Genomic DNA, 144,179 nt, shown 5'->3' with positions numbered 1-144,179 from the left:
TGTCCCTTCTTACTCTTCTTCCTTCTTCCTTCTTTTTTTTCCTTCTTCCTTCTTCCTACTTCCTACTTTTTCCTTTTTCTTCTTCAGTTCTACTTCTTCTTCACTCCGCACCACTCACTTCTCACTCTCCTGTTCTTATTCGGCCTAATGACCCTTCGGCTCAATGGCCTTCGGCCTAATGACCCAGCATCCACACGTACTGTTTGAGAATCACTGACAGATCATTGTCTGAGATTTCTTGTGGCAGATCAAACACTCGAACGTATCGAGCATTCAACCACCATACGTAGAGGTCCTATCTGAATTTCCGTGGTTCCGTATTTTTTCGAGAAAATTCCATCATCGCTACCTCCGAAATAAACTTGATGCAAATGCTTTTGTTTTCAGACAGATATTCTATTTTTTTACAAATTCAGCAATCTCTATCCACGATAGACGGGGCAGGGGCAGCAGGGACTATGTCCCTGTTAAATTCCTATAAAAAGCTGCATGTATCCGTAGGCCCCACCAAAGCGACCGTGTGTAGCTCAAAGCGCAGAAGCTTAAGTCCTGGGGCTTCATTGTGCATCTCCTTTCGATAGCTCTTTCGTATGACAGTTTGCATGGTTTGCTCGTTTGAGTCGAGATGCACAATGCCACCCCTGGTGTCAGGTGGGAAACAAAACAGCCCTCCGACGAGACAAGAAGTTTGCGCAGGCCTAATAAGCCGCCTGGAAAACCAATAATTACGAGCAATATAAGAAATAATATGACTCGATATAATCGGCAAAGACCTAGGCGTCGAATAAAGGATCACGATTGGAAGCTTGGAACATGGAACTGCAAGTCGCCAGATTTCGCAGGTTGCGACAGGATGATGAACTACATCCCCGCAACTTCGACGTCGTGGCACTGCAGGAGATTTGCTGGACAGGACAGAAAGTGTGGAAAAGCGGGCATCGAGTGCGGGTAAGATGCGCCAACGTGTGATTGGGTGGGAGCCAATCAACGCAAGGATGTGCAAGCTGAGGACAAAAAGGCCGTTTCTTCAACTATAGCATCATCAACGTGCACTGCCTACAGGAATGGAGACCCGAAGACGAGAAAGAAGTATTCTACGCACAGCTGGAGCAGACATGGATGCCCACTTCGGGAAGCTAAAATCGTCATCGGCAACATGAACGCACAGGTAGGAAGGAAGTATGGACCGGTCATCGGACCGGGTAGTCTGCACACCGTATCAAATGATAACGGCCAACGATGCATAAACTTCGCAGCCTCCCGCGGAATGGTAGTCAGAAGCACTTTCTTTCCCCGCAAAAATATCCACAAGGCCACATGGAGATCGACCACGTTCTAATCGACGGTAAACTCTTCTCCGACATCACGAACGTCCGCACTCCGCACTTACCGCAGTGCGAATATTGAATCCGACCATTACCTCGTTGCAGTATGCCTGCGCTCAAAACTCTCGATGGTGTACAACACGCGCCGGAGTCAGACGCCGCGGCTGAACATTGTGCGTCTACAAGACTGTAGAGTAGCCCAAGACTACGCGCAACAGCTGGAAATGGCACTTCTAGCGGAAGTGCAGCTAGGTGCAGCGTCTCTTGAAGATGGCTAGAGAAATATTCGATCCGCCATTGAAAGTACCGCACCGCTGCACTTGGCACGGTGCTCCCGGATCAGAGAAACGACTGGTATTACGGCGAATGTGAGCAGTTGGTTGAGGAGAAGAATCCAACATGGGCAAGATTGCCGCAACACCGCACGAGGGTGAACGAGGCACGATACAAACGGGCGCAAAACAGACAAAACTCGATTTTTCGGAGGAAAACGCGCCAGCAGGAAGATCGAGACCGTGAAGAGACGGAGCAACGGTACCACGCTAATAACGCACGAAAGTTCTATGAGAAGTTAAACCGTTTATGGTAGGGCCACGTGCCACTGCGCGATATGTGTAAGGACATAAACGGGAACCTTCTTACAAACGAGCGTGAGGAGATCCAAAGGTGGCGGTAGCACTACGAAGAGCATCTGAATGGCGATGTGGCAGACAACGGTGTTGGTATGGTAATGAACCTATGAGCACGCGCGCAGGACATGCGACTTCCGGCTCTGAATCTCCAGGAAATCCAGGAGGAGATCGGCAGGCTGAAAAACCACAAAGCCTCTGGAGTTGACAAACTACTAGGAGAGCTGTTTAAACACGTCGGTGAGGCACTTGGTAGAGCGCTGCACTGGGTAATTACCATGGTTTGGAAGGATGAGATTCTGCTGCAGGAGTGGATGGAAGATGTCGTGTGTTCCAAATTGTATGCCGCCGACTAACCCCAATTGCAAGAAAGTTCGTGGGCAGTACCAGACGGGATTCAAGGGCTATCGTTCTACCACAGACCAGGTGTTCGCCGTACGTCAGGTATTGCATAAATGCCGCGAATACAACGTGCCCACACATCATCTATTTATCGACCTCAAAGCCGCATATGATACAATCGATTGGGACCAGCTATGGTAGCTAATGCACGAAAACGGATTTCCGGATAAACTGATACGGTTGATCAAGGCGACGATGGAGCCGGCGATGTGCGTAGTTCGAGTTTCAGGGGCATTCTCGAGTCCCTTCGAAACGCACAGAGAGTTACGGCAAAGTGATGGTCTTTCGAGTATGCTATTCAACATCACTCTGGAGGAAGTAATGCGAAGGGCAGGGATTGACACAAGTGGTACGATTTTCACGAAGTCCTCCAGATATTTGGTTTCGCCGACGACATTGATATTATTGCACGAAACATTGAGAGGATGGAGGAAGCCTACATCAGACTGAATAAGCGAAGCTAAACGAGTTAGACTAGTCATCAACACTTCGAAGACGAAGTACATGATAGGAAGAGGTTCAAGAGAAGAGAACGTAATCCACCCACCACGAGTTTGTATTGGCGGTGATGAAATCGAGGTGGTTGAAGAATTCGTGTACTTGGGCTCATTGGTGATCTCCGATAACGATACCAGCAGAGAAATTCGGAGACGCATCATTTTTCCGCAGAGAGCATCGGAGAGACTGATAAATTCTAAGCATCTAGTGAAATTTTGTCGCAAGACTTGGTTATGAGAGTAACAAAAGAAATTTGACCCAAGACGAAATTTCTTCATAGTACGAAACATTATCTCTTGGCGTCCAGGCTTGTCATTGGTCAAGCAATACCGTGGGGCATCGAAATCCTTACACTTAAGCACCTTAGTGTATGAAAAAGTCATTAGAAAATTGGAATCGAATGTAAATAAAACGTTTGTCATTGACACAGGCGCATGATGGCTTCTACTTTTGAAGTGTTTGACATTTACTCATTAAAAACTACGAAAAACATGATAAAATAATGAATTAAATCAACTACTCCTGACTCGAAATCCGTCCACCGTGGACTCCGCGTTTGGTGGGTGGAGATTTGTTTTTGATTTTTGTAGTTTTAATTTCAAAGCCTTTTTTCCAATTCTATGCCCTAAAAGCTTACTGTCTAGTATCTGAACAGGATATGATTAATTATTCCTTCATTAATTACCCTTAACCTCCTTTAGTTTATTATATCTCATAAAGTGGACGGATTTCGGTGCTGTACGGATTTCGGTCCCGCAACGTTTGACTTGTAGTATAGGGCACTGCATGGAAACATCTCTTTCTCTTTCGTTCTTCATAAATTTTGACGTTTACTGGCCTTGTTGTTTTCTAATTTCTTTGCAGCGAGAAAGGGACAAAGCAGTCCGTGCAGTGCTCTATGGTCCAATGCACCGAGTTCATCATTGACTTTTGAGACGGGCGCTGTTTACTAAGAATGAATACTTTTTCATTCATCGAGTTCATGCAAGTGTTCATTTTTAGTAAACAGCGCCCGTCTCAAACGTCATTGTGTTCATTCGGTGCATTGGGCCATAGGGCACTGCATAGAAACCAGAGATGCCAGATTTGAAGACATGTCTTCAATTTGAAGACATTTGAATCTCTGTGAAGACATTTATTTCGTGAAGACATTTTGAAGACTTTTCAAAATATTTGAAGACTTATCTACTTATTTGAAGATACTTGAAGACAATCAATAAGCCAGCGAGAGAAAATATAATTTTATTTCTTAGTTATAAATTCTGCGACTTCTATATATGGTCGGGGTTCAGCCAAATCACACCAAGCGCCAATGAAATATTTCCTATTTTTGTCAAGGTTTTCATGTAATAGATTCACTTGGTCAAAAATCGCATCGGACATCGTTCAACGCCATAGCTGAGGATCCCTTACAACAAATGTACGCATGACTTAACATGAAATACTTTCCGTTTGTCTTTTGCGAACAAAATATCACAAGTTAGTCAGAAAGCCGCTTGGTGCGGTTTGGCTGAATCCCAACCATATGCAAATTATGCCAAAAAAAAAATACAAAAGTCATAATAGTCTTTGCCTGGAGCTTAGAATCTCAAACATAAAAATACATTCACACTAGCTGGCTGATAAATGCAACGCATTTTAGACTTCATACGTACGCACTTATCTTGGAGTTAGGCGCTGATTAAAAAAATCCTGATGGCGTGTATGTAAAAAGGTATTCCGATCATTACATTGGAACGCAATTGAACTCTTCTATGACTTGATTTAATCTATTCAATCGTTGAGCTAGAACCTGATCTTTTTCTAAATTCCTTACGAATTCATTTGATCTTTTCGGTATGTCCATGTAACTTTCGTCTAAATATTCGACGGGAAACTCTTTGAATTTTCTGTGAATTTTTAAAAGAATTTCCGATGAAAATTATGAAATTCAAGAGAATTGAAATTGTAAATTCACTACAAAATTTATATTTCAAAATTTCCGTAAAAAAACACATAAAGAAAATCCCCCAAAATTTAAACGGAAAATTCATCTTGATTTCCACAATTCCCACAATATTAAAAATTCTTACGAATGTCAATAAGAAATTGAAATTATGCTGGTGTTAAATGGGTATTTCTCATAATTTTCAAGGTAAATTTCTACAGGAAAATCTAACTAAAAGAAATTCAGAGGAAACTTACTACACACTTTTGTTAAATTTTTCCTTGAATTCCTTTGATTATTCTTCTAGAAATATTTTTGGACATTATTCTAGTATTTACTCCGCGAATTCCTCTATGAATTTCTTCAAAAAATCGTCCTGGTATTATTTCTGTAATCCCTCCAGGAAATTGTCTGTAAATTTCAGGGATTTTTCCGAAAAATCCTCCAGGACTTCATTTGGAAGAAGTTCCAGAAGTTTCTCCAGAACTCCTTCAGTAGTTCGTTCACGAATTCCTCCAGTAGTTCTTCCAGGATTTTTTCCGATAGTTTTCCCGGGATTGCGGCGGAAGCACCACAAGGGATCCCTCCGGAAGTTCTTCCTCTGGAAGATCTTTTAAGAAAGTTGCGGAATGACTCTCCAGGAATACCTCCGTAAGTATACTATGAAATTTATCTGGTATTTCCTCAAGGATTGCTTTCGGAAATTTCTGCAGCAATACATCTGGAAGCTCCTCCAAGAATTCATCAAGAACTACCTCCAAGAATTTCTAAAGAAGTTTCTTCAGAAATTCCACCGGAAATTGCTTCAGTAATTCCTCAGGAATATCCTTCAAAAATCCATCAGGTATTCCTCCAGAAAAAAAAAAACATCTGGAATTCATCCTGAAGTTTATTCAGGAATTCCTTCTTAAGTTCCTCCAAGAATTCCTCCGGAACTTCCTTCTGAACTTTTTCTGGAAGATTCTTCAGTAAATCCTTTGGATGTTCCAACAGGAATTCCTCGGGAAATTTCTTCAGGAGACTTCCAGAAGTAATTAGAAGCTCCATCCAAAAGAAGTTATAAGAAGCTCCATCAGGAATTTATCCGGAAGTTGATTTAGAAATTTTACCGGAAGTTCCTTCAGAAAATTCTCTGGATGTTTCTTCAAGTATTTCACAGTAAATTTAGAATCCCAACAGGGTATTCTTTAAAAAGAAATTTGAAAGAATTCCACGTGAAAATTCAGTTAAAAATCAGCTTCAGTACAAAATCAAGGGGAAACTCGCCTTAAAAAAATTAAATAATTTTAAAGAATATTCTCTTGAATTCAACAATTTGTATGTTAAAAAATAAATATTATTCCACATCAGTAGAACAAGGAGATTATTGAATTCACAAACTTATTGGATTTTGAAATTTCACGCTAATAATCGTTATTTTAATATTGAAGACATTTGAAGACATTTTTAAACGACTGTGAAGACATATGAAAATATCTTCTGGCATCTCTGACAGAAACATATCTTTCTCCTTCGTTCCTCATAAATTTTGACGTTTACTGGCCTTGTTGTTTTCTAATTTCTTTGCAGCGAGAAAGAGACAAAGCAGTCCGTGCAGTGCCCTATAAATCAATCGCAATAGGCTCATCAAATCGCAAAGCCGCGTTGTCAGGACGAGGACATAATTTGCTTGTCATTTGTTTTAGTTACCTACATCCAAGGCCATGTGGGGTAGGACTCTTCATTGAATGAGTACGTTTCGTTACCATGGATAACGCGAACGATGTTTTCCAGAAAATGATCCTCTCTTGCCCTCTCTAGATAGAGCAAAGAAAGTCGTGAAGCTCGTTGTAGTGTTTAAGTTATGGAACGTACACACGGTCAAGCAGTTTGACCAACATTGACTCCACCTCTCGTTTATTCAAACATCCATCAAGTTTTATCAACAGCGACACGAACAATCAATTTATTCGACCAACAATATCACACACGAACGACCGAAACACCAACTTGAGCACCAACCATCAAAAAATATATGGGGGTTTGTGCAACTTCACTACAAATGTTCAAGCATGTTCGGCGAACCTTGACTCCACCCCCGACAACTCAAACCAAAATCAAACCGTTTTAATTTTTTCCAACCGAGCCGCCAACTGTCAAATGGTTGTTCGAACAACTTCATACACGTTCCAACAAAGCAGCAACCGAAGCGTTTTCTTGGGGCAGAGTCAATGTTCGTCAAACTGCTTGACTGGTGTGTACGTTGCATTACCTGTAATTTATCTGTCATATCATCGTGTGTTAGTGCACAACCGTCACGGACGACAATTGGTGCATAGGTTGGCGTTTACGCCAGCAGATCGTAAGGTTCTGAGGACGATCCTTCAGTATATGTTTGTTTCAGTATACGTTTTAAGTTTTTTTTGTGTTGCAAATACAAATACAAATACATTTCTTATTGAATTTTATCTTTCAAGATATTAATGAGATCTTAGGCAAGTATAAAATGCGTGCTCTAGAATACGTTTTTTATTTGGCCATCTTGAAAAACTGCGTAGCGAAATTGTTTATATTAGTCTTAAATATATTAATAAAAGCTCGAGAACATTTTAGTCGCGACCATCAAATTAACAACGGTCAGAGCCACTGAAGGTCAATGAGTTAAAACACTTGCTATGGTTACCTGTGGCAGTAGCATTCTTCAAGTTCATTGTCTGTTAATACACCTGGTGCAGGCCATTAGGCCGAAGGCCGTTAGGCTGTTAGGCTGAAGGCCATTTGGCCGAAAGTTTTTTTATGTCTTTATATGAGACTTTCAGCCCGAGGCTCTGGCAGAGTCATTAGGCGAATGGTCATTAGGCTGAGATAGCAAAAAGAAGCAAAAGTGAGAAATGAGAAGTTCATTCTTCATCTTCCCTTCTTCTCTTCCTTCTTGCATCTTCCTTCTGGATCTGTCTTTTTTCCATCTTTCCTTTTTTCCCTTTTCGCTTTTCTTTCTTCTTCCTTCTTCTTTGTCTTTATTTCTTCTCCTTCTCCTATTTCCTTCTTCTTTCTGCTTTCTTCTTCCTTCTTTCTTCATCCTCTTCTTCTTTTTTTTTCTTCTTTTCCCATCTTATTATTTCTACTTTTTTATTTTCTTTCTTCTTCTTCTACCTGTTGGGGATTGGGTTCGCGTTGAGCAAATTGTTCCACTTCAAAAGTCCTAGTTGTGTTCACCAATCGGACCTTTCTTTCATGTCCCACCTGAATTCTTTGTTTAAAAATAGGTTTTGATTGATATACACTTTATTCCGTTTATGAACTGATACACATTATTCGTGCCACTGAAGATGCGCGTGGTTTAACTTTATTGGGTGCTTTCTCACCTGCTATCGGTTATTACTGATACTTTTTGTCCAGTGTTTACTGACCGGTATCTTTTCGTGTTTGTTACTGTGTTGAGTGTTACATGGTATCAACAATTTAGTGTAATGGTTGTTGTGTATGGGTGTATAATAGATTGCATGGTTTTACAGAGGAAATTATTTTACTAATTTACTAACTCACTAATTGTACCAACTAACAAATTTCACTATCAAATCTACTAACATCTTTTTCTTTTTACTTTCTTTCTTGTTGTTTCATCCTTTCTGTTGCTTCTTTCTTTCTTCCTTTATCTCTTTCTTCTTAATTCATTTTCCTTTTTCGCTTTTTCTTTCTTCTACCTTCTTCCATATTCCTTCACGAGCAGCACAAGTCAAGCAAAATGGTTACAGCAATTGATTTGACTGAATCTGGTCGCCACGAAATGCAGTAACTTCTATGGAATATGTGTTGCTAGGGTTATTCTTCATTCTTCTTCCTTCCTCTCTTCTTCTTCTTCCTTCTTTCTTTATTCCTTCTCCTTTCCTTTTTCCTTCTTTCTTCTCTCCTTTATTCCTTCTTTTTTCTTCCTTCTTCCTATTCCTTCTTCCTTCATCTTTCTTCTTCTCCCTTTTCTATTTCTTTCTTCTTTCTTCTTTATTCTTTCTTCCTTCCTCTTCCTTTCTTTCTTCCGTATTCTTTCGTTTTTCCTTCTTTCTTCCCTTCTTCTTTCTTCTTCTTTCTTCCTTCCTTCTTACTTATTCTCCTTCTTCCTTCCTCCTTCCTACTTCCTCTTCTCCTTCCCTTTTCCTTTCTCCTTTTCCTTTTCCTTCTTCCTATCTATTTTCTTCTTTCTTTCTTTTTTCTTTCTTCCTTATCACTTCTACCTTTTATCTTCTACTTCATCTTCCTTCTTTCTTCCGTATTGTTCCTTCTTACTCTTCTTCTTCCTTCCTTCTTTTTTCCTTCTTCCTTCGTCCTACTTCCAATTTTTCCTTTTTCTTCTTCCGTTCTACTTCTTCACTTCCATTTCTCACTCCCCGTTCTTATTCGGCCTAATGGCCATTCGGCCTAATGACCGTGCGGCCCATCGACTTCATCTACCTTCGCCAAATGACCCAGCATCACACGTACTGTTTGAGAATCCTGAGATCATTGTTCGAGATTTTTGTCAGATCCAACACTCGAACGTATCGAGATTTAGCCACCATACGTAGAGGTCCATCTGAATTTCCGTGGTTCCGCATTTTTCGAGAAAATTCCATCATCGCTACCTCAAATAAACTTGATGAAATGCTTTTGTTTTCAGACAGATATTCTATTTTTACGAATTCAGAATCTCTATCCACGATGGACAGAGGGGCAGGGACTATGTCCTGTAAATTCCTATAAAAGCTGCATGATCCGTAGGCCCCACCAAAGCGACCGTGAGCAGCCAGCGTAAGTAACCTGGGGCTTCATTGTGCATCTCCTTTCGATAGCTCTTTCGTATGACAGTTTGATGGTTTGCTCGTTTGAGTCGAGATGACAATGCCACCCTGGTGTGTGGTGGGAAACAGCACCTCCGACGAGACAAGAAGTTTGCGTATACCATATAAGCCGCCTGGAAAACCAATAATTACGAGCAGTATAAGAAATAATACGACTCGATATAATCGGCAAAGACCAGGCGTCGAATAAAGGATCGATTGGAAGCTTGGAACATGGAACGTAGTCGTTAGATTTCGCAGGTTGCGACAGGAGATGAACTACATCCCGAACTTCGACGTCGTGGCACTGGAGATGCTGGACAGGACAGAAAGTGTGGAAAAGCGGACATCGAGCGGGTAAGATGCGCTAACGTGATTGGGTGGGAGCCAATCAACGCAAGGATGTGCTGAGTGGACAAAAGGTGTCCTTCAACTATAGGCATCATGACGTGCACTGTACACGAAGGGAGACCGAGACGAGAAAGAAGTCTCGCACAGCTGGAGAGCATGGAGCCCACTTCGGGCTAAAATCACGCAACACTATGAACGCGGTAGGAAGGAGTATGGACCGGTCATCGGACGTAGTTCGCACGTATCAAATGATAACGGCCAACGATGTAAACTTCGCAGCCTCCGCGGAATGGTAGCGAGCACTTTCTTTCCCGCAAAATATCCACAAGGCCACATGGAGATCGACCACGTTCTAAGCGACGGTAAGTTCTTCTCGACATCACGAAGTCCATCCTGCACCCTTACGCAGTGCGGTATTGAATCCGACCACTACCTCGTTGCATGCCTCGCTCAAAACTCTCGAGGTGTACAACAGCGTCGAAGTCGGACGCCGCGGCTAAACATTGGGCGAAGTTGATAGATTGTGCCAAGACTACGTGCAACAGTGGAAATGGCACTTCAGGGAAGTGCAGCTAGGCGCAGAGTCTCTTGACGATGGCTAGAGAAAGATCTGATCCCATTGAAAGTACCGCACCGCTGCATTGCACGGTGCTCCGGATCAGAGCAACGACTGGTATGACGGCGAATGAGAGTTGTTGAGGAGAAGAATCCAGATGGGCAAGATTGCGCAACACCGCAGAGGGCGAACGAGGACGATACAAACGGGCGCAAAACAGACAAAACTCGATTTTTCGGAGGAAAACGCACCAGCAGGAAGATCGAGACCGTGAGAGACGGAGCAAAGGTACCACGCATAACGCACGAAAGTTCTATGAGAAGTTAAACCGTTTACGGTAGGGCCACGTGCCACTGCGCGATATGTGGACATAAACGGAACCTCTTCAAACGAGCGTGGAGATCCAAAGGTGGCGGTAGCACCACGAAGAGCACCTGAATGGCGATGGCAGAAACGGTGGCGGATGATAATGAACCTGAGATGCAGCCATGTGGACTTCCGGCTCGAATCTCCAGGAAACCAGGAGGAGATCGGCAGGTGAAAAACATGAAGCCCTGGAGTTGACAACCACTCACGTGGTGAGGGACTTCAGAGCGCTGACTGGGTAATTACCATGGTTTGGAAGGATGAGGTTCGCGCAGGAGTGGATGGAAGATGTCGTGTTCCAAGCCGCGACTAACCCCAATGCAAAGAAGTTCGTGGGGCAGTACCGACGGGATTCATGGGCGATCGTTCCTGCCACAGACCAGGTGTTCGCTCACGTCAGGTATTGCAGAAATGCGCGAATACAACGTGCCCACATCATCTATTTATCGACCTCAAAGACGCATATGATACAATCGATTGGGACCAGCTATGGTAGCTAGCACGAAAACGGATTTGGATAAATTGATACGGTTGATCAAGGCGACGATGGATCCGGTGATGTGGTAGTTAGAGTTTCAGGGCTTCTCGAGTCCCTTCGAAACGCACAGAGAGTTGGCAAAGTGATGGTCTTTCGAGTCTTATTCAACATCACTCTGGAGGAAGTAATGCGAAGGCAGGGATTGACACAGTGGTACGATTTTCAAGAAGTCCTCCAGATATTTGGTTTCTCCGACGATATTGATATTGGCATGAAACTTTGAGAGGATGAGGAAGCCTACATCAGACTGAAAAGCGAAGCTAAACGGATTGGACTAGTCATCAACACGTCGAAAACAAGTCATGATAGGAAGAGGTTCAAGAGAGGAACGTAATCCACCCACCACGAGTTTGTATTGAGGTGATGAAATGAGATGATTGAAGATGTGCTTTGGCTCATTGGTGACCTCCGATAACGATACCAAGAGAAATTCGAGACATCATTTTTCCGCAGAGAGCATCGAGAGACTGATAAATTCTAAGCATCCATTGAAATTTTGTCGCAAGATTTGGTTATGAGTAATAAAGAAATTTGACCCAAGACGAAATTTTCTTCATAGTTAAAACATTATCTCTTGTCCAGGCTTGGCATTGGTCAAGCAATACCGTGGGCATCGAAACCTTACACTTAAGCACCTTAGTGTATGAAAAGTCATTAAAAATAGGAATCGAATGTTTAAACGTTTGTCATTGACACAGGTGCATGAAGGTTCTTTTGAAATGTTTCACATTTACTCATTAAAACTAAGAAAACATGATAAAATAATAAATTAAATCAACTATCTGACTGAACGTCCACCGTGGACTGCGTTTGGTGGGTGGAGATTTGTTTTGATTTTGTTTTAATTAAAAGCCTTCTTTCGAATTCTATGAAATCTTATCAAGTATCTGAACAGGAAAAGATTAATTATTTTTACATTAATTACCTTTAACCTCCTTTAGTTTATTATATCTCAAAGTGGACGGATTTCGTGCTGTACGGATTTCGGTCCGCAACGTGACTTTGTATAGGCACTGCATGGAAACATCTCTTTCTTTCGTTCTTCCAATTTGACATTGGCCTTGTTGTTTCTAATTTCTTTTGAGCGAGAAAGGACAAAGAGTCTGTGTAGTGTTTATGTCAATGCACGAGTTATTCATTGATTTTGAGACGGCGTGTTACTAAGAATGAATACTTTTCATTCACGAGTTCATGCAAGTGTTCATTTTAGTAAACAGCGCCGTCTCAAACGTCAGTGTTCATCTGGCATTGGGCATAGGCTCTATGAAACCAGAGATGCCAGATTTGAGACATACTTTCATTGAAGACATTTGAACTCTCGAAGACATTTATTTCGTGAGAAATTTTAAGACTTTTCAAAATATTTGAAGACTTATCTACTTATTTGAAGATACTTGAAGACAATCAATAAAGGAGAGAAAATATAATTTTATTTCTAGTTATAAATTCTGACTTCTTATATGGTGTCAGCCAACACACCAAGCGCCAGAAATATTTTCATTTTTTTAGTTTTTCATGTAATAGATTCACTTGGTCAAAAATCGATCGACATCGTTCAACGCCATAGTGAGGATCCTACAACGAATGTACGCATGACTACATGAAATACTTTCCGTTTGTCTTTTGCGAACAAAATATCACAAGTATCAGAAAGCGCTTGGTGGGTTTGGCTAATCCAACATATGCAAATTGTAACAAAAAAAATCAAAAGTTATAATAGTATTTGCTCTGAATCTCAAAACAAAAATACATTCACACTAGTTGGCTGATTGCAACGCATTTTAGACTTCATAGTAAGCACTTATCTTGGAGTTAGGCGCTGATTAAAAAATCCTGATGGCGTGTAGTAAAAGGTATTCCGATCATTACATTGGAACGCAATTGAACTCTTCTATGACTTGATTTAATCTATTCAATCGTTGAGCTAGAACCTGATCTTTTTCTAAATTCCTTAAATCTTATTTGATCTTTCGGTATGTCCATGTAACTTTCGTCTAAATATCTGACGGAAACTCTTTGAATTTTCGAATTTTAAAAGAATTTCCGATTATATGAAATTCAAGAATTGAAATTGTAAATTCACTCACAAATTTAATTTCAAAATTTCCGAAAAAACACATAAAGAAAATCCAAAATTTAAAAGGAAAATTCATCTTGATTTCACAATTCCCACAATAAACCCTTTTAATTTTCATTAAAAATTCTTACGAATGTCAATAAGAAATTGAAATTATGCTGGTGTTAAATGGGTATTTCATAATTTTCAAGGTAAATTTACAGAGGCCTAAATTGCGACGTGCACCTGAAGGAATAAAATAGATCCCATTTTGCGGTCTTTAGCCTCTTACTCAGAAACTCCTATCCCTACCTCCACGTGGTTCCGACCGGGGTGCGAGAAACGCAATATGATTATCAATTCATAAAAAAAATGTATTTTTTGCGAGAGCTTTTCGTTGGCGGTGCGCGTTCAGTAGGTCCTGATGAAGTGAATTGAGCCCGTCGCTGGCTCGCTTCTAGCTTCCGAGCTGTTTTCTTTATTACCACCTAGAAGTTGTTGACTATCTTCGAACAATTTGAAATCCCGAACTCCTTTTAAATATATTCGTCGTCGATCTCCAGTCTCTGCTTGTCTGGCATTCCGTCTTTTTTCAGGTTTTTATACTCTTCACGATAATCGCCAATCATTTCTTCTTCTAATTCCACAATTTCGTCTTTTGTTGAAACTCCTTCTGCAGCACCGTGCAAATACATCTTATCTGTCAGATTACAATAAATGCAAGTTGTATATCCGTGGCGATGGCATGCATTCTTTAAGTTCATTGTCTGGTACCACACACGTCCGGTGTCAGGCCATTAGGCCGTTAGGCCGAAGGCCATTTGGCTGAAGGTTATTAGGCCGAAGGTCATTTTGCCGAAGATCATTAGGCCGAAGGCCATTTGGCCGAAGATCATTATGCCGAATTAGCAAAAAGAAGCAAAAAGTGAAAAATGAGAAGTTCATTCTGCACCTTAAACCTTCTTCCTTTCTCCCTTCTTGCATCTTCCTTCTGCTATCTGTCTTCTTTTTCCTACTTCTCCCTTTTTTTCTTTTTCGCTCTTCCTTCTTTCTTCTCCCTTTTTCCTTCTTCTTCTTGCATTCTTCTTCCTTCATTCTTCCTTCATTCTTCTTCTTTCTTTGTTCTTCCATCCTCCTTCTTTCTTCTTCCTTTTCCTTCTTCTTCTTCCTTCTTTCTTCTTCCTTCTTTCTTCATTCTCTTCCTTCTGTCTTTTTTTCTTCTTTTCCCCACCTTCTTCTTTCTACATCCTTCTTCTTTCTTTTTTTTCTTCATCCTTCTTCTTTTATCCTTCTTTCTTTTTCTTTCTTTCTTCTTGTTTCTTTTTGTTTCTTCCTTTTTCTTCTTCCTTCTCAATTCATTTTCCTTCATCGCTCTTTTCTTTCTCCTACCTTCTTCCTATTCCTATTCCTTATTATTCATTCCTTCTTCCTTCTTTCTCCTTCCTTCTTCCTACTTTTTTCTTCCTTCTTCCTTCATCCTTCTTCCTTTTTTATTCTTCCTTCTTCCTTCTTCTTCCTTCCTTCTTTCTTCCTTCTTCTTCCTTCCTTCTTTCTTCCTCCCTTTTTTCTTCTTCCTTCACCTTCCTTCTTTCTTCCGTATTATTCCTTCTTAATTCTTCTTCCTTTTTCCTTCTTTCTTCCTTCTTCCTTCTTCCTGCTTCCTTCTTCCCACTTCCTCCTTTTTCCTTTTTTCTTCTTCCGTTCTATTTCTTCTTCACTTCGTACTACTCACTTCTCACACCCCCGTTCTCATTCGGCATATTGGCCATTCGGCCAATGACCGTTCGGCCTAATGACCATTCGGCTGGATGGCCTCCGGCCTAATGACCCGGCATTCTCAAACATACTGATTGAGAATCATTTTCTGACCTCTACGTATCTGAATTTCTGTGGTTCCGCATTTTTTTGAAGAAATTCCATCATCGCTACCTCCGAAATAAGTTTGATGCAAATACTTTTGTTTTCAGACAGATATTCTATTTTTTTTACGAATTCAGCAATCTTTATCCACGATGGACGGGGCAAGGGCAGCAGAGACTATGTCCAAGGGCTTGACGATCCCTCCCCAGCCCATCTGTGAGTTGTGGGGCTTGTCTAGGATGTGGTGGGGTTTAACAGTGGGCCCTGTTAAATTCCTATAAAAAGCTGTATGTATCCGCAAGTAGGCCCCACCAAAGCGACCGTGTACCGCTCAAAGCTCACAAGCCCAAGTCCTGGTGTCAGGTGGAAGACAAAACAGACCTGAAACGATGGCCCTCCGACGAGACAGGCCCAATAAGCCGCCTGGAAAACCAATAATTACGAGCAATATAAGAGATAATACGACTCGATATAATCGGCAACGACCTATCAGGTATCAGGTATCAGAACGTCGGCTCAGGAGGCACGTTCCCCTCAATTTGGGAGATTTGTGCCATCGCTTTCACTGGCCTTCTCATCATTTGCCTGACGGAAAGGAAGTGAAAAGGGGAAAGGAAGAGGAAGTGAAGTTGGAAAGGAGAATGGAACAGGTTTCTGGGGAAGGAGGATTAAACCAATAATACATACATACGATGCATTTTGTAAAACGCAATGAAACGCGAAGCATAAAAAATACTGGATAAGTCACACAATGCAGTTGCATATAATATACCATTTATAGGAAAGCCAATTATGTAGACTCACACGCATTAAGCTAGGGACAATGGACGAACGTCAAAGACGAAACACAGAGTACACTGTGGAAAACGCATAATGCGAATCCATATAGGTGACAATTTGTTGAAAAACTAGGTAAAAAAACATATTCATAACCCCACCCTTATTTAACCTCAAGTTGAGATTAGACAAGAGTAGCCGAAGCCGAACGTCAAAGCCGAAACACTGTGAAAAACGCATAATTCGAATCCATATAGGAGACAAACACAAAGTACATTGTAAAAAAACGCATAATGCGAATCCATATAGGTGGCAATTTGTTGAAAACTAAGTAAAACACATATTCATAGCCCCACACTTGAGATAGAAGAGATATTGACGGTGGCAAAGTCCCTCGACCCGAGTAAAGCACCTGGTCCGGACGGGATCCCGAATATGGCATTGAAGGCAGCCATAACGACTAACCTGAACATGTTTAGGTTGGCCATGCAGAAGTGTCTGGACGAGAGGACATTCCCGGATATATGGAAGAGACAGCGTTTGGTCCTGTTACCGAAACCTGGCAAGCCACCAGGAGACCCCTCAGCGTACAGACCAATCTGTCTTATAGACACGGTAGGGAAGCTACTGGAGAAGTTGATCCTGAACAGACTGTCGCCGTACGTCGAGGAGGTAGGAGGATTATCGAGCGAGCAATTCGGCTTTCGGAGAGGAAGGTCCACTCTGGGTGCCATTAAATCGGTGGTTGACACTGCAAAGGTCGCCATCGAATGCAAGCGGCGCGGTATACGTTACTGCGCAGTAATAACACTCGACGTGCGGAATGCATTCAACAGTGCGTGCTGGATGGAGATCGCGAACTCGTTGCTTCGGCTGGGAGTACCGGTAGGGCTGTATAAGATTCTGGGAAGCTACTTTCAGAATCGATTATTGATCTACGAGACAGACGAAGGCTTGGCTACCGCCCCCATCACGGCAGGTGTCCCACAGGGATCAATTTTGGGTCCATTGCTGTGGAACGTGATGTACGATGGCGTGCTGCGGTTGAAGCTCCCGCCAGGAGTCAAGTTAGTGGGATTCGCCGATGACGTAACCATGACCGTGTACGGAGAATCCGTCGAAGAGGTCGAATTGAATGCAGCCTATTCGATCAGCCTAGTGGAGGAATGGTTGCGCAGCAAGAAGCTACAGTTGGCGCATCATAAAACGGAGATGATAGTCGTTAACAATCGGAAATCGGTTCAGGAGGCGACAATTAGAGTCGGCGGCTGTGACATCACCTCCAAGAGATCTCTGAAACAATTGGGGGTGATGCTCGACGATAAGTTGAGCTTTAAAAGTCATGTCGACTACGCCTGCCAGCGCGCGTCGACGGCGATAGCGGCACTATCGAGGATGATGGCGAACAACTCTAGGGTGTGCTCCAGCAAGCGCAAGCTGCTGGCAAGCGTGGCGGTTTCAATACTACGATACGGAGGACCAGCTTGGGTGTCAGCGTTGAGCGTAAACTGCAACGTGCGAAAGCTGGAGAGTACTCATAGGCTAATGTGCCTGAGAGTTATCAGCGCATATCGCACCGTATCTCGCGAAGCGGCATGTGTACTCGCGGGCATGATGCCTATCAAACTGGTGGTAGAGGAAGACGAGGAGTGCTACGCCCTCAGGGGCACCGATAACGCTCGAAGGAATATAAAGGCAGCAACGGTAGCCAAATGGCAGAGAGAGTGGGACAACTCGCCCAAGGGAAGGTGGACCCATCGCTTAGTCCCAAGTGTGTATAACCGTCAGCCTTACTGACCTTCCCGGCTTAAAAGTGAGATGGCTTAAGCGCCACTCCCGAGGGAGACCATCCACCAATATTTGGGTTGCCCGACCGTTGAGACCTTTCAGGGGAAGAAGGCTCAGTTTTTAAATTTGGTCCGGGAAGTAAGATGGCTGACTGAAACTGTCCACAAAAAGAAACGCTACTAATGCGGTTTATGAGTATAATTATCTAAAACAAGATTATAATTATCGGCCAGTGATGAATTATATAAAAGGGGTTTTGTCATCACCGGCAAGTATCCCGAAATTCCCAATCGAACCGACCCGTGTCCGACTAAAAAGTTGCCCGGTTGGTTTCGGAGCCAACCTCCCCAGTAAAACAATTTCTACAACAAAAAACTACAAACGGGACACGTGTGACATGAAAAACACTCAACTCATTTCACTTAATTGGGACCAACATTTATTGCGTAAATCTATCTGTCCGCTTCCTTAACATTCATACGGTACAGCTGAAATGTTTCTACATTACGCGTGGAAAAACGAGCTTTTATCCAGACCAATACAAGCTTTATTCACAACATTTATCTTACACTAGTGTTCATTTCTCTTCGCTCTTCTCACTCAACCTTTCCCATGCTATGGTCCCTGTCTACCTATCGTGTGTGCTTTGGCTAGGTGTGCATTCTAATGACGTGCTATTTCGAATCTCTCGTTCGCCTCGGCGAACGCAACGGGTTTTCGATTCACAGAATTTCGATATTCACGGTCTTACAAAAACGGCCGTGCACGCCACGCAACGGAAACTATGTTGCGGCGTGAATTAAATTGTCGTCATGCGCATGAATATAATAGGTGGTGGGTACTCACAGACCTTTACATGGTGACGATGACGCCGCCGGATGAACGGAAAGGGGGTGGCGGTGAATTCCCTGCGGCTCTCTCGTTCGGCGATGAAGCTCTGTTGCCGCCGGGGGTAGGCGGATTGCCTTTCTGCTGCTGCTTGGCGGTCGGTTTACTCGTTCATCGCTACTTACTCACTCCGATTGCACGCGACACGACCCGTGCGTCAAGGTTCTGCTAGTCGTCACTAGAGGAACGGAAACTACGTTTGCGCTTGATGTCGTCCTGCCTAGAGAGCGAGGAAAACGGATGCGTCCCTCTTCCGGCGTGCCTTGGGAAAACTTATGAGCCTGAGTGTGGGATCAGAAATGGCCGCGGGGAGTTCGGTTGTGGGGCCACGGACGGTTGAACGGCTTGGCAATAAACCTTTAAATAATTCGTTACACGACCAACGTGTTATTTTAGACCGTTCACAAAAGCACAAAATAGCACAAATTACCTTTACTGGACCAGAGCCACACACGATAACACACCGCCTATTAACAATCGCACACACAATTACTGATAGCTACAACTAGGGAAAGGGATTTAAATTTAATTAAGTTCAACTAATTGACTATCTTTCATGTCACCTTATACAAGACACCACGGCGCGAGAACTTTGGGCCACTCCTGCCTCTTCCACGGATCAGTTCGAAGTGAACTTGATCAACTTGGGAATCCTCAGATTAACCGCCAAATTGCAAATTGCATCACCGGACATCACGAAGTTAATTTCGTGATTCCGAAAATTACTCTCGCGCTCTAAATAATCATATTCGCGCATGTTTGCATCTCTTTCCACGAACAGCTTCAATCATCCATCTCGCTGTTCGGCCCCAAAATCTTGGGTGGAAAGAAAACGCCAAAGGTCATTGCAACCTGAAAGGATTCTCAACGGGTCGATGCACGCGGGCGATAGCATGTGCTACAAGCCACCCGGCAGATTTGATCCATTTGGGCAATCAATTCCCACGGCCGCTCACAACGTCAGTAGGAACTCACACAATTAATTTTGTTTTGCGCTTCTTGAGAGTGCCGCTCATGAACAGAATGAACGCTAATGTAGTGAATTTTGAATTTGTGCTCTAGGCTGGTTCAACATATTTGGCAAATTATCAAATTGATTTATTAAATCCTAATCACGAATATTACGAGTAACATATATTGAACAATAAAACATGAAACGACATGCTCGTTACATTATTCCCCACTAAATGTACGAAAATTTGATTGGCATTGGAATGGAGATTACAATTACCAATCAAATTTTCGTAGGCCTAAATCTACCACAGAATATATTTACATATTTACAAAGTGCGAGGTACTATAATGTTGTATTTAAATTCGGGGTCATATAGATTCATCATCAACCGAAGTTGACTCCCTCTCTGTTTACAGCACAAATTCTATTACGGAATATGTCTGCCACTGACCATCAACGACATTATGTCTCCGGTCTCCAGCGAAATTAAACATTAACAAAATAGAAATACTCACAACAATTTAAAAGACGGTAACTTGATTTGGACGGAAAAAGCAAATGGAAATGATTCATAGAATGGATTATTGTTGTTGTTGTTGATGACCTCAAGCACGCAAAATCGGAAAAATAACAAAAAGAAACGAACAACATTTAAAAGGCATCAACTCAAAGTCGTCGACAAACGATGAGTGAGCTCACGCAAAAACTGACACGAAACGATACATTATCTTCTACACCAGGACTCTTTGCCGATTAACGAAGACAATGTACACGAAAATTTCCACCTAAGTGGACGCAGACCGATGAGTTGGAATTGCAATCTGAAGCCCAACACGTGGCGAGCGCGCAAGATTCAATCCTTCTCATCAAAATAACTGTTTCTGTACACAGCTTGCTGCCACGGATAATTATCCGCGATAACGCTAACTGTTGTACTGAAACGAAAATTATCATCTTGAATGAATTTTTAAACACCGGGATTTACCCGACAACAAAATTCTACAAGAGATTTTTAAAACAAACATTTACACAAAATTACCATTCATACACCCCTTGCAATCAAAACCATAAATGAACCGACTGAGCTTTGATTAGTTCATCGCTCAGTTCATTCTGCACTCATACCGGTCTATCAAACATTCCAAGCCATCAACAAAAAAAGGAAACGTCAAAATAAACAGTGAAGTGTGATCGGAAGGCAAAATTGTCGTGAAATATCGTGAAATTTCACCGTTAAAGAAGGTGAATTCGGTGGAATTAGTGAGAATGAATCCTTTTGAGGGGAGTGTTAACGCGGGTGGAAGATGCTTTCAGGAGAGTATGAGATATTCGTTCCAAAACATTGGGTGTAAAGTTTGTGTTTGTTTTTCCTTTTCTTTTTTTTATACAGTTGGGCCGACCTCAGCAGGATACGTGGGATACTGGACGACTAGGACGAAGGAAATAATTGAAGGACGATGGGAAAGAACATGAATGGGACTTTATATGGGTGAATGGACTAGGACTGGATAATATTTGTGAACTGCGAGGACGAAAACGGAACGGAATGCTTACGGGTGGAAATCTACTGCGCTACACAATGGAAACGACTACAAAACAGGTAAGAAAACGTACTAATTTACAAATTAATGAACGTAGGCAATAAACTAATGAATTATTTCACTTTTTAGGGACGATGTGCAACAAACTAAACAACTGAACAAGAAACTCTGTGTATAACAAATGGAATAAATTAACGAAATTATATGTGGAAGATAGGGAAAGGACGAAAACCAAGACTAAATTGACTATATTTACAAAGATGACGTACCCCAAAAAAAGTTCATAAATTCGTGAGTGATTTTCGATATTTACTTCTAACAAATAGGCTAACTACTAATATTATTGCTAAAGATTAGGGTACTAGATCTACTATAAACTAACTAGGTATATACCTATTTACAATCGCGCAGCCACTGTGGGCCGTAAATTCGCTCGAGTTGAATTTGATTATTCGCGTTGTTTTGTAGTCTCTTCCGGTCGGTTAAGGAACAATCTCGGTACCCTCAGTGTTTGGTCCATTCGAAAACTTTCCTCCCACGAGTCCGTCGAAAATTGCCCTAGAAGATGTAATTAACCCCGTAGGTGTTTTTTTCTCATCGTAATCTGTGGTCACTCACTAGGAGGTTCATAGCTTGAAAAGGCTACCACTTATTGGCTTGGACGAGTTTTCATCTTCTTCAACCTATTGGCGAAGTAGACCCCCAATCGTTTCCCGTCCTGATCCTCCAGTTCATAGGTGTTAGTCCCCAAAATTTTTCGCACCACAGCGGGTTCGTATTTTGGAGCTAACTTCCGACAAAATCCCTTCCCTTTATTGGACAATTCAAAGGTTTGTTTTAATAGCATTTCGCCCACCGCGTAGGTGGGGCAGTTAGGATTGGATCTTAGGTTGTACGTTTTGGCATGTTTTGCGTAGGCGGTCGACAAATTCACCTTGATCTGATCGAATAGCTTTTGCCTTTTTTCGGCCGCAGTGTTGTCGGTGATGTTGGTCGATGGTACGTTGTCGCGAATTCGCGAGTATTCAGTTCCGTCGGAGATTTTGTTCCTTCCGAACACTACAAAGTACGGGTTGTGCTTCGTCGAGTCGTGAACAGAGTTTCGGATAGCCTCCGCAATTTCCTGTAAATTATCCGACCAGTGATTGTGCTCTCCTTTGAGCGTGGCTCGTATGGCAGTCGTGATAACCCGGTTGACCCTTTCGGTATTATTAACCTGCGGGTGGTAGGCCGGGGTTAACCAGTGCGAAACCTTATATTTGTTCAACAGTTCTTTGAACTGTTTCGACACGAATTGAGAACCGTTGTCGGTCAATACTGTCTCTGGGACGCCGAACAACCGAAATATCGAGTTCTCCACAAATTCCACCAACGAATGAGCTTTAGCTTCTCTGAATGGCTGCACCAGAATGAACTTGCTAAAGACGTCCGTGGCCACTAAGAGACAAGTGTGCCTACCACGTCCTGACGGCGGTAATGGCCCAACGTAGTCGAGAGTGACAAACTGCCATGGATACTCGACGGGCTTCTGAGAACCCATTGGTGGTGTCACGTTGATGTTTCCGGACTTGCTGACCAGGCACTTCAGGCAACCTCTGCAGAATCTGCGCACCTCTTCATTCATGCGAGGCCAGAAATATCGCTGTTTTACCGTCGCTAGCGTCTTCTCGTACCCCAGATGAGCCTTTTCGTGCTCGTTACGAATTATGTCCTTCCTCTGCGCTGAATTTGGAATAAGTTTCCACTCGAACCGTGGGTCAGTTTGGCGATTTTGCTTACTGACGTACCGATAAACTTGACCATCTACCACACGGAAGTCAGTGTGCTTTCCTGGGTCCGCCTGGATTTTGTCAATCAGGTCTTCATATTCGAAATCAGGTACAGTTGCTATGACCGTGTCTATCTCTATGGAACGGGACAAGCAGTCAGCGGTAATGTTCGCTTTTCCTTTCCGGTATTCCAGATCGAAGTCATAAGACTGTATGCGAAGCGCCCACCGCAGTAACTTGGCATTTCCTGTCTCCGTTCCGACGTTGAAGAGCCACAACAGGCTTCTGGCGTCGGTTATCACGCGGAACTTCGTACCTTCCACGTAATGACGGAAGTGGTGTATTGCAGATAGCACGCCCAGACATTCCTTTTCAACGGCTGAATAACGACGTTGGGTACGATTGAGCTTTTTGCTAAAATAGCTTATCAATAGCTTATCGGAAGCATCAGACTCGATCGTGAAAATTTTCCCGAAGTCTGGGTTACCGAGTACCGGTGCCGATGTGAGGACCGCTTTCAACTCTCGGAAAGCCTCCTCAGCTTCCTTCGTCCATTTCAACGTTTTGTTCTCCTCCGTTAGCAAGTTTGTAATAGGGGGCGTAACCTTCATGCATTTTTTATGAAGCGTTGATAGAACCCTGCAAGGCCCATCAACCTCCGTATGTCCTCCTGTGTTTTTGGCTGCGCATAATCGAGAATCGGCTGGATCCTTGACGTGTCTATGGCCACCCGTTCTCATTGAGGAGGTAGCCTAAATAGACCACTTGTTTTCGGCAGAATCTGGATTTCTCGATTGAAATCGTCAGTCCGGCCTTCCGCAATCTTTCTGCGACGATTCGCATTAGCCGTAGGTGCTCCTCGAAGGTTTGCGACGCGATCACTATGTCGTCAAGGTAGACGAAGACGTACGGTTCTAGGTCAAAACCTATCGCCTTGTCCATGAGTCTCGACATAGTGAACGGTGCATTGGTCAATCCGAAAGGAAGTACCTTGAACCGGTATACGCCTTTTGCCGTTCTGAACGCCGTGTAATTGCGACATTCCTGCTTCAAGGGTATCTGGAAGTAGGCGTCTTTGAGGTCGATGACCGTAAAGAATTTCGCTTTCCCCAATTGCCGGAATATGTCTTGCATATTCCGCATTGGGTACGTATCCTTCACGGTCATTTTATTTATTCTTCGCGAATCCAGACACACCCTCACTTTTCCGTTCTTTTTCATTACGGGAACAAGAGGGTTAGTCCATTCGCTATAACACTCTTCTATAGCATCTAGACTTTTGAAGCTCTCTACTTCCTCGTCTATCGCGTGCTGTATATAAGGCGAACACTTGTACATAGGTGTATTCTGTGGGTTTGCACCCTCCTTCAGTACGATCTCATGCTCGAGTAGGCTTGTCCTTCCCAGCTTACCCACTCCTGTTAACTCGAACTGCCTTACTACGTCCGCTAGTTGTCTCCGTTGTTCCGCTGTGAGGTCGTGTTCGGTTTCAATTTCGTCTAAGTTGGGTGTCGTTTGAGTTGGACCCTCGTAGACAGGAATCTCGAGTGTTTCATCCTCCTCAACTGTTTCCAGCTTCGGTATCTCGCCAGATGGCTCCACCGTAAAACACAATGGTGAGCTGTTCTGGTACTCCACCGTCTCCAGTTCTTCCATTCCTCGTCCCAAGTCGATCATCGGCTTAATGCCGAAGGAGTCCCAAAAATCGGCACCCAGGATCAGCTGCCGAGAAATCTCTGGAACCACTAGCGTGGGAATGACTTTAGTTAATCCTTTGAAGGAGAATGGTACATTGACATACCCTAGACAACCGTAAGTCGATCCGTCCGCCGTTGTAACCCGGATGGCCGCTGGTTGTATTTTTAGTCTGTACCGGTCTACCAAATCTAAGGAATTCAAAATACTGATCCCTGCTCCCGAATCTAGTAAGGCATCCCATTCCGTGTCGAATATTTTCACTCTAATGTGAGGACATTTAGTATTGTGGATCCTAATATGGTAAATCTGTGAAAATGGGTTAAACGTTTCGTTCGGTGTTGCTTTCTTGGGAATCCTGGATGTCGGAGGATGAACGACTTCCCGCCTTCGTTGCATCCCCTTATTCGTTTCTGACGATCACCTCCTGTAGACCTGGAGCAGCGCTCACAGGTTCGGATGGTTCTTCCCAAACTGCCGCAGCCGTAACAGAAAATGACTTTCGGCTTTTGGCACTGCCTCCAACCATGCCCTTGCTCTTGGCAATTCCAGCATGCGAGGAGACTTGAATTGGCCGTCTGCCCAGAAGTTGTGTTCCGCTGACCGCTTGCAGCTGCGTGTACCGTCTCTCTTCCACCGTCTCGGAAGTTTCGGCCACCAATCGCGTTGATTGAAGGTGACTGCTCGCCCTCACTGTCACTGTAGTCTGCTGCTATCTGATTTACTGGTCTACGAAAATGATGATCTCCAGGCTGCTGTTGCAATTGAGGATCAGCCGCGTCAATCCGATGATTTAGCCGGATCAGCTGCTGGAGATCTTCAACCTCCACCAACGAAATTTTCGACCTGTAATGTTGGCGCATGTTGTCCCACACTACCTCAAACTTGCGACGCTTTGAAAGCGGCCGAGACAACAAACGATCCAACTTCTCAATCTCCGAAACGAACGCGATGAATGACTCTCCCCTGAGCTGCTTCCTTTCATGGATCTTAGACCTTATACCCTGGTCCATGTTAGGGTTGCCGAACCTGTAAGTAATCGAGGTTTCAAAGTTATCCCACGTTACTAGCTCATCTACAAAGGTAAAAAACCAATCTGAAGCTGGTCCTTCTAGCAACATGTGGATATCCCTTAATAAGATTTCCCTCGAAATCCCTTCACGCTCTGCCAACTTCTTGGTTTTATACAGAAAATTTTCGACAGACCCGGATCTCTGCTCACCGGAAAATCTTAATTTCCACTTCTCGATGCGGCTCTGCCACAGTTGTCTGTGGTTTGGTCCTACTCCGTATGGTCTGACTGTTCCGCGATAACAGTTGTCATAATCCGAGCTTGAATGATCCTCTGCTTCAACCCTCGGATCCCTACCTCTTCGGTTAATCTGTTGGTTGCTCCCTGTCATCCCATGATACCCTCTGGAGGCCGAGTATGGTTGCCGTGCTGATCTTCCCATGCTGGGTTGAAGGAATACTTCATCGTCGCTACTCGTCTCTTGGTCGTTGGCGCGGTAAATAGGTGTACCACGCTGTGCCCAACGGCTATCCGATTCTGGTGCACCTCTGCGAGTCCCATTCTGCAACATGGACTTAGATGAAGGTCGTGGAAACGTCGATTGCCACTCTCGATTCGCTGGAGGATGTAGCTCACTTTTGGTGGGAAATAATTTCGAATGTTCAGGCTTTCTCTGTCCCAGGTCCCGTGACTGGTTAGTATGGATACCAATGTTCAACGTGTTATCATCTGGCTTTGGCTGAGTTGCTTCGGCCAGCTTTGCTGTTAATTCTGACAACGCTTTTTGCATTTCTTCCCACTCTACCCGACTGACTGTTACCTCGGACGACTTCTGATCACCCAACGGAACTGCCTGTTTTGGGATGGTTCCTGTAGATTTCCCGCCATTTGAATCAGTATTTCTGGAACTGTTACTAGACCGCTTTGGTATTGATCCACTACCTTGACCTCCTACTGCCCCTTCGGTGTTTGTTAGAATGCTATTGATTTGACCAATAACCGGGGTATGAGGTGGCCCAAACTGATAGTGCTTCATCAATGCTTCGATCCTTTGACCCAATGCTCTTCGAATTCCTTTTTCTTCCTCCCCAGAAGCCCTACTCCATTTTACCCGATACCAATAGTGCAAAACCCTGGATTCATATTTTGCTTCAACTTTCCTCTCCAGAGCTTTCTCGAGAGTATCAATTCTGCCCTGAATATGTTCCACTTCTTCCGTTATTGACAAAGGTGATTTGTGACAAATTCCTTCTTTAGCGTCATTCTTGAACAAACTTCTTAAATGCCGTTGTTTCCCTGCCAAATCAAGGTTAAATACGTCCTGTGGTTGATTCCGAACCAGGAATTCGAAATCGATCTCCTCTTGATTGAGATCTTCTGCACGAGGGAATATGCGAAACATGTTGAGCGATAGATCAATTTTTAATGTAACTCGTAATAGTGAGCAATGAAATATTCAACTACAAGCGTGTACCAATGAATTTTACTAGAAATAAGTTAGATTTTACGAAGTACAAAATAAATAATAATAAATTAGAAATGAATAATATAAATGTATAATACAATAGAAATACGATAACAACGAGAAAATAATGTAATGAGCAACAGATTATCAACAAAAATAAATAAATAATTTAACAATGAAAAAACGTGCAATAAATATACAAGACAATACTTTTAAATTTCAACTAAATGTTCCTACTATAGAAAAATATATTTTTAAAGAAAGAAACATGAAAAGCCTTTATTTCGTTGGGCGCCAGTTATAACCGTCAGCCTTACTGACCTTCCCGGCTTAAAAGTGAGATGGCTTAAGCGCCACTCCCGAGGGAGACCATCCACCAATATTTGGGTTGCCCGACCGTTGAGACCTTTCAGGGGAAGAAGGCTCAGTTTTTAAATTTGGTCCGGGAAGTAAGATGGCTGACTGAAACTGTCCACAAAAAAGAAACGCTACTAATGCGGTTTATGAGTATAATTATCTAAAACAAGATTATAATTATCGGCCAGTGATGAATTATATAAAAGGGTTTTTGTCATCACCGGCAAGTATCCCGAAATTCCCAATTGAACCGACCCGTGTCCGACTAAAAAGTTGCCCGGTTGGTTTCGGAGCCAACCTCCCCAGTAAAACAATTTCTACAACAAAAAACTACAAACGGGACACGTGTGACATGAAAAACACTCAACTCATTTCACTTAATTGGGACCAACATTTATTGCGTAAATCTATCTGTCCGCTTCCTTAACATTCATACGGTACAGCTGAAATGTTTCTACATTACGCGTGGAAAAACGAGCTTTTATCCAGACCAATACAAGCTTTATTCATTACAATTATCCTACACTAGTGTTCATTTCTCTTCGCTCTTCTCACTCAACCTTTCCCATGCTATGGTCCCTGTCTACCTATCGTGTGTGCTTTGGCTAGGTGTGCATTCTAATGACGTGCTATTTCGAATCTCTCGTTCGCCTCGGCGAACGCAACGGGTTTTCGATTCACAGAATTTCGATATTCACGGTCTTACAAAAACGGCCGTGCACGCCACGCAACGGAAACTATGTTGCGGCGTGAATTAAATTGTCGTCATGCGCATGAATATAATAGGTGGTGGGTACTCACAGACCTTTACATGGTGACGATGACGCCGCCGGATGAACGGAAAGGGGGTGGCGGTGAATTCCCTGCGGCTCTCTCGTTCGGCGATGAAGCTCTGTTGCCGCCGGGGGTAGGCGGATTGCCTTTCTGCTGCTGCTTGGCGGTCGGTTTACTCGTTCATCGCTACTTACTCACTCCGATTGCGCGCGACGCGACACGTGCGTCGAGGTTCCACTAGTCGTCACTAGGGGAACGGAAATAACGTATGCGCTTGCTGATCGTCCTGCCTAGGGAGCGTGGAAAAACGGAAGCGTCCCTCTTCCGGCGTGCCCCGGGAGAACTTCTGAGCCTGATGGTGGGGTCAGAAATGGCCACTGGGAGTTCGTTTGCGGTGCCACGGACGGATTAACGGCTTGGCAAGAAACCTTTAAATAATTCGTTACACGACCAACGTGTTATTTTAGACCGTTCACAAAAGCACAAAATAGCACAAATTACCTTTACTGGACCAGAGCCACACACGATAACACACCGCCTATTAACAATCGCACACACAATTACTGATAGCTACAACTAGGGAAAGGGATTTAAATTTAATTAAGTTCAACTAATTGACTATCTTTCATGTCACCTTATACAAGACACCACGGCGCGAGAACTTTGGGCCACTCCTGCCTCTTCCACGGATCAGTTCGAAGTGAACTTGATCAACTTGGGAATCCTCAGATTAACCGCCAAATTGCAAATTGCATCACCGGACATCACGAAGTTAATTTCGTGATTCCGAAAATTACTCTCGCGCTCTAAATAATCATATTCGCGCATGTTTGCATCTCTTTCCACGAACAGCTTCAATCATCCATCTCGCTGTTCGGCCCCAAAATCTTGGGTGGAAAGAAAACGCCAAAGGTCATTGCAACCTGAAAAGGATTCTCAACGGGTCGATGCACGCGGGCGATAGCATGTGCTACAAGCCACCCGGCAGATTTGATCCATTTTACGGCCGCTCACAACGTCAGTAGGAACTCACACAATTAATTTTGTTTTGCGCTTCTTGAGAGTGCCGCTCATGAACAGAATGAACGCTAATGTAGTGAATTTTGAATTTGTGCTCTAGGCTGGTTCAACATATTTGGCAAATTATCAAATTGATTTATTAAATCCTAATCACGAATATTACGAGTAACATATATTGAACAATAAAACATGAAACGACATGCTCGTTACATGTGTCGGCATGGATTAGCAGACCTCATGGGGAGCTAAACTTTGGCTTGACCCAGTTCTTAACAGGCCATGGATGCTTCAAGTGGTACCTACACAGGTTTGGTCACGCGGCTTCTCCCACCTGTCCGCAATGCCCAGACGTTACAGAAACGGCTGAACACATCCTGTTCACATGTCCTCGGTTCGAAACGGAGAGGAGTGCGATGTTGGGGGCATGCGGAACAGACACCAACACCGATAACATCGTCATAAAAATGTGCCAGAACCCAGAACAGTGGAGAGCGGTTGCAAGAGCGACGTCCAGGATAGCCGACATCCTGCAACGAAGTTGGCGCATAGAGCAGCAGCAGGCAGCCGTTACGGATAGCGGACCATGAGTCGTGGAAGTCGTGAATATATATGTCGATAATGGATGGGAACGACAGCGTCGCAACTGTATTCAGCTTGCGGCGAGCGCGTAGCCGCAGAACGTGGCGAAACGGCCGGGTTCGGAGGAGCTCCCGCTTTCGGGGAACTTCTCGTCGGAGTAGGTTAGATCCGCCGTCGGGGATTATCCGAGTCGTTCGCGATCGCGACCGAGGCGGGAGCTAAATGGCTCAATGAATAAGGTGAGAGCTGAATGGCTCAAGGCAAATGAAACTCGGTTATCGGAGTAGGCTAGGTCCACCGCCGGGGATCAGCTGAGTAGACCGTGGCGTGCGAATGTACCGGCTTCGGGTCGTCGGGGCACCATTGAACTGGAAGTTATCTCCACCCGGAATCTTTGGATTGACCTCGGCACTCGCCCGGTCACCCGTTGAGACGGGTCGTCGGTTACGGGGAGCTTCCGACGTCGGGGAACTCCCTGTCGGAGTAGGATTGATCCACCGCCGGGGACTATCCGAGTAGTCCGCGACCAAGGTGAGAGCTGAATGGCTCATCGGTTAAGCAAGAAGCTGAAAGGCGCAGTTCATGGGAAATCGGTTAATCGGAGTAGGCTAGGTCCACCGCCGGGGACCAGTTGAGTAGATCGTGCCGCGTGAATGCACCTGCTTCGGGTCGTCGGGGCACCACTGAACCGGAAGCTATCTCCACCCGGAATCTTTGGCCTGACCTCGGCACTCGTCCGGTCACCCGTTGAAGTGAGAATGTGCGTAGGACTTGAGCGGATCTATGAACATGCATACCAGGTGAATGTGTAGTGTTGATAATGTAACAGCCATCCACGAATGCGGGTCGTCGGTATCGGGAGCTTCCGCCGCCGGGGACTCCCCGTCGGAGTAGGGTAGATCCGCCGCCGGGGACTATCTGAGTAGCTTGCGAGCACGTTGAGAGCTAAATGGCTCTAAAAATAAAGAGGAAAGTAGATGCGTTGCTGAATGGCACAAGGAAAAAAAGTAAAGGGCTTAAGGGCCCACGCTTTTGTGTGCTTGCTGGCACCAATAAAGGGAGCCAAAGGGCTCAGACGAATGACAAAACATCAAAGAGAGGCACTGTGAAAGGTGTTGTTTTGGGAGGAGTACTTTTAGTACTGCTTTTCCCCACAGAAGTAATACTGAAAGGTAGTCCTGGGGAATTGTGCATTAGAAGAGAGGGTAACTCAAGTAACCTTCTGTTGCTTGGTGGGTTTAGGTCCGGCGGTCTGGCCTTCTGCCAACTGCGCCAACCCCACTCCCTGAGTGATAATTTCAGGTGTCTGTATGCAGATTTGCCTTCATCCCCTATAAAAAAAAAAAAAAAAAAAAAAACACTTGAGATTGAACAAGAGTAGTCAAAGCCGAGACACAAAGTACACTGTGAAAAACGCATAATGCGAGTCCATATAGGTGACGAACACAAAGTACATTGTGAAAAACGCATAATGCGAACCAATTTAGGTAACAATTTGTTGAAAAACTAAGTAAAACACATGGCACGGCAAATGATGGGTAAAGCGTACCATTGGTACTTCGCGTACCTGAAGGAATTAAATAGACCCTATCTCGTGGTCTTTAGCCTCTTACACAGCAACTCCTATCCCTACCTCCCCGCACCTTAGGGAAGATCGGGTAACCAACCCCGGTGGGAACTATGGTCGTATGCTGACAGAGAAGGGGGGTTTGCTCCTCTCCGGAGGTGCAAATCTTACTGAGCGTCTGTTCTCCATGTCAGGATCGGCTCACAACAGCGTCTGTTCTCCATGTTAGGGGAGGCTGATCATCATCCGACTACCAGCGAGGGACTCTAAGTGAAACTGTGCACCATGGTCCACCGAAAATAAGGAGGAATGGTCCTCCGGAAATTTGGGGGGTTTGGTGTCAGGCCCTGCAAGCCAGCCAAAAAAAAAAACTCACGCAACGAACAATCAACAAGAGAGTACGGACCGGAACCATCGGCGAAGACCACCGCGACGAAAAAGGACTAGCGATTGGAAACTCGGTTCGTGGAACTGCAAATCTCTCAACTTCATCGGGAGCACACGCATACTCGCCGATGTGCTCAAGGACCGTAGATTCGGCATCGTAGCGCTGCAGGAGGTTTGTTGGAAGGGATCAATGGTGCGAACGTTTAGAGGTAATCATACCATCTACCAGAGCTGCGACAACACACATGAGCTGGGAACAGCTATCATAGTGATGGGCGATATGTAAAGGTGCGTGATCGGGTGGTGGCCGATCAACGAGAGAATGTGCAGGTTGAGGATCAAAGGCCGGTTCTTCAACTTCAGCATAATCAACGACCATAGCCCACACTCCGGAAGCACTGATGATGATAAGGATGCATTCTACGCGCAGCTGGAACGTGAGTACGACTGCTGCCCAAGCCACGACGTCAAAATCATCATAGGAGATTTGAACGCTCAGGTTGGCCAAGAGGAGGAGTTTAGACCGACTATTGGGAAGTTCAGCGCACACCGGCTGACGAACGAAAACGGCCTTCGACTAATTGATTTCGCTGCCTCCATTCGCAGCACCTACTTCCAACACAGCCTTCCGTATCGGTACACCTGGAGATCACCACTGCAGTCAGAATCACAAATCGACCACGTTCTGATTGATGGGCGGCATTTCTCCGACATTATACACGCCAGGACATATCGTTGCGCTTACATCGACTCTGACCACTATCTGGTGATGGTTAAACTGCCCCCAAAACTATCCGTCATCAACAATGTTCGGTACCGACGACCGCCGCGGTACGACCTAGAGCGACTGAAGCAACCTGATGTCCTAACCTGCATACGCGCAGCATCTCGAGGCAGCGTTGCCGGAAGAGGGTGAGCTCGATGGGGCCCCTCTTGAGGACTGCTGGAATACAGTTAAAGCAGCCATAAACGACTCAGCGGAGAACTACGTCGGGTATGTGGGACGAAGTCGACGGAACGATTGGTTCGACGAAGAGTGCGACAGATTCTGGAGGAGAAGGACGCAACGCGGGCGGTCGCGCTGCAGCAAGGTACCAGGCAGAACGTGGAACGTTATAGACGGAAGCGGAGACAGCATCCCGCCTTTTTCAGGAGAAGAAACGCCGCCTGGAAGAAGCGGAGTGCGAGGAGATGGAACAGCTGTGCCGTTCTCAAGAAACACGCAAGTTCTACCAGAAGCTCAACGCATCCCGCAAAGGCTTCGTGCCGCGAGCCGAAATAAGCCGGGATAAGGATGGGAGCATCTTGACGGACGAACGTGTGGTGATCGAGAGGTGGAAGCAGCACTACGAGGAACATTTGAATGGCGCTGAGAGTACAGGCAGTGAAAGTCAAGGCAGCGGAGGCGATGACTACGTCAGTTCAGCGGACGATGGAAGCCAACCAGCTCCCACCTTGAGGGAAGTTAAGGATGCCATTCAACAGCTAAAGACCAATAAAGCAGCTGGTTAGAATGGTATCGGAGCTGCGCTCATCAAGATGGCCCCAGAAAAGCTAGCCACTTGCCTGCACAAATTGATAGTCAGAATCTGGGAAACTGAACAGCTACCGGAGGAGTGTAAGAAAGGGATTATATGCCCCATCTACAAGCAAGGCGACAAGCTAGAGTGTGAGAACTTTCGAGCGATCACCATCCTTGATGTCGCCTACAAAGTGATATCCCAGATCATCTTCCGTCATTTGTCACCATTAGTGAATGAGTTCGTGGGAAATTATCAAGCCAGCTTCGTTGACGGCCGCTCGACAACGGACCAGATTTTTACTGTACGGCAAATCCTTCAAAAATGCCGTGAATACCAGGTCCCAACGCATCATCTGTTCGTTGATTTCAAGTCGGCATACGACAGTATAGACGCGTAGAGCTATGGAAAATTATGGACGAGAACAGCTTCCCTGGAAAGCTTACCAGACTGATCAAAGCAACGGTGGATGGTGTGCAAAACTGTGTGAAGATTTCGGGCGAACACTCCAGTTCGTTCGAATCGCGCCGGGGACTAAGACAAGGTGATGGACTTTCGTGCCTGTTGTTCAACATTGCGCTAGAAGGTGTCATGCGGAGAGCCAGGTGTATCAGCTGGGGTACGATTTTCAACAGATCCAGTCAATTTATTTGTTTCGCGTATGACATGGACATTGTCGGCCGAACATTTGCAAAGGTGGCAGAACTGTACACCCGCCTGAAACGTGAAGCAACAAAAGTTGGACTGGTGGTGAATGCGTCAAAGACAAAGTACATGCTTGTGGGCGGTACCGAGCGCGACAGGGCCCGCCTGGGAAGCACTGTTACGATAAACGGGGATACCTTCTAGGTGGTCGAGGAATTCGTCTAACTTGGGTCCTTGCTAACGGCTGATAACAATGTTAGTCGTGAAATACGAAGGCGTGTCATCTGTGGAAGTCGGGCCTACTACGGGCTCCAGAAGAAACTGCGGTCAAAATAGATTCGCCACCGCACCAAATGTGTCATGTACAAGACGCTAATAAGACCGGTTGTCTTCTACGGACTTGAAACATGGACAATGCTCGAGGAGGACTTGCAAGCACTCGGAGTATTCGAGAGACGCGTGCTTAGGACCATCTTTGGCGGTGTGCAAGAAGACGGTGTGTGCCGGCGAAGAATGAACCATGAGCTCGCCCAGCTCTACGGCGAACCCAGTATCCAGAAGGTAGCTAAAGCCGGAAGGGTACGATGGGCAGGGCATGTTGCAAGAATGCCGGGCAGCAACCCTGCAAAGATGGTGTTCGCTTCCGATCCGGCAGGTACGAGACGACGTGGAGCACAGCGAGCGAGATGGGCAGACCAGGTGCAAAACGACTTGGCGAGCGTGGGGCGTATTCGAGGATGGAGAGATGCGGCCTCGAACCGTGTATTGTGGCGTCAAATTGTTGATTCAGTGTTATCTGGTTAGATGTCAACTAAATAAATGAAATGAAGACAAAAAGTTCCTCCAGGAATTCCTCCAAAAGTTCCTTCGGGAATTCCTCCGGAAGTTCCTCCGGGAATTCCTCCGGAAGTTCCTCCTTCAAAAGTTCCTCCTGGAGGAACTTCCGGAGGAATTCCTGGAGGAACTTCTGGAGGAATTCCTGGAGGAACTTCCGGATAAATTCCTGGAGGAATCCCGGAGGAATTCCTGAATTTACGGCACATTCTAAAGCAATTGTAAACTGCATAATTTAAAATAATTTTGGCGACACTGACAGTGTCATTCTGGCGGCCTGAATTGGGCAATTTTCTCTCTCAGAGAGTACTACCACGTGCTTTTTTAACAAAAAACCCAGATTAATCCACCTAGCGGTGATGGCGCCTTTCTCGCGTAAAAAGGTAATAAATGTAGCCTTTACGCTTACACCTCGATGATGTACAAGAAAGGCAAAACAGTTACACCGTCTAATGTTATGATAGAAAATTTACTCTAGTAGACGACAGATGGCGCTGCCAAAAGTTTCTCGAATTTCCTATGTTCGAATTTTGACTTTCGGACAATTTAGTACTATGTACATAGTACTATGAAACTGAACGAAGAGCATACTTACGCCTAAATGCGTACAACACAAGCATCTTTATAGTACGATGAAACTCTTAATGGGAAGCCACGGATAAAATATTCATAGATGCAAGGCATTTTTCATAACTCATTATTGTTCTATGTGACTATGTCTCATCACTATTTTAATATTATCTATTTTCTGCAATTTGCAATTATTATGAAATTCAATAGTGATCAACAGCGTTTTAGTCTCGGTCGGATGCAACTTGTTGCAAGAAAATCGATTAAGAGTTTCTATGTGAAAATTTGGCTAATGTTTTTTATGGCATTTTGTGCACACACACACGCACACACATACACACACACACACGCACACACGGACAGACAGACATTTGTTCAGCTCATCGAGCTGAGTCGAATGGTATATAACACTATGGGTCTCCGGGACTTCTATCAAAAGTTCGATTTTGGAGTGAAATGATAGCCTTTCGGTACAACTTTAGTTGTACGAGAAAGGCAAAACCCTTCCCTTAGACCTTAATGAACACTAAGCTGCGAGGCGGCTCTGTCCCAGTGTGGGGATGTAATGCCAATAAGAAGAAGAATATTGTCTGGAATCTATAAAAGTAGGTATACTAATGACATTCTTTCCTTCAAGATACAATAATGAAACATTTATTCTCTTCTTGTAGAGAGATAATAACAAATAGGGGTAACGGCTCAAACCTTGGCCCATTATGCTACGGTTGAGCACATTTATCGTTATAAATTTTCATATATTGCATTTCCAACCAGAATTATTCCACCAGCCGGCTTGCTTACATTTGGTTTTGACGCCAAATAGCAAAAAACGACGATGAATGTCCGCAATATCTCATTAAAACCAGCGAAAGTCTTGAGAGAAATGGACAAAACGTCGGCATCCTTGTCCCTATCAGGTGGATAATTTTTCAGCCCACTTGGGACGAGTGATTGTTGATTTCGAACATACGAGAGATAAAGATGGGTTGCTGTTTATAGTACCAGTCATTTTGCTTGCGTTGAATAAAGGCAGCATGCAAACAAACAGAGAAAATCAAATCATCTTATTGAGCGTGAATTCTAATTGGTTGCATGTAAAATACTACCACACTGATTGTGAGAGTGCGTTTCAGATTCCCCCAATAGCACGCTTACCAAGGACATGCTAACGAAAGTACTATTATATGAATCATTTATTTCCCAAATATTTACCATATTTGCAAGTGAAGAAGTTCAGAAAAATGAAAACTGTATTAAAAACTGCAATTGCAAAAAGGCTACATGTTCTAGCCCTCATGTTGTGCCTTCAAACAAATTGCATACGTTAATTATTGGCTTCCGCATAATATTGAGATTTACTGCTAGTTGAAACCATGGCAGTTGTGTTGCCTTCGCTCTCGCGATACTCTCAAAGAAACTTTTTTCCAAAACGTAAACAATGCTTTAGATGGGGATGATGCATAACGCACTACTGAAGAAAGCAAATTGTAAAACTTATTCTAGGCAATTCCTTGCTTTGTACTGTGCATAAACAGTTATAACTGTGCCAACTACTTGATATTATTACACAATTATTCATAAATACAATTATTGGATGCTTGTTTTTAACTCTGCTGCATTGAAGTTTCATGATTGGTACGTGCGTTTGATTCCACTCCTCTCTATATCGATCAGCTGTTGTGAATCCTCTCAAAACTCTCACGTGTTTCAACTTCCCGAGTTGAGAGAATACTTTTTCGGTATCATTTTACAGATCAAAATACTTTTTGCAAGCAATAATAAATCTAAATTATGATGAAGGTATTTGCCAAGTAATTTGACTTGAAATTATTCCCATGAAATGACGTTGAAAGTTTATCTAATGAAACATACGATCCATTGTATTTTTCCATTATTAAATGAGAAATGGATTCGTGCGAATAATGCTAAAACTAAATATTCTTGCACTAATTGAATCATTTATTTGCGAAATTATGAAGAAAATGGTGTATCTAACCACGAAAAGTTGATGCTTGAATCGCTTTTGCTTGAATCGTGTTTGAAAGCCGTAAGGTAGGCAATTATTTTGGGTATGTTCTGCGAATGAAAGCGATTATATCGTGATTCCAGAAAAGCATCATGAGGGCCCATTTACAAACTACAAGACGTTTTAGGTTGTGGGAAGGAACTTGTCTGAGCGTTAAGGACTTTATGAATTTCAGAAACCTACCATACATGAAGCATTACTAGAGGCTTGGTGTGGGTTGAGTTTAGCGTTATGTTATTTGCGAATGAAACTTAACCGCTGAGTGGATTAACCTGTTTTCACAAAAAATCTTAGCAAACTAATTGCAACCATCGGATATTCCATCTGCAGCTTTCGGTTATTTTCTCCAGTACGGGTTATTGGTGAGAATGCTTTGATTTTAGAGTTTCACCTATACTAACGTAGTGCTACAAATCGAAAGCGCATGCCACCATTTGGCTACGGGTGCCCCCAGTATTGTCCAAAAATGTTTTGGTTAATTATGTCGTTATACTAATGGAAATTGTGAAATAAAAATGATAGCTGACATAGTGTGGTTGTTATCCATTCATCTGATGTCCGAAAGTAGGTATGTTCATTCAGAAAACTCTTTTATTGGGCAAAAGAAAAACTCTAGCACAGCCAGCCTGCATAAGTCAACGAAACATGGCTGCTAAAAAAACCGAGTCAAAGTGATTTTTCACGCAAGATAATTGCTTTTAATAGTTTAAGAAGTGTATAAATCTAGAGTTATGAGGCAGATATATGTTTGATACACTTTTCTAAAGAAGCAATGGTTAGTATCTCCCTATAAATCGACGTATTATCGCTGAAATATTGATTAATTTGCGTGATGAGCCAATGTTACATCCAGGGCCAACATTACCGCCGGTTACCCTATAATTAAAAACTTTCAGCAAGAAATTACTCTCGAACAACATTCGAAAACTTTAAAGGTGACGAGTGTTTTTCATTCGACTTGAGTCGTTTTTCAGTATGCTATCGAGTTTCCATAATGCCAAAACATCTCGTTATTCTTGTACCTCTTCGAGCAAACTCGAACGATGAGTCGTTTTCGAGATCGAATCGAAAGTCGTAATGCCAAACATATTCGACTCGATTTTCGTTCGAATCGAAATGTGCAATGCAACCCCTGCTTTCCGGCACGCGCGAGCAATGTTTCAAGAGCATCCTTTTACTCTCAGATTGAAACAAGCATGCTTTGAAATAATCCTTATTTTCAAAATTGTTTCATATCCTTATTTTTCTAATCTCAGCATGCATGATTTATGCTCGGATTCAATCCTAGATTTAAATCTTTTGAAAATTTTCTTGCTCAATTAAATATTTAAAAAAAACTGAAAATGCACATAAATTAAAAGTAGTGAAGTCCGAATTTGAAAGATATTTTTGATGCTTTTATTACAATACTGCAGAAGACGAAAATTCTGAATCCTTCGAATTTTCGCTATGGATAGCATGTAGAGCTGAACAACCTGATAATACTTTGTAAAACCTGACTATCAGTGAAAAGAAATTTTGTTCGGGTATGCCCGATTGGATGTGTTAAAACCAATCGTCCACTGTACTGGCAGTAACTGGAGCTCAGCTCCCGTGGAAAGGCCTCCGTTTCTCTTCCCTTTAACCAGAAACGAAATTTTGACAACCACCAGGATTGTAAAAACATACAGCTGATGATTGATTTCACCACACTCGCAATAACATGTGCTGATAGAAAAGAAGATTATCATCATTATCAAAAATTCAATATTTGTGCCGAATAGTAATCTCTTTTCAGTAGATTTTAATATTTCGGAACTGCCAAGCAATTGGCTATTTTTAAAGTCCAAAAAATTATAGATGCTCACATGGACTGATTCAGGGACCGTTAAATAATAACGTCCTTAGTTTGACGGGGGAAAGGGTGCAAGATATTGTGACAGTACGTAAGGGGGGAGGGGGGTTGAAATATCTCAAAAAGTGATGGATGTCCGTCCGTCCGAAGGCCCGTTATGAAATCAAATAAGAACAGTGATTCTTTGGTTCGTCAACTATCTTTTTCGTTACTTATTTCGACGTTATGGGTTATCGAGGATAGCATTGTGGTAAATGAAGCTGAAGAATTTTATTAATAAAACAAAATTATTCATCATATTTATTCTATAAATATACGAGAAAGGCAAAAAACAAAAAGTTCGGTATTATTAATATTTTGGCATTATCACCACAAGACCGCCAATTTCAGAGTGATTTTGGCCATTATTATTGGATTGGCCGTCGATTGGATTGCGGATTATCGATCGTTCCAGCTCCTCAAAATGCCCATGGTAAGGAGAACCTTAACAATACATCACTGACTGGGCAGGATTTCAGGTAAACTTTCTTATATGTCTTGCGGCCTATAGGTATCTGCAATGAATAATATGACTAATTGTGAAATGCAACAACACAATTTGCACATACAAAATAAACCTGGGTGAAAAAAAAACCAGGATTCAATCCTCCCATACAAAGTAAAAAAAGACAAGCATGCCTGGATTGGGATCGTTTTCATGATTGGGAATGATCTTACTTTATACCATTTTTTGACAGCAGCTCCCAGAGTGTGATTTTTTGAAGACTGCGCGCGAGCCATATTGATCGGGATTCCGCTGAAAGCAAATAAGACTGATAAATTCTAAGCATCCAGTGAAATTTTGTCGCAAGATTTGGTTATGAGCTGTTAATGATTCAAAAAACGTTTTGCTGAAAAGAGTAACAAAAGAAATTTGACCCAAAACGAAATTTCTTCATAGTACGAAACTTTATCGCTTGGCGTCTATCGACTGGTGAAGACATTCCATATGCACAGCATATGTTTCGAAATGGACAAATTGATATGAAATTTGCGAAAAAGAATCCACGTGTCTTGGAGGGACTCGAACCCTCAACCTCCTACTCTCTAGATAGGCGTGATAACCCCTACACAACAAGACCACTTAAAGGTCACGTTTGCGGAAAAGCCATCAGAATCCGAGTACCAACCTCCACCGCGGTTAGCTCTCTTTTTTGCAAATTGAATACCTTTCGGATGCTTGATTTGTCCAATCTCCACATGTGCTTTACTGTTGTGCACATCGCTTGACTGTGGATATACAACAGTAAAGCACATGTGGAGATTGGACAAATCAAGCATCCGAAAGATATTCAATTTGCAAAAAAGAGAGCTAACCGCGGTGGAGGTTGGTACTCGAATTCTGATGGCTTTTCCGCAAACGTGACCTTTAGGTGGTCTTGTTGTGTAGGGGTTATCACGCCTATCTAGAGAGTAGGAGGTTGAGGGTCCCTCCAAGACACGTGGATTCTTTTTCGCAAATTTCATATCAATTTGTCCATTTCGAAACATATGCTGTGCATATGCACAGACAAGATATTTAACAAAAAAATGGTTTTCGTACGGCCGAGTTGTCGAATAATATGCAATTAATTGAAGACATTCCACTAAAAGAGCTTAAAAAAATTTCCAACTTTTTTCTCCGTATCTGCATAATTTGTGGTCTAGTTTCATTTCGTCCATATAAACCACGATAAGTATGTGGGAATAGCCGAAAATCGTTTTGGCTTCGGAGGTCGTTATAAGGCATTTTCCCCTGTTCATAATCCTACCAATATTGCAGGGATCATCGTCTCAAAAAAACAAAGCAACGTAATATTGTCGGAGAGCTCTTCGAAGGGACCATCACAGTAATCCAGAAAATGTTTTGAATGTGGCTAAATTACTTCCATGAGTTGATATTTAGTCATATTCTAAGTTTAAGAGGCATTCAGACAATGTTGTAAGCAAACTCAAGTGGATTCTTGGCTTACTGTGGTACTTTGCTCGAAATAAGAACATGTAAAAATATTTATATCTATTCATGCTTATTTGATACAAAATATCTTTGATCCTTTGTGAATAATTAAAACCGCTGCACGAAATTTTGTGCGTTCAGTTCATTATCGCTTGGTGCGGACTAGCAGATCCCCGACCACTTTCCCCGCTGATTTTAGTGTGAAATCAACGATTTTGAATCCGACTTTTAGACACGTTAACAAAAAAAATGAGAAATACGCGGTATGAATAAAAACTGTCATATTTGCAAAATAATGCTTTGTTATCTTGTAAAAGAAAGGTAATAGAAGAAACTACGCTGCCGTTTGCTGTAACAAAGAGTCAGTTTTTCTGAGGTAGCTCTGCATAATGGTTCTAACGGAGCAACTCAGTAGCGAAACGGCACGCACATCACGTTTCCTAGTGTTCGGCGATCGTATGCTGATAGCCAAAAAAGTGTTTAGAACCTACCTTTTTTTTTCAATTCTCCTCAACTCATTGTAACATAGCAACAATGCCTGCTAAACCTATTCTAGGATGTGACTTATCATGTTAAGGCTATCGCACCATTGAGCAAGTTACGTGACGATCTGGGCAAGTTCAGGTGTTCGGTTATAGTCGCCACAATTATAATTGTTGTGCATTTCTACATACACATTTTGCGGAAGAGTGTGGGAGTGTATCTTGTCAGGACAAATTGAATTTGGAATTCTATAGAACAACGCACTTCGTACTGGTTGATGCTAATGCTTCAAATCACATTCATCGTGAACGAGTTGATAAACAAACGTTTCTTTCAAATAATTTTTGTTCTTCGAATATTCTTACATTCTTCAAGCCTTCCAGATTGTTTTTTGCTTTAAACTATATTCTGTTCTTCTTTTTGGTTTCATTACACATTAAAATGTACTTAGAAACGAATTCATTTTTATGATAAAAATTGCACTATAAGGCTATAATTAGTGTAATCGAACATAAAAATCGCGCTAAAAAGATATGCTTTAGTTTTATTGAAATATAACTTTGTAAAAGTCAAACGGGCAAATGAGCAACTTTGAAAGTGTCATTACTCGGTCCTGTTCTGAAAACATCAACTAGTAAAATCTTTATTTTATTGCGGTAATTCAATATATAAGGCACGATTTATTTCATTACTTCAATGATTCATCGCATCGTAGATTCCTGATGTCGATTTAATGCTTTCACATCGAAATTGATACTCAACTGTAAAGTCGTAATTGCAAGTCCCTCGGAGGAAGGGAAAACGCTAATCGCTGAAAGGCAAATAAACCTCTCATTTGCCACCACACAGCTGCTGAGCATGACTGAGCGATGTCGAGTCGACGCGAAAGTGGTCGACCGGAGGAAAGGGTTTGAAGCAGCTCAGTGAAGGGAGCAGCGCAAGGTTCCAGCTACTCCTGCAGCACACATCACGAGACCAAATCATATGTTTTGGCTTCGCCCTGTTGCGCAGTTGGTTGCCCGTTTCTTTGTAGCAGGCAATACGAATTATGCTGACTCCCCGCCTCGCGCACCTTCTTGTCTCAGCCGACCCGGTCCACTGCCGGTCGTATACGTACAATCATATCTATGTTTGCCGAGCTCAGCGGTGGATTTTAATGTTTGCTGATGATGACTGCGATGCTCACTGATGACGACCTGGGACTCACCAGCGGGTTTCATGTTTCAATTGCATTCGTCGCCATTCTCCGATTTCACAACATTGGCCGGCCGTGTGTTAGTGTCGAACCAATACCGACGCCGTGCCGGTCGAACCAGAAGCAAAGGTATCGGATCGGTGGCAATGTTTTCCATTCCGGCACGCAAAGCATAAGTGAATACCGGTTCTTTTCTGTCAACACTTGTTGGTTCCCTTCGCTGTGCGCCCTTCCAAACGCACTCGGTGTCTTGCGCCGCTCTATCGGTTTTCATTCGGGGGCTTTCAAATTTTTATTGGGTGATAGGGGAAAAGGACAAGCAGGCTCTGGAATCACGGAACTACGGTATAGGTAATATGATGTCCACTCCTCGTCACGATTCTAATTCTAAACCATGATTCATGCCTATCTTTTACGATCAGATTCGGTAGGTGGCATGAGAATTCTGCCCATGATCGCATATTTGTAACACTCGCATTTTTGTTCATTTTGTGAAAAGCCTGTGAATCGTTCAGATAGCTCAATTTACTGCATCTAACCTCACAACAGTAAAATAGGCTTTACTATCTTGCTTATCTGTGGTAAGCTCAAAATTATTGAGTTTGTGGCGAGGATTAACAAACAATTTAAAAAATCAACCAAAATGCAAATGTTTCAAATATGCGATCATGGGCAGAATTGCTGTCAGCAAGTTTTGTATTGTGCAATGATCTTCATTTCATTTATTTAGCTTACATCTAAATAGATAACATTGAATCAACTATTTGACGCCACAACAATATTTGCGTTTTCCAGCAAACATACACTATTTATAAACATAATTTTGATCCAATCACACAATCTAGGTCTAGGCTTTTATTTGAATAAGTCTTTTGTGTAAAAGTAGCAATATTTGAGGAATTATTCACCGAAACAAATGTGCACCTGCGAAATCCTTGCCATTATTGCATTGGCCCAAGGAAGCAGCCTAAAGTAGGTACCGTGTCCCTTTTAACTGGTGGTGTTTATGCGATCGTTGACACTTCCCTAGCAACATTTTAGGTTTTATAACGGTCATGAAAACCATTATTTGCTCTACAAGACTTCTATAAAACCATTATAAAACCTGAATGTTACTTGGGTTACTTTTTGTACCAGAAGCTTCTTGTTCTGAGTACAAGGAACACCCGAGTGAATGTATTCGTAAACAGTGTCTACATTTGTGCTTCTGGCCGAAATATGTGACGTAGGTGGTCTCGCCTTCCACAGTGATGTATGACTTGATATGACTTTTGAGAATCATCTTAATTGAACGAATACCCGAAGAAATATCGTCAAAAGCATACTTCTCCGACTATGCCAGCTCCTCGATTGCAAATACTTGTCCATAGTTAGACATGTGTTTTCGACAATTACCGAATTTGTTGCGTCTTCCGAAAGATTATGATGACGAACGTCGACAGCACCATCCTACCTCAGAATTCTCAGTATGATCTTTTTCCCAGAAACTTCAATCTCATGCCGGTTGTTATGTTGTTGAACAATAGATTGCACAGTCTTGAGATCGATGCATTTCACGAAAGCACACCATAAGTAGTGGTTAATTTGCACTCTCACAAATTGGGTTTTCGATTGACCAAGCGCTTCAGCGATGAAGCGGTTAATGTTCTCGAAACATGTTTTCTTCGATAGATTCTCGAGTTTTATTCTGAACGTGCTTAAGCGCCTGTGTGGTGTGTTCATGGTTGATCTAGTGCCACCTGCGAGGTGGAATAACACAAGGGAAAATAAGGAGAGCGGACTAACCGCCGGTAAATTGTAAGAAAATCTTATTTAGATACGATTGAAACTAGCTAGCTTTCTACCAAAACGCGTCTGTTCACATCAAGTGATGAAAGCTAACTGACAAGTGAAGAACTGATCCCTGCATCAAAATTCACAAAAAAAGCATCAGAACGAGAACTACATGACCACATTTTGCTCATTTAGCTTAGGTGTTCATATAGTGTATTCTCTGTGTAGTGTAATAGATAAAATAGTTTGATAAACGTACAATTCGTGCTGAAAAAATAATCTTAGACAACTAGTTGCACAAACATTTTTTTTACAATGTTATGGTATGGTAAAAACTGTAAAATACTTACCGACAGTGACAATTTTTTGAGACGATTTTTACACTTACCCCCTTTTTGCACTTCCCCAAGTGTACCTTACTGTATTGAATTTTCATCCTGGAAGTGAATTTCCATTTGCAAGATTGCGAGTAATAGAGATCCCAGTTAGTTTTCCTAGGATTACAATAAATGTCAGTGATTATCTCATTTGCCCCATGCAGAAATAAAATATGTCTGTGGTCAGACAACAATACTTCATTTGAAACGTGTATTTTTTCAGTTTGTACTACATAGAGTAAAGTCCTAAACATCTTCTCTAATTGTGTTAATGAATGTTGGTTCACACCCTTCGTTACAAATATCTATACCTATTGTTGTGAATAATTTATTCTATAAGAAACTCGCCGCTACTATTGGTGCCAGTACTGCTCCACATTGTGTGGTAACAATAATTAGAGTTTCAATAACGGATTGTTTTGAAGAAATATCGAAAAACGAGTACTGCTGCATGTGGGCTGCAAAATGGTGGGTTGACATCTAGGAGGGAGCGCCCAACAGAGTTCTGGTCCCCACAAGTTCCTATCTCACGCTTCCACGGGTCGTCCGATAACAAAAGACCGCCAGCTAAGGGTTGTGTACTTAGCTGGTAGTGCAGCCTGGGTACTGTTGTCCTTCTGACATCAGCTAGAGTGAGAAGGTGCGCCTCGAGCGTCTGTTCACCAGGAGGTGCGGCTCAAACAACAACTGCCTGGTACCCAGCGGCGGATAAACGAAATGCTGTATCACGTTAGCTATACCTAATGTGGCAGCTCCACCAGTGCGATGTAGGTAACGCGACCCCGGTAAGGTAGCTTACTGAAGCCTCTCAAATACCACGAAAATGGAGATAGAAGAAAAAAAGAACGTTATTTTTGGCAACCGACCCGGCAACGAAATAAGGACTATGATTGGAAACTCGGTACCTGGAATGTCAGGACCCTAAATGAACCTGGACGAGTGAGCCTTTTGGCTCGTGAACTGCAGAAGGTTGGAGTGAACGTGGCTGCTATTCAAGAAGTCCAATGGCCTAGATCCGGAGAACGTGAATTCCGAGCCGTGGACCCCACGACCAACACTGCATTCTAGTATAACATCTATCACAGCGGCGGTGAAAAAGCTGAGCATGGAGTTGGTTTCGTAGTGATGGGCAAGCAGATGAAGCGAGTGATGCGGTGGAAACCCATTAGCGAACGAATCTGTGTGTTGATGATACGGGGCAAATTCTTCAATTACAGCCTAATCAAAGTTTACGCACCGACAAACGATAAATCCGACGACGTGTAGAACACGTTTTATGAATGTATTGATAAAGCCTATGGAGAGTGCCCAAAGCATCACATGAAAATTGTTTTCGGAGGCGCTAACGCTCAGGTCGGTAGAGAGGATTTTCGCCGTCCCATAATTGGTAGGGAGAACCTTCACTCCGCTACCAATGACAACGGCTAGTAAATTTCGCTGCTGCCAGAGGGATGGCCTTCGGTAGCACCTACTTTGCATGAAAAAAATATAAGGGTTGTGTACAAGACACGACCGCCCGACGTAAACTACGTGAAACAGTTTGGTGAAATGAAGAATCTAGTGCCATTATCCATGAGTATTACAAAATTACTCTTTGGATATCTTATGAAATTTACATTTTAAAAGGAACTAATATATTTATGTAATTAAAACAAATTTATTGGATTCTCGAGTTTTGTATAATATGAGTAGTTTAGTTTTGGACTAAAATAAATACTCCCCCTAAACAATTAGAAAATTCCCATAAGAAAATAGAAAATTGCCAATAAAGAAATCAGGGTATGAGCAATAAAGAAATATAAAATTTCCACAAATAAAACAAAATTTCCATAAACAATTAAAAATTTTCCACAAAACAAAAATAAATAAGCACTTTTAAAAGCAAAAACTGCAATTATAAAAGAAGAATGTTCCATAATGTTCCACGAAAAAAATACAAAATTTCCATAAATAAATCAATATTAGCAATAAAAAATAAAAAAAATTTCCACAAAATAAATATATTTTTTCCATAACAAAATAAAAATTTTCCACGAAATGATAAATAAAAAGCAATAAAAAAAATAAGAAAATTTCCATAAAGAAATATAAAAAAACAATCAAACTGTGCTTTTTTTTCCATTCCTCGTTTGTCGGGTGAAGATCACTGCGTCCAGATTTTAGGACTATTGTGATATACCCTTTTACTGTGAAATACGCAAGTTATCTCAGTAACATGTTTGTCACTGAGATACCTTGGTATCGACTGAACTCAAGACCATCTATTATTGATGAATAGAGATCCTGAGTTACAGTATGTGACTCCCCCATTCTGGCGAGACTAGCTTTATGAAGCCAACCACGTCCTTGGGGGATAAGATCCATATGTCAGCAGGCCCTAAAAGGGCTTGCTGAGAACTTTGAACCTACGTTGGGTGAGTGCACTGCAATAGCAGAGGATGTGTTCTGATGTTTCTCTCTCCTCGTCACAGAAGCGGCAATTTGAGGTTTGGATTGCTCCGATCTTTTGTAGATGGTATCTGCAGGGGCAGTGTCCAGTTATTAGACCGGTGTAGATGTTGAGATCCCTTTTGTTGAGACCTAATAGTTGTTGGGTTTTCTTGGGGTTAATCGTTACGAGCCTTTTGGATTGGCTCGTATGGGGAAGTGCATTCCAGTTTGATGTGATTTGACTGACCATATATTTGTTCAGTTCCATTTTTACAGAGCAAGTCTGAGATCCCGCAGAAGGGCTCAGGGCCAATGAACCTTTCATTAGATCCATTCCTGGCTAGCTCATCAGCAATCTCCTTTCCCTCTAGACCCGTATGTCCTGGGATCCAATATAGGTAGACTCGATTGCGTATGGATAAGTTTTTCAAAGCCAGAATGCATTCCCACACTAGCTTTGAGTTACAAGTGTAGTTATTAAGCGACTTAAGTGCCGCTTGGCTGTCAGAGAAAATACATATTTTTGCAAATCTATACTTTCTCCTCAGGCATAATAACACGCATTCTAATATTGCATATATTTCCGCCTGAAATACTGTGGGCCACTGTCCTAAGTGGACAGAAATTTTTGTTGTAGGGCCATAGATTCCGGATCCTGTCAGATTATTCATTTTCGAACCATCTGTGAAGAAATTTATAGAGCCTGTTGGAACGCTGGGTCCACCTCCTTCCCACTCCTGGCGGGAAGGAATGAACACATCGTAAGGTAAGTCATAATTGACTACCGTTTCCATCCAGTCACTACAAATTCCTATTGCGGGATTTATGGCAAATTCATTTAATATGCTGAGGTGACCCGTAAGGTCTCCCGACAGCAGTGTTTTTGTTCTCTTTAACCTTAGAGCACTTTTTTTCCGCTTCCAGCTTTATGAATTGATCTAACCGGGGCAGGTGAAGCATTGCGTCTAGGGCCAAAGTGGGTGTACTACGAACTGCACCAGTGATGGCTATGCAAGCGGTGCGTTGGATTTTGTTGAGCTTAGCCCTTGCAGCAGCCTCATTAGTTTTAGGCCACCAGACAAGGGAAGCGTAAGTTGTCCTGGGACGGACAATGGTTTTATATATCCACATGATCATACTTGGTTTTAGGCCCCATCTTTTACCAAGGGTTTTGAACAAACCCAAAGTGTATTGAGACCTTTCTGCACAACTGATTGGAGATGAGAGTTCCAATTAAGCTTTGCGTCGAGTATGACACCTAGATATTTTACTTCACTTGAATAAACTAATTGTGTTTGATTCAAGAAAAGGGTTTCAGTTGTACCTTTCTCCGTTTGGTGAAAGGGATAATGGAAGTTTTGTAGGATTTATGCCTAGTTGATACTTTTGACACCAGGAAAAAGTGTGATTTAGGGCAGATTGCATTCTTTCCACGATAACACTTTCGAATTTGCCTCGTACAATAATGACAACGTCATCAGCATATCCAACCACTTCGAAGCCTCTTCTCTCTAAGCTGTCTAGAAGCTCATCCACCACCAGTGACCACAGCAAAGGAGAAAGCACTCCGCCTTGCGGACACCCCCTTGTTGCTTTAACAGTGATGTATGAACCGCTAAGCTCAGAGGAGATTTTCCGATTAGCTAGCATAGCATGTACCCAGGTAACAATGCATGGGTCGAATTTTCTCCTCAACATTGCTGACCCTATAGACGAATAAGAAGCGTTATCGAATGCGCCCTCAATATAAAGAAATGCTACAAGAGCAATTTCTTTTGCATTAAGTGTTTTTCGATTTTTGAACTACCGTATGTAGTGCCGAGATCGTAGATTTTCCACTTTGATAAGCGAATTGGTTTTTGACAAAGGCATTGCTTTCATAAATTTGTGATTTATGTACTCGCATAGTACCTTTTCCATAATTTTGAGCATTACAGAGGATAAACTTATCGGCCTGAATGCTTTGGGGTTGGTTTTATCTCTCTTGCCTGCCTTCGGAATGAAGACAGCCCGGATTTGACGCCAATCGTTAGGTATGTGCCCCAAAATCAGACTCGCCTTAAAAATCTCAACCAAGGGTGGAACCAGTGTTTTCTCCTCTTTTGGATCAACGCTGGAAATATTCCATCCTAGCCAGGAGACTTAAATGGCTCCAAAGATCTCACATCCCCCTCTACCCTGTCTCGAGTGAATGCTCCCTTTGCAACCTTTATTGCGTCTTTTTAGACCCAGAAACCCATGATTGGATCTCTTGTGGATCTGAGACAGCAATTCCAGTGCCTTGGTCGCCGATGCTCGACTCAGGGATTGAATCAGGGAAGTGGATCTTTAACAATTCGCTCAGTGTATCGCTAGGCTCTACAGTGAGCGAACCATCCGTCTTTCGGAGGCTACCCACACCATTGGAGTGGTCTTTTGAAAGAGTTTTTTGGAGTCTGGCCACTACGGGTGTATTCTCTATGCTTTCACACATTAGAATCCACGATTTCCGTTTGGCTGACCTTATTTCTTTGTTGTAGTTCGTCAGGGCCTTTCTGTATAGGCTCCAATCGCCGGTTCGCTTAGCACGATTGAACTTCCATAGATGACCCCTTCTTTAAAAGCGTTTAAAATTCATGTAAAGTTTCATCAGCTTTATTGCTTTCTTGTATTTTTTAATGGAAATTTTCTTATTTTTTTATTGCTCTTTGTTGATTATTTTGTGGAAAATTTTTATTTTTTTATGGAAAAAATATATTTATTTTGTGGAAAATTTTGTAATTGTTTTTTGCTAATATTGATTTATTTATGGAAATTTTGTATTTTTTTCGTGGAACATTTTCATTTCTTTATGGAAAATTCTTCTTTTATAATTGCTATTTTTGCTTTTAAAAGTGCTTATTTATTTTTGTTTTGTGGATTCTTAATTTAATTCTTAATAGTTTATGGAAATTTTGTTTTATTTGTGGAAATTTTATAATTATTTATTGCTCATACCCTGATTTTTTTATTGGCAATTTCCTAATTGTTTATGGAAAATTTCTAATTTTAAATGGAAATTTTATTTAGCTGCCTTAGTTTTGTTTGTTTAAATTCAATTCATTGTTGTTTTTCGAATTTTTCGAGAAATATTCTAAATGAGCTTATTTTGGGTATTTCTAAATTCCAATTTATCAGGTTAATTGCACTTTTTACTGTATCTAACCATTAAAACTTTAGAAATGAGGATAACTACCGTCAAATCAATGAAGACGCCCACATGTTTTTGCAAAGAACACGCGTCAAAGCGCACTCGTGATTTCGCTACTGACGGCATCATTCCGATTGAACTCTATCCATCTCCATCTTTCGATTGATTGTTAACAATCCGCCTTCCCAATCACAAGCTGCAACAAAACCAAATAAGACCTTGAGAAAATTTCACCTGGCTGCCACTGATGCCATCCATACGAATTCATATTTGTAGCATCTCCTCCCGGGGCGCACTCGTGATTCTGCTACGGACGGCAACATTATGGCGTCGCCAAGTGGTTAATTTGCTCTTTGAACAATATTCTAACATTCTGCGACATTTCTAATGAAATGCCACACGCGCGGGGGAGAGCAGTTTCCTCATCATCAATAAAGATGGCTCATTTGTCCCGCCTCTTTGTTGTCCGGTATGGCTGTAAATATTGTGTAACCGTCAAACACTCACCAAAAGGGCGTGGCTACAGATTCAACTTTATTGATTACAAGAAAGCAGCTCTCCCGCGCGCGCGAGCCATTTCGTTCGAAATGTCGCGGAGAGCAGACCGTGGTACCACCTTCGGCATCGGCGGAGCTCCCACCAGAAATTTTATTCCCGGCGATGGTGTGGGTCGCGCGGTCGTCGTCGTTAACATTAGCAGCGCTCAGTTTAAATTTTCTTGTATGAAGCAATCTTACTGCAATCTGATGTCCGTGTTGGGGATTTATGAACGGAATTGAATTTTTCACCCGGTTTGGAAAGAAATAACATTTTCAATAGTTTAACGTTGATAATCAATAGTATCAATAGAATTGGCAAATTGCTGGAGAGTTTCCGAATCTTTTGATAAGCAAATCTCGAAAATCCATCGAAAGATAAAGACGCTATTAGCATTTGAAATCTATCCTTATTTCGTGACGGTCTCGAATTTGGAAATTTCGGTTTTACACCCTGTATCTGAGTCTTCCCCTTAGACGTAGTTAACGTCAAAACATCCGAAAGCACAGCTGGAGACACCCAAATGGTGAAACTTGCAACCAGATAGACCATCTTCTGGTGGATGAACGCCATTTCTCGGATGTTATCGATGTGCGTACATTCAGAGGTCCGAGCATTGACTCTGATCACTACCTCGTTGTAAAATTCGACAAGCTGCTTAGTTGCCTACACTAGATGAGGTTAAAAAAGCTGTTAAAGAGCTGAAAAACAATAAGGCTGCGGGGAAGGACCAGCTCCCGGCTAAACTTCTCAAACATGGCAGTGAGCAGCTTTATGAAGTTCTGCACCATATTATGTCGAAAATATGAGAAGACGAGAAAATGCCTGCTAGCTGGCTGGACGGCCTCATTTGCCCTCTCTTTAAGAACTTTAAGAAAGGGCACAGACTAGAATGCGCCAATTATCGAGAATAACCCCCCTTAATTCGGCGTATAAAATTATGTCCCGTATTCTGTTCAACAAATTGAGACCGCTTGAAGAGTCCTTCGTCGGCGAATACCAAGCAGGTTTTCGTGAGGGTCGATCAACGATGGATCAGATGTTTGCCCTGAGACAAAACCATGATAAATTCCGGGAGTACAACGGGAGTTAATTGATTTAAAGTTGGCGGGCGATCCAGTGAAACGGAATGAATTATGGCAAATTATGCTTGAACATGGTTTTCCGGCGAATCTGGAAACGTTGGACGGATCGAAATCAAGCGTAAGGGTTGTGGATGAAATATCGACGTCCTTTGTTGCCTTAGATGGATTAAAGCAGGGCGATGCACTCTCGAATCTACTGTTCAATATAGCGCTCGAGGAAGCGATTAGGAGAGAAGGGTTACCATTATCACAAGATCGCATATGCTCCCGGGATTTGCGGATGATATCGATATTATCGGGATTGATCGCCGTGCAGTGGAAGAGGCTTTTGTGCCTTTTAAGAGGGAGACAGCGAGGTTCGGACTCACGATTAATACCAGCAAAGCGAAGTACATGGTCGCTAGCAATCAATGGTAGCGAAGTGGTGCTGGATGGTGAAAAATTTGAAGTGGTAAAAGAATTTGTGTATCTTGGAACATTAGTGACGTGCGATAATGATGTTACCCGCGATGCGAAAAGGCGTATTGCTGCTGCAAATAGGGATTATTATTTTCCTGAAAGGTCATACGAGTAGGTAGGTCAATAACCGATTGATAGTTTGCATGCCCACTCCAACAATTCAGTTTCATCAATGGTCTGACAGTACTACATAGTAGCTCTGTGAATTGGCAATACAGAAAAATGTTCAGACTTACGTTTAGTCCCGTTTTAGCGTAGTTGTCCAGTCTGTCGCTATATAGTCTAGTATTGAATCTCGCGTAATTCGTCCAGCTCAACTATTCGTACTACTATTCCGTACTGTTTGCGTCGTAGGTTCAGTTCATGAATTAGGTTAAGAATAATATACTGTTAACTCACTGGTGATCCTAGCTTTTCGCGCCGTACGTCTAAAATGGCTAACTTGGGGACAGGGCGCTCGTAGATTCCAGTTGATGTTCTTACGGTAGCAGAACAGGGTTGACCGTAACGTCCTGGATATGTGCAGATAACCCTGCCTTTTTGCCAACAGTTTCTAGGTAATTTGAAGTCAACGATCACCACTACATCATCTTCCTCTATTGGTTTCGTATCGATAAACCACTTTGTGTGGCGGGTTATTTGGTTGGCTTGAACCTGAGACAGCCGCCAACACTGTCGAAGTGCTGTACCACCGTCGTCGAGAATGCTCATTGGTTTTGAACCATTGGAGGACCCAAGCAAGAAATTGTTGAGGGTTGAGGCAGGAGCTGAGTGGTCGTCTATAGGAACATGCGTTAGCGGGCGGGAGTTTCGTGCAACAATAAAATCAACTGTGCATTATTGTCCTGCTACAAGATCGGTGTCCGTGCTATTTTCAATATTTGGCTTGAATGCCCTAATGTGATTTTAAAAGTAAAGTAAAAGATAACTAGAAGCCTCAGCTGGATTTGTATCAACTTTGGCGTTTTTTCATTTATCTGGGAAGTATGCCAATTGAAAACATTTGTTAAATAAATTAACAAAAAAGGATAACGAGCTCTCAGGAAGTTTTTTGATAAGTATGTAGAAAATACCATCATCACCCGGGGCTTTCATATTTTTAAATTGTCTAGTAATAGATCTCCCTTTATCCAAATTAGTTCCGAACGAAGGGTCAAAAACATTCTCTTAATTGAGAATGCCTTCGAACCTCCGCGTGACCTGATCCTCAATAGGACTAGTGAGACCTACTTACTTGGTATTCGATAGATAATGGGCTGTCCCCTCTTGATAAGCCTACGCGTAATGGAGTAATTTTCGGCCAAATGGCCGTTTCTGCTAAACAACTGTTTCGGCCAAACGGCAAATGATTTATTCGTCCAAATCTAGAGTGCTTTGAGAATAGGTCGTATGTGCAAAAGAGAGTCTCTCTTTGCCTCCATTCTCTTTCGATTATTACAGATCTATAATAAAGTTTACTTCAGATTTCTTGGCAGATATCTAAAGATTATAGCTTTGTCTAGCGTTCTGAAGTGAAAATGTGGCAAAATATGCAAAACTAGCTTATGTTCAAGCGTTAGAGAGCGTGAACGAAGAGAGCCTCTCTTTTGCACATACGACCTATTCTCAAAGCAATCTAGAAATGATCTTCTTGACCATTCGGCCAAATGACCTGTTTGGCCACCCAAAGCAGTACAAATCGGAGCGATTTGGTTGCTGTAACTCATATGCGAACAAATAAAATTGCACATAGATAACAGAAAACTCTCTACCACATATGTGTGGCTCAGGTAAATGATCTATTCGGCCAAATGACCTATTCGGCTGTATGATCTTTTCAGCCGTATGGTCTGTTGGGTAATTCGGCCATACAACTTTCGGTTTAGTGGCCTTCGGGCGAACGGCCGTTCCCCAACATTATCGATCATTCAAGGCAGAGTATATGAGAAAATAACTGATAATAATTCAAATCAAACCTGGGACCTGGGTTTACAGAGTTTAAAAGCTATCGCAAAAGTGGTGCATCACCAAAAGGTGTTTGAATTCACGATTTGAAGTGAAAATGCTTTATTTCCGTATACCTTTTGCATCAAACAGTGTAGCCATAAAACATAAATGCTTGTCAATTTGCTGCTCGATTTACAACTGTGCGTTCTCGTGGCGCCTTTTTGTGTTGCGTTAGTGGTCGTTGTTAGCATATGTAAATCAAGTGACTGTTGTTCTCATCAGTTGCTGCGGTTTTGAATCACAATCTCAACTTGTCTCCGATTATCAGGAAACTCGTCGGTCAAACTGGTAGCAATCAGTGGATCAGTTTGCGACCGCTTATCGTTTCCTGTATTTCTAATGCGGTTATCGTCAGGTCTCTTATCAACATTTTCGGTTGTGGGCCTTTTTAATTCAATTGTTGGAAGTAGTTTAGCGCTTGTGTAAACTCATCCACCGAAGCGTCCCATCATCACACGCAGGCAGTCAGTCGAAGTTCAAGTACGCAGACACCTTTCCAAAGCAAAACGTGTGAGGCCCTGCCACGCGCAAACTGACAGACGTGTGTAAATCAACAATTTATATGGTTGTTTACATTTTAGCGGCATTCGACTAAGCCACCTGTTGTAGTTGTAATAAGCCGGCATTGTCGCCGCCGCAGCTATAATACTGACTATTTACCGAGAGCGATACGTGGGTCATGTAACTACGTGAACGAATACCATAACAATAACGTTAAAGCTGAAGTAAAAAAAATGCGACAAAATACTTCAGCAGATCTACCTGGCTGGGGGAGACCTGACAAATATCGAAAACAAACCTCTCTCGCAAAAGGTAATTGGCCCACGTGTGACGCGTGTTACATGTGACACCGGTAACAGCTTTGTTGGCCTCATACCATCGCATCGCTGACAGTTCCACCGCACTGTGATGTAAGAACTGCGCTGCGTTGGAATACGTCCAAGGTTAGAAGGTAGAGATAGCTGCGGTGGATGTGTTTATCAGTCCCATCAACGTGTGCCGGCGAAGCCGGTGTGCCGTTGGAAAGTGTAGGCAAGTGCAGACATACTTTCGTTCGTACCTTAATGGATGGGAGGCATATCCATCACCCGAGGGACTATGACAGTTGACCTATTTTCGGGATAGCTCTATTTTCACACATTAGACAGATCTATATTAGGGTGATAATTGAATGCTTGGCAACTAAGTGACAGCCGAATAAAAACAAATTAATTCGATGCTAAATGGTTAAGAATATCGGAAACTTTTTGATTAGAAGCGCTGATTAGAACCTATAAGAAATCGGCAGGAATACCGGATCTTTAACTCGAATCCAACCGTTAACAAATGCTTTTCGCAGCAGGAATAGAAAATAAATCAGTACAAGTATATTTGATGTCGTCATTCCATCGTAAACAAAACGATGTGAATAAATACAGCGGCGTGTGCATGTAACAGCATTGTGTTGAGTTGGAACATCAGTTTGACATTACTGATATTCAATTTGAACTCTCAAAATATAAATATAATGCATGAGATGGATTCTACATGTATTTAAAATCAAGATAATTGTTCAAAAAGTACTGCTATTTCTGATACTATAGGTAGCACTAATTCCAAAAGTGTTACATAGAGGTAAAAATATGTATGAAAAAAGTCTTTATGAACATAATTTAAACTGTTATTTATCAGACATTTTACACTTGATTAGGTTCAGACTCTTTAATTTATAGTCACCCTAATCGATGAAAATGAGGGAATGCTAGTGATGCGAATCAGTTTACTGTCACACGTGTGCTGTTATGAAACCATTGGAATGTCGCGGCTATTTTGGACCTCTAGGGGCGTTCGAACATAGCTTGAAATTATAGTTCTCAGCACAAAATAAAACAAACGGTATTCTCGGCAAACTTTCAGTTTCCGTTTTCAGCGTTAATATGAATTGATAGAAATAAATCACCATAACATTGGATAGTTCATTAGTACTGCCCACGCTATCCGCAGAGTTCTGGAGTTCATAAACACAATTCATTAACACAATTAGAAAAGAGGTTTAGGTCTCTATGTAGTATAAACTTCTCCAAACACATAAAAAGGCACGTATCAAATAAAGTATGATTGTCTGACCTCAGACATTATTATGTTTCTGTTTGAGGCAAATGAGATAATCACTAATCACTAAATGGAAGCCCACTTCCAGAAGAAAATTTCTATGCAGTATAAAAAAGCAGTAAAAATGCAGTTTGAAAAAGCTTCTGAGCTAACACAAGCAATTCAACAGGACTTTCATGCTAGCCCTGCACTGTAGGAAATCCGGTGGCCAAAAACCGGCTTTTTCTGATTCGTAATTTATGTAAACTTACAAAAATCTAAGACTTTGGAGCATTAAGCCCCAGAATATTAGCACTTTAAGCCATATGGTAACTGGTTTTCAAGATACAGGCGTCAAAACTAGACAGTTTTTATTTCTTAAAAAAAATGCATTGTTCAACTGTCAATATCTTCAGCTACCGTAACTCTTCTCCAACTTTTTAAAAAGATTCTGAAAGCTTGTTTCACGGACTTTAAAACAGCGGGTAACATGCGGAACAAGAGGTAGTAATACACCCCAATAAGGCCCGATAAAAAAAAATATTTCATGCAAAATTAATTCATTTATTTAGTTTACATTTAAATAGATAACACTGATTCAACAATTTGACGCCACAATACACGGTTTGAGGCCGCATCTTTCCATCCTCAAATGCGCCCCACGCTCACCACGCAGTCTCGTACCTGCCGAATCGGAAGCGAGCCCCATCATTCTAGGGTTGTTGTCTGGCATTCTTGCAACATGCCCTGCCCATTGTACCCTTCCGGCTTTAGCTACCTTCTGGATACTGGGTTCCCCGTAGAACTGGGAGAGCTCGTGGTTCATACTTCGCCACCACACCGTCTTCTTGCACACCACCAAAGATGGTCCTAAGCACCCGTCTCTCGAATACTCCGAGTCCTTCTCGAGCATTGTCCATGTTTCATGTCCGTAGAGGCCAATCGGTTTTTTCAGCGTCTTGTACATGACACATTTGGTGCGGTGGTGAATCTTTTTTGCCGCAGTTTCTTCTGGAGCCCGTGGTAGGCCCGACTTCCGCAGATGGTGCACCTACGTAAATCACGTCTAACATTGTTATCCAAGGTTAGGATCCAAGGTAGACTAATTCCTCGACCACCTCGAAGGTATCCCCGTCTATCGTCTATCTATGTCTTCGATGCATTCACCACCAATCCAACTTTTGTTGCTTCACGTTTCAGGCGGGTGTACAAATCTACCACCTTTGCAATTTTTTTTCAAAATTGAAAATAACCTAAAAACACTAAATCGACTAGAGCCACCTCGAAATTTTATCCGAATTAGCTGAAAATTTGACAGGAGCCTTATTTTAGCATAAGAATTGTGATTCTGGGCTGACCGGATGAATTTTTGATACTTTTTGAAAACATGAATCCGCGTCATCCGTGTCATCCGCGAAACAAAGAAATTGACTGGATCTGTTGAAAATCGTACCCCAGCTGTTACACCCGGCACTCTGCATGACACCGTCTAGTGCAATGCTGAACAACAGGCACGTAAGTTCATCACCTTCTTGGTCCCCGGCGCGATTCGAACGAAGTGAAGTGCTCGCCCGAAATCTTCACACAGTTTTGCACACCATCCACCGTTGCTTTGATCAGTCTGATAAGCTTCCCAGAGAAGCTATTCTTGCCTATAATTTTCCATAGCTCTACGCGGTCTATACTGTCGTATGCCGCCTTGAAATCAACGAACAGATGATGCGTTGGAACCTGGTATTCACGGCATTTTTGAAGGATTTGCCGTTCAGTAAATATCTGGTCCGTTGTCGAGCGGCCGTCAACGAAGCCGGCTTGATAACTTCCCACGAGCTCATTCATTAATGGTGACAAACGACGGAAGATGATCTGGGATATCACTTTGTAGGCGGCATTAAGGATGGTGATCGCTCGAAAGTTCTCACACTCCAGCTTGTCGCCTTTCTTGTAGATGGGGCATATAACCCCTTCCTTCCACTCCTTCGGTAGCTGTTCAGTTTCCCAGATTCTGACTATCAATTTGTGCAGGCAAGTGGCCAGCTTTTCCGGGGCCATCTTGATGAGCTCAGCTCCGATACCATCCTTACCAGCTGCTTTATTGGTCTTTAGCTGTTGGATGGCATCCTTAACTTCCCTCAAGGTGGGGGCTGGTTGGCTTCCATCGTCTGCGGAACTGACGTAGTCATCTCCTCCGCTGCTTTGACTTTCACTGCCTGTACTCTCAGCGCCATTCAGATGTTCCTCGTAGTGCTGCTTCCACCTTTCGATCACCACACGTTTGTCCGTCAAGATGCTCCCATCCTTATCCCGGCACATTTCGGCTCGCGGCACGAAGCCTTTGCGGGATGCGTTGAGCTTCTGATAGAACTTGCATGTTTCTTCAGAACGGCACAGCTGTTCCATCTCCTCGCACTCCGCTTCTTTCAGGTGCCGTTTCTTCTCCTGAAAAAGGCGGGTCTGCTGTCTCCGATTTCGTCTATAACGTTCCTCGTTCTGCCGGGTTCCTTGCTACAGCGCGACCGCCCGCGCTGCGTCCTTCTCCTCCAGAATCTGAGGCTGTGTTGGAAGTAGGTGCTGCGAATGGCCATATTCTTGGAGGCGTTGAAATCAATTAATCGTAGGCCGTTTTCGTTCGTCAGCCGGTGAGCGCTGAACTTCCCAATAGTCGGTCAATACTCTTCCTCTTGACCAACCTGAGCGTTCAAATCTCCTATGATGATTTTGACGTCGTGGCTTGGGCAGCTTTCGTACTCACGTTCCAGCTGCGCGTAGAATGCGTCCTTATCATCATCAGTGCTTCCGGAGTGTGAGCTATGGACGTTGATTATGGTGAAGTTGAAGAACCGGCCTTTGATCCTCAACCTGCACATTCTTCTATTGATCGGCCACCACCCGATCACGCGCCTTTGCATATCGCTCAACAAACCTCCTACAGCGCTACGATACTGAATCCACGGTCCTTGAGCACATCGGCGAGTATGCGTGTGCTCACGATGAAGTTGAGAGATTTGCAATTCCACAAACCGAGTTTCCAATCGCTAGTCCCTTTTCATCGCAGTGGTCTTCGCCGATGGTTCTGGTCCGTACTCTCTTGTTGATTATTTGTTGCGTATGTTTTTTAAAGGCTGGCTTGCAGGGCCTAACACCAAACCCCCTAAATTTCCGGAGGACCATACCTCCTTATTCCCCTCCTTATACCATGGTGCACAGTTTCACTTAGAGTCCCTCGCTGGCACTCGGACGATGATCAGCCGCCTCTAACATGGAGAACAGACGCTCAGTAAGATTTGCACCTCCGGAGAGGTCAGTATACGACAATAGTTCCCACCGGGGTTGGTTACCGATCTTCCCTAAGGTTGCTCGTTTCCCGGCCAGCACCACGGGGAGGTAGGGATAGGAGTTTCTGGGTAAGAGGCTAAGGACCGCGAGATGGGGTCTATTTTATTCCTTCAGGTACGCGAAGTACCAATGGTACGCTTTACCCAGCATTTGTCGTGCCGTGGAGAACTTAGAACATCCGGTTTGGACATATCTAAATCTTAAATCATGCGCATGGCCTATAAGGGCCTGTGTGGACACCATGGGTTGATATTGGCTTTGTTTTGAGCCCAGTTGACTTGGTGAACATCAGGCTGAAGAGGGAAGCCAAGCGGATCGGACTAGTCATCAACACGTCGAAGACGAAGTACATGATTGAAAGAGGTTCAAGAGAAGACAATGTGAGCCACCCACCGCGAGTTTGCATCGGTGGTGACGAAATCGAGGTGGTAGAAGAATTTGTGTACTTGGGCTGACTGGTGTCTGCCGAAAATGATACCAGCAGAGAAATACGGAGACGCATAGTGGCATCGTACATACTTTGGACTCCGCAAGACGCTCCGATCGAATGGAGTTCGCCGCCGTACCAAACTGACAATCTACAAAACGCTTATTAGACTGGTAGTCCTCTATGGACACGAGACCTGGACGATGCTCGTGGAGGACCAACGCGCACTTGGAATTTTCGAAAGGAAAGTGCTGCGTACCATCTATGGTGGGTTGCAGGTGGCGGACGGTACGTGGAGGAGGCGAATGAACCACGAGTTGTATGAGCTGCTGGGAAAACCATCCATCGTTCACACCGCGAAAATTTGACGTCTGCGGTGGGCCGGGCACGTAGCTAGAATGTCGGACAGTAACCCGGTGAAAATGGTTCTCGACAACGATCCGACGGGCACAAGAAGGCGAGATGCGCACCGGGCAAGGTGGATCGATCAGGTGGAAGATGACATGCGGACCCTCCGTATACTGCGGGGTTGGCGACGTGTAGCCATGGACCGAGCCGAATGGAGAAGATTCTTATATACCGCACAGGTCACTTCGGCCTTAGTCTGAATAAATGAATGAATGACTTGATGAACCAATTGGTCTGAGTTGCAAATCTAGATCGTAAATCATGTACATAGGCTCTAAGGGCATGAATGGTCATTATGGGTTGCTATTGACTTTGTATTGAGCTCTGTAGTCTTGGTAGACCAATTCGTCTGAACTCCAGAATGATTTGGAGATCTTAGAACATTCGGTTAAGACATATGTAGACCGTAGATACACATAGCCTCTAAGGGGTTGTCTGGGTTGTTATTGGCTTGATATCGAGCCTAGTAATCTTGGTAGACCAATTCGTCTGAACTCCAGAATGATTTGGAGATCTTAGAACATTCGGTTAAGACATATGTAAATCATAAATTATGCGTATGCCCTTCAAGAGCCTGTATGGGCACCATAGGTTGCTTTTGGTTTCGTACCAAGCGTAATTGACCATGGCTTTAAAATCCATAATGGTTTGAAGAACCTCGAACATCTGTAGAAATATTGTCTGCATTTATGATTCGTCATCACTGAAATAGTATTGGGTACATATCTGAGAAAAAAACATCAATAAAATCGTTCAATCGCGATATTCGTGTGCAATTTTCGTCCATATAAAAGTGGCCAACTGACGATCCTTTCTCCAACGATTACAGGATGTAGGTGTGGCCGATCAACAATCAGTTTCGAGAAATTTATTAGCTGACGATTATTTTGGTATATAAGCATGTGAATTAAGCTGAGAAATGCCTGAGATATTGCTAACTCAGATCCGGGTCAATATGACCCGAACACCATTTTTTAGCACTGTAGGAAGGTTAAATAAATATTTCACGCTTCGCATTGAAATCATAACAGTAATTTTATTGTGTAATTATTTCACCGATTTTCTGCGATGTTTTCTCTTGTTCAACAGTCAAACCACAAAACCAAGATCTGTAAATTTATTTACCCAACAGTTTTGCTGTTGAGATTTCAGTGAAATTTCACAGAAATTTGCGATTTATTTAAAGTGTGTAGTTGGCACCATATGTAGGAACGCGTTCTCTACCATAACCATCGAAGAAATTGTTTTATTTTAAGAAAATTGATTATGGATGCTTTCCTTTCACCATCCTATTTCCAGTAAGTTGACTCCTGCTGTAAGCACGGTGGAAGCAGCTAATTCATTCCACATGCTCATCAACAAATTAATATCATTGGTTTGTGTGACCCTTCTACCAAAATACACATAAATCAAAACTTCAATCATCGTTAGAAAGCAATTAATCCAACACTCAAATCAGAAACCACACGTAAGCCAACACTTCTTACAACTCCCCTCGAGAAAACAGCTGATCAACCGGTAGTATAATAAACCGGCGAGCGGAACGTGACTTTGACACGTGATTTTGATTACGGCGAAGGTTACCTACCTGATTGCTCGAGCCAGCACCAGCAACAATGATCGAAATACTGTTGTAACAAAAAACTATCATTAATTCAACACATTAGCTACGATTGATACGAACCATCATATAGTTCGCATTTATCGCATATCTGACTCGTCTCGTTGCATGTCCAATGGCAGTGGTTGCACCGTAAGTATCCCAAACAAGCGGCTTTTTGCCGGCTGTGGTGGGTAGGTATGTGCTAAAACAGATGTTAACTCTAACTTCCTCAAAACCCTCACCACTGCATTACTAACCGGCACAGGCATCGGCAAAGTGACTGCGTCATCATGATGTAATGCGTTATTGTTCATTTTCACAGGAAGGTGATGAGATTTATTTGCGCTTGCTGAATCTGTTATTCAGTTAAGTTAATTTATCAATAAATCGAAAGAATCGAATTGTAAATGTTAAGTTGTGAGCATGGAATAGCTTGAGATTCTATTGCAAGCTTCCACATGTCGATCGATGACAAATGGATGGCTGTGAGTGCATATTTGGGCATAATCTTTTATTCATGCATATACTGTATAAATTGTAACTCCCATGTTTAGTTAGCACCTATCGTTATACTACTAGTGGGCATAATATCTACTTCCCCAACTCCATTAGCAAACACGGCATCACACATTTCTTAGCTGGTGTTACCCGTTTCTTTGTGTTTACCCAACGCTGCACGTGCATATCATTTAAATGCCTAGCCCTATGCCATCAATAACGACCGGCTGGGTGCCCTTTGAACACTGCTTCCGAATCATGCCAACTAAAACCCTATCGACGATACTTTGAACCACAGTTTATGTGAAAATTCCAGACATGAGCATTTCAAAAAATATACTCTATTTAAATGGAAATTGAGAAATATTTCTTTGCATTGTTTTCAATAAACTTCTGAGCTGTAACTTGATACTTCAAAGAATGGAATTTTAGGGAGATATTAATTGATACATTATATCCATTCGAAAACGAAAAATTCGCATCTCCAGATATGCGTCTTAATTTCTTAATTTTATATTTTACTATTGTCTAGGGGATGAGATTGGGTTATCGCTATCACTGAGAGTCTGGAGGTCGGATAACAAAAACGTTAAAAAAGATATCGTATAATCTAGATTTCTTATCCTCTGATACATTCAATCCATTTTACAGGCATTCCAAGCAGGTGATTTATTCTCACCTCCTTCTTCTTCTTCTTCTTATTGGCATTACATCCCCACACTGGGACAAAGCCGCCTCGCAGCTTAGTGTTCATTAAGCACTTCCACAGTTATTAACTGCAAGGTTTCTAAGCCAGGTTACCATTTTTGCATTCGTATATCATGAGGCTAACACGATGATACTTTTATGCCCAGGGAAGTCGAAACAATTTCCAATCCGAAAATTGACTAGACCGGCACCGGGAATCGAACCCAGCCACGCTCAGCATGGTCTTGCTTTGTAGTCGCGTATCTTACCGCACGGCTAAGGAGGGCCCCATTCTCACCTCCATTTCACTAATTGTCACTCCCGTTGGCGATAACATGCGATGATCATGTGCGATGGATAATGTTGTGCCTAAATTTTTGAAACACAGATTATGCGCGAAAAGAAAAAAGCAAATGAATATTTTTGACAAACACCAACGTGTATAAGTTGTAAGGAGGCTCATGTTAGAGGCCCTTAAAATTTGAGTAAGGCCTTAAGATCTATACGAGCAACCGAAGCTCTATCGGACTGTTTCGAATATGGTACATGCTCTTTTATGATGCAGAGAATAGAATGTATTCACGGTGTAGTTTTTTTTTATTTACGAGACTTTCAGCCCGTGGCTGGCTCGTCTTGGGAGTAAAAGTTCTTGGTCGTCCATGAAATCCCTGGAGTATGGCCTTAAGGTCTACACGAGAAACCAAAGCTCAATCGAACTGTTTCATATATATGGTACATGTATGTCCTTTAAGAGTTAAGATACATTGAATGGATTGTGTGTACAGTATAGGTTCTTATTCATCCAATGAATTCCTAGAGCAAGGCCTTGAGGTCTACACGAGTAACTAAAGATCAATCTAACTGTGATACATATAATAGAATGTGTGCACAGCATAGGTTCTTGGTCATCAAAAACCATCGCCAGGGGATTAGTTGCTTTTCAACCGGCCAATCTTATTATGGAGTTCCTGGAAATTCAGAGCAAAGAAACCTATGAACTATGCGCGTGCGCCTGGATTCGTCATCATACTACCATCGATGTGTGCTACATCGCCATCCAGCTGCTCTTCGTAGTGCTCTCATTTATGTCCCGTCCCTACACATGTCAGTTGCTCCATTTCTTTAACGTCTCGACTTTCCTGCTGGCGGATTTCCTTCCGGATTCTTGGATGACTAGGAACATATTTGTAAACTCGTTCTATTTTATGTATCCCAAAGGACAACAGTCCGATTAATGTTTGGTAACCCATGTAGACTAAAAGGCTTTACTTCTGGTAATTATTGGATGACCAAGAACATAAGCTGATGCCACATTCTATTCTATACATCAAAAAGGACATACTCCATTAAAAAAAGAATAATTTTAGGGTGATCATGTGGATCTTATGGCGCAACTGCAGATATTGTTTGGATGACCGAGAACCTATGTCGTCGATTCTGTTTTATACATCAAAACATATTTGAGACAGTTTGATTGATCTTTAGATACGCGGGTAGATCTTAAAGCCTTATTCCAGGGTTTTCATGGAAGATTGGTACCTTGTGCCTTTAACACATCCTATTACACTCAACCCTCTTTTTACGTCCCCAATTGGGGGGACGTAAACCGAATGTGACGTATAAAGAATTTTTGCTAAATTTTCTAGTATTTCACTTAATTTATTGATCGTTAATCCAGGCATATAAGATGTTATGAGATCTCCAAATTGTCCTGGAGATTGAATCAAATGGTCTACCGAATCAACCAAGGCTTCCACGGTGTCCCCAGCCGCGGTGTCAACCCAATTTTGTCTCCTGAGTATTCGTCTTTCACTTACGTCTCAAATACAGGCATATGAGATGTTGTAAGATCTCCAAATTGTCCTGGAGTTTGAATCAAATGGTCTATCGAATCAACCAAAGCCTTCATGATGTCCCAAGCCGTGGTATCAACTCAATTATGTACTCCGAGGATTTGTCTTTCACTTGCGTCTCAAAACAAGACATATGAGGCGTTGTAATATCTCCAAATTGTCCTGGATTTTAAATCAAATGGTCTACCAAATCAACCAAGGCTCCCATAATGTCTTCAGTCGCGGTATCAACCCAATTATGTCCTTCGATTATTTGTCTTTCACTTACGTCTCAAATCCAGGCATATGAGATGTTTTAAGATCTCCTAATTGTCTTGGAGTTTGAATCAAATGGTCTACCGAATCAAAAAAGGCTTTCACGATGTCCCCAGCCGTGGTGTCAACCCAATTTTGTCTTCTGAGTATTAGTCTTTCATTTGCCTCTCAAATTTTAGCATGTAAGATGTTTTTAGATCTCCAAATTGTCCTGGAGTTGGAATCAAATGGTCTACCAAATCAACCAAGGCTTCCATGATGTCTTTAGTCACGGTATCAACTCAATTATATTTCCCGAGTATTTATCTTTCACTTTTCTCAAATCAAGGCATATGAGGTATTGTAAGATCTCACAGTTGCAATGGAGTTTGGATACCTTGCGAATTGCGTCTTAAATTCTGTTATGTAAGATGTTGAAAAATCTCCCAATTGTTCTAGAGATTGAATCAATTGGTCTATCGAATCAAACAAGGCTTCCATTGTGTCCCCAGCCACGATATCAACGCTATTATGTCCACTAAGTATGTTTAGATTTCTTTTGTCATAAGACGAGTTAATACAATCCCATTGAATTCCACCACTTAATTGTATCTTGACAGATACGTATTTTGACCTCAACAGTAAGGCCGTCTTCAGTGTCTCGTACTTGACTCGACTTACGAGACACTGAAGACGGCCTTACTGTTGAGGTCGAAGTTACGTATCTGTCAAGATACAATTAAGTGGTGGAATTCAATGGGATTGTATTAACTCGTCTTATGACAAGTGAAGACATTCCACTAAAAAGCTCAAAATAATTTTCTTAGATTTCTTACCAAATGAACAACGACTTGCAGGATGTCCTTAGCAACGGTATCACCTCAATTATATTCTCCTAGTATTTAAAGTTTACTTGCCATCCTCCAAATTGTCCTAGAGTAGGAACCAAATAGTCTACCAAATCAACCTCGCCTGGAACTATGTCCCATTTTTTCATCTTTCTTAGCGAGGCTTTCAGCTCTAGGCTGGCTCATCTCGATTCCCAATTATGTTTTCCGAGCACATGCACATATTTTATTCATGAAGATGACATTATCTAGGTTCTCCAAACTGCCCTGTGTCCCCAGCACAGGTATGCACCCAATCGCGTCCTCCAAGCACATTTTTGTGTACATAAGATGCGATATTCTAGACCCTCCAAATTGACCTGGAGTGGAGACAAATAGTCCACAGTCCTCTAGTCCGCGTCCTCAAAGCCTATGCACATGTTTTGTTAAGCGAAGGTATGTACCCAATCATGTACGCCGAGCTCATGCACATATTTAGTCGAATCAAGTACGAGAAACTGAAGACGGATTTAGTCACAATCAAATTGCTACAACCATTTTTGTCTGACTTGTGCTGCTCTTATTACCGTGGCTGGGGGCATCATGAAGGTCATGATTGGTTCGGCAGACCATTTGATTCAAACTCCAGGACAATTTGGAGATCTTACAACATATCATATGCTCAGATTAGAGACGCAAGTGAGAGACAAATACTCGGAGGACATAATTGGGATGATAGCGCGACTTGGGACATAATGAAGACCTTAGTTGAATCGGCAGACTATTCGATTCAAACTCTAGGACAATTCGGAGACCTTACAGCATCTCAAAGGCCCTGATTTAAGACGCAAGTGAAATACAGATATTTGGGGAACATAACTGGGTTGTTAGCGCGACAGGGGACATCATGGAAGCCTTCACGGATACAAATTTCATCCATTTGCTTCAAAAATATACATGTTTACTTCCAAAATGGTAAAATGTTTGAATCAAACATATTTATTTTTAAAACCAAATTAAATCCCTGTTTGTTTTATACGTACACTAGTGGGCAGCCCCTCGCTCGCTCTTGCAAAAGTAAACAAAAACTCGAGTTCGAATCGGATCCGATCGGAAGTCAGCCGAGGAGCAGGAGCAAGAGTGGAATCATATGTTTTCTTGCTTCCAAATTGATGATAAGCATGTTTTTCAGGTACAGAAAGGTAAGTAAATGAAATATGAACGTTTAGAGTTGTGAAATCTGGTAGTCAAATGCTACCAGAATATGAAAATTGATAGAATTGATGAGAAAATATTATGAATGGTCGAACCAAAACAATAATATCCATGTTTGCTTCAAATATTTAGCTGGTTGAAACAACTTGAAACGCACATTTGATTCAAAGAAAGTTTTCGTTCTCTTCAAATGCAACAATATGTTTGATCCAAACATATTTATTTTTGATGCCAGAACAAACTAAATAATTGTTTGGATTTACCTAGAATATGTTTGTTTTTAACGTAGAGTTTTCTGCTTGGTTGATTCGGCAGATCATTTCATTCAAACTCCAGGACGATTTGGAGATATTAGAACACCTCATATGCCTGGATTTGAGACGCAAGTGAAAGACAAATACTCGGAGGACATATTTAGGATGAAACCGTGGCTGAGGAGTCTAGGGAATTCTTGGATTACCTTGAAAGGAAAGTCTGCTTAAGGCATATTGAGTTTGGTTTAATAGATCATATAGGGCATGAACCATATTTAAAAAGAGATAACAGCCCTTCGGTTATGCGGGTAGACCTCAAGACCTATACTCCAGGGAATTCTTGGATGACCTGGAACGGAATTTGGTTTAATACTTCAAGTAGGGGCATGAACCATTTTTAAAAAGAGATAACAGCTCTTTCGTTACGCTTGTAGACCTTAGGTCCTTGGTAGGCTTATAGGCTTGCTTTTGGATGTCAATAATATTTCAAATTTTGTTTACGTCACGTGCCGTAAAAAGGAGGCCATAAAACGAAGTGACTTATAAAAAACTGCCGTAAAAAGAGGGTAGAGTGTATACACATCAAAAGTGGCAAGTACCATATTTACAAAAGTTCGATTGATCTTTGGTTACTACTCCAGTGATTTTGTCACATGCCATACATCAAAAAATGGCACGTGACATATTTAAAACTGTTCGATTGATCTTTGGTTACGCATGTAGATCTTGAGGCCTTACTTCAGGGATTTCTTGGATGACCAAGAACCTATACCCATGACACACTACATTCAATACATCAAAAAAAGCTTATATCATATCAGTGGCGTAGCCAAAAAATTGGTCTGGGGGGGGTTTCCGAACATTTTTTTTTTCGAAAAATAATTTGTTCTGAAAATATTGTCTGGGGGGGGGGGTTATGTCCAAAACCACCCCCTTGGCTACGCCACTGTATCATATCTAAAACAGTCGATTTGTCTTTTGTTATACCTGTTGTTCATAATGCCTTACTTCCAGAGAAAAGATATTTTAGTTACTAGATAAAGATTGTCGCTGTCGTCGCTGTCCGGAACATCTTTTGCTGGCGAGGATAGGGGAGCTAAATGTCAAAGAAGGAAAATCCATACGATTTGACAGGTATGTACCACACATGTTTCGGACAGCAGAACAAAGGGAACAGTAGCGACAATCTTTATCTAGTAACTAAAATATCTTTTTTCCAGAGTCTCTTAATTCTCGTGTATACATGGATGAGACAGTGTGCCATGAGCTGCAAAAGATCACGTAGCACCGATTCTGTGCGACGAGAGAAGCTAGCGCGCGCATAAAATAACTGAGTGAGCGTGTCTCAATGTACGTCTCATGAGACTCATCTCATGCGCTAGGAATGTATAGTTGGCGTTACTTAGGCGACGATATTATTGAATGAAAATTTCCCGCCCAAGCTGTTTTACGCACCTCCGCTGTTGTTTGCAAAAGTTTGCCATGGCAAACAGCGCATGAGCTGATCGCATTGAGATGTCTCAATGCGACTCACCAATGTTAATGTGAGGCACACAAGCTTCGTGAGACTCACGTGCGCTAAATTTTATGTGCGCGTAGCAGTCGTTGCTCAATCTCATCCTTTTTTGTACGCGTGCATGATGTCTGCTTACTTCAAGGTTTTCTATGTTCTTTATTCTATACATTAAAAAGGGCTTGCACCATATTTGAAAATCCCGATTTATCTTTGGGTTCACCTGTAGATCTAGAGGCCTTACTTCATTTATTTCTTGGATGACCAAGATCCTTATCTGTAAACTAATTCTATTCTATGTATCTTAGAGGACATGTACCATATTTAGAACAGTCAGATTGTTTACTCGTGTACACGCAGAAAACTCCACGTTAAAAACAAACATCCCGGCCAACCATTCGTCAAACTTCTTCGAAGTTATTTATCTAAAATTAAATAATTTTGCTGGCATTTCTTTACACTACATTATTCACAAAAATGATACAAATCTTAATGAATCGTTATCATAGTTCATATAAAGTATGATATCAACGCAATGATATACTTTGACAAAGTATTTGAAAGATGAACATCGCTACATCTTTACCATCAAATTAATCACAATAACGATATGAATATTCATGAAACGTTATCAGATTTCTGATAAAGTACGATCTCAACTTTATGATATATTTTGACAACGAATTTTACTGTCGAACATCGCTGCACCTTCATTACGTTTTAGTCCATCGATTCATATCGTTGGATACCAAAACACCGATGGATATTTTGCGGTTTGTTTACATCTGAAAAATTATGATTTAGAAATTTTCTAAAAATGAACGGATGTTGAATGAAACGACACTCGGATTTCAATTCTAAAAGCCGTAATATAGTTCCAATTTACGAACCAATTAACAGCAGCTGTCATTTTATGTACGCATTGAAGTAAGATGAATGTGAGAATGGTGTTAAGTGGGAAATAATCACCCTATATGCAAGCACAGATAACAGACATTGAAGCTAGAACAAATTTTATTGAAAATCCTGTGTAAACTTTTGAATTGATATACGTTGGCCCACTACTGCCATCTACTCAACTGATTGCGGCAGTACCTAAGGATGCAGCTGAATTACAACCGTCGAACGCAGCCAATGCATTTGACAGCCGCAATCGGGCTGCGTTTTCAATAACAATGATCCTTGCGCCATCTCCAATCGATTGCCAAACGCGGTCCCAATTTAAAATACATTTGAATTAACGGTTGCGGATGTTTACACACGTATAGGATGCCAGCCTCAACATCTGTTATCTGTGATGCAAGTAATATGCGAATAAAAATTTCAAGTCTTAGCATGTTGATGCAACTTAGATGCTTACAATCATCATTTCATTGTGGGCTAGTGGTTAAGTTCTCTGGGCAAATTTATAACATCATCACTTCTTCAGGTTCGATTAGGCAAATAAATAAACAAAAAATGTAGAAGCAAACCTCTGAAGAATCTATTTTTGTTTTTGTTGGAAATTTTGACAGGTCGGTAAAATAGAACTGTAAAAATAAATAACTTTTTGTTGGTATCAATTGATATCGATATTTTGGAAAAGATCGATAAAAAATTTCCGTGTTTTAACTTTTGATTAATTTAAAATTCTTCATGAAATGGCATCGATCGCTATCGACGGTTGATATGAAAACCTTTAACGATCTATATGAAGAATTTTAAAGAAAATTGAAGAAATGGTTGGTCGGGATATTCTAGGTAAATCCAAACAATTATTTAGTTTGTTCTGGCATCAAAAATAAATATGTTTGGATCAAACATATTGTTGCATTTGAAGCGAACGAAAACTTTCTTTGAATCAAATGTGCGTTTCAAGTTGTTTCAACCAGCTAAATATTTGAAGCAAACATGGATATTATTGTTTTGGTTCGACCTTTCATAATATTTTCTCATCAATTCTACCAATTTTCATATTCTGGTAGCATTTGACTACCAGATTTCACAATTCCAAACGTTCATATTCCATTTACTTACCTTTCTGTACCTGAAAAACATCCTTATTATCAATTTGGAAGCAAGAAAACATACACGGAAGAAAAAAAGTACCTAAAATTGAGTATTTTTAAACTTACTTTTGAGTTATTTTTTCTCTTCTCTTTCATCCACTCTTTCTTTTGTTGTCAAAAACAAAAGAGCCAAACAATCCAACGACGCCAGTTCAATACGGGAAGCCAATTTTGAGTTTTATTACCTGAGGTCGAAATTGAGTGAATTAAACTTACATTTGGGTAAATAAATTTTCCGTTGGGTACTTTTTTAACATGGGAGTAAAGGCAAACTACTTCGACCCTACTTACTCAATTTTGGCTTCCCGTACGGATGTTCGAGGTTGGGTGAATTAAACTCACTATTGGGTAGTTTATTTCTTCCGTGTATGATTCCACGCTTGCTCCTGCTCCTCTGTTGACCTCCGATCGGATCCGATCCGAACTCGAGTTTTTGTTTACTTTTGCAAGAGCGAGCGAGGGGCTGCCCCTAGTGTACGTATAAAACAAACAGAGATTTAATTTGGTTTTAAAAATAAATATGTTTGATTCAAACATTTTACCATTAGTAAACATGTATATTTTTGAAGCAAATGGATGAAATTTGTATCCGTGATAGATCTTCATTTCGCAATTCACCAATTCGGCCGCGGGAATCGAACTCAGCCACCCTCAGCATGGATGGCTTTGTTTTATAGCCGTGCATCTTACCGCTAGGCCCCATTTTTAAACTATTTTGTGCCTTTTTCTCGATTTCTACTTCTCATTTGTAGTTTCTTATTTCTCATTTTCTTACTTTTTATTTAATAGCAATTTATAAGAAATCAGGTATGGCACACCCTTTGTCAAATTATGACATCCACACTCAAGCATATTAAGACAAAATTTTCAAAACGACTTATCTGCTTTTGTAAACAAAGATTCAAACGACGATTTGACGAATCTGATAGCTCACCCACGCAAACCAACAGCATAAACAGGTAGCGAAAACCTTCACCTACCCATTGGTGGTGTTGGTTTGCGTGGGAGAGCTATCAGATTCGTCAAATCGTCGTTTGAATCTTTGTTTACAAAAGCAGATAAGTCGTTTTGAAAATATTGTCTTGATCTGATAGGTGCATTATGGACTGCATGCAAAGTTTTTGTTAAAATGTGTGTTTTTCTATGAACAATGTAGTAAAGCTTACTTTTTAGTAACATGGCACAATCATTACGGAAGCCTAACGGAACGGAAGCCTAAATTTTATCAAAAGAGTGAAAAGCACAAATTCATTATTTTTTTTTAATTCAAGGCAAAATTTTCAAAACGACTTATCTGCTTTTAGGGAAGGATTCCGCTACCTGTTGATGGTGTTGGTTTGCGTGGGAGAGCTATCAGATTTGCCAAATCGTCGTTTGAATCTTTGTTTACAAAAGCAGATAAGTCGTTTTGGAAATTTTGTCTTGAATTTCGTTTTAGATGCCATAATTAACAAATGTTTTAAATTTAGTGATTCGACATGTTTGTAAGTCAGCTGTCTGAACATCAAAATTTATTTTAAATTTGCTTTCATTTGTCAGACTTTGCTCGGAAAGCGGGATAGCCATGTGGAATTTCAATCATGCGATGAACATCACGCCCGACGCCTGATGATTATGAAACACGCGACACATAAAGGACATGTTGTTGCTAGCATTCTGAAGGTGGCGGCACTTGCGTGCGTTAGTAGCAGCGCTGTAGTATTCAGAGGTGAACAATAATGGAACCAGGTAGAGTTAGATACAGTAAGCAACCGGTTTTAGGACCGCATTAGAAAATGTCTACGACGAAAGCATATATAGCATTTAAATAAGATAATAGTGACTTGAAATGCAATTCACAATATAAATATAATTATGGAGATGTTGGGGTCCAAACAAAATAATATAGAGGAACCATCTCGATAAAAAAGAATTTCGTCAGTCAGAATTATTTTAAATGCAATAATATGAGTGATGTATTGTATGGCTCAATTGTTGATATTTTTATTAAAAAAACTCAGACTAATACATTGAGTCGTGATACTGCTTTTCTATAGTAATCAGACAAGACACCATCTTTTCAAGTTTAACACAAAGTTTTTCTCGTAACCTTTGAGGGTAATCGCCAATGCAATTATAAAGATGATGGTGATCAACAATGCTTTATCCACTGCACTGTCGAATGCAATAATAAGCCGTTGAAAACCCTTTTCATTACAATTTTGTTTGCTGCATATATCCATTCATTTATTTAGTTTACATCTAAACAGATAACACTGAATCACCAATAAGGTACCAGTCAAAACGATTAATGCAAGAGATGGCGTTTTTTCAGTGGTAGTAAAATCGAAATTTCATCACTATAAAACTACTAATCAGTGCAAACTAAGTGCAAGAGATAATCTTTTCACCTCATACTTCATTCCTTATCACTACTTTCTTCTAAAACACCTTAATTTTCCATAAATTTGCGAAACACATGATTTTTCCATACATTTTATCGATTTCCAACTACATACCATTCTTCCATGAGCTCATGGTAAAAAAATATGAAAATCTCAAAACATAGAGTAGCAGGTTTAACAAAACAGATAGAAACGCCGGTATCGCCACTCAGTGACGAGTACCGTAAACATGGTGCACGAAAGGTTGTTGTCTACACTTTTTACGGCTGCTGCACCCTGGAAGTAAATGTCATCGAAGTAAACAGTCGGTTCCTTATTTGACGCCACAATACACGGTTCAAGGCCGCATCTCTCCATCCTCGGATACGCCCCAAGCTCGCCAAGTCGTTTAGCACCTGGTCTGCCCATCTCGCTCGCTGCGCTCCACGCCGTCTCGTACCTGCCAGATCGGAAGCGAACACCATCTTTGCAGGGTTGCTGTCCGGCATTCTTGCAACATGTCCTGCCCATGCTGCTGCATATGTAATGCCAATAAGAAGAAGAACAAAGGCTACAGATCTTAAAGTAACGTGAAATGATCGAACATTTCAATAACAATGATTCTTGCAAGCACACGTCTTGCTCGGGAGGAATCCCAAAACAGATCGTAAATTGGATTGCGAAGCCGTGATTCCTGTTGAAATCGCGGCGGAACAGGTACAGTGGAATGTCCACACAGACCGGAGAATACAAAACCGGGACTTGCGCTACGGCGGAAGAAAAGAAAAAACGTTAACAAACGATGTTTATTGGGAAACGGTTCGATGCGGAATAATACATTAATATCAGTACACAGTACAGATAGCAACACAACGTCTCCTCTAACTCGCTGTGACAGGGATGTCAGTTTGTATACACATTGGCGGCGGGTGAAAATATCGCCCCACCAACACTCCTCCTCGATGTTTGAACCCATCAGTCACAGCATCCGTGGTAGTTATCATAACAATCCCAAAATCCTCACGTTCCGGTGGTTCCTCCTCCTGGATCTTATCGTCCTTGAATAGCGTCACTTCCGTCATCAACTCCTCCTGGCTTCGATATCGATGATTTTTGTTACGAACTTCTGGCACCATATGATTTTCGGATGACGAATCATCTCGTTCCGAACAAACTTGCCAATCGATGGACACTTAGCTTCAATTTTCAGTGCACTTGGAATCTTCAACTCGAACAAATTCTCACGTAATTCACTAACGGCTACTACCTTCTTTCTCTGGTCGACAATGTTGCAATTGGATGCTCCGAACTCCACCTTAAATCCTTTTGCCAGTAGTTTACGAACAGATACCATACCGCTGTATAGGCTCGGAATGTACAGCACCTCCTTGATCCAAATGGTTTTCACATTTCCATCCCCATCAATACACTCGACTGTTCCTTCACCAATACCTGCAGACTTCGCAATAGATCCATCAGCTAGCAACACTTCGCCCTTAACAGTCTCATCCAACGTTGTAAAGAACTGCTTGTCATTCGTCATATGACATGAACAGCCACTGTCAATGAGCCATCGCCCAAAACGCCGACGCTCCCTGACTGTAAAACACACCGGTCTTTCCATTTCGCTCACTTGCTTCGCTTCACTGGTAACTCCGTCGTCCTCGCTTTGCTTCTTCTGTAACACACGACAATTCCGTCGAAAATGTCCTGGCTTCCGACAATAATAACAAACCTTCTCGTCTTGTCGCTTTGTAACTGACTTCAAAGCACTTTCACCACTGCCGAAACAGGAACTCGTTGAACGATCCGTCTTTCTTTCCCTTCTTCTCTGCCACTCATCAAGTAGCTTTTGCTTTACTATCTCCATAGTCAGATCTTCGTCCTTCCGGCTTTCTAGCGCAGTCACCAAACCATCGTAAGAGTCGGGAAGACTTCGAAGAACCATTGCTATCTTCAATGACGGCTCTAACTGCAGACCTGCACACTGTAGGCGATCAAAAAGTTCCTCCAACTCGAAAAGATGTTTCTCCATTTCTCCATCAGTACGTTCTTCTTCCAAATTGAGATTACAGATGCGTTTTAGAAGGGATACACGTGACGTCACACTAGCCTTCTCGTGATACGCCTTCAACATGTTCCACGCCTCCTGCGCTGTTTCTGCGTCTCTCACCAAGTTCATCTGGCTGTCCTCTATAAACAACACTATCGTTGCCAGCGCCTTCTGGCTTGCCTTCCTCCACGATGTTGTGACCGGATCCGGCTTCGGATCCACTACCGCAAACCAGTAGTCGTCCCGTATCAGCAGCATCTGCATCCGCACTTTCCAAGTGGAATAATTTGCATTGTTGAGTAGGGGAAACGAATATTTCTCAGTCATTTCACTTGACGCTCGAAAATACTTGCACTGATTATTTCACTTTGTGTTCGTTTAGTACCGCTTTCCCTCTAGTACCGGGAACAATAAAAGCGATCAAAGTCTTTTCACTGCTTTTCGGCTTTCAGTCAGCCAACTCTTCCGCTCTCACGATTACTGTACCTACTGCACAGCCAAATCCACGCTCCAAACGGGCATCAAAAGCAATCAACCACACCAACCAAACCTCGCGCCAACAAACGAAGCACAAACTTTATACTTCTTGTTTCGTTTTTCGCGGGTACGAATTTTCACTTTTCTTCAGCACAATTCGGGACCATAACCTGTTGAAATCGCGGCGGAACAGGCACAGTGGAATGTCCTCACAGACCGGAGAATACAAAACCGGGACTTGCGCTACGGCGGAAGAAAAGAAAAACGTCAACAAACGATGTTTATTGGGAAACGGTTCGATGCGGAATAATACATTAATATCAGTACACAGTACAGATAGCAACACAACGCACTATAGGATTTCAGGCGGTCATTAATCGAAAATGTCATGTCTCCCAAATCATTTTTAAATATTTTTTATAGATTACCAATATTCTGATTAGGAAAAATCCAAAATTTGAAGTCTCTACGTACTTTAGTTCCAGAGATACAAGGTGCCAAAGTCAAAAATTGGTGAAAAATTAGACAAATTTACTGAAAAAATGTTCGCTTTTCAACTATTTTTTTAAATTTTGTTGTTGTCTAAGCTTTCAAATGGTGTGCAAAAAGTAATGTATACACGCGAAATTTTTTTTAAAAATGCAGATACACAAAAATTTCTTTAAAAAACGCGAATTTCAACTTCGATAGTGAAGAACTTTTTTTCCTCAATTTTCCCAGGTCTAATCATGATACACATAAAGAGTAAAGCTTCGACTGCAATATCCTGAAGAAATTTTTCACCAGTATTTGCAATTAGCAGAGATAATTCAATTTTATTTTATTTTTCAATTTGATTTTTTCACCGTGTCATATTGATTAAAAATTTACCCTTATTATTATCCCCCATTTTTTTAAGGTGAATGAAAATGCAGTTTTAGGCATGATTAACAAGCAAAAATAGTCTATTTTCAAGGTAAATCAATTTGAAAGGAATATCTAAGAAATCTTCAACCCTTTCACTATCGACACATTTGCGGGTACTCTCTTCAAGAAATATCAAAGGTAAGTGTCTTGAGCTGTAGTGAATACCTACCGCTAGTAATTAGGTACCCAAGTAGACTACATAAGCGGCAGTTGAGTGCAGAGTTATATTATTATTGAAATAGAAGTGAAAGACAAGTGCGCCTAATGGATAACAAATCGGTATTCTCAAATTTCGATCCAAAGCTGCAACGCAAGGATAATGTTAAAAATGCTTTTGAATATATTTGTACTAGTTTTCAAATAAAAGAAGAAATGAAGTGTCGTTTGCAAGAGAAACTATACAAATTGGAAAGCAGATTCATTTGTAAATGGAAGGAGGCATCTCGATGTACGCAAAGGTTTGAGTATGTCAACCGAGAATGGTTGCAAACCAAGTTTGATATTGACGAGTTCATCGAAGAAGAAAAAATCATAAGGGTTGTGTACAAGACACGACCGCCCGACGTAAACTACGTAAAACAGTTTGGTGAAATGAAGAATCTAGTGCCAGTGCAAGAACACATATTTGCAGCAGCTATCTACAATACGTGCTCGTTATTCTGCTACGAACGGCAACGTAATTCGGCTACGACGTCGTACTTTGAACAAATTCGTCTCGCCTCAATCTTCCTATGTTTAAAATGGTGTACATGAGAAGAATCGATTAATTCCCAATAATACATATTTCGAATCACTAACGACCACACGACCCACGCCATAGGCTGGGATAACAAAACCAAATAAGAATCCTGAAAGAATTAAACTTGACTGCCACTGAAGCCATCCATGCGAATACATATTTGTAGCATCTCCCTCCGATGCGCGCTCGTGATTCTGCTACGGACGCCAGGCAACTTTATGGCGTCTCCAAGCGGTTAATTTGCACTTTGAAAAAAGTTCGCCTCGCCTCAATCTTCCTTTGTATAGAATGAGAAGAACCGATTTTTCCAATATACCATATGTATTTGGAATAAAATTTTCTCAGCAACTCCGCCGATGCTTAGAGATGTCGTAAAATCTCGATTAATCGATTAGTAACTAATCGATTATTCTCGATTCTTGACGATTATTGAATCGATTCATCGTTGAGTAGTAATCGAATCAAAATTAATCGATTATCATAACGATGAATCGATTAATTGAAGTAATCGAAATCTAATAGTTGTCGTAAAATCCTGATTAATCGATTACTCTCGATTCTTGTCGATTATTGAATCGATTAATCGTTGGGAAGTAATCGATTTAAGAATTAATCGATTATCACAACAAATAATCGATTAATCGAAGTAATCGATTAATTTGCGACATCTCTACCGATGCTGGGACCGCTCTCCGCGATATTTCAAATGAAATGCCACGCGCGCGGGGGAGAGCAGTTTTCTTATAATCAATAAAGATGGCCCATTAGTCCCGCCTCTTTGTTATCCGGTATGACTGCAAATATTGTGTACCCGTCACACACTTACTGAAGGGGCGTGACTACAGGTTTAACTTTATTGATTACAAGAAATCAGCTCCTCCGTGCGCGCGAGCGTACATAGTGTACATAGTAGTTAGGTTATCAAATTTAAAAAAAACAAACCAGCGCCTCCTAAAGGCCGTCATGATATATCATATTAACACTTAAATAACAATGTAAACATAAAAATTTAAAATTGAAGTTGGAGGGCCAAGCCGGCCGAGCACTGTACATGTAAAAAATAATTGTAGAACAGAAAATGAAACAATAAAGAAGAATTTTACTACTTTACTACTACTACGCGCGAGCCATTTCGTTCGAGATGTCGCGAAAAGCAGATCGTAGTCCCACCATCATCGGCTTCGGAGGAGCTGCTACCGGAAATTTCATTCTCATCGATGGTGTGGTTCATCCGGTCGTTCGCGCTCAGATTAAATTTTCTTGTCTGAAGTACTAATGATTGGCTACCATCAGAGAAAGTAGCTCTTAAGTCACAACTTGAGGCGAGATGAATTTTGTTCAAAGTAAAACTTAATTGCTTGGTGATGGCAGAATGTTTTCCATCGGTAGCAGAATCACAAGCGCGCGTTATAAAAAGACGCTGTCGATAATTATTCGCGTGGATAGCAGTAACAGTCAAGTGAAATTTCCCATCAAGATTATAATTCTAGTAGGTAGCCTGCTACTTGTTTTAAAGGTTTTATTTCCATCCATGCGAATACATATTTGCAGCTTCTCCTTCTGACGTGCGCTCGGACCGGCAGTAATGCTATGATTCCGCTACCAATACCAAACAATTATGCTTTGTTCTATGAAAAAAGTTCGTCTTATATCAGCTTTCTCAATCACTTGTCAATCACTGAATCATTGTTCAAAATTAAATCCACAGCAAGAAGAGTAGTTAAGTACTAGACAAACATCATATAATTGAGCTCAGAATCACGCTAGAATATTTCACTGAAGAATTTTCTAGTTCCTAGCGTTTGCACTATAGACAAATTATTTCAACTTAACCTTCCTCCCAAACATAATGGTGGTTCTGAAAAGATCCGATTCATTCCCAATTATGTGCCTCACCAACAACAACTACTGCGCAGACTGCGCGACAGCCATCTGATGATTCGGCTCTACGCACACCGTTAATTGCCAGATCCAAAAATGCTGCTTGTAACACGGATGTAAAGATGTACTGCTGTTGCCACGACCGCCACCACTATCGAACGAAAAATTTTCATCCGCATCACCACAGCCGTTGTCGCTAGGACCGCTTCTGGACGCCTTGGTCCGCTTTACATGAAATCCAGATTGAAAATGACGCGCGCACGCGAAACACGGGGCTTTTTATACACAGGGAAAACGAAGCAGTGGATCAAAAGGCCCGTACCTTACTGCAATCTGATGTCCGTGTTGGGAATTTATGAACGGGATTGATTATTTTTGAATTTTGCACCCGGTTTGGAAAGAAATAACATTTTCAATAGTTTGCCGTTGATAATGAATACAATTAGCAAATTGGTGGAAAGTTTCCGAATCTATTAATAACAAAATCTCGAAAATCCGTCGAAAGATAAAGTCGCCATTACCGTTTGAAATCTTACATGATTTCGTGACGGTCCCCAATTTGGAAATTTTCATTTTGCACCCTGACGTAGTTTTCAAAATGCGCGAACAATAAACACGTCCGTACGTGCTGCTGTCTCGAACTGGAATGGGCCACGCGCGCGGGAGAGCAGTTTTCTTATAATCAATAAAGATGGCTCATTAGTCCCGCCTCTTTCTTGTCCGATATGACTGCAAATATTGTGTAACCGTCACACACTCGCCAAAGGGGCGTGGCTACAGGTTCAACTTTATTGATTACAAGAAAGCAGCTCTTCCACGCGCGCGAGCCATTTCGTTCGAGATGTCGCGGAAAGCAGACCGTGGTACCACCTTCGGCATCGGCGGAGCTCCTACCGGAAATTTTATTCCCAACGATGGTGTGGGTCGCGCGGTCGTCGTCATTAACATTAGCAGCGCTCAGTTTAAATTTTCTTGTATGATGTAGGAGGAATGACGGCTTTGGCAGGTTTTGTTCTATTATTTTCGGCGGGGGTGGGGTGGGGGTTGGGGTTCTTGTTGAATAAATTTTATGAAATTTGGCCACAATATTCTTTGATATGCAAAGAATGTTTAGGCCAAATTTTAGCATAATTAGTTACAGAAAATCCATGAGTTTTGAGGTGCTGAAATGCCACGTGCGCGCGGGAGAGCAGTTTTCTTATAATCAATAAAGATGGCTCATTAGTCCCGCCTCTTTGTTGTCCGGTATGACTGCAAATATTGTGTAACCGTCACACACCCCGCTAAGGGGCTTGGCTACAGGTACAACTCAATTCATTACAAGAAAGCAGCTCTCCCGCGCGCGCGAGCCAGTTCGTTCGGGATGTCGCGGAGAGCAGACCGTGGTACCACCTTCGGCATCGGCGGAGCTCCTACCGGAAATTTTATTCCCGGCGATGATGTGGGTCGCGCGGTCGTCGTCATTAACATTAGCAGCGCTTAGTTTAAATTTTCTTGTATGATGTAGGAGGAATGACGACTTTGGCAGCTTTTGTTGTATTATTGTCGGGGGGGTTGTTGATCAAATTTTATTAAATTTGGCTACAATATTCTTTGCTATGTTGTGATATGATATGATATTTGATATGAAGTACTAACGATCGGCTACCATCAACGAAAGTGGCTCTAAAGGTGACTCGGGGAGGCACTACACACCGTGTTATTTTTCCTATCTTCTGTTTCTTTTTAACATTGCCACCTCGTAATTTTGAAGTGGCGTATTTCGGTTTTCAGTTGTTTGATGTAACTGTAAATGTATCAGCATGTAGATTGCGAGTAAGCACGCGCCGGTGATACTTTTTCAAAATCATATTTGTTGTAGAAAAAAATTAAGCATTAATGATAATCAATAGTATCAATAGAATTGGCAAATTGCTGAAGGGTTTCCGAATCGATTGATAAGCAAATGTCGAAAATCCATCGAAAGATAAAGACGCTATTAGCCTTTGAAATCTATCCTAATTTTTGTGACAGTCTCGAATTTGGAAATTTCCGTTTCAAACCCTGTATCTGAGTCTTCCCCTTAGACGAAGTTTACGTCAAAAAATCTGTAGCAAACATCAATACTGACGCCATACAATTTTCTTCAGTCATAATGCGAATCAATTGTTTGCATGGTCTCCTTCCGATACTTACCTGGGATTCAACTACCGACGTTAGCGTTGCGCTTTGAATAAAGTTCATCTCGGAACCGATTTCTTTTTCAATCATCAACAGGAAAAATAAAAAATTAGAGTCTCGCAGGAAAATTTCATGTTGTGCCGACAACATCCAAATCGTTGCAAACGCCCCATTAGTGAATAAATTGCTGTAGCAATTTTCCGATGACAGCCTATGCTCGGACCGGCACTAATGCTATGATTCCGCTACCGATGCCAAACAATTATGCTTTGTTCTATGAAGAAAGTTCGTCTAATATCAACATTCTCAATCACTAAAATCATACAACTCCGAATTACGCTAGAAAATTTCACCGAAGAATTTTCCAGTTCCTAACGGTTGCACTTTAGGAAAATTATTTTAACTTAACCTTCCTCCCAAATATAATGATGGTCCTGAAAAGAACCGATCAATTGCCACTTATGTGCCTTATCAGCAGCCACTGGGCTGCGCGACCGCCATCCGATGATTCGGCTCAACGAACGCCGTCGATTGCCAGATCCACCGAAGATGGGACACGGATGAAAATGATGTGCTGCTGCTGCCACGACCGCCACCACCACCGACCGAAAAAATTTTATCCGCACCACCACACCGCTGAGACAGCCGTTGTCACTGGGACCGCTTCTGGACGCTCTGGTCCGCTCGCCGTGACATCCAGAATGAAAATGACGCGCGCACGCGAAACACGGGGCTTTTTATACACAAGGAAAACGAAGCAGTGGAGCAAAAGGCCTTACTGCAATCTGATGTCCGTGTTGGGGATTTATGAACGGAATTGAATTTTTCACCCGGTTTGGAAAGAAACAACATTTTCAATAGTTTAACGTTGATAATCAATAGTATCAATAGAATTGGCAAATTGCTGGAGAGTTTCTGAATCGATTGGTAAGCAAATGTCGAAAATCCATCGAAAGATAAAGACGCTATTAGCGTTTGAAATCTATCCTAATTTCGTGACGGTCTCGAATTTGGAAATTTCGGTTTTACACCCTGTATCTGAGTCTTCCCCTTAGACGTAGTTTACGTCAAAAATGTTGCTACATGTTCTACAACGTATTTAAAACGCGGACGACCGGGTAAGCCTTTTATGGAATTGAGTGATAGAAGTAAGCGTCGTACAATTGACAAGGAATGTTTAAATCCCGATGTAGATACCGTGGAAAAGGCATTATTGCTTACCAGGAGGACAGCGTACAAGAGACGTGATGTCAATATAGTCAAAGTTATCGGTCAACTTTTGAAAGACAAGCATCACTTTTCTAGAATACATTCAACAGATTCATATAAGCTTAAGACGCCAGAAGAAGCATTTGGGTTTTTAATCGAAACTGGTTTAAGTAAATATCAATATGAATCGATTCATTATGACACTCCTTCGCGATATCCGCCTTACGATGTCATTAAAGATGCAAAGAAACTATGCGCTCCTCCTGAAGATTCAATAGAACTATCCTCTGCTACTTTAGATGACGTCATGGATGTCGTTGATGAAATTGAAGAAAATTTTGTTGAAGACATAGACCTTGATAGAGAAGAAGAATGATGATGTTGAAAATAATGGAAATAAACCAAAAGTTTTGAGAAAAAATTATGTTGTTTTTAAATTAGGAAATATAATATTCGGAACAAATATAAGGAATATAAGCTTATATATATTTTTCAAAACTATACACGTAAATGTCATAGAACATTGGCCTTTCGCAACCACGATATGGTTTATGTATGTTTTGTTGTTTTTTCCCTTTTATGAAGCGTTTTGTTACTTTTTCCACAAAAGAAAGACAAAAATATGTATTTAGAAATGACGGCTTTGGCAGGTTTTGTTCTATTATTGTCAGGGGGGTTTTCTATGACCAATTATGCTCAAGTTCAGCCTAAACATTTTTTGCATATCAAAGAATATTGTGGCCGAATTTCATAAAATTTGGTCGACAAAACCCCCCGGCAATAATAGAACAAAACCTGCCAAAGCCGTCATTTCCTATATATTTATTATACAAAAGTCTTCAAAAGGATAGAGGGGAGGGGGCACGCTGGCCCCTTAGTTTGTGGACAACAACCTTTCTTCTCCTTAGAAAAAAAAAAATAAAATAATTCTTCCTTATTTGGTTAATGTGACAATTAATCGAATTATTATTAATAAATATAACGTAATTGATGGATGCTCCCTAAAAGAGAGGAAGGGGTACTAGAAATGATATTTTCTAGCTATTTTGATCAAATCCAGCTAAAACTATGTTAAAATTTGCTTTAAAAGCCACATTTTATTTTTGACCGCTCGCTTGTATGGGGATCCCCCATAGTGCAACGTCTCCTCTAACTCGCTGTGACAGGGATGTCAGTTTGTATACACATTGGCGGCGGGTGAAAATATCGCCCCCACCAACAATTCCGAGATTTGCCACTGCTTAGCATGTAGGTAGGATTGACATTGTTTCCTGCATTGCTCTAGACATTTCTCCAAGGTTTTATACTTTTTCTTTTCGACACTTTTCTTCATCTAGCTCTGCTGCAGATCCAGTGAGTAGGTATTACGCATTCAGAAGAAATCCGAAAAACCAGTGCTGTAAGCAATTTTATCTGAATTTAGAATAAAGCTTGGCTCTCATCGCATAAAATTATCTAAAACGGTGGTGAATCATGATAGACTAGATAGAGAATTCAAAAGATACATTGATACCTTTGGGCTTGTTCGGGACGCGAACATGTGTTTGCAAAACATTTCATCTAAATATGATGCACTATTGAAGGATTGTACTAAAACGATGACAAAGTACGTTAACATCAAAGGAACCCAATGTCCTTGGATGAGCTTGCATTTATGGACACTTATAAAAATTAAGAGCAATTATTTAAAGAAATCTCGTCGTGAATTTTTGAGCATGTATCTAAAAAGCTTGATATTGCTAAAAAGCAAGCCAAAAAAAAGATATTTTGAAGACTTGTTGATCATTCAAAATTATGGAAAAATATTAACTCGATAATTGGCAGATCAGACAAAAAGAAAATGGTAAAACTTAATGTCAATGGTGAATGTGTAGCTGACAGTAAACTTATCCAGTATTTTGTGCTAGATAATGGCGGCCGTGAGTGCCTTCTTGACATTCAAGAGGTAGAAAATATTTACATATTTCCATCACAGTAGGCTTTGATTTATTGAAAAACATTGGCACTCATCCGGTATCAACAAACAAACAAATGCCAAATATTTCTTCTACGTTATCCAAGGATTTGGTACTTTTCGGTTGGTTTTTTTTTTTGTAATAACATAATTTTATTTTTTAGGAATCAAGCCCAAAAAAAATTAACAAATCAATGATGATTAATCAGTATTTTTCTAGGAGAAAGGAAATTTGCAACCGAGCTGCTGTGCGGGACGATAGCCAGGTAGTGTTTGGCTGGGTTCACTACGCTGGACGCATTAAAATAAACTTCGTTTGCCCTATCCAGCTGCGCCGGCCCCCACCTCACTACGATTCTTAAACCTCTAGCAGACAACTAAATGTGCCACTTACTGAATCTTAGACCTGTTACAATTGACCGGCCACGTACCATTATTAACTGTATAAAGTTGTTGTGCTGATATTTGTTAAGGGACCCACAAAATGTTTTTTTTACAAATTACAAAAGGCCTAAATTTGCCATTCTCAACCTTAAGATGAGGTGCCTTAAGTCCGCCACTGCAAGGATACTTCCGTCGCTTTACTAGAGGAGTATTGTGGCACAGATGCTTCCGGAACGTTATTGTGCAGTCAGTGGGAAGAGTGGGAGTACAATATGTGTCGATGTGCACGTAGATAGAGCATTGAGCGCAATGCTTAACAGTCCCCTTAAAGTATTTCCGGAGGGGGGGGGGGCGGGGGCGGAGGCATCTGGATAGGGCAAACGAAGTTTATTTGAATGCGTCCAGCGTAGTGAACCCAGCCTGACACAACCTGGCTAACGCCTCACCCAGGTGCTCGGTTGTAAATTTCATTTCCCTTAGAAAAATACTGATTACAATCATCATTGTTTCGTTGACTTTTTGTGGCTTCATCCCTAGAAAATAAAATTATATTATTGCAAAAAAAAACCACAAGAAAAGTACTAAATCCTTGAATAACGTAGAGAAATATTTGACATTTGTTTGTTTGTTGATACCGGATGAGTGCCAATGTTTTTCAATGAATCAAAGCCTACTGTGATTGAAATACGTAAATATTTTCTATCTCTTGAATGTCAAAAAGGCACTCACTTGACCGCCATTATCGAGCGCAAAATATTGGATATGTGAAGCCTTCAACGACCATTTTTCATCGGTTGGCTCAAATTTAGCAGAAAATATTACCCCATCATGTTCAAACCCTGAAAGGCATATTGAACCGGTTTCGAATACTATTTTTTTACAGCCCGCATCAGCAAATGAGGTTGTTTCAATAATACATCAATTGAAAAATAATAAAAGTCCTGGTCCTGATTGTATCCCAGTAAAGGCAAACAAGAATAATGCAATATCCTTTTCCCGAATTCTGTCTGATATATTTAATCTTTTGATCCAAACGGGTGTTTATCCAGATTGCTTAAAAGGTGCCAAAGTAATTCCTGTTTTTAAGTCAGGGGATCCCCAGAATATAGCCAATTATCGACCTATCTCGACTCTTTCTGTTTTTACTAAAATTCTCGAAAAATTATTAATAACTCGTATTGTTAACTTTCTTGATCGTAACAATATACTTTACAGCATGCAATATGGATTTCGAAATGGAAGCAGTACAACAATAGCAATAACTGAACTCGTTGATAAAGTACTGGAAGAAACAGATTCAAAAAAATATGTAGGAGCGTTATTTTTAGACTTGAAAAAAGCCTTCGATACCATAAACCATAACATTTTACTACGTAAGCTAGAATGCTATGGAATAAGAGGTGTGGCAAATAACATAATTCGGAGTTACTTAGTAAACAGAACTCAATACGTGTCATATGATGGAGAGATAAGTTGTCGTAAACGAATCACCACTGGTGTTCCACAGGGAAGCAATATTGGACCCCTGCTATTTCTTGTATATATAAATGATATAACGAAAATTGGACTTATTGGCACTCCCAGGCTGTTTGCAGACGATACTGCTTTATTCTATCCTAATGTTGATCCAAGATCAGTTATTTCAAATATGAGTAATGACCTGCAAACCCTCCAGATATATTTTTCCAACAACCTACTTTCACTCAACCTGCAGAAAACAAAATACATGATTTTTCGATCCCCACGAAAATCTCTTCCAATTCTACCGGAACTCATGCTTGGGAATGTTATAATCGATAATATACAGGCTTTTAAATACCTTGGTATCCTTTTAGATTGTACCTTAACCTAAGATCAACACATTAAAAAAATTGCTGGAAAAGTTTCGTCCATGTGCGGAGTCTTGAAACGTATTAGTAGTTTCGTCCCGCGAAAAGTTATGCTTTTGCTCTATTTCGCTCATATTCATTCTCATTTGAATTACATGATAATAGTCTGGGGTAGAGCCAGTAAATCCAAACTAAAAAAACTACAAACACTACAAAATCGTTGTATTAAGATAATTTTTAATCTACCTCTGTTGTATCCAACCATAGGGCTATACACTGATTTTCCACACAAAATACTGCCGTTACTAGTTATGTGTGAGGAGCAAACATTACTAATGGTTCATAATATATTACATAACCCAATCGGAATTCATAATAGAACTTTAGAGGTTGTACCCCAAATACGTAACACAAGACAGGGTAATCATTTAGCTATGTCTCGTGCAAATTCAAGTTTTGTTCAGAAAAGGTTTACTTTCGCAGGTCCTGCCAAGTATAATAATTTTAACTCAAAAATTTAAAAAAAAAAAAAAACCCAGATTAATCCACCTAGCGGTGATGGTGCCTTTCTCGACCTTCGTAAAATGTGTGTGCTTGAAAAAAGATGAGCTATAGTGGCTAGGAGTAAAAAAGACAAATTTCTTTGTCCGTTCTATGAAAATCAGATTATTTATGGCAAAGATATTGTAGATCCAGTTGAAAACCGAAAATCATATTTTGTCCCATTTCCGGATGTCGCAACTGCATCGCGAGTGGTGCCCGACTATGGCACAGTTGCGCACTACTCGCGATGCAGTTGCAACATCCGGAAATGCGAGAAAATGCGATTTCGCGGGACCTCGGTTCGGTTTTCAGCTTGATCTACAATATGCTAATAAGAATTTCGACATTTTTGTTTCCTTTTCCAATCTTTTTGACGTACATAACCCTGTTTTATTTCACCCAGTCATATATTTTAAGGATATCACTTTTGGATGTTCTCCTCGTTTGTCGGGTGAAGATCACTACGTCCAGATTTTAGGACTATTGTGATATACCCTTTTACTGTGAAATACGCAAGTTATCTCAGTAACATGTTTGTCACTGAGATACCTTGGTATCGACTGAACTCAAGACCATCTATTATTGATGAATAGAGATCCTGAGTTACAGTATGTGACTCCCCCATTCTGGCGAGACTAGCTTTATGAAGCCAACCACGTCCTTGGGGATAAGATCCATATGTCAGCAGGCCCTAAAAAGGGCTTGCTGAGAACTTTGAACCTACGTTGGGTGAGTGCACTGCAATAGCAGAGGATGTGTTCTGATGTTTCTCTCTCCTCGTCACAGAAGCGGCAATTTGAGGTTTGGATTGCTCCGATCTTTTGTAGATGGTATCTGCAGGGGCAGTGTCCAGTTATTAGACCGGTATAGATGTTGAGATCCCTTTCGTTGAGACCTAATAGTTGTTGGGTTTTCTTGGAGTTAATCGTTACGAGCCTTTTGGATTGGCTTTTGGGAAGTGCATTCCAGTTTGATGTGATTTGACTGACCATATATTTGTTCAGTTCCATTTTTACAGAGCAGTCTGAGATCCCGCAGAAGGGCTCAGGGCCAATGAACCTTTCATTAGATCCATTCCTGGCTAGCTCATCAGCAATCTCGTTTCCCTCTAGACCCGTATGTCCTGGGATCCAATATAGGTAGACTCGATTGCGTATGGATAAGTTTTTCAAAGCCAGAATGCATTCCCACACTAGCTTTGAGTTATAAGTGTAGTTATTAAGCGACTTAAGTGCCGCTTGGCTGTCAGAGAAAATACATATTTTTGCAAATCTATACTTTCTCCTCAGGCATAATAACACGCATTCTAATATTGCATATATTTTGGATGTTAGTTGAACTGAAGCTCCGACTACACAAAAAGAAAACGAAAATGTCATTCCCATCACGCGAGCGGAGGGCAATATTTGTTAAGATATAAATCTCATGACCGTCTTTCTGCCAAACTCCCGTATGAAGTGGGAGAGACAGAGACATCATCTCAGTTCGTCGAGCTGAATCGATTGGTATATAACACTATGGGTCTCCAGGCCTTCTGTAAAAGTTTGGTTTTTGGAGCGAACATACAGCCTTTTCGTATAAAAAGGCTAAAATGGTGTTTCGGCCATAACTTCCGATCCCATAGTCCGATCTAGCCAATTTTCAATAGAAAACAATGGGACAGGATTCTGCGTCGAATGCAACTTGTTTCGTGTGAATCGATTAAGGTTAGGTGTGGCAAAACATACTTTTGCATATAAACGATAAAGACGGATCCATAAAAAACTGGAAAACGATCCATAAATAACATCTGAATGTTCCTTAAAATGCTACCATAAATCCATAAAATAGTTAATGAGATTCCATAAAGAATAATTTTTCGATCCATAACTAAGCTAAAATTTAGCAATTAATTGGGAAATATGTTCCATTAACATGGTCAAGAAAAACAATACAATTCTTGCAATTTTCCCATGAAAATATGACAAATGATCCATAAAAACTATATTTTGATCCATAAAACTTCAAATTTGCGCATTTTTTTTAACCGTGATGATGATCCATAATTTCAGTAATATGATCCATAATTTTAGTCATATGATCCATAATTCTGGCCATTTGATCCATAACTTTGTTAAAATGATCCATAGTTTTGGTGATATGATCCATAAATTTTGATAAATGATCCATAGATTTTATAAAATGTGTGGATCAATTAATATAGTTTCATTGGCCTTCTTTCCAAGAATTATGGATCACATTATCAAAATTATGGATCATATGACCAAAATTATGGATCATATGGCTGAAATTATGGATCATCATCAGGATAAAAATTGCGCAAATTTGAAATTTTATGGATCAATTTATAGTTTTTATGGATCATTTTTCAAAGTTTTATGGATCATAAAAATATTCTTTGTGGAATCTCTCGAAATATTTTATGGATTTATGGTAGCGTTTTATGGAACATTCAGATGTTATTTATGGATCGTTTTTCATTCTTTTATGGATCGTTTTTCCACATTGAACGGTGCAAAGTAAGGGCTGCCGTTAGGTGTCCGAAAAATAGGTGACATTTTTTGTGACTTTTATGAAAAAAGGTATTTTGCTCATAACTTCCAATCCCATAGTCCGACCTGTCCAATTTTCAATAGGAAACAATGGGAAAGGATTTTGCGTCGAATGCAATTTGTTGCGAGCAAATCGGTTGAGAATAAGTGCCTGAAAAATGAGTGACATTTCTTACGCAATATTTTCGTATGAATTTGTATTTTGGCCATAACTCTCGATCCCATAGTCCGATCTGGCCAATTTCAAATAGTAAATAATGGGACAGGATTCTGCGTCGAATGCAACTTGTTGCGAGCAAATCGGTTGAGGATAAGTGTCCGAAAATGAGTGACATTTTTTACGCGATTTTTTTGTATGAATTTGTATTTTGGCCATAACTTTTGATCCCATAGTCCGATCTGGCCAATTTCAAATAGGAAATAATGGGACAGGATTCTGCGTCGAATGCAACTTGTTGCGAGCAAATCGGTTGAGGATAAGTGCCCGAAAAATGAGTGACATTTTTTACGCGATTTTTTCGTATGATTTTGTATTTTGGCCATAACTTTCGATCCCATAGTCCGATCTGGCCAATTTCAAATAGGAAACAATGGGACAGGATTCTGCGTCCAATGCAACTTGTTGCGAGCAAATCGGTTGAGGATAAGTGCCCGAAAAATGAGTGACATTTTGTTGAGTAGTTTTGCACACACACACACATACACACACACATACACACACACACACACACACACACAGACATCACCTTGATTCATCGAGCTGAGTCGATCGGTATATAACACTATGGGTCTCCGGGCCTTCTATAAAAAGTTTGTTTTTGGAGCGATCATATAGCCTTTACCGTATACTTAGTATACGAGAAAGGCAAAAAGTCGTATTTTGGCCATAACTTCCGAGCTCATAGCCCGATCCAGCCAATTGGAAACAATGGTAGAGTATCCTGCGTCGAATGCAACTTGTTGCGAGTAAATCGGTTAAGAATAAGTACCTGAAAAATGAGTGACATTTTTTTTTGGGTGGGTGTGCACACACACACACACACACACACACACACACACACACACACACACACACACACACACACACACACACACACACACACACACACACACACACACATACACACAGACATCACCTCAATTCATCGAGCTGAGTCGATCGGTATATAACACTATGGGTCTCCGGGCCTTCTATAAAAAGTTTGTTTTTGGAGCGATCATATAGCCTTTACGTATACTTAGTATACGAGAAAGGCAAAAACTAGAAGCACTTCTTACTTCCGAGAGTTGAAATTATTCTTATCTGGCCACCGTTCTGCATGATTCTAGCATAACATCAGAAAACATCATCGTAATGGAAATCAAATTAATTTTAAGGTCACATTACAGTACAGCTCGATAGGTACTGAGCAAACTTCGTTGCTTTACATGTCATCCAGGGATAACAAAAACCTCTAGAATACTTGTCTATTATTTGATAGAAATGTTCGAAATCTGTTTTGCAAATGTTTACGTAGTTATAAGCATAACAACAAACTCTTTCCACATGATACAAAAAGTGTCGGAAGTAAAAAAAAGTGTTCCTAGTCCGAGAGTCGCTATTCGGATTGTTGCCAGACCCCAAATACATTGCTGATGGGACTTGTTCAACGTCTGATATGTCCGAAACCAGGTTGTTGAAATTTCCTTTAAGAACTTTGATTTAATCGTTTTCTGTTGTATATGTATTCAACAATAACAGCCATATTGACTCTCTACTACTACGAACTACAGTAGCTTTCACAGTAGAAGTTATGAAGCTGTAATTTTTTTTCTCTTTATTTAAGTGATTTTATTATTTTAAAAATTAAGTTCATCACTACTGTAAATTTAAGCACTTTTAGCTAAAATGTAAAATGTAAAAATAACAGTTTTAAAAAAAATGGAATAGTTGTAGCACAATTTGTGGAACTAATTAAGAGTCAGTTTGGGAAAAGCTCTTGTATTGATATTCTCCGATTTGTCTGAAATTTTCAGGGTTTGTTCATATGAAATGAATATATACATCTCCCTCCATAACCTCATTCTTTTAAGGGGGTCCCGTAGCGTAGTTGGCTACACGTTCGCCTTTCAAGCGAATGGTCATGGGTTCGATTCCCAGCCCCTCCACCAAAACCCTCGTCAGTCGCCGGATGCGCAGCCTATGCGGTGTGGCGTATTGGGGTGCACGCCTCACCGTCACGGCTTGCCTGATGTCGACTGACAACTTGTTCTTCTCGGAGGCATTCCTCCAACGTTACCCGGATAAATGGCAACCGGACAATGCAACGATAGACTACATGGACAAATCGAACACAATGGACTCACGACGAGATGGACCGGCAACGACAACAACAATGAATAATGGAAAAATCTAAAAATAGATTCTGTGTGGATTCTGGCTGCATAATATCACAGTAGATCTCGGCACAGTGGTCAAGTAACACAGAGTGCCTATCAAATAAATAAAAGGAATAAAAAAAAACTCATTCTTTTTCTAATGATCGGCCTACCCCCACTATAATCGTCTTCTCAGAATAAAGAATATGTATACCAAATTTGGTTGAAATCGGCCTAGGGGTTCAAAAGTTATACTGAGTTGTTTCTAATTAGTACCCCCTTAGGATTTAGAATGTGTGTACCAAAATTGGTTGGAATCGGTGAAATGGTTCAGAAGTAGTTATCGAACATGGATACATAGAATGGTTTTTATATATATATATATAGAAGATAGAATATAGATAGTTAGAGGCGTCAAAAAACATGGGTTAATTATTTAAGGTCAAAAATAAATGAATGAATGGATCGAGCTAATAAACAAATTTGACGCGAAAAGGTCAATTTCACCCCAGACCAATTGTCACTTCCGATGATAATAAATCATTCATTTTTACATCATTTCTTTCCATTGGATACCATAGATAAAATCACATGGGAAACAAAAACTTTTTTTTTTGGTAATTATGTTTATTTTGCAAGTTATTCAATTTCATTGCTTTTCTATGTATAATGGATATCATATCATATTTGTAACAATGTCTTTTGTGCCGTTTTTATACAATCAAAAACGACTGGCTTCAACTCGTTGCGTGTACAATATTGGAATATCGTTTCTATATATAAAAGAGTAACAAAAATTGGTTGTCTTCCTTCCCACATTCCGTCGGAGGAAGTGGTCCATTAGGTCTATTTACTTCCCTGTCGTGATGTGTATAGTTCATAAAGGCTTAAATCTCTGGCACTTTGTTTGGTCACCATGTAACTCCTACTTACATATTCTTAATCTAGTCTTAACTTTGGAAACAGATTTTTCGCAACAACGTGCCCCTCATACGGTGGCTCTTAATCTAAACGAGGAATCTTCGTTTGCCCTGTTTTCATTACGATTAGGATTTGGTAGTAGCTAATGGCTGACGAAGAATGTGACTCCTTCACAAATAGTTAATGGGATGATTCCTTTTATTTCTATTGGCCACAAACACTCTCATACAATCAAACGGAAAACTCGGAGAACTTGTTTATTCCATCTGCCCCTCTCCGAAAGCTGGCGATGGAGGAAGTCTTTCTTTTCGTGGAATTTCACATCTGATGCCCATTCGAATTGCGGGAGCATTTTTACGTCTTGGTGGTTCCATTTTCACCCAGTCGTACGGTTTTGCATTCGATCAACGGATGCGCCTCGACGATGGTGGACAGCTTGTCGCCCGCCGCTTCCTTTTCCTTCTCCGGCACAAGGATCGTTGTTTTGGCAAGATTCTGTTGCAGTAGCACTTTCTCGGTGCTGGTATCGGTCACGACGTCTCGTCGTCGGTTGCGGAACATGAGTCGTTCGACGGGGATCCATGCGACCATGATGGCCCCGAGGACTATCATCACTATGCCGCAGATGCGGGCCGTCGTCGGTATGCTGAGAGCTTGGGCTATCTCACCGGTGAACTCCGGTTTCATGGTGACATGCTGCTCAAACCATAATACCGGCAGGAAAATGCGCGGGACGTCCTCGTAGAGACTGTAAAGGGTGGGAAAATTTAGAAGCAAATTTTGCATTATGAAGCGGTTTCATACTTAAACTAGAAGGACAATTAATATTTGAAGACATTGAGCTGATTGAGCATCAAATAATAAAGGCTTTTTTACTGGAATGACTGTTGGAGATGGCATTTTTATATTTTACATTTTTACTTCTGCTTTCAGTTTATAGATTCATAACTTCTATTATGGAAGTATGTAGGTACTTTTATAGTATTAACAGGTAGGGAAAACCGGAATTACTTACGCAATACTGGGATGTGACTGGATGAGAATATTTAGCTGGAATCGAGCTGCTACATCCAGCGGAATTCCTGTAGTCTGGAAAAGGAAAGCAAACTTCATCATGGTCATCGACTCCAGTCGATCTGTTTTAACTCACCGGTTCCATTGTCATGTAGAATTGGTGCTTACTTTTGTCCGGGTTTAACCCCTCCACCTGATTTAAGTAAAACTCATCGGCTCCGTAGAAATGGGGAAATGACATAAATACCGGCGTTCCGAAACGGCAAGCTGAAATATTCAGCACTCCGGACGGCACAATCTCTCCACTGTTGAAGCAAGCCGTTTCCGGGAACAGTGTACCATTGTCTACCGTTCGGGGACCTCCAGCGTATTTGTACCCCTTGATTCCTGCAACCACTTCCTCCTTTTCGAAGTCCAGCGGTAAACTGCGGCACATATCCGGTGTGAACAGCTGAATCGGTACCTCTTTGGATAGGTTCGGTGGATAAAACTCTCCAGCTGATCCGTTCAGCATTCCGCAATGTTCGGCAAAGAAGTTCGTCCGTGGTTTGTAGTTCCACTCGGCCATTGATCCGATCTTCGCGATGTCGTCAACCCCGGTGTGAACATTGTAGTGTCCAATCAGATCCGCTGAATTGTTGCGCTGTGAATATGAAGACGTTGGCCATGTGTTTTCTTATGCTTTCAATGCGTCACCTACCGTGTAGAACCATCCGACGCGATCGAACGGCACCTCGCTGGCGTCGAATAGTTGCTTGCCCATGAGAACCATATTGTCTTCGTACCCATCGAAGAGCAGTTCTCCGGCCGTTTTGGCCACGTACACATCCTGATCGTACAGATTGAGACCCATCGATACGGTTTTCCGGCGAATATAATCCCAACTGCGGGCTCGGTTTGCTGCCGACTGTAAAATGTAAAGTGAACGGAAATGTTAAAATGAAGATTTTAACCAATCGTTTAACCAGGATAACACTTTTAAAAAAGCGGAATAAAACAATATTTTAGGTTCCTTAGAATAACAAGCAATCATAGACAGTGTTGTGCTGAATCATTATCAGACGATAATGATTGCAATTTTCATGTGAAACTTTTCACGTGAAAACAGTAGGCGAGTTGTCACCGGCGACATCATCTTAAATTATGTACTCAAACGATAATAAACACAGAATTTTCATTCAAACCTTAATCTTTACTATGATCAGCTAATTGTCAACAGTCTCGTTATATCTTCTATATGACGTTATGGTTTCATGGTAGTAAGGAAAAAGTGTTCAAAATATAACGGTAAGTGCTTCAAATCAAGATACGATTTTCAAACGATTCTTAATCGCTGGCGAGTTTTTATCGCTTGATAATTTGAAAGTAAGATCGCGGGTGAGCTTAATCATCCTCGATTTTTTGAAAATTTGATTTTTATTCGTAGATATATTTTAGAAATTTTAATTTTAAGTCTCCCGAGTCTCTTGGAAGGAGGCTTCCGAGCCTCTTGGAAGGAGGCTTCCGAGCCTCTTGGAAGGAGGCTTCCGAGCCTCTTGGAAGGAGGCTTCCGAGCCTCTTGGAAGGAGGCTTCCGAGCCTCTTGGAAGGAGGCTTCCGAGCCTCTTGGAAGGAGGCTTCGGAGCCTCTTGGAAGGAGGCTTCCGGGCCTCTTGGAAGGAGGCTTCCGAGCCTCTTGGAAGGAGGCTTCCGAGCCTCTTGGAAGGAGGCTTCCGAGCCTCTTGGAAGGAGGCTTCCGAGCCTCTTGGAAGGAGGCTTCCCGAGCCTCTTGGAAGGAAGCTTCCGAGCCTCTTGGAAGGAGGCCTGAGCCTCTTGGAAGGAGGCCTGAGCCTCTTGAAGGAGGCTTCTGAGCCTCTTGGAAGGAGGCTTCCAGGCCTCTTGGAAGGAGGCTTCCGAGCCTCTTGGAAGGAGGCTTCTGAGCCTCTTGGAAGGAGGCTTCTGAGCCTCTTGGAAGGAGGCTTGAGCCTCTTGAAGGAGGCTTCTGAGCCTCTTGAAGGAGGCTTCCGGGCCTCTTGGAAGGAGGCTTCTGAGCCTCTTGAAGGAGGCTTCTGAGCCTCTTGGAAGGAGGCTTCCGAGCCTCTTGGAAGGAGGCTTCCGAGCCTCTTGAAGGAGGCTCTGAGCCTCTTGGAAGGAGGCTTCCGAGCCTCTTGAAGGAGGCCTGAGCCTCTTGGAAGGAGGCTTCCGAGCCTCTTGGAAGGAGGCTTCCGAGGCCTCTTGGAAGGAGGCTTCCGGAGCCTCTTGGAAGGAGGCTCTGAGCCTCTTGGAAGGAGGCTTCCGAGCCTCTTGGAAGGAGGCTTCCGAGCCTCTTGGAGGAGGCTTCCTGAGCCTCTTGAAGGAGGCTTCCGAGCCTCTTGGAAGGGAGGCTTCCTGAGCCTCTTGGAAGGAGGCTTCTGAGCCTCTTGGAAGGAGGCTTCCTGAGCCTCTTGGAAGGAGGCTTCCAGGCCTCTTGAAGGAGGCTTCCGGGCCTCTTGGAAGGAGGCTTCCGAGCCTCTTGGAAGGAGGCTTCCGAGCCTCTTGGAAGGAGGCTTCTGAGCCTCTTGGAAGGAGGCTTCTGAGCCTCTTGAAGGAGGCTTCGAGCCTCTTGGAAGGAGGCTTCCGGGCCTCTTGGAAGGAGGCTTCCGAGCCTCTTGGAAGGAGGCTTGAGCCTCTTGGAAGGAGGCTTCTGAGCCTCTTGGAAAGAGGCTTCCAGGCCTCTTGGAAGGAGGCTTCCGGGCCTCTTGGAAGGAGGCTTCCGGGCCTCTTGAAAGGAGGCTTCCTGAGCCTCTTGAAGGAGGCTTCTGAGCCTCTTGAAAGGAGGCTTCCGGAGCCTCTTGGAAGGAGGCTTCCAGGCCTCTTGAAAGGAGGCTTCTGAGCCTCTTGGAAGGAGGCTTCCGGGCCTCTTGGAAGGAGGCTTCTGAGCCTCTTGGAAGGAGGCTTCAGGCCTCTTGGAAGGAGGCTTCTGAGCCTCTTGGAAGGAGGCTCCGGGCCTCTTGGAAGGAGGCTTCCGAGCCTCTTGGAGGGAGGCTTCCGGGCCTCTTGGAAGGCGGCTTCCGGGCCTCTTGGAAGGTGGCGTCCGGGCGTCTTGGGAGGTGGCCTTGGAGCCTCTTGGAAGGAGGCTTCCGAGCCTCTTGGAAGGAGGCTTCCGAGCCTCTTGGAAGGAGGCTTCCGAGCCTCTTGGAAGGAGGCTTCCGAGCCTCTTGGAAGGAGGCTTCCTAGCCTCTTGGAAGGAGGCTTCCGGGCCTCTTGGAAGGAGGCTTCCTGAGCCTCTTGGAAGGAGGCTTCCTGAGCCTCTTGGAAGGAGTCTTCAGATCCTCTTGGAAGGAGGCTCCAGAGCCTCTTGAAGGAGGCTTCCGAGCCTCTTGAAGGAGGCTTCCAGGCCTCTTGAAGGAGGCCTGAGCCTCTTTAAAGGAGCCTTCCGAGCCTCTTGAAAGAAGCCTTTCGAGCCTGATTAAAGGAGCCTTCCAAGCCAGTTGAAAAAAGTCTTCCGGGCCTTTTGAAGGAGGCTTCCGAGCCTTTTGAAGGAGGCTTCCGAGCCTCTTGAGAGGAGGCTTCCGAGCCTCTTGAGAGGAGGCTTCCGAGCCTCTTGAGAGGAGGCTTCCGGGCCTCTTGAAAGGAGGCTTCCGAGCCTCTTGAAAGGAGGCTTCCGAGCCTCTTGAAAGGAGGCTTCCGGGCCTCTTGAAAGGAGGCTTCAAGGCCTCTGAAAGGAGGGTTCCAAGCCTCTTGAAGGGAGGCTTCCGAGCCTCTTGAAAGGAGGCTTCCGGGCCTCTTGAAAGGAGGCTTCCGGGCCTCTTGAAAGGAGGCTTCTGAGCCTCTTGAAAGGAGGCTTCCGGGCCTCTTGAAAGGAGGCTTCCGGGCCTCTTGAAAGGAGGCTTCCGGGCCTCTTGAAAGGAGGCTTCCGGGCCTCTTGAAAGGAGGCTTCCGGGCCTCTTGAAAAGAGGCTTCCGAGACTCTTGAAAAAAGGCTTCCGAGACTCTTGAAAGGAGGCTTCCGAGACTATTGAAAGGAGGTTTTCGGGCCTCTTGAAAGGAGGTTTTCGGGCCTCTTGAAAGGAGGCTTCCGAGCCTCTTGAAAGGAGGCTTCCGAGCCTCTTGAAAGGAGGCTTCTGGGCCTCTTGAAAGGAGGCTTCTGGGCCTCTTGAAAGGAGGCTTCTGGGCCTCTTGAAAGGAGGCTCCTGGGCCTCTTGAAAGGAGGCTTCCGGGCCTCTTGAAAGGAGGCTTCCGAGCCTCTTGAAAGGAGGCTTCCGGGCCTCTTGAAAGGAGGCTTCCGGGCCTCTTGAAAGGAGGCTTCCGAGCCTCTTGAAAGGAGGCTTCCGAGCCTCTTGAAAGGAGGCTTCCGGGCCTCTTGAAAGGAGGCTTCCGAGCCTCTTGAAAGGAGGCTTCCGAGCCTCTTGAAAGGAGGCTTCCGAGCCTCTTGAAAGGAGGCTTCCGAGCCTCTTGAAAGGAGGCTTCCGAGCCTCTTGAAAGGAGGCTTCCGAGCCTCTTGAATGGAGGCTTCCGAGCCTCTTGAAAGGAGGCTTCGGAGCCTTGAAAGGAGGATTTTGGGCCTCTTGAAAGGAGGCTTCCGGGCCTCTTTAAAAGGAGGCTTCTGAGCCTCTTGAAAGGAGGCTTCTGAGCCTCTTGAAAGGAGGCTTCTGAGCCTCTTGAAAGGAGGCTCTGAGCCTCTTAAAAGGAGGCTTCCGAGCCTCTTGAAAGGAGGCTTCCGAGCCTCTTGAAAGGAGGCTTCTGGGCCTCTTGAAAGGAGGCTTCCGAGCCTCTTGAAAGGAGGCTTCCGAGCCTCTTGAAAGGAGGCTTCCGAGCCTCTTGAAAGGAGGCTTCCGAGCCTCTTGAAAGGAGGCTTCCGAGCCTCTTGAAAGGAGGCTTCCGAGCCTCTTGAAAGGAGGCTTCCGAGCCTCTTGAAAGGAGGCTTCCGAGCATCTTGAAAGGAGGCTTCCGAGCCTCTTGAAAGGAGGCTTCCGAGCCTCTTGAAAGGAGGCTTCCGAGCCTCTTGAAAGGAGGCTTCCGAGCCTCTTGAAAGGAGGCTTCCGAGCCTCTTGAAAGGAGGCTTCCGAGCCTCTTGAAAGGAGGCTTCCGAGCCTCTTGAAAGAAGGCTTCCGAGCATCTTGAAAAGAGGCTTTCGAGCCTCTTGAAAGGACACAAATTTCGGACACCCATCATCCAAGACGATTTTTTTTAATTTTCACAAACTACTAAGAAGATCAATTTACATGACAACTCAATCTCTCCGCTTTATGTGATTCGTTCAGCGTGTTTTAATTCTTGTCCAAAGTGTTAAAATGGCTACAAATCAATTGTCACAGTGTCCGAAATTTTACGTGGACAGGCTTTAAACCACAAACCATTTTCCACTGGTCTTCCAGACGCGCAATGTGAATTTGCAAACCACAAACCAATTTTCTACGGTCTTCCAGATGAGGCTTTGATGTTCTGCAAACCACAAACCATATTTCCAGCGTCCTTTCAGACGCGCTACCACAAACCATTTTCCAAGGGTTTCAAGACGCGTCTTGCAAGCCACAGACCATTATCTGACGGTCTTTAAGACTCGTCTTGTGATATTGCGAACCACAAACCTTTCCGACAGTCTTCCAGATGTGATTTTGTGATTTTGCAAATTAAAATATATCACTCTTCAAAATTTAACCACTTGAATTCAACTCACCACATGAAATCAGCGACAGGATCCAAAAAATAGACTGGCAAGATCGCCAAAATATGTGGTCCTAAATGGCTGCAACGATATTATGACAGCGACTTTTCGTGGATGCGTGTGCACGCCGCGGAGGTTTGACCAGAAGAGGCAGAGTCATGGCTTGCTGCTCGCCGATTGACAAACTGAGGTGTGAATTTATAAACACACGCGAAAGGCATTTTACTCAAACCCTACAGGTACCGTACCCTACCACCATTTCGGGGTGACAATGGATGATTACTCTAATCGACAGTCTGGAGGTTGGACAAAAACATATTTGTGGGATTCCTGGACATTTTTGTGTCCAGGGATATTGCTGGGAAGTTCGGAGCATTTCAAAAGGCGTCTGTAAATTTACCAAAATTATTTTGAATCAAAACTTTCTGTTTTATTTAAGTAGTTCCACCAACTCCTCCGCAATTTTTCTAGAAGTTCTTTCGTAAGTTCCTCCAGGAATTCCTCCGCAACTTTCTTCAGGAATTCCTCCGCAAGTTCGTCCAGAAGTTCCTTCAGAAGTTCATCCAGCAATTCCTCCGAAAGTTCGTACAAGAATTCTCCAGGAATTGACAGAAGTTACTCCAGAAATTCCTTCGGAACTTCCTTTGAGAATTCTTTCGGAAGTTCTTTCAAGTACTCTTCCGGAAGTTCCTCCGGGAATCCTCCGAAAGTTCCTGCCAGTGTTTCTCCGGATATTCCTCTGGGAATTCATTCAAGAATTGCTCCGCAAGATCCTCTCAGAATTCTTCCGGAAGTTTCTACGAGAACTCCCTCGAAAATTCCTTCAAGATTTGCTTCGGAACTTCCTTCAGAAAATCCTCCAGAATTTCCGCGGGAAATTCTTCCGGAATCGCCTCCAGGAATCCATTAAAATTTCTTCAGGAGTCCAGAATTCTATGTAGGAGCTACTCCAGAAGAAATCCCGCGAATTTATTCATAGGTTCATCTGGAAATTTCCCAAGCAATTCTCCCTGAAGTTCCTCCCAAGAACTCCTTATAAAGCACTACAAAAACTCTCCAGAAGCTCCCCTGATATTTTTCGAAGTTCACATGCAATTCGTCTAAACCCCAAAGAATTGTTTCGGAAATTGCTTCAGGGATTCTTCTGCAAATTCAACCAGGAAGTCTTCAAGAAATTTATTGGGAAATTTAATTGCAAATTGCTCCAAAAATTCTTCGCAAATGTAAAATTAAACGTAAATTAAAAGAAAATAAAAAAAAATTAAGTAAATTCCTCTAGGTATTTCCACCAAAATTCCTCGAAAATTTTCTTGGAAAATCGTTTAGTAATTCTACAGACGTTTTTTCTGGAAATTTGGAAATTCCTTCAGAAATCCCTTCTGAACTTTTCTCCAAGAGCTTATTCGGAAGTACCTCATTGAAAATTATTCTGGAAATTATTTAAGAAATTTCCCGGTCTCCCCACGAGAATTCCAGACATATCTGTCGGAAGTCCCCTAAAATTTCAAAAGGAAATTGCCCAGGGTTTCCTGTTTCGAGCTGTTTAAAAAAATAACCGAAGTTTTACGTAATAAGCGTAGCCACATTTGGGTCAACATGCTTGCAGTGTTAGAAGAAAAAAGTGGTGGGTATCTGCTCACGTTCGTTCTGCAAGCCCTCGGAGATGATAAGGTGGACCGGACGACCAGACTATTCACTTCAACCAGGACAAGGAGTCAGGATATAAGACGTGTGGAGTTTGAGTTAGTTACCATCAACGTGTGCAAATTAATACCTCAGCGTGTCAATCGGCGAGCAGCTTATTTTTTGGATCCTGACGTGGTTAATGTACGATGAATAAAATATTTGGTGGTTTAAAAAACCACAAGACGAGATGGTTTGTTTTGCTACAAAGCGGGTCTGGAAGACCGATGGAAAATGGTTTGTGTGTGGTTTGCAGGAGACTGCCGAGAAAAGGGTCTACGATCTAGAAAACACCAAATTGATTCCTGGAATCATTGATTTGGTAAAAATAAATTTGATTTGAAATTTATACACTTGGCGGCTTTAGTGTACGTGAGACTACTACGGGAACTGTTCCGTTTTTCATCTCACTGTACATATATTCATCTCATCGCAAAACAAAGAAATACAGCACCAATCTCGTCGCTTCTTTTCGCTAACAAGCGTGCTCACTGCTGAAAAAATCACAAAAATAGGAAACAAACCAAATGTCTTTTCATTGCTTTGTTTTTGATGGGATGGAAAAAGGAGCTCTGGGATGAAGAGCCGAACCGTTCCCCTAGTTATGCTAGTTCTAACAAAATCTAATAGATATGGAGAACTATCGTATGCTACAAAGTTGTTTAAATCTTAAGGTTTATTTTGGAATTCACGATACGATAGTTCTCCATATCTATCAGATTTCGTTAGAATACGAATCAAACGGAATTACTCGTTGGATAAGATATCCCAAATTAACGAAGTTTAAAAACGTTGCCAGCTTTCACAAAGCCATTAGTTTGGAGTTATTGGCTAATAGTACTAGTTAACCTGATACCTGTGCGAAATTTTTGGTTAAGGCTGTCGAGAATGTTTCCCGCCCGAGAACATCCTAGACATCAACACCCTGTTTCTCTCAATTCGATGCCATTTTGACTATTGATGGCAAATGGCAATATCAAAATATAGGCAACATTCCGTACGCACGTTTTAAAGAAATACACACGATTTAAATTGACCAATATTTTACCGTTCCGTTACGTTACGTTTCAAGAAAGGGTTATTTTCTTGATATTTTGTTATTCTTTTCGAAGTTTTCGAAAAAATGACTGAAATACAAAAACCTTAAAAGTTTGTTTTCAAACTTTGAATTTTTCAATATTTAAAATATCAAAAGTTTTCAATAATTCATTACAAAATTTTCAATTTCAATATCACAATGTTCTACGAAACAAAATTATCGAACTAGTTTCATTCTAACAGGACAAAAAATCGCAACTCATTTTCAACAAAATCAATGAAATTAAGGAATGAAAATGCAATGCTCTCAAAAACATATAATTTTTACTCTGTGTACTGCAGCTGGCTTTGGCTGAAGCAAGTATCTCAAGGTAACAAATTCATCCAATACCCATCTTCTCCTATTGATTGAAGATTAGATACGAACTCAAGCAAAAAATGACGAACTGACTGCTGATGTCGCAAAAATAAGCACTAATTTACGACGCATTCAAATGTTGTGTGGCTCGAATGATCTCATTGTAGCAATGCGGGAACTTAACAGGAAGACATTTCAACTGGAAAATTAGTCTTTATTTGAGGTGTATCTGACTGTAAGCAATTTGACTCATAAAATTCGACTCGTAAACTGAAATCTATGACGTCGTAATGACTCAGTAACGACAATCACATCGGAAAGCGCTCGATCCACATAAAATTTAGCAAATCATTATCACCGATCGGCACTGTCATGATACTATGGAAACAATTTAACGCATCAATTATTTAACTCGTAGCGCAAGTCACGCCGTAAAACTTGACAACCTCCCCCCATGCGCTTACATTCGATCAGTGGGAGGGTAACTCACCAGTGCCACCACGTTGATGCTGCTTATCACATCATCCAGCGAGCCGTTGCTTCCTTCCTCATCGAAAAAGTAGACGCTCTTCTTCCGATAGCTGACCGTCGAGTTGCGATCGTGCCACACGATGTCCACCTTCTCCGGTCGCTCGGTGAACCGGTACGGACCCAGTTCCTCCAGGATCGGTTTGGTGCTGTGGTTTTTCAAATCCTCCGGATTGGTCCAGTTGAAAAAGTACACGTCCATCGAGAGGGGGAAGGGTGGTGTAACCCACGCGTCGTACCCCCGAGACGTCGGACGGAGTTTCAGCTCCTAGACAACGGGGAAATCAATGAATCAATTATTGGGATCGCGACACACTCTACTTTCTGCGCTGTGCCCCGGCGCTAATAGAGGTTAATTGGTCGGTGACTTATGACAAGGGGCTTGATAATTAAACCGAACAATCGAATGTACCATTCTATGCGAGACATAACATCATTGACTCAGGCAGACTTACCTCATAGAGAATGTCCCGGAAAATGGAGATGAAGCAGAACGTGAAGAACACTCCAAACGTCAACAGAAAGATACCGCCCGTCGTCAGAATGCACCGGCGGTTGCAGACTTCTTTGAAATGCATTCTGATAATCTTATGGACTTAGCTACTTAGTAACGTGTAAAAACTAACGACTTAAACAAAACGAAGCACTGTTGTTCGGTCAGTTGTACGTCCCAAACTGGACGGTGTATGTTTATGATGGAGGGATGTGATGTGGTTGAGATCTGGAAAGAAATACAGAAAAGCGGCACATGGCTATTAAATGAACTTTGGATAGACTCAGAACAGATGATTAGAAGACGAATGAAAACAACAATTAGCATGTTCTTTTTACTTCTGTTTGACAAATATATGTTTAATTTGGGCTCTAATTTTCTTTGCAGCACATAATCATAACAGCAAAAAATTAAGCTGGAATTTCCGAACAAGATCCTCCTTAACTAAAACAAATAATACAGATATGATACAAATGTATGAAATATAGTACAAGTATTTTTTTCTGAAATATTTTAGAGATATCTGGAATAGGAAAAACTATTTATGCACATACTACATTTTATCTTTTTATTGACACCTATAGGGGAAGAGGCCCCAAAACACCCCCCCGATGCAAAACGCCTTTTGTGGTTTCTCTCATATTTACCGTCATTAATATGTCCGTAACAAAACTAGATCTAAAATTATGTAGGATAGGCGAACAAAGTTTCAAAATAGTGCATGGGAAGGTCGGAAAACCAGAAAATTTCCTCATTTTGAAGAAACATCTAACATTTTGGCGAGGCAAAACGCCCTAGTGGCAATAACCTACAAAGTACTTGCGTCTCCACGGACTATCCATACTAGAATGCTGATTCGCCGACGCGTGGTACTTTGTTTCCTAGGAGCCGCCAGCTGAAAGGCGTTTTGCCTCATGAGTTTTCCGGCAACAAAATATCACCACTTTTTTAAAATGTGAATATTATCAATATGATTGAGATTTTTGACAATTTTTGAATGGCATCAACTAGCTATCTTGTTTAACTGATGCATAATGTAAAAATACCCATGAATAGCGTTACAAATAAGACAATAGAGCAGTGTTTGCTTAGCTAGGGCATATTGCCCCCCCTTCCCCTATCTGATGCTGCTGCGACTGAACCAAATCCAGTTTCCCGAGGTATGGAATTAGTACCCCGCGTTTGTACTCTCCATTTATCTTGATTGACTCTAAAGTTCTACAACGATTTTGCAAAGAAAGGCACAATAATCCGCAAGTTATCCGGAGGAAAGCGAATTGAAAATGAAAAAAAATATTAACTGCAAGATTCCTCAGCCAAGTTAGCATTTTTGCATTTATATCTCATGAGGCTAACACGATGATACTTTTATGCCCAGAGAATTTTAACCTTAAAATTTCCAAGATTGGACCGGAAATCGAACCCAGCATCCTCAGCATGGCCTTGCTTTGTAGCTTCCGTCCCCTAAAATCGTGGCGGGCCTTGTAGTACGCTGTCCAATCTTGTCACCAAGCTTTGCCTGCTGGGTGGGTGTAGGCTCAGTTGCCCTTTCCTGACTTGCGCTGATCTGGGTCTGAACACGTAAGTGTCAACCCTCGTATGGCCTCGCATAACCATGGGATCAGGGATTTGGTGAGGTTTCCTCCCAGGGAGGCGGAGTGACGGAGTGACGAAGGCTGCTGCAACTAGCAGCACGGCACCATAGTCTCCCCAGCAGTGATGGGGTATAGCCCTATCAGCACGCACGGCGGGCCAACACTGGGTATGTGGGTGGTCACTGAGTAACTCTATAATATAATCGTAATCTATAGCGAGCGCAAGACAAAACATCAGTAAGGAACTGAAACAGAACCTTCGGATGCTCCACCAGGTTGTTCGAGTCGCAAGATAAGAACAGGGCGCTTTTATCAGGCGATTGTTGGGAAACAAGAAGGCCAACACAGATGCCCAAACCGATTTCTTATCCTTCCTTGGAGGAGCGACTATGGCCCAAGACGTCAAATGAGGAATAAATTGTGTCTAACCCGAAACGTCCCAAGCAGCGATCCGGCGAAGGTGCTCAGAGCAAAGCCAAACGACGTGCGACCATAAAGGTCAAACATCGCTTGGACGGAGCAGACGGGGTGTAGAGAAGCTCGAAGGGCGTCGACCCGAGAAGGCGACTTCTCGGCCCAAAAAGGCGAAAGGTGCCAACCAGACGAAAGTTGCCGGGCCGTAAGGGGGTACCAGCCGGCCGGTACCATCGGTACAAGGGACCGAAAATCCCTGGCATCTGGTCAGTAGAGCAAAGCGAAAGTCGAACGCTGCTCGACCCGCAAAGAAAACTAAGGGCAGAGACGAGGTCTAGGATAAGTACGCCGCGGTCATTAAACCGATGCGGGCGGCCAAAAAGCTTTCGGCGCTGGGTCAGGACGTACAAAGCGTCAGACGCATCAAGACCGGCGAAATGATCTTGGTACTTAAACGCGGAGCGCAAACTAGCGGGACGGACTATAGGAAGAAGGCCCAAGAGGTCTTGCGTACCGGCGTCAAGGTGAATTCGTTGAAGGCAGAAGTAACCCTCCAGTTGCTTGGACAAGGTCAAGAACGCAGACAATGTCGTCTCTGCCCTCGAAGAGCAGTGTGGTACCGAATTCTTGAAGACCTCTGTACGCCTAAGAGGAGGTCCCTTTGGCATGCAGGTGGCCTACCTTAGCTTGCGAAGCTCGACGTAGTGCTAGTCAATGATGGTTCCACTAGCACATTCCGTAGGAATGGTGTCGAGTCGTGTATTAACGAAATGTTTGTCCTTCCTGATCTGGCAAAAAAACGTGGAGGACGGATGAGGGCTACACCGATAGTGATCATTTAGCAATTCGCTTTAAGATCAACTATTGTGTGCAACATCCGAGGGCAGGGGATCCCGTCAGGCCCGTGGGTGGAAAACCAATCACTTCGACTGCAAAGTTTCACCGCGGCCCTGGACTGGCAGCCAACACTGAAGGTCTAAGCGGAGATTCGTTGGTAGCTGTCCTATCACGTGCGTGCGGCGCCACCAAGTCGAAAAAAGCCCTGCCGAGAAATGGCAGACGCCCGGTATACTGATGAAATGCCGAGATTGTGGATACAGCATAGTGATAACCAAGACCAAACGGAACTCTTCATCCTCCGAATGGTCCCCGGATAGGTTGGCGAGGATTATCGAGATACTCTTCCCGTCTCGAGCCACTAACCCAAGCACAAACCCCTTGCCTCCTGCACCGCAAGGCAATATGGATATGGCTGAAATGGTGGCTCCGTTGACGAACGAAGAGTTACTCGCGGTGGTCAAATCCTTGGTTACGAACAAAGCTCCAGGGCCTGATGGAGTTCCGAACAGCACTCTCAAGGCGGCAATCATAACGAGGTATTCGATACTGTGCGTTAGTGACACTTTATTTGAAGAACGCATTGAACAGCGAAAGCTGAAATGCATTCGCACTCTCGTTACACCGGCTTAGCCTGCCGGTGAGCCAATACCGGATTTTGGAAAACTATTTCCGGACCGTGTACCGTGTTATAAGAGTCCGATGCCGGTCAAAGAAGCGTTCCTATTACCGCAGGTAATACTGGGCCCGGTATTATGGAACCTTATGTACGACGGGGCCCCGAAACTAATGTTCTGGCGTTAGGATAGTCGGCTTCGCCGATGACCTAACCTTGCAGGTCTACGGGGAGTCAATTCCCGAAGTACAACTGACCGCATCACACACGATCAGCACGATGGTGAATTAGATGAGCGCGAGAGGCCTGGAGATCGCTCAATATAAGACGGAGGTGGCTATCGTCATTACCCCCAAGTCGGTTCAACATGCAGTGATTCATGTGGGTGAAGTCGTGATCACATCGGAGTATTTGTAGCTCGTTGGGTTCGTAATAAACGACAAGCTGACCTTCGGCAGCCATGACGACTAGAGGGCAAGAGGGCTTCGACTGCTGTTGCGGCATTATCGAGGATGTCCAACAGTAATAAGATGTGTGCCAGTAGACGTGGGCAGACCTTTTTTGCCTTTCTCGTATTTTTATGTGTTGGAAAATATATCTAAATTTTTTTTCATACATTTTCTCATTAATGAGTTTAACAGCGTTCTTATACATGCTTTAGGCATTTCTTTTGCTTGTATGTACCTTTTTCGTACATCAAGAGTTAGAAAAGGATATCTGTTTCTGCTTACTTCTACTCGCTTGTTGCGCTTAATGCTTAGGTATAAACTTGAAGAGCCAGGAGCTACCATTTCCTTGATCTTTATTCAACAACCGCGTTTGTACCTGTCGGTAGATTTCCAAGCTCTAAGCTCTCTTGTTCCTCTAGGTTGTCCTCCACAAAAACGGTGATAGCGGATTTCCCATAGGTGCACCCTTCGTTTGTTTGTAGAAGCTTCCACGGTATATAAAGTAGTTCTCATTCATGCATAATCTTGCAAGCTTCAGATACATCTTTACTTTTCCTCGCCATGCTGTATCCGTCCGTTGTGATAGTAGCCAATCCTCCAAAAGGTTCAGAGCGTCCTTCACTGGAACGCTTGGGAACAATGCCGCCACGTCGAATGGTACCATGATGTCCTCTTCTCCGATGTTTCCTGATTCCAATATCCTCTTGGTGAACTCCTGGGTGTTTACAACTGATCTGCTGGGGAACGGCTTCGGCATACTCTGGAACTCCTTGACTAACCACTTGGCCAAGTTTTGTGTAGGGGATCCCACTGATGAAACTATTTCTCGCATCTCTTTACCTGGCTTATGTATCTTTGGTAGTCCTTTGATCCTTGGTAACACAGGGCTCGTTATTTTAACCCGGGCTTCTCCGATGATCGTCTTTCATTCCTTTTTCGTTTTATCCGTAAGTCTAATTGGTCCGGGTAGTGGGTCCACTCTCAAATGCCTGTATGGTCCTCCGTTGATTTTTCTCGTCATCTGTGCATCGTAGTCCTCTTTGTCCATTATCACCACTGCGTTTCCTTTGTTCGCCTTCATGTAGTAAACTGGTTTTTCCTTCAACTATTTAAAATCCTCCTCTCGTCTTTGTAATTCGTCTCAGAATAGTACAGTTTACCGAAGTCCACTCAATTGTCGGAGTCCGCACGTTTATTATGCCTGCGGCTCGCAACCGGGCATCAAACGAGAGGTGAATAACCTCTCCTGAGCCTGGGATTGTTCCAAGTTGGACCCCCGTTCGAGAAGGCAGATCTGGTGCCTCTCAATAATCTACCTTTTTGACTAAAATAACAACTCCTCTTGAAAAATAGAAATTTTCCATAAAAAATTGGGAAACTGACAATAAGGTAATAAGGGTAGAATTAATACATATTTTTTGCAATTCCTGATCCTGGTTTACAGTTGGCATTTGAGTGATAAAATGGCATACTTTTCCATATTAATGAAATGGGTGCTTTAATGAGGGGGCAGCAGCGACTATGTCCAAGGGCTTGACGACCCCTCCCCATGGCCACTGCGAGTTAGGGGGCCTGCCTAGGATGTGCTGGGGTTTGACAGTGGGCTCTGTTAAACCTCTACAAAAAGCTGCATGTGTCTATAAGCAAGCCTCATCAAACCCAGTCAGCACATGAACGTATATGGTGTCGTGTAGGATGATGGAGTGCAGGCAATAGAGGTACATTTTGTATTGCACCATGTTCGATTTTATGTAGACTGGGAAGCGACCGTGTGCCGCTCAAAGCGCACAAGCCCAACACGAGAGCCAACCGGCACATCAGGATTAATACCAGTGAGATCCTGATTACGGTAGGGGAACTAGGTTTAAAATGCGCCAGTCAGCTAATACGAGCCATTGCATTTTCTGGGTTAATAGGCTAAATTAAGTTACAAAACCGATGGCAGCTGACGCCTAAACATGTTTTTAGAACAACAAATTAAAAATAATAGTCAAGACATCTATAATAAATTTTTTTAAAATGAATTTGTTCCCATAAGGATTTTCCACTGTATAAAAACATTTTATCAATAATCTTTGCACATGTCTGGAAAAACAAATTAGTAAAGATTGTGCCAAGTTACTGAAAAGTTAAGTTTACTACATTTTTCATAGAAAAACACACATTTTAATAAAACCTCTGCATGCAGGATAAAACGCGCCCATCTGATGTGTTTGACTATGGATGTCATAGTTTGAAAAGGGCGTGTGCCAATAATAATTTATTTTTAAATAATTATCAATTAAAAAGTAAAAAATTAACAAATGTAAAGTGAGAAAATAAAAGTGAAAAGTGAAGAGTGAGAAGTTATGAGTGATGTGAGAAACAACAAGTGGGAAGTAGGAATTGAGAATTCCACTAAAAAGCCCTCAATAGTTTTATAATCAATCGTGGATTGTAAACTGAGATTTGGGATATGAGAACTGTGGAGTGAAATGGGAGAAGCGAGAAAAAAGAATTAGTTTTGAGAAGTGAGAAGCGATAGGAAAGCAGTAAGAAGTGCGAAATAAGATGTGATCAGTGAAGAGCGAGAAGCAAGTAGTGAGGTAAGAAGTAATAATCAAGATACTTTGTGTGAGAAATGCGCAGTAAAAAAATATAAAGAGGAATATGACAATTGATAAATGGGATGTGAGTAGTGAGAAATGAGACGTGAGAGGTGCAAGGTACAAGGTGTGAAATTGCAAAAAAAAAGCGAGAAGAGAGACGAAGGGAGAGTAGTAAATAGTATGGAGACTATTCAGAATAGAGTTTTTTTCAGCATAGATTTTTGGGCATCCAAGAAATCCCTGGAGTAAGGGCTAAAGATCTACAAGCGTAGCTGAAGATCAATCGGACTGTTTCAATTATGGCACATGTCCTTCTGGATGTGTAGAATAGAATAAGCCAACGTAAGAGATTCTTGGTCATTCAAGAAATCCCTGGAGTTGGGCCTTAAGATCTACACGTATTACTAAAGATGTATCGGACTGTTTTAAATGTGGTACATGCCCTTTTGGATGTGTAGAATAGAATAAGTCAACGGCAGAGGTTTTCGGTCATCCAAGAAATCCCTGGAGTTAGGTCCTCAGATCTACACGCGTAATCAAAGATCAATCGGACTGTTTCAGTTATGGCACATGTCCTTTTGGATGTGTAGAATAGAATGAGCCATCGTAAGAGATTCTGGGTCATTCAAGAAATTCCTGGAGTTAGGCCTTAAGATCTACACGCGACACTAAAGATGTATCGGACTGTTTTAAATGTGGTACATGCCCTTTTGGATGTGTAGAATAGAATAAGTCAACGGCAGAGGTTTTCGGTCATCCAAGAAATCCCTGGAGTTAGGTTCTCCGATCTGCACGCGAAACTAAAGATCAATCAGACTGTTTTTAATGTGGTACATGCCCTTTAGGATGTGAAGAATAGAATAAGTCAACGATAGAGGTTCTCGGACATTCAAGAAATCCCTGGAGTTAGATCCTCAGATCTACACGCGTAACTAAAGATCAATCGTACTGTTTTAAATGTGGTACATGCCCTTTTGGATGTGTAGAATAAAATAAGTCAACGGCAGAGGGTTTGGTCATCCAAAATATCCCTGGAATTAGGTCCTCAGATCTACACGCGTAACTAAAGATCAATCGGACTGTTTTAAATATGGTACGTGCCCTTTTGGATGTGAAAAATAGAATAAGTCAACGGCAGAGGTTTTCGGTCTTCCAAGAAATCCCTGGAGTTAAGTCCTCAGATCTACACGCGTAACTAAAGATGTATCGGACTGTTTCAAATGTGGTACTTGCCTTTTTGGATGTGAAAAATAGAATAAGTCAATGGTAGAAGTTTTCGGTCATCCAAGAAATCCCTGGAGTCTTCAGATCTACACGCGTAACTAATAGGACTGTTTTAAATGTGGTACGTGCTCTTTTGGATGTGCAGAATAGAAAAAGTCAACGGCAGAGGTCCTCGGTCATCCAAGAAATCCCTGGAGTTAGGCTCTCCGATCTACACGCGTAACTAAAGTTCAGTCGGACTGTTTAAATTATGGTTTTGGACACATTCTATTCTATGCATCACAAAGGGCATGCTCCATGTTTGAAACAATCCAAGTAACCTTTGGTTACGCATGTAGATTTAAGGCCTTATTCCAGGGATTTCTTGGTCGACCAAAAACCTATGCTGGCAACGCGTTATATTCTATGTATCATTGAGGGCATGTGCCAGTTGAAACAATCTATTTGATCTATAGCTACGCATGTAGATTTAAGGACCTATTCCAGGAACTTCTTGGATGACTAAGAACCTATGCTTGAAACGCGGTCTATTCTATGCATCACAAAGGGCATGTAGCATATTTGTATCAATCCAATTGATCTATGGTTACGCATATACATCTAAAGGCCTTATTTCAGGGATTTCTTGGACTGCCAAGAACATATTATGTGCACACATTCTATTCCATGCATCACAAAGGGCATGCTCCATATTTTAAACAATCCAAGTAACCTTTGGTTACGCATAAAGACTTAAGTCCTTATTCCAGGGATTTCTCGATCGATCAAAAACCTATGCTGGCAACGCGTTCTTTTCTATGTATCATAAAGGGCATGTAGCATATTTGAATCAATCCAATTGATCTATGATTACACATGTAGATTGAAAGGCCTGATCATAGTGATTTCTTGGATGCCCAAGAACCCATACTGTGAGCACATTATATTCTATGCATCGCAAAGGGCAGGTGCCATATTTGAAACAATCCAAGTAACCTTTGGTTACGCATGTAGATTTAAGGCCTTATTCCAGGGATTTCTTGGTCGACCAAAAACCTATGCTGGCAACGCGTTCTATTCTATGTATCATTAAGGGCATGTGCCAGTTTTGGAACAATCTATTTGATCTATAGCTACGCATGTAGATTTAAGGGCTTATTCCAGGAACTTCTTGGACGACTAAGAACCTATGCTTGGAACGCGTTATATTCTATGCATCACAAAGGGCATGTATCATATTTGAATCGATCCAATTGATCTGATCAAAAGGTGCCATATTCGAAACAATCCAAGTAACCTTTAGCTACGCATGTAGACCTAAGGGAAATTTCTTGGACGACCAAGAACCTATGCTTGAAACGCGTTCCATTCTTTGCATCACAAAGGGCATGTCCCATATTTGAAACAATCTAAGAAATCTTTGGTTCCGCATGTAGACCCAAAGGCCTATTCCATGGATTTCTTGGACGACCTAGAACCTATGCTGGGTACGCATTCTATTCTATGTGTCATAAAGGGCATGCACCATGTTTAAAACAGTCCGATAAATTTTTTGATGCTCCTATAGACCTTATGGCCTTGATCCAGAGATTTCTTGAACTATCAAGAAACTATGATGTGAACACATTCTATTCTACGTATCACAAAGGGCATATATCACATTCGAAGCAGTCCGATAGATCGTTGGCTACTCATGTAGACCTTAAGATCTCACTCCAGGAACTTCTCGGAAGTGTGATACATGTACCGTGAACAGATAATCGTGATTTGGCTCAGTAATGCACAAGGTTACATGTGCCCATCAAATAAGTTATAGAATAAACATATATTGTATTCACACATCAACTAGTCACACATAAATTAAGCAAACAAAAAATTAATTAACGTTTCATAAGCTTTCATTGCAGTGGAAACGAGAATAGGACTTTTCATAAATTGATACTTGATTCTTCTGTCAGTTCACTGCTGTTTGTTTACATTTTTAGGCTAGCGCGTTTTAGCCTCGGGGTGGCGCGTTTCAACCCGCATGGTTGGAAATTGCACGAAAATGCAGCACTTCAAAATAAAATCGTTTTTTCGGAACATAATTGGTTTTTCGTCCAAATTTTTATTCCGTATTATAGATGGTAAGTAAAATTAGTGGTTAACACATTGGAAGTACATAATTTCGACCATTATCATCGTTAAATTCGAAGATTTGCTTAGGGGGCGCATATTGAACGTCCCTCCCCTATACTGGTCACGGCAAGCGACACACACCCGCGCGCGAAAGTAATGCAAAATAAACGACATGTAAAATGAACGTAAATTTACATTCTCATTTAACCTCAAATAGAGATAAAATAAGGGTTGCTGAATGACATTAGCTTTCCGATTAATATCAATTATTTTCAATTTTAATCCTGTTTCTTTTTTTACTTTTCTTACGTTAAAGAAATGATGACGCGGGCGCCTAATCCGTATTTCAAATGAAAAATCGCTCACTTTAAGCGATTGTTTATTCTCGCGAATAATGAACAATTGAACAAATTAAGGAAATGCTAATATTGCTGTGTAGAAGTTGCATAGGGCATATAACTTTCCATAGTGAATCCCGATCTATGTTACCGATTACCCCACCCAACTAACACTACTTCCTTTCCGTGGTAATTGTGGAGATGCAGAGGTATTCTCGGTCTCTAGTAGCAACAATTACCACACACTTACATTCCCTCTCTTTCCCAACTGACTGTAAGGACTTGGCCGGCGCCGTTATTGATCAACATTTGCGAGCTACTGAAACGTGCACTTCGAGAGTAGTTGGTAAATCCCAACCACTATTCACTTGGATCGTAGTGCAATTTGCACCAGTTCTGATCAATCACGGAGTAGCAACCATTGATATGTACAGTCAGTCTAAGCTAAGCTAAGCTAAGCTTAATGAAATGGGTGCTTTAATGAACATTATGCAACTCAAATGGGTGCGATAATGAAATAGCAGCATTAGAACAGTAGTTACATGACCACATTTAGCTCAATTAGCTTGGGTGAGTGTTCAAATAGTGTATTCTCCGTGTCACATAATAAATGAAACAATTTAATGGGCATGACATCAAATTCTCCAAAGGCAGGTTTAACTATCGCTTTATGGTCTGTCGAGCATACAATGTGGCACGATAACATGGAATATGTTTGTTTTCTGCAGCAGCATGATATTTTGGCAAGATTGATCATGTGAAATAAATAAAATTGTACTATTTTGGTACAGATTTATCATATTGAAGCACATTTTTCGTCATTGCAAAAAATAGCGTGTGCAACTCATTGCAAAACTCGATTTTTTCAGCACTCGTAGTACTTATCCAACTCGGCAAGCCTCGTACAACTCGTGCTGAAAAAATCATCTTTTTGCAACTAGTTGCACAAACTACTATTTTAATACTGATGCAAAATTTCCATAAACGATTAAAAAAAATTCTAAGAACCAAAAATATATCAGCCCTTTGAAAAGTGAAACTGTAATTTTATAAAAAGAATTTATTATTAAAAATCTATAATTTCCATTTAAAAACAAAAAAAAACATAAATAAATTATTAATAGCAATAAATTGTTTATAAGTGCAACCCCCCTCCTCGTATTTTTTTTTTTGCCCAAAAATAATATTTTAAGGGGGCAACAATTTTTTTTTATAATTTGAGGAGTTTTTAAAACAATCCGAGGATTTTTTTGTTTTTTTTTTTCATTTGTGCATTTATTTTTTACTATACACCTACCACTCCACCCCCTCACTTTTCGGAGACCAGTAAAACATAATTTTAATTTTAATTAAATATTCGTAACGGCCTTGTTTTCCAAAAATCTTTTTTTTACCCAAAAGAAACAAAAACATCCCACAAAAATTAATAAAGAGCAGGAGCAACAAGAAATTCCCTCCGAGCAGCAGGAGGCTTCCTGCAAGTCATCAAGACAAGATAAGTGCGTTGCAGACATACAAAGAGAAACAATATGAATGGAGGTCAGTCATTCAAAAGGCACTTTAAGGGACAGTCAGAGCTTTCAGTGACAAGCGCAGATTTTCCCCAATACACTAGGACATGCCAGATCGTATCATCTCCGATCCCCGCGAAGTGGCCAACGTATTCGGGCAATACTTGGCAGCTTAAGCTTCGATAAGCGAATACTCAGCCGAGTTCCAGCAGACCGTCGCTGCTAGATCGTCAGCCCTGGCAAATTTCCGAGTCCAGTGGGAGCATAGGAAAGCTTTTAAATATTAACTGTGTACAACACTAAAATGGGAAGTATGCCAAGATCCAGTTGGAATGTGAAGTCATTGATGAAGAAGAAGAAGAAAAAGAAAATTGGCTCTACTAAACATAAGATAGACGAGATTTATTTCTCGTTGCATCGTTATGATCAATGACAAAAATAACATATTCCGAAAATAGCTCTTTGTTATCTCCAGCAACATGCGTTGCACAGCCTTATTGTCATCATCCCACGGAGCGCGCGGCGCGAATTCAATTAGAACATTTCAACCAATTGACCAATTAACACCGAATGCAACCCTCGAACGCGAACTTCGCTCTCGAATGAATCGCGCGGAATCCCACACAACGCAAAGTGGACCATTATTCCCGGCCAATTTCCACAAAGTAGGTACAACAACCGCGCTTCTCCATCGTATACTCACTTAAGACTGCTCAAGTGTGTGACTCTTAAGAATCTTCTTCATCCACCGCCACTGCCTGGGACCTGAACAGCTGTCTTGTTTAGTATAGTCACTCAGAGCGTTGCATAGCACTTCGACGGCGCCTACGACGCGACGTGACGCACAATGTCAACGGAGAGAGTGGGTGAGAGTCTCAAGTCCGATATCACTCCGAGAGGGTGCGATAACAGCGATCATAAGTCAACAATGGATTCGCCTTTGTCCAGCTGCTGTTTGCAGTGTCACTAAATCACGGAACTTATAGAAGCGGCACTCGAACCATCCACAATGGCGAACCTGTATCACTAACTAAAGACCCTAATAGGGAATGCATTCTTTGGGAGCAGTACACGACCGTTAATTAAGTTTGATTGAACTGATCTACGACGACAATGCGCAGAAACGCCGGGAAGGCCACGATATGCCACAGAATAGGATCTTCGCGGGTTGAAAACTCTTAGCAGACTAAGCCGGAATGCAGTCGTACCAAGCTCTCGAGTTTGTAGGTTTTTTCTCGCTTTAGATTAAAATTGAGTGGTTATTATCTTATCGAATTGGAGTGTTCGTTGGGTTAAGCCGCGCCGGTGGCATCGAAGGAAGAAAGCGATGTAACAGTACTTTTTGATAAGCCACAACCGGCCGCATCGGGTGACAATAACTGGGTTCTAATCTTGTTATATTCTAAAGTGCTTATCATAATTTACTTCATTCATGGTTTTTTACATCGTGCAGTTAGGGAGATAAGCAGTTGATAGCTCTAGAAATAAATGATTAGACCAACTTTGTTATTACTTCATTAGTTATTTTCTCGCGAGTCAATCAATCGGAAACCAGAGACTCATCAACAAATGCATTAATGTGTTAACCCTTTGGAATCAAAACTTTACCATAGTGAGATGTTGGGGTCAATATGACTTAAAACTGAATTCCAATGTAGAATAACTTTTTAACTTGTGAGCCAATCTTTCTGAAATATCTTCACTTTTATTATTTTATGGAATTAGAACATTTGACAGGAAAAAGAATTAAGGTGCAATAGGAAGGCTCCCACAAAAAACTACCGATAAGCTGTTAAGGTAACATTGACCCAGACCAGAAATGTAAATGCTTATAGGCAGGGATTGAACTTATCATTTCATTATCATTTAGTATTCAACCAATAACTCATTCCAGAGGCGGAATTCCGAAACGTGTTGTATGGCGATAATAACACTTATTATCATTTAGTATATTAACTTATCCTAGCGTTTCTCGCTGTAAATATTAGACATAGAGCAAAGTACCCTTAATCAAAGTTTTAGAGGGAAAATAGCGCTAGAAGTCCGCCATACAACACTTTCCGGAATTCCACCTCTGCAATAAGTTATTGGCTGTACGTACAGGGATGGGAAAAATCAAATTTTCAAAAAATCTAGGATGATCAAACTCACCCGCGATCTTACTTTTAAATCATGTGATAAAAACTCGGCAGCGATTAAAAATCGTTTGAAAATCGTATCTTGATTTGAAGCATTTACCGTTACATTTTGAACTATTTTTCCTTACTACATATCATACTTATTCACATGCCTTAAATTGTGATTCTCAATGGCATTGAAGGAAGAAATCTTCACTGGTCTACTAAGCATTTTGTCCTGTTATAACCCAATGTTCGAACAGTTATCTATTGCTAAAAAAAAAAAAAAAAAAAAATTTAAACTGATCACGGTCGTACAGCTTCTGTTATCTATTGCTAAATGCTCAGAAAGATTTTCTTGTTAAAATTCTGTGGAACATCGACGAAAAGGTCAGCATAATTATATTCAACATTTTTTTCACTGTTGACTTTAAAATTAGTTGAAACTAAAATATTTTCATTATAAAGATGGTGGTTGCAGTTCATAATTGTATTATGGTCAAGGATACAGATTTACCCGGAAAGATGAATTTTACGCCAAAACTATATTTTTTTAGAAAAAACTGTGGTTCTACAAAATTGTTTGAAATAGTAAGGCCATCATTGTGGTGCAACCAAAAAATAGAGTGGCCCATCATATAAAAAAAATAGAAAATATTTTTTTATTTTTTGGAATATTGACATCTTTTGTTCTACAAAGTTGTAGCGCAGCTTATTCCAATCAATTTTAAGTTGGCTGATTTACAGCAATTTTACCTAATTGGATTAGGGTGTACCTCACAAAAACAGTGTTTTTAATCTACTTTTTTTGTTTTGGATTTCTCGAAAAAGTAGTCTTCAGGTGACTTTTAGAGCTGCAAATGCAACTTTTGATGGGTGAATATGCTCAATATCTTTTACCGATCAAAAGTTATAATCGTTTATCTGTCAAAATTACATTTTTTTCATAAGTTGATATCTCCGGTTAGGGCGAACCAAAAAAATATGTTCACACGGCATTTGAAATAGAAATTCATATTCTATATTATGTCAAAAAATTGGGGAAATGTTATTTTTTTATCTCAAGTTTTACTAATTTTACTAAAATCATGTTTCTTCAAATAAATTGATATAACTCGACAAATGAAGAAGATACAGACGATATTTTTATAGCAAAAGACGCGTTTTGGAAAGCCCCAAAAGTCTTCAGAAGGTGACATCCGTGAAAAATAAAAAAATAAATGAGAAGATCATAAATATTGTTTTTTGAGGGACACCCTAATTCTGGTAAGTAAAATTACTCTAAAAAAGTGAGCTTAAGAGCTACATAAAACAATTATATAGCAAAGTTGATTGGAAAAAGCTGCGCTACAACTTTGTAGAACATTTTATGTCAATATTCCGCAAAAAAAAATTCACATTTTTATAAAATGGCCCATCTTATTTTTCGGTAACTCTATAATAAGGGCCCGAATATCCAGAACAACTTTGTAGAAACTCGGAGGTGAACTAGCCTTGGGCTAAAAACCTCTTTAATAAAGATTATAATAATAATAATAACTTTGTAGAACAAATTTTTTTTCTTAAAAGTATGCTTTAGGCCGAAAATGTATCTTTTCTCGTAAATCTTGCAATACGATGATAATGATAAAACTTATAAAAAGTGTTAAAGCTGTAGATTTTTTATTTTTCATTTCTCACAAATGTCACCTTCTGAAGACTTTTTGGGCTTTCCAAAACGCGTGTTTTGCTATAAGAATATTGAGATAAAAAAATAACATATCTTCAATTTTTTGACATAATAAGGAATATGAATTTCTCTTTCAAATGCCGTGTAAACATATTTTTTTGGTCTGCCCTAACCGGAGATATCAACTTATGAAAAAAATGTAATTTTGACAGAAAAACGATTATAACTTTTGATCGGTAAAAGATATTAGGCACATTTACCCATCAAAAGATGTATTTTTTTGAGCTCTAAAAGTCACCTGAAGACTACTTTTTCGAGAAATCTAAAACAAAAAAAGTAGATCAAAAATACTGTTTTTGTGAGGTGCACCCTAATCCAATTAGGTAAAATTGCTCTAAATCAGCCAACTTGAGAGCTACAGAAAAAGTTTTTATAGCAAAATTGATTGGAATAAGCTGCGCTTCAACTTTGTAGAACATATCATGTAAATATTCCGAGAAATAAAAAAAATATTTTCTATTTTTTTTATATGATGGGCCACCCTATTTTTTGGTTGCACCATAATGATGGCCTTACTATTTCGAACAATTTTGTAGAACAACAGTTTTTTTTCTAAAAAATATAGTTTTGGCGTAAAATGCATCTTTCCGCGTAAATCTGTATCCTGGACCATAGTGAATTGTAAAGTACTTTATATGGGGGAAGGGTCGTTTGGCCGAAAGCCATTTGGCCGAATGCCACTAGGTCGAACAAACCATTAGGCCGAAACCCATCTGGCCGAAAGGGTCATTTGGCCGATAGGATCGTTTGGCCGAAAGGGTCATTACTTCGGAGATGGCTTTTCAGTCTTGACAAAATCCAAAAACTGTTATTTAATCTTGTCTTGTTGTCATTAGGCCGCAAGGGTCATTTGCCCGAAAGGGTCGTTTGGCCGAAAGGGTCATTTCCCCGAAAGAGTCATTTGGCCAAAATGGTAGCCCTCATGAAATTTTCTCAAAGTAAAACAATTCATCCAAATCGTAGCGCAAACGAGGACATTTGGTGGAAAAGGAGAACATAAAAAACATCGATCAATTTTTAGTTTTCAATATGATTAGGAATATTATATTAGTAAGTTCATTGAAAGTAGTTTTGGTACATTTCCGACTATTATATAAAGGGGGAAGGGTCGTTTGGCCGAAAGCCATTTGGCCGAATGCCACTAGGCCGAAAGTTGTTTGGCTCAATATACTATTTGGCTTTATACTTAATGGTATAAGCCGAAGAGGTCATTTGGCCGAAAGGGTAATTTAGCCGAAAAAGTCATTTGGTCGAAAAGGTCGTTTGACCAAAATGGTCGTTTGGTCGAAAGGATCATTAGGCCGAGGGGTCATTTGACCGGACGGGTCATTCAGCCGAAAGAGTCGTTTAGCCGAAAGGGTCGTTTGGCCGAAAGGGTCATTTGAAAAATAAGAAAGAAGAGAGACTTCTTAATTCTCATTTCTCACTTTGTCTCACTATTTACTCACTTTGCGCTTCTCACTTTTTACAGCGAGAAGTGATAAATAAGGAGTGAGAAGTGAGACGTCTCACTCTTCATTTTTCTCTTCTCACTCAGCAAAACGACCTTTTCGGCCAAACCACCTTTTTGGCCAAATGACCCTTTCGGCCAAATGACTCTTTCGGGCAAACGACTCTTTCGGCCAAACGACCCTTTCGGCCAAACGATTCTTTCGGCCAAATTATCCTTTCGGCCTAATGACCTTTTCGGCCAAACGACCCTTTCGACCAAATGACCCTTTCGGTCAGATGGGTTTCGGCATAATGGTTTGTTCGGCCAAATGGGTTTCGGCCAAACGCCCCTTCCCCCATATAAGGGAAGATCCATTAATTACGTAACGCAAAAATTGGGCATTTTCAAACCACCCTCCCCCCTATGTCACACTTTTTGTATGAAGCATCTGAAAATTTTGTATGGATCGTAACACTTCGCTCTTGTTTCCCTGCGAGTAGTAAGGGGCCGTACTCTAATTACGTAAGCATTTTTTCGGGGTTTTTCAACCCCCCTCCCTCATGTAAGATTTTTCCCATACAACATGTCCTCCTTTAGGATACCATATGGTCACCCATCAAGAAAGAAATCAATTAAAAGAATGGTTAGCCTTCGAGTTCTATTTCAAATTATCTTTACAACCAAACGCAATAAAAATTCAAATCATTCATTGTCGTACCGGAAGGGTTAAATTTAATTAATATGAACCCATGTCAAACCGGGTTATGAGTAACCTTCTGATTATAGGGAGATAGTGAGCCGCAGAGTATCGCATATAGTTTTCTCCTCAATCTCATATTCTGAAATTTCGAATAGAATGCATTCCAGGTCACGCGTAATCCAAGCCATCGAATAATACCATTGAATGTTGTTCACCACACAGATAACGTACACTCCCCAGCCAATTATCACAATCATCGATGTTTCCGAACAGGTGTTCCAATGTGTCGCCGTTGGCTGCTGATTTGCACTCACCCTTCCTTCCGAGCGAATCTCTTCCCACGGTCGCCTTCTCTTGCGTTACCCTCGTTTCGAATGATAAGCGCTCCAGCGAGTTTTGTACACTGATAACGAAACTCTCACTCAGTCTTTTTTTCGTCAGTCAACGACTTTATTAGATGCGTATGACTCTCCTTTTTCGTGGGGTGCTCCGCTTGATGTACGTATCTCTATATGGATCTTTGCGTAAATGACAGGCGACTTAGTATGATTTGAAAATTACATAATTCAATCATTATTGTGTTGTTAAGGGCATATATGCGGAAAATGGGCAATGGTTCACGGCCACAACACTGGTAAAAATAAATGTAAAGAAAGCCTCGATTTTATTTGATGAAGGAAGCGCTCTGAATCAAAAAATTGATCCCTAATATAACCATCTATATAATAAAAATGAAATGGTCTGTGTTCGTATCCGCTTAACTCGAAAACGGCTGGATGGATTTTCTTCATTACTTCAGCAGATATTTTTATTATCGTTTCTGACGGGTTTATATGATATTCACTCATGCGAAAATTACAAATAAGGTTAAGTAAATCGTGAAATACTAAAATTAAGATTCGTATGGAAATTTTGCATGGACATTTACGCCTACTATGCAGGACAACGTCTGCCGGGTCCACTAGTACTGTATAAAAATCGAGCTTGTCTTTATATTTATTTCCGGCAATACAGTCACTACTTTTTGTCGCGCTCGTATACTTTCGTATAGCTCTAATCCAATCTAAACTTTCGTATGCTAACGAATTGGAAATTGGGTATAGCTTCAAGCTGACAATAAGATTACGAAAAATTCACAACGATCGAAACTATTTAAACACCAGACTTATTCTCTTAGCGTCAAAACACTGGACACATTTCCATTTTATTGCAAACCGAATTCCTTCTCCAATTATCCAAAAGTAATCAACCAAAGCTTTTCGCTGATGATCTTTTTCTTTTTCTTATTTGTAATACATGCTCCACTGGAACATAGCCACATACCGGCATGGTGTTTATTCAGTACTTCCACAGTTATTAACTGATGACCAATACAGATCAATATAGTTTTTTCGCAATCGTTACGAAATCAAGCTCATCTTAGGGAATTGTTTGAAGAGTTTTCGAGTAAACAAGTAGAACAGCAGGTTGCATACAAACTATCAAACCTTAGATTTTTCTCGATATGTTTATTGTAGCTAAACACTGGATAACGTAAGTTGGAACTGAAGTTATAAAATAATCTATGCGTTATTCTAAGAGATGATTTCCAACATTGTTTTCGATAGTTATTTTTCATCAAATATAAACATGCATTTTTCTCGCGCTCTTAAGATACAAATTTTCTAAACCATATGTTTAGCATTGCGCTGATCTGACAACAACGAGTTGATGGGTAGATGGAATTACTTGATTTATCTTATTATTGCATTACGGAACTGCAAAAATTGAAAATCACCACCGTTTTTCCCTAAAGTAAACCTACGTACCCATCGGCCAAATAAACCTCTCGCCTTACGTTGTTGACAATATGATTGTGTTTACCGCACCTGGCGTTACATTTGTTGGCTAACCCTCTTGAATGAATCACTTGTTTCGTATTTTTATTATGCTGCGAAACAATCCATATCAATTTGCTAGGTTACTTGCGTTCGCGATTGTAGATAGCAACTGAGACGCAACCGCTTTAGAACTGGAGCAGTCCCTGCTGGTGCCTTCATCGACAACTAATACGTTAGATGTACGAAAACTACTACTATTCAATAGAAATTTCCAGCCCGAGATCATTATCAGTTAGACCGTATCGCGATCGTTTCAAGAGAAGAATCAGCGGTTGTAAGGCGGAATATAACTTATTTATTATTATAAACGGGAAGTGAAATAACGATTTGTAGTAGGGATTCTCAAAAACCAATTCTAAGAAACTTTGGTGAGACTTGTGATGAATTCGGCTGGATTTCAAAATACATTGTATGGTGTTTTTTATGGTGAATAGCAAGACAAAATAAGCTATAAATAAGACAGAATCACCGACCAAAATGTTGCAGACTAGTTCTAGACAAATGGAAAGAGTATTATGCTTTCTAGCATATGGCTTGCATCTCAACCTAACAACCTAACGCCAGTCACATTTTCGTCATAAATCATCGAAAAATGAAGGTACAAACAAACTATTTGTGCATCATAATTATAAATTACAAATCATTTTTGGCTGTGCAAATCAAACCGAAATTAGCGATAAACCTCCCGCGTTCGGTTGTATGTAAACATGATCGCGGAGGGACTTATCGTCCCTTGGTAATGATTACGACTTGATAAGATATAACCTCAAAGTGAACATAAAAGCAAAATTCATACACGCCTGAGCCTACCAAATAAACGAACTTGGAAAAAAAAGCAAAATTCGAGGAAAACCCGGGAAATAATTGCTTTCTGGTTTGTTATAATGGCTCGATAGGGACATTACTGCCCAAATTTGAACGAGAAATCAGTTCGGGATGTTTCTCCATAACTAAATGTCATAGAAATATGTGTCAAGACTCAATATCGTTATAACATTTTTTTACGATATGCGATACAGCACGTGCCCATTTATCCGATAGCAACTTATCAGTGCTGAACTTGAAGGCTAATCAACAAAAACAAACTATATTTCGGGGGACGGGGGCAGGTAAATCCCCATGATGGGTGTTGGTAAAATCGAATATCGTTTCTGACGGGCTTACGCAACGATATGTCCCCGAGGGTTTCACAAATGTTTTTTTTTTCGTTCACAAAATAGTCTGCCACTGATTACAAGGTTGTACAAGCTTGATTCCCATGTGAGTGATGACTAATCATAGAAATCGAATAATTTAATAAATGTTTATATACACACGCTTATGTGCGTTTTGATTCTCCTAACTCGTGCTTTCAAAAATTCACTGGAAAAAGCACGAGGTTTGCAAGATATTACGTTACTGTTCCTCATCGTAATCGACGAGATTCTGGTAGATGCGATTGACCGTGTCCCAAACCGCGGGCTGTTATGGCAGCCTATAACCATGGAGCACCTAAATGACTTTGAATTGGCGGATGATGTTGCACTCCTCGCGCAAAGGCGCTCTGATATGCAGAGTAAGCTCAACGACCTTGCCGAGCGCTCCTCTTCGGCAGGTTTAGTCATCAACGTCAACAAAACCAAATCGTTGGATGTAAACACAGTTTCACAGTAGCCGGGCAACCAGTGGAGAATGTTGAAAGCTTCCAATATCTTGGTAGCCAAATGGCGTCAGACGGCGGTACCAAGATCGACATAGGCGCACGGATCAAGAAAGCAAGGACTGCCTTTGCTAGTTTAAGAAATATCTGAAAAAACAGGCAGATAAGTGAATGCACCAAAATACGAATTTTCAACTGTATCAGTGGAGAACACTCAACGGCTGCTGGTATGCATCACTGGTGGCCTCACAGCTGGATCTCAAACAACGAGCTCCATCGTCGTTGTCACCAGAGGCCGATAGCAACAGAAATTCGGGATCGGAAGTGGGGCTGGGTCGGCCACACTCTACGTAGGGGCGGAAACGAAATATGTAAACAAGCATTAGACTGGAACCCAGCGGGACATCGCAGCAGAGGCAGACTCAGAGGCTCATGGCGGCGAAGCCTCAGTAAAGAAATAAAAGAAGTGGACCGAAATCTAACCTAGCAACAGGTTAAAGCGATAGCCGAGCAACGCTCAGGATGGAGATCTTTCATGTCGGCCCTTTGCACCACCGGAGGTGTACAGGACCCATAAGTAAGTAAGTTTGCAAGATGGCCGATTTGTGGCCTTTGTACCATTACCCTTAAGTAGCATTACCAGACGGTATCCTTTGGGAGGACATGTAATCCTTTATCGTACAATGAACTCTTGTCCACCTTTTAGGCAAAAATGGACTGCTTCTGATACGAACAGCGTCGGACACCTCCTAATACTGAACACTTCTCATCACGACACTTGTGGAGATCCTTCCGCTATTGAAAAGTCCTTTACCTGCTTTGAATATCCTCATGTTGTAAACTTTGTACAACATTGTAAATTGATCAAATATGCTAAAACAAATTATATTTCGCATTACTTTAGAAGGTTTGACTCAACAATATTAAAATGAATCGAATGCATTCTGATGATGTAGAAATGGCAAATATTAGCCATATTTTGAATAACGATCATGATTTGTTAGCAGTAGCTGTCCCCCGGGTCCAAACAGTGAGATTTTTAATGTGATCAAATAATCATTATTTACTCATGTATCAAGAACTTAGTCATCTTCAAACATGATGCAACAGTGTCCGGTGCTTGGGGACACTTTTCTAAACCGTGAAATTTGTCGCCAAAATCCATCATCAAAATACATCGTCAAGGAACGTGTCCAAATGATCAAATGTAGGAGAACGGTTCGGCACCTCATCCCATAGCTCCTATTTCAATCCCATCAAAAACAAAGCAATGAAAAGAAATTTGGTTTGTTTCTTATTTTTGTGTTTTTTTTTTCACCAGTAAGCACGCGTGTTAGCCAAAATAATTGGTGCTGTATTTCTTTGTTTTGCGATGAGATGAATATAAGTTCAGTGATATGGAAAACGAAGCAGTTCCCCTAGTTGGTATGAATCATCCATGATCATATTTTGTGTATATGGTATACAAGTGATCATAACTCGACCCCGTAACGCTGCTGGTACACACCTTTGGGGGTGTGTAACCAAAGACTAATTAAGACGTTCATGTCCCATACAAATGTCAGTTTTTTCAGTGTTCATCAAGTACTAGATCATACAACTATACAACCACATTTAGAAATCACCTTGATTCATGTACTGAGTTTAGCGACTGGTACTCCTTAATGAGTTGCTATGACGACTGTTCAATTGTTATGTAAATTATAACATTGGAAAAAATGAAAATGTCGAGGAAAATGTTCATTTTGTAAGATATCACAAAAATGTAATAAAATATTCTTCTGTTCCAGATTATATTCAATCTACAAATAAAAAAGGTAGCAGCGATGCCGTGTACTGTAAGTTTTGGATAACCACGTGACAGTGTCCCAGAATTTCGAATAAATGGCATGTGTGTTGAACGAAAGGCAATTAACCGGTTATATATCCGTTATGAATGACCCCACCTCGTAATCCAATACTTTATTTTCTTTGCAGATTTATGTTCTAGAAGATCGAACGAATTTCTCATTGAAATTCCGAATCCCACCATTCTTCCAAAAATCCATTTTCATTTACTTTATTGTGATTACCAGGACAATAATGTTCAATTTATTAGCGGTTCTTGATAGTAATCCAATGGGACCAAGGCCGATTTCTTCACCTCCGCTTAACTCCTAAGCGGTGCTTACCTATATCACAGACAAACAGACGTAACAGCTGGAACATTTTTCACAAACATCCATCGTTCAACTCCTCTACTACCATCTTGCGAGCATGTTACACGAAACAATGTCTCGTATGACATTGTCACCAGAAGGCGCTGGAGTGAAATGTCAAACTCGAAGGATTACGACGCTGGCGCCTCTAGTTGTGAAACGCGCAATCGATCTAATTCAAATTGAGCGTTGAAGCCATGATCGATGGGAATTTCTTTACTGTTACGTCTGTTTGTCTGTGCCTATATGCTTAAACTTGGTTCAAGACCTAAGCGGAGGTGAAGAGATCAGACCTAAGAATGTTTATAATGCCCATGAATTATGTATCGCCGTAAAAAGGATTTCCGAAATGTGGTCTGGTAAAATTTGATCTGAATATTCGATGCACAAATGAATATTCCGTGCGGACAATCACCCTACGCACATTTTCTCACTATTTCCTTCAAAAATTAATAATATATCAAATAAATTGAAATAATTAAAGATAAACTACATGAAATTTTCTCCGACATACGAAAACAAACAAGGATTTCACATTCCGTACACAAGCTTGTTTGGTTACTATTGGTTACTACTTCACAGTACTCATCAAGGTAGATAAAAATTGGGATATTATCATAACTGTCAAACTTGGGTACCGAGGGACCGAATGCAGTACTAGAAGTGGTCCTTTCGAAGAGCTCGACAGTGACGTCTTAATTAGTCTTTGGTGTAACGGTGTAAGATCTACCACGGTCATATTGTCAGCTACAGACAAATCCTGACCCAACGAATACCTTCTCCAATATCCAACTCCGTGGTACTTATGAGGGTGTCGCTGAGTCGGGGGCCACTCATTAAGTAAGTACTACGTCAATACTTCCTCCCCTTCCCAAGTTACGGTGAATATGGGCTTGGCCACGCCCGAGAGTAATCCTCATGCTTTTGTGGTTTTTATCCTAGATTGGAATCAAGGACGTTCATTCCAGTTCGAGACAGCAACACGTACGGACGTGTTTTTTGCTCGCGCATTTTTACCAAGTGTATTTTCTCGCTCGTTCCCTGTGTTTACGTTTTCCGCTTCGTCGCGTTGGCGTTATTTTCTCCCGGACCCGTCATGGGAGATACCGCGGCCAATTTGGTCGTGAATGAAACGCGAAAGCGTCCATCGAAGGTGGTTGTTCCCGACGAGGGAAGTGAAAAGCTTTTCTTGAGCAACAAGTACTCCTCGCTCAAGGTGCTGGAGTACCTGAATGCGAAACGGTTCCAGTTTTACACCCACGACGTTCCCGGCAGCAAACCCATCAAAGTCGTGCTGTGTGGCCTCGACGAAGTGGACGAAAAGGAGCTGAAGGAAGCTCTGGAGGAAAATGGTCTGAAGCCGACCAACATCTACAAAATCCGCCGGCATGACACTTCCCGGGCCTACCGTGATCAGCTCTACCTGTTGCACCTGGAGCACGGTACTACCACGATGAAGGACCTCAAGCAAATCAAGGCCATCAACAGCACTGTCGTCGTGTGGACAAAGTACAAGCCTGTGCATCGTGACGTCACGCTGTGCATGAACTGTCTCCGCTTCGGTCATGGAACGCGGAACTGCTTCATGAACGCACGATGCACCAGGTGCGGCGGTGACCACAGCATCGACGAGTGCGAGCAAATGGAAGAGGCTGAGTGTGCCAAAGCATCGGACCACCACGAAGGCCTGCCCGAAACGCTCGGAGTTCTACGAAATCCGCAAAAAAGCTTCAATAAAAAATCGACCAGCCCGAAGCTTACCCCATTGCATTGCTCGTTGAACGTAACTTCCCGACAATCCCGCTTCCGCGACGGCCGATCCCGGTCCTTCCGCCGCTGCAACCGTAAAGAAGACTCGCAGCTGCTGCTGTCTCGGTCCCACCGGAAGTCAAGCCAAGCAAAGCAACATCCAGCCCGTCCACCAACGGATGGCCGCCGCTCTCTCCCCCAGGATTCCGCCAGCAGCAAGATGAGCACCCTCTACCCCTGGAAGATTACGCTTCGCTCTACACCCCGAAGCAGCTGGCTCCAATATTCAGTCAACTCGTGGCTCGGCTTCGAAGCTGCAAATCCCGGTTCGACCAGATCTACACTCTGGGCCTTTTCGTCATTGAAAATGGCTACTAGGTTGGGTCTGGTAAATTGGAACGCTTGCTCGCTCAAGAGCAAAATCATCGAGCTCAGCGATTTCCTTCAGGAGAAGGAGATTGACGCGGCTTTCATCACCGAAACCCACCTGAAGCCCGAGGTAAGCGCAACAATTCCGGGTTTTAGGCTGGTGAGGTTCGATCGAACAAGCTCCAGAGGAGGAGGAGTGGCAATCGCCTTGCGGTGCAACATCGCCTGCCGCATGCTGCCGGATTTCAAGCTCAAAATCATCGAAGCCATTGGAGTAGAAGTCACCACCTTCGTCGGAGTCGTCACGTTCATCGTGGCTTACTGTCCCACACAAGTCAAAGTCGACGACGGCACGTCGGAAGAACTAAGAAGGGATATAGTGAAGCTCACTCGGCGGCAGGGGCAGTTCATCATCGCTGGAGATCTGAACGCAAAAAACCAATCGTGGGGAACCACCGTCTCAAACCGGAACGGAGTCGTCTGGTCCAACGACGAGCTGGAGGGCCACTACACCATCCGGAGCCCTGACAGCCCTACCCGGTTGACACGGTCCGGGGCTCATGCAACACTCGGCCTCTTCATTACGAACATGAGCGATCACGTCTCCCAGCCAGTCGTCTGCCAGGAAATCATCTCGGACCACTATCCGGAGGTGGCTGAAGTTGGAACTTAGGTGAATCTGAACGAGCTAACCCGGCTTAACTGCCAAGTCGCCTAGGGTCGGTTTCAACGGTGCGTGGACGAGAACATCGATTACCATCGGCATCCGGTGTCATCCGAAGACGTCGACAAGCAGCTCCGAGCTCCAGGAGGCGCTCTCCCTTGCCCGCGAACAGAATGTACCAAAGGCCCAGCAGGTAAGTAGCACCCTGACACTCACCAAAGATTTGATCCGTCTGCGAAATATCACTCGTAGACAGTACCAACGTACTGGGGTGCCTGCGCTTAAGACCCGATGCAATCGCATGACTAAAATTATCCAGATTTTTTCCAATAAGATCCGCGCTCTCCCAGACTGTGCTAAGCCGTTCTGGAAGTTGACCAAAATTCTAAAATCCAAGCCTCGACCCATTCCACCTTTGATCCCACTAGATAACAATGGCTCTAAGGATCGCTTGATAACTCCTCCAGAGAAGGCAGCCGAAATAGGTCGCCATTTCGTCAGCTCACATAATCTTGGACAGAACATCATCAGTCCACATGAAGCAGCCGTTAGCGATCTTGCGAACAACATCCATCTGACTCCAAACGACTTTTCGGAGGAGTTGGAGATCTCAGCTAGCGAACTGACGGCCTATATCAAATCATCAAAAAGCATGAAGGCCCCAGGCTTCGACAGCATCCTAAATCTCGAGCTCAAACACATGGGTGCACCATTCTTTGAGCACCTTTCGCTGATCTTCAATCAGTGTATGCGACTCAGCTACTTCCCATCGTCCTGGAAGTCAGCGAAAGTCATTCCCATCATGAAGCCTGGGAAGGATCCTTCCTCTCCAAAAAGCTATCGTCCCATCAGGGTTATCCAAGCTGTTTGAAAAAGCAATTTACCACCGTCTATTCGAGTCTGCCGAACAACATAACATCTTGCGCCATGAGCAATTTGGTTTCCGACGTGGTCGATCAACCGTACACTAACTGACCCGAGCTACCAACGTCCTCAGACGGAACAAGCATGTCTCTCACACATCCGCCATGGCCTTACTCGATGTCGAGAAGGCATTCGACAATGTATGGCATGATGGTCTGGTGTACAAACTACATCGCTACAATCTTCCCAGCTACCTAGTGAAAATCATCCGCAACTATCTGTCGGCACGGACATTCCGGGTCTCAATCAGCGGAGCGAGTTCCAATGCGCACATCGTCGCAGGCGTCCCGCAAGGTAGTATCCTCGGCCCTTGCTGTTCAACCTGTTCACCTCCGACATACCAGAATCTCAAGAAGCCGACACTTTGTCACTGATCGCAGATGACACCTCTATCGTCTACAGGACGATTCATACGAGCGCTCGTAGCAAAACTCCAACGAGATCTGGATGTCCTGACGGATTATTTCACCAGCTGGAAGATCTGTATCAACGCGGCGAAGACCCAGACCATCATCTTCTCCCACTCGAAATCCCCCAGGCTTATTCCGGCTGAGGACTGCAAAATCATCTTCAATGGCACGACAGTGGAATGGGCCAACGAGGATGACTACCTTGACTTGACCCTCGACAGCAAGCTCATTTTTCGGCAACAGGTTGACAAGACGGTTACAAAGTGTAACGTTTTGTTGAAACTGCTGTATTGATCAACCGCCGGTCGTCTTTGTCGCTGGAAAATAAGCTTGCTGTCTACAAGCAAATCATTCTCCCCGTGATCGAATACGGTATGCCAGTCTGGGAGAGCTGCGCTAAAACCCATCACCTCAAACTCCAAAGAGTGCAGAACAAATTCTTGAGGATGATCATGAACACCCCTCCCAGGACACGAACTTCTGAGATCCACCGTCCTGGCCGGTATTAAAACACTACAAGAACGCTTTGGTGAATGTAAAGATCGGTTTAGCGTTCGTTGCTTATTTTCGGACCAAGCTACAATTAGGGCGCTTGTTCCAATCTAGGTTATCAAATTATTATTGTAAGTAACAATTTGTGTAAATAGTAGTTAGGTTATCAAATTTTAAAAATTAACCGATGCCTCTTTAAGGCTACCTTGAAAATATAGATAAACTTTTATAAATTCAAATTAAAACAAATAAATTAAGAAACTAAACCAAAGATGAAGGGCCAACAATCACTTGAAATTATGTAAAAATAATACGTACGACAAAAAAAAGGACTACACCCACCTTGATTTCTGATAATAATCTGAATAAGGATTTCAAAAGAAAAACATGAGTATCACTGGTGCACTAGTATCTACGAAGTACACCGTAACTATGCTATGCTATGGTATACAAGTGATCATAACTCGAATAATTTGAGAGCTTTTTGTTAAATGGCTTATGTGTCCGGCACTGGGGGATCTCCTCCTATATATTTGCATCCTAGTTTTCAGAACATTGTAAATAATGTCCAAGTCGAGTTGCCCAATACCCGGAAAATATGCAATCAACTTTGATTCAACGACAAAAGCCGATTTGCTAGATTTCAAAGCCAACCGTTTTTGTCTTCCAATAAATCCAATATCCCTCTTGCCATCTAGGCCATTCCAGCTGACCTGACGATTTTCCTCCAAATTTCTACATCATACTTTCCCCAGTTTAAGATTTAATTTTATTTCCTAAAAATAAACTGAACATGTGAAATCAAGAAGCCATGCCAAAATAATCCGTGTTTTTTTTTCAAAAACAGTGCAATTACCATCCGTGTTATTTCGAGAAACCATACAAACAAAATCTATTTTTATTTACGTGTGTGTAAGGAAAGGAAAGTAGACGTAACACTTTGAAAAAAACGCGATGGAAGTCATCGTCTTAAAATCAGTACCATCATCTAAATTTGACCAAAGCTAAACGGCGATAGTGCGTTCGATCACTATGCAAACAAAAAAATGAAAAGAGGACGACCTCTGACCTATTGAAAATATTCGAACTCACCGTTTAATAGGAGAACTTTGACTAATCTTCGACACATAAAACATGTCTATTCGTCTGTAATTCTAGGTTCAAGTGAAAATTGCAGAGATGGGAAAAATCAAATTTTAGAAAAATCGAGAATGATCAAACTTACCCGCGATTTTACTTTTAAATTATCAAGTGATAAAAACTCGCCAGCGATTAAGATTCGTTTGAAAATCGTATCTTGATTTGAAGCATTTACCGTTACATTTAGAACCACTTTTGCCTAACTACCATGAAACCATAACGCCAAATAGAAGATATAACGCGACTGTTAACAATTAGCTGATATCAGTGAAAATTAATGACTGAATGAAAATTCTGTGTTTATTATCGTTTGAGTACAAGTCGCCTACTGTTTTCACGTGAAAAGTTTTCACATGAAAATTGCCATCATGATCGTCTGATAATGATTAAGCACAACACTGGAAAATTGTATGGGAAAATCGACAACAATTAACGTAACGCAATTATTTGACTATTTTCATATCCCCTCTCCCCTGTGTTCTTCTTCTTCTTCTTCTTCTTCTTCTTCTTCTTCTTCTTCTTCTTCTTCTTTTTCTTCTTCTTCTTATTGGCATTATATCTACCACTGGGACATTGTCGCCTAACCTGTGTTACACTTTTTGTATGAATCGTCACAACTATTCCATCAACCTTCCCTCCTTTCCCCTTCTAAGCGTTACGTTATTTATGGATGTTCCCTATTCATCTATCTATCTATCTATATATCTTTCTTCTTCTATCTTCTTTTTTTATTTCTTTTCTATCTTCTTCTTCTTTTGTATATTAAAATGAGTTTGTATTTCCTTTGAGGCATTATAATTCACGAACGGGTTGACCGATTTGTACGTTTTTTTCACCAATCGATTCGCCTTGGGATCAGCTGTGTTTGTATATATGAAAATATAAACCATTTTGTTGGGAAAGTTTAACAAAGTCTGAAAAAAACATCTAGCTTCAACCGAAATCGAAATGCACTACCATGCGTCTCCACCCGAACAATGAAAAATCAACTTCCAGCTTTGGAGCAGTTCACTACACAAACAACAAGTAGACACGAAATAGAATATAATTATGTCAGACCTTTCTGGCAAAATAATATTTCAAATCGTATAATTTCGAAACACAAAATTTTCATCCAGCCGTCAACAAGAAACCGAAACGCAATATTGGAATTTGCGTAGAAATTTACCCTCAACTTTATGTTTCAAAATGTCCAAACTAGCCTCTCATTTGTAAAAAAAAAGTCTCGCACGACGCGACGGTAGGACAAGTTCATTTTATTCCATTAATTCCATTATCTTTTTTACTTTACAGATAGGAATTTCAAGTTCAACGGTAAAGCCGTCTTCAGTGTCTCGTCCCTTACAAGACACTGAAAACGAGCATACAACAAAGAGGTGGAATTAAATGGAATTGTACTAACTTACCTTAGGACAAGGCAAGACTTTCCTCTAAAAAACTATAAAGTAATATTCTGTTCAGTTCTTGTCTCTGTCTCTTAGAATGTTGACACTGTCCCTGTTAGGGGCGTAGCCAGAGGGGAGCATTGTGGAAGATTTAAACATGGTTTTAAAAAATCCCATAACCATACTGCCTGTAATCGCATATTTGTAACAATTGACGAAAGTGGGCATGTGAGAAATAAACGTTTCCTTCCCTCCGTAGGTCGATATCTTTCTTACGTGATAAATTTTTTAAGTCAAAGTAATTTTCCAATGCATTTTCACCTCGATGTTGTCAGAAACAGTTACATGCACGATATAGGGGACAAGACGGCTTTGGCAGGTTTTGTTCTATTATTGTCAGGGGGTTTTTGTTGACCAAATTTTATGAAATTTGGCCACAATATTCTTTGATATGCAAAGAATGTTTAGGCCAAATTTGAGCATAATCAGTCATAAAAAACCCCCCTGACAATAATAGAACAAAACCTGCCAAAACCGTCATTCCCCCTAGTTGAAAGTTAAAGCGATAAGCGATAAGTGAGAAATGAGAAATGAGAAGTAAGAAGTGAGAAATAAGATGTTAGACGTGAGTGAGGAGCGAGAAGTGAGAAATGAGAAGTGAGACGTGCAAAATAAGAAGTTGAAAGTGAGCAGTGAGAAGTAAGAAACGAGAAGTGAGAACTGAGAAGTTAGAAGTGAGAAATTGCGAAGTGCGAGTAGTAACAAACAAGTGAAAAGTGTGAAGTGAAAAGTTAGAAGTTTGAAGTGAAAAGTGATTAGCAAGAAATGAGAAGTCAGAAGTGAGATAATATGTTATAAGTGAGAAGTGAAAAGTGAGGTGCGAAAAGCAAAACGATCGGCCGGTCCCCGTAATTTTGTTCTGCTTTGTGCGGGTGAGTAACTAAATCAGAAAGCGAAAGTGTGCCTTATGTCCAGTCGTGTTTCTCCAGTAAGCGGATCGGCCGGTCGTCGAGATTTAGTTCTCTTTCTCCTTAGTTTTCATATTAGACAGCGTATTAGTGTTACTTCCCATCCCATAGATCGCATCACTTACCGAAGTAACTCCAGATAAATTATCCTTTGTAACTAAGGGGCTGTCCACAAACCACGTAGAACGAAATTTCACTTTTTCAAACCCCCCCGTCCTCCCTAGTAGACTTTCGTAGACTTTTTCAAATCCCCTCCCTCCCCCTGTGATGTCTACGTAGACTTTACCAAATTTTACAAAACATCATATGTGATTAGAAAAATATGGAAATCAACCACGCTTCAAGCAATTCAGCTATTCAATTCCATTTCCAAACACTACAACAAAATTCGAATTTCAAACTTAACAAAATCCAATAAAATAAAAATCAAATTGAAACGAAATCAAATTTGACCCTCTGTCCATAACTCCTGAAATCAAATCTCAAAGCCAATTAATTTAATTGAGGGTCTCAAACGCAAAGGGGTGTAAGTGACAAAAACCTAGTTTTGAGAAAAACGGGTGCAAAGTTTTTCAATATTTTTCCGTTTCATACAAATTGTATGAAGGTTCAAAAAATTACTAATTTTGTGTGAATTTTCACATTTATTATAAACATCGTACAAACTAGATCGACATATTGCCGCAAAGCTCTAGAACCAAAGAATTTTTTGCTATAGTCAACTCAATTTTGACAAAAATGTCACTTACACCCCTCTGCTTCTAACCCCCTCAATTACTGTTGAACTCAATTCCTCCAAGAGGTGTGCTGTGCACATTTTTGCATAGGCGCGCCACTTATAAAATCTGTCACGCATCTGACCTGTAATTCTCAACGCCGGTTCAAAATTGTGAAAATTGTGAATTTTCAGAATTTTGAAAAAAATCGAGAATGTCAAGTCTACATTCCAATAAGTTTTGCGTGGAAATTTCGTAAAATTTCGCAATTGATAACCTTCAAATAATCCAAAGAACTCTCCGTGATAATTTCGATGGTTTTCTTGAAAATTCCATGCAATATCCCGCTGAATAATCATCTGTTGAGATCCCAATATTTTTTTTCTAAATTCCAAATTCCCGTTAAAACACCCGAGTAATTTTCCGAGAAAATTTAGAATTATGTCCCGAGGTAATTTTTAGTTAAACCTAGGTTTAAACGGAAATTCCGAAATATTTCCCGTGGAAATTTAGAATGGTTTCCTACGATTTTTTTAATTTCTCTTGCAAATTTGGAGCAATTTCTTGAGGAAATTTAAATAAATCTAATGGGCATTCTAAAAAATATTTTCTGAATAATTTTCGGTGGAAATTATGGAGAAATTTCAGATGAACTTTTTGTGAACTCGTAAAAAATTCGAAAAAATTTTCATGAAAATTAGAAAGGCTTTTTTACAAAAATTGCAAATATTTTTTTTGTGGAAACTCAAACTGTTTTTGGTGGGAATAGCAGGGTGGCCACTGAAATTCGATTTTCAAATTCCCGGTTTTTTCCCGCTTTTCCCGATATTTTTTGTAAATTTTTCCCGGTTTTTATTTGACATAAGAAAAAACAGGGTGAGAGCTTTTAAGCTTTAATTGGGTGTTTTATTTCCTGATCAAACCGGAGGTCAGTTTTACATTGAAGCGACTGATATTTTGTAAAGAACCTTTGAAATAGATACATTAAATTACCAACAACGTGTATTGCGAAATGCTTTAATCAACAGGCACACTTAAATTGTGCGCTTCGTGTCCATGTAATGTTAGTGTCGACTGGCATTTAATCAATATGGTAATACCACATAAGCACCTCATTACAAAGATATTATTCTTTTATTGGTTGCAAAGTTGCAAAGTGGTCGTAAGTTTCTGACGGAACCAATGGACATTGCATGCCAGTTTAGTTTTATTTTTATTTCTTAGAGCACAATGATCGCAGAAAGCAGTAGAAACGTATAGTATCTTAAAGTACAGCTGAACTATTTGATCTTATTCAGACTATTTCAAAGATCTTCCTAAGAAGCTAACGAAGTTTTTCAAATTTTCGCAAAATTATGTGAGGAAAGACACAATTATATCTTCGAATCAATGTTTTGCCTTTCTTGTACAACCTTGTTGTACCAGAAGGCTATAATTTCAATCCAAAAGTCAAATTTAGATAGGAGGCTCGGAGACCCATAGTGTTATATATTTAGCTTAGCAATGAAGTAAGTAAAGCCATAGTCATTGGTATTACTTTTTAAAAAAGCACAAAATTATATAACAACTAATTTGAACACAGCTTAATCTGACGACCCAAATCTTTATTATTTAATCAATTTTACATTTAAAATTTCTAGAATTTGGTTTTCTTATTTTCAGTTCTATCCTTAAAAATAACATCTTGAATTAATTATAAACAAGTTATGCAGAAATGTGTATTTCAATAGTATGGGCGGGAGAGAACTTGAGGGAACTTGAACCATCGTAGAAACATTTCTTGTCTTCAAAAACCTCGACATGTCTATTTTGGGTCCATTTGCTCGAATAATTTTCGAGTTATGCAAATATTTGCGTTTCATTTGTACGGAAACCCCCCTTTCTAAAGCGGGTAGATGCCTCGAACCCATCATGAAAACCTTCACCGGCCCAAAAAATCCTTGTATACAAATTTTTACGCCGATCGGTGTTGTAGTGTCCGTAGCTTACTTGGTTAACCAGTCTAACATACTGAGGGTCGTGTGTTCGAGTTCCATGGTTGGCTCCAATACATTTTTCAAATCAAAATATTCCACATAATGTACATATTCACATCCAGTGTTGTGCTTAATCATTATCAGACGATCGTGTTTGCAATTTTCATGTGAAAACTTTTCACGTGAAAACAGTAGGCGAGTTGTCGCCGGCGACAACTTCTCAAATTTTGTACTCAAATGATAATAAACACAGAATTTTCATTTAATCATTAATCTTCACTAATAATAGCTAATTGTCAACAGTCCCATTATACCTTCTATTTGGCGTTATGGTTTCATGCTAGTAAGGAAAAACAGTTTAAAAGGTAACGGTAAATGCTTCAAATCAAGATACGATTTTCAAACGATTCTTAATCGCTGGCGAGTTTTAATCACTTGATAATTTAAAAGTAAAATCGCGGGTGAGTTTGATCATTCTCGATTTTTCGAAAATTTGATTTTTCCCAACCCTGTTCACATCTGAGTTGTCAGAACAGTAAATTAATGTCCAAGTCGGTGGCCTTATACTTGGAAAATAGGCAAATAATTTTGATTGAACTGAACATTTATGATATATGTCACTCGAAAATGATATCAAAATGATCTAGTGGCAATACAAACTGGATTGGGAAAAAGGTCTACCTATTTTTCGTACCTCACACATACCATGTACTGAAATCAAAAATAATTCAATTAGAATGCGACTGAGTAATGAACATTAAATAATAAATCTGATGAATTTTGAATGTAACTTGACGAAGAATTATTTTTTCCCGGTACATGTCCTAAATTCCCGGTTTTCCCGCTTTTTTCCCGGTGACTTCAATTTCCCGTCTTTTTCCCGCTTTTCCCGTTTTTCCCGGTTCGGTGGCCACCCTGGAATAGAGATAGAAATACAAAGTAGGAAATGGACGAGCCTGGAATTGAACCCACGACCTCCTGCTTATAAGACAGAAGCGATAGCCACTAAAATCCAAGTGAAGATTTAAATAAAAATTCGAAAATTTTTATAGAATATTTTGGAGAATTTTCCTGCTCAACACAGAATATCCTGGTGAAATCCATGCTTTTAAAAAACATAAAATCAAAAAGTCTACGTAGACTTTTGGTATACCCCCCGTCCCCCTTCGTAAACTATCGTAGACTTTTCGATACCCCCCCCTCAAGAGTCTACGTGGTTCATGGACAGTCCCTAAAACGATATCCCATCCCAAGACAATCGTGGAGATGCAGAGGTATACTCGGTCTGTAGTAGCAACGAGAGTCAGACTAACAATCCTTTCCTTCCTATATGACCGTAAGGACATGGCCGGCACCGTTATTGACTTCAAATATTTGAGCTCCCGAAACGTGTACATTGAGAATGGGTAGCTAATCTGAAGCTCCATGAATTGTGTTCTCTGTACAATTTCGCAAGTTCAGTCAATCACGGAGTAGCAACTACGAATTGTGCGGTCATAATGCTCATGCTCATATAAGTGAAAAGTGAAAAGTGAGAAGTGCCCGAGCAGCACATGTTAGACAAAAATGATTACAGCAACTTGATTGTGACTAAATCTGATCACATATGAGTTGCAGTAGCCTATGTGGAATATATGTGCTGCTACGGTGAGGAGTGAGATGTGCGAAATGAAAAGAGAGAAACGAATAGTGAGAAGTGAAAAGGTAAGTAAAGTGGTAAGTGGGAAAATCGAAGTGAGAAGTGAGTAATGGGAAGAGTGAAATGAGAAGTGAGAAGTAAGAAGTGACAATTCAAAGTGCGAAGTATTAGTAAGAAAAGAAAAGTAATACATAAGTGAAAAGTTAGAAGTTAGAAGTGATAAGTGAGAAATAAGAAGTCAGAAGTGAGATATAAGAAGTTATAAGTGAGAAGTGAGATGTGAAAAGAGAAAGAAGGTAAGTGCGACGTGAGAAGTGAGATGTGCGAAGTGAGATGAGCGAAGTGAGAAGCGAGAAATTAATAGTGATAAGTGAGAAGTGAGTAGTGGAAAGAAAAAAATGAGAAGCTAGATGTACGAATAGAAAAGTAAGAAGTGAGTCGTGAGAAGTAAGAAATGAGGAGTGAGAAGTGGGTTGTGAGAAAAAAGCAGTAAAAAGTAAAAAGTTAAGACAAACGAGAAGAAACGAGCTTCTTTCGCTTTCTTTCTGTTTTCTTCTTAGTTCTTCTGTCTTCCTTCTTCTTTCTGTCTTATATCTCTCCACTCACTTCTCACTACTCAACATCTCGCTTCTTACTTCCCAATTACCATATCTTTTCTCACCCCTTGCTTTGTTTTTTCTCACTACTCACATCCTACTTCTCACTTCGAAACTATAACTTTTCATCACTCACTTCTCATTTCTCATTTCTCACTTTCCACATGCGAACAATTACTGCACACCCAAGATGTTATTGTCAAATCATAGTTCGATTGTTTTTGGTGAAGCCCATCGGTCTTCGTATTCGGCTGCGCACTGTCAATTTCCGGATGAATATCAGTCAGTAAGTATTCATTTAGATATTGGAAACTTCTAAATTGCTGTTATACTGAACACAATTTTGATGATTTAAATAACGACTTACATAGATCTGATTCCGACGTTGAATTGAGACGCACTTTTACCGCTAAAAGTCAATCTATGCTGTTACCAAATATTCAGTAATGATGCATACTGTTCGATAAAAAATAAACAAATGTGATAAAATGCAGAACGCAACAATATCAAGACAGAAATTTCAATTAGCAAAGCTGCTATTTCCACATTTTGCTCTTTTTGAAGAGGGTGTTGAAGACGCGAGACGAGCCAGCCCAGGGCTGAAAGTCTCGCTAATAAAGACTAAAAAAGTTTAGTGTTAGAACAACTCCCTCGTTTTCTCTCCTTCCCTTAACCCGATGTCAATTGGTTGTCGATGCATTGGAAAACTTTCGATCAACCTGTAGCAATCGAGTTGTTCTGTTTGTTGATGGAGTTTCGAACGCTGTCCTTTTTCAACGAAAAAGGGACTAATTTTATTCAATTGTGGATTGTTAAAAGATCTTAACCTCTCAGGATCAAATTAAATAGTTATTAACAAATTGTTCATTTTTTTTCGCTCTCAAATACACGCAAATATGCACATACACACGTACTCATATATGGTCGGAGTTCTGCCAAATCACACCAAGCGCCAACAAAAAATCACCCGGTTTGGCAGAACCCCAACCATATAAGAGTCTATGTTAAGAGTAGATGGATGAACATTGAAAGATTTTGCCTTATGATCTAACCTAACCTAACCAGAACTATTTCATAGCATTTTCCAATTCCTAACCCAATTCATAAACCAATTTATAAACTTGTTACCTAATTGTATTCAACGTCCGAGTATATGCATTTTGCCCGAAAGTCTAAAAGCCAACGTGTTCGCCGAGTGACAAACACCTGTGCCATGTTTCTTATCTTTCTTACCCATAGGTAAGCTTTATCGCCCAATGTGGATGACAAAGCCATCTAAATCGAACAATCCACTCAACCGATCTACTGATAGTTATTTGGCAAAACAAACAAACACTCACCTCCACCGGTACGGGCGTCGATGCACTGGCACTGGTTTCACAGCAAATGGTACATATATTGTTGCTACCGAATTAGTTGGGTACACAGACAGAACGTGGTGCTGCTGCCAACTCGATCGACCGTCAATTTCGCCAGCGGACTCAATGTCAATGTCACGTGCAGTGGACCCAAGCCCGCCAATGGTCTACGCATTCCACTGATGAGAACCAATGGACTCCGGATGATAGCGCACTTTTCCACCCACAGATGAATTACTGAGAATCTGGTTTGCCGATAACGACCAATGCACTGAACTCACTAATTAGACTGGCAAAATGTAACGCGAAATTCGTTGCATAGCAGGTTGTTGGGAGCCGATACGTATCTCACCGTATTCCGAGATGAGATCCTTTGCACACACCTAAGATTGGAATCTCAATAAATGGAAATTTTCGCCCGAACTTGTTCGTTAGAACACACGCACGTTAATAATGGGATGTTCTACTGGTTTACTTCTGACTATCACGCGACTTGTCGTCGGTACCGGCCAAATCGTTACAATTATCACAACTAGAAGGAAATGACTCACACCGCCAACCAGCCGGTTGGTGAATTTGCCAAAATTATCCAAATCTTGCGACGCACTACGTAACGTGTTTCGCACTAAAACGAACGGCTTCACTTTCTTCTTCCCGCTTGAATTAGATTGGTTCTACGGATAGGTCGGATCGGCACTAGTGTGTGCCTGGTCTGGCACTGCGCACATCTGCTTGTATCGACGACCGTTCTAGCACTGGTTGAGTGTCACCGCGGAACCTAGGGTAAAAAGTGTAATTAGGGGGAGCGTTGCAGTGATGCCAAAGTAGGCTCATCGGCGTGAGTTTTTGATCTGATTTGAATGAAAGTATGGTAATGATACATTCGGCAAATTAATACATATCCTTACAGTTTTATTTATTTTTATAATTTGTATGCTGATTAAACGTGGTTATCCCTCGACTAAAATAAATACTTAGGAAAAAAAAGTTAGGAAATTGGCAGAAAAGAAATCAGTGTATGAGCAATAAACAAATATAAAATGTCCAAAAATAATGCAAAATTTCCACAAACAATTAGGACATTTTCACAAAACAAAAATAGGTTAGCACTTAAAAAAGCAAAAATTGCAATTATAGAAGAAGAATTTTCCGTAAAGAAATCAAAATGTTCCACGGGAAACTAAGTTTCCATAAATACATCAATATTATTTTAAGTGGAAAGCTTTTAATTTTTTATGGATTCTTTTATTTTTGACTGTTTACAAAAAAAAATCCACAAAATATTAAAAACTTTCCACGAAAAAATCAAAAAAGAACAATGAAAAAATTGAAAATTTTCATAAAGAAATATAAAAGCAATTTTTCCATAAATGACCTCTCTTAAAAATCGTTTGAAGTTCATGGAAGATTTTATCAATTTTATTGCTTTTTCGTATTTTCATGGAATTTTTTTTACTTTTGATTGATTATTTTATGGAAAATGTTTAATTTCTAATGTAAAATAAATATTTATTTTGTGGAAAATTTTGTTATTATTGATAATATTGATTTATTTATGGATTTTTTGTATTATATTGTATTATATGCATTTTGCAATTTTTGCTTTTAAAAGTGCTAATT

The 144,179-nt window shown here is 41.4% G+C and overlaps 1 protein-coding gene and 1 long non-coding RNA gene across 3 annotated transcripts; both read right to left on the bottom strand.

Annotated features, from left to right (window-relative positions):
• Window positions 1-28,124: 28,124 nt before the first annotated feature.
• Window positions 28,125-29,011, bottom strand: LOC134225689 (uncharacterized). The gene is made up of 3 exons (XR_009983305.1): window positions 28,954-29,011; window positions 28,821-28,895; window positions 28,125-28,747 (listed from the first exon to the last, which is right to left on the bottom strand). It is a non-coding gene; the product is annotated as an uncharacterized LOC134225689 (long non-coding RNA).
• A 64,746-nt stretch (window positions 29,012-93,757) lies between these two features.
• LOC134225455 (protein peste-like) lies at window positions 93,758-143,321 on the bottom strand. 2 transcript variants are annotated; one of them, XM_062705538.1, is made up of 7 exons: window positions 142,542-143,321; window positions 104,772-105,037; window positions 104,279-104,584; window positions 95,787-95,993; window positions 95,223-95,729; window positions 95,088-95,161; window positions 93,758-94,820 (listed from the first exon to the last, which is right to left on the bottom strand). In XM_062705538.1, the coding sequence occupies exons 2-7, from the start codon at window positions 104,892-104,894 to the stop codon at window positions 94,427-94,429; spliced, it is 1,611 nt and encodes a 536-aa protein (XP_062561522.1). In that variant the 5' UTR covers window positions 104,895-105,037; window positions 142,542-143,321; the 3' UTR covers window positions 93,758-94,426. The 2 variants fall into 2 exon arrangements, with proteins under 2 accessions (XP_062561522.1, XP_062561523.1); XM_062705539.1 differs by lacking the exon at window positions 142,542-143,321 and adding an exon at window positions 117,182-117,635.
• Window positions 143,322-144,179: the final 858 nt, after the last annotated feature.

Source organism: Armigeres subalbatus, chromosome 3 (genome assembly GCF_024139115.2).
Source record: "Armigeres subalbatus isolate Guangzhou_Male chromosome 3, GZ_Asu_2, whole genome shotgun sequence".
NCBI classification, from domain to species: domain Eukaryota; kingdom Metazoa; phylum Arthropoda; class Insecta; order Diptera; family Culicidae; genus Armigeres; species Armigeres subalbatus.
This window is presented reverse-complemented; position numbering and strand designations above follow the sequence as displayed.

Bases quoted from the DNA above. Each gene is read 5' to 3' on its own strand.
- LOC134225455 (XM_062705538.1), bottom strand. From the start codon at position 104,894: ATGCATTTCAAAGAAGTCTGCAACCGCCGGTGCATTCTGACGACGGGC. The intron at 104,585-104,771 runs GTAAGTCTGCCT...CCCGTTGTCTAG, and splicing joins TCCGGGACATTCTCTATGAG to GAGCTGAAACTCCGTCCGAC. The intron at 94,821-95,087 runs GTAAGTAATTCC...CACCCTTTACAG, and splicing joins CAGTCACATCCCAGTATTGC to TCTCTACGAGGACGTCCCGC.